The following is a 144,179-nucleotide window of genomic DNA, read 5'->3' as shown; positions in this document are numbered from 1 at the left end:
ACTGGTCATTCATACCTACAGTTTCTGACCGGGTCAATATTGGGTCAAAGTTTTGTAGGTGGTTTGGTGTCCCCAACCCTCCATTGAAGATCCTGTCTGGCTACTGTAGGTGGTATTTTCAGGTCTCATATCCCGACTGTTGGGTATTTCACCTAAGGTCAGCCTAATTGACTCGTAGGAGCATCCCTCATCCCAGGTCTCTAGGAATTCCTAGAGATATTCTCCACACCATCTCCACAACTGCATATTTCTGTTCATTTTCCTGGCACTCTGGTACTTTCTCCTGTATCTTTCCATACTTGATACTGACACCCACTTATTCACCTCCACATTCTCTTTCCCACCTAAGTCCCTCCTTCCCTCTGCCTTGCATGACTATCTTGTTCCCCATTCTAAGTGGAATTCAAGCATTCTTACTTAGGCCTTCCTTCTTTTTAACTTTCTTTGACTCTACAGGATATATCATGGGTATTCTGTATTTCTTGTTAACATTCCCTTAACAGTGAGAACTTCCATGCATGTCCTCTTAGGTCTGAGTTACCATATTCAGGATGATGTTCCAGTTCCATCCATTTGCCTACAAAATTCATAATGTCCTCATTTTTTTATAGTTGAATAGAATTCCCTGTGTAAATGAACCACGTTTTCTGTACCCATTCTCTAGTTGAGGGACATCTGGGTTATTTCCAGCTTCTGGCTATTACAAATATGAGCATAGTGGAGCGTGTGTTATTTTGGTATGATGGAGCGTCTTTTGAACATATGCCCAGGAGGGTTATAGCTGGCTCTTCAAGTAGAACTATTTCCATTTTTCTGAGAAACCACCAGGTTGATTTCCACGATGGTTATACAAGCTTGCACTCTATCAGCAGAGATGAGTGTCCCCCTTTCTCCACATCCTACTAGCATGTGCTGTCAATTAAATTTTTGATCTTTGATATCCTGATTGGTAGAAGGTAGAATCTCAGGGTTGTTTTGATTTGCATTTCCCTGATGACTAAGAATGTTGAGCATTTCTTAAAGGGATTCTCAGCCACTCAAGATTCCTCTGTTGAGAATTCTCTCTTTGGCTCCAACTTCTTGAGCTTTTAATATTTTTTGATATTAGCATTTTGGAAAAATGCCATTTTTTCCTATTGATGGTATCTCCTTTGCCTTACAGGAGATTTTCAGTTTCATTTGTCAATTATTGGTCTTAGAGGCTGAGCCATCGGAGTTGTGGTCGGGAAATTTCTCCTGTGTCAACAAGTACAATATTATTCACAAATTTCTACTATATTAGATTCACTGTACCCTGTTTCTTTTTTTTTTCATAGATTTTCATTTTATTTTGGCAGGGAAGTGCTAGGGATTGAATCTAGGGCCATGTGTGTGCTAAGCCAGCAGCATGTTTACCACAGAACTATGATTTCAGTCCCAGTTTCCCAGGCTTCAAAACAGGATTACTGAAGAGGATCCACTTGTAGCACCAACAGTTTCTATTTGCTACTATTATTTTTTACATAACCTCAACAAATTTAAACAATAATGAAATACTTAAATATAAATGTAATATTTTTTTTATTAACTTGAGTATTTCTTATATACATTTCGAGTGTTATTCCCTTTCCCGGTATCCGGGCAAACATCCCCCTCCCCCCTCCCCTTCTTTATGGGTGTTCCCCTCCTCACCCTCCCCCCATTGCCGCCCTCCCCCCAACAGTCTAGTTCACTGGGGGTTCAGTCTTAGCAGGACCCAGGGCTTCCCCTTCCACTGGTGCTCTTACTAGGATATTCATTGCTACCTATGGGGTCAGAGTCCAGGGTCACTCCATGTATATTCTTTAGGTAGTGGCTTAGTCCCTGGAAGCTCTGGTTGCTTGGCATTGTTGTACATATGGGGTCTCGAGCCCCTTCAAGCTCTTCCAGTTCTTTCTCTGATTCCTTCAACGGGGGTCCTATTCTCAGTTCAGTGGTTTGCTGCTGGCATTCGCCTCTGTATTTGCTGTATTCTGGCTGTGTCTCTCAGGAGCGATTTACATCCGGCTCCTGTCCGTCTGCACTTCTTTGCTTCATCCATCTTGTCTAATTGGGTGGCTGTATATGTATGGGCCACATGTGGGGCAGACTCTGAATGGGTGTTCCTTCAGTCTCTGTTTTAATCTTTGCCTCTCTCTTCCCTGACAAGGGTATTCTTGTTCCCCTTTTAAAGAAGGAGTGAAGCATTCACATTTTGATCATCCGTCTTGAGTTTCATTTGTTCTAGGCATCTAGGGTAATTCAAGCATTTGGGCTAATAGCCACTTATCAATGAGTGCATACCATGTATGTCTTTCTGTGATTGGGTTAGCTCACTCAGGATGATGTTTTCCAGTTCCAACCATTTGCCTACGAATTTCATAAAGTCGTTGTTTTTGATAGCTGAGTAATATTCCATTGTGTAGATGTACCACATTTTCTGTATCCATTCCTCTGTTGAAGGGCATCTGGGTTCTTTCCAGCTTCTGGCTATTATAAATAAGGCTGCAGTGAACATAGTGGAACACGTGTCTTTTTTATATGTTGGGGCATCTTTTGGGTATATGCCCAAGAGAGGTATAGCTGGATCCTCAGGCAGTTCAATGTCCAATTTTCTGAGGAACCTCCAGACTGATTTCCAGAATGGTTGTACCAGTTTGCAATCCCACCAACAATGGAGGAGTGTTCCTCTTCCTCCACATCCTCGCCAGCATCTGTTGTCCCCTGAGTTTTTGATCTTAGCCATTCTCACTGGTGTGAGGTGAAATCTCAGGGTTGTTTTGATTTGCATTTCCCTTATGACTAAAGATGTTGAACATTTCTTTAGGTGTCTCTCAGCCATTCGGCATTCCTCAGCTGTGAATTCTTTGTTTAGCTCTGAACCCCAATTTTAATAGGGTTATTTGTTTCCCTGCGGTCTACCTTCTTGAGTTCTTTGTATACTTTGGATATAAGGCCTCTATCTGTTGTAGGATTGGTAAAGATCTTTTCCCAATCTGTTGGTTGCCGTTTTGTCCTAACCACAGTGTCCTTTGCCTTACAGAAGCTTTGCAGTTTTATGAGATCCCATTTGTCGATTCTTGATCTTAGAGCGTAAGCCATTGGTGTTTTGTTTAGGAAATTTTTTCCAGTGCCCATGTGTTCCAGATGCTTCCCTAGTTTTTCTTCTATTAGTTTGAGTGTGTCTGGTTTGATGTGGAGGTCCTTGATCCACTTGGACTTAAGCTTTGTACAGGGTGATAAGCATGGATCGATATGCATTCTTCTACATGTTGACCTCCAGTTGAACCAGCACCATTTGCTGAAAATGCTATCTTTTTTCCATTGGATGGTTTTGCTTCCTTTGTCAAAAAATCAAGTGACCATAGGTGTGTGGGTTCATTTCTGGGTCTTCAATTCTGTTCCATTGGTCTATCTGTCTGTCTCTGTACCAATACCATGCAGTTTTTATCACCATTGCTCTGTAATACTGCTTGAGTTCAGGGATAGTGATTCCCCCTGAAGTCCTTTTATTGTTGAGGATAGCTTTAGCTATCCTGGGTTTTTTGTTATTCCAGATGAATTTGCAAATTCTTCAGTCTAACTCTTTGAAGAATTGGATTGGTATTTTGATGGGGATTGCATTGAATCTGTAGATTGCTTTTGGTAAAATGGCCATTTTTACTATATTAATCCTGCCAATCCATGAGCATGGGAGATCTTTCCATCTTCTGAGGTCTTCTTCAATTTCCTTCTTCAGTGTCTTGAAGTTCTTATTGTACAGATCTTTCACTTGCTTTGTTAAAGTCACACCGAGGTACTTTATATTATTTGGGTCTATTATGAAGGGTGTCGTTTCCCTAATTTCTTTCTCGGCTTGTTTCTCTTTTGTATAGAGGAAGGCAACTGATTTATTTGAGTTAATTTTATACCCAGCCACTTTGCTGAAGTTGTTTATCAGCTTTAGTAGTTCTCTGGTGGAACTTTTGGGATCACTTAAATATACTATCATATCATCTGCAAATAGTGATATTTTGACTTATTTTCCGATCTGTATCCCCTTGACCTCCTTTTGTTGTCGGATTGCTCTGGATAGAACTTCAAGAACTATATTGAATAAGTAGGGAGAGAGTGGGCAGCCTTGTCTAGTCCCTGATTTTAGTGGGATTGCTTCAAGTTTCTCTCCATTTACTTTAATGTTAGCAACTGGTTTGCTGTATATGGTTTTACTATGTTCAGGTATGGGCCTTGAATTCCTATTCTTTCCAGGACTTTTATCATGAAGGGGTGTTGAATTTTGTCAAATGCTTTCTCAGCGTCTAATGAAATGATCATGTGGTTTTGTTCTTTCAGTTTGTTTATATAATGGATCACGTTGATGGTTTTCCATATATTAAACCATCCCTGCATGCCTGGGATGAAGCCTACTTGGTCATGGTGGATGATTGTTTTGATGTGCTCTTGGATTCGGTTTGCCAGAATTTTGTTGAGTATTTTTGCGTCGATATTCATAAGGGAAATTGGTCTGAAGTTCTCTTTCTTTGTTGTGTCTTTGTGTGGTTTAGGTATAAGAGTAATTGTGGCTTCGTAGAAGGTATTCGGTAGTGATCCATCTGTTTCAATTTTGTGGAATAGTTTGGATAATATTGGTATGAGGTCTTCTATGAAGGTTTGATAGAATTCTGCACTAAACCCGTCTGGACCTGGGCTCTTTTTGGTTGGGAGACCTTTAATGACTGCTTCTATTTCCTTAGGAGTTATGGGGTTGTTTAACTGGTTTATCTGTTCCTGATTTAACTTCGATACCTGGTATCTGTCTAGGAAATTGTCCATTTCCTGAAGATTTTCAAGTTTTTTTGAATATAGGTTTTTATAGTAAGATCTGATGATTTTTTTAATTTCCTCTGAATCTGTAGTTATGTCTCCCTTTTCATTTCTGATTTTGTTAATTTGGACGCACTCTCTGTGTCCTCTCGTTAGTCTGGCTAAGGGTTTATCTATCTTATTGATTTTCTCAAAGAACCAACTTTTGGTTCTGTTGATTCTTTCTATGGTCCTTTTTGTTTCTACTTGGTTGATTTCTGCTCTGAGTTTGATTATTTCATGCCTTCTACTCCTCCTGGGTGTATTTGCTTCTTTTTGTTCTAGAGCTTTTAGGTGTGCTGTCAAGCTGCTGACATATGCTCTTTCCTGTTTCTTTCTGCAGGCACTCAGCGCTATGAGTTTTCCTCTTAGCACAGCTTTCATTGTGTCCCATAAGTTTGGGTATGTTGTACCTTCATTTTCATTAAATTCTAAAAAGTTTTTAATTTCTTTCTTTATTTCTTCCTTGAACAGGTTATCATTGAGTAGAGCATTGTTCAATTTCCAATATATGTAGGCATTCTTCCTTGATTGTTATTGAAGACCAGTTTTAGGCCGTGGTGGTCCGATAGCAGGCATGGGATTATTTCTATCTTTCTGTACCTGTTGAGGCCCGTTTTTTGACCAATTATATGGTCAATTTTGGAGAAAGTACCATGAGGAGCTGAGAAGAAGGTATATCCTTTTGGTTTAGGATAGAATGTTCTATAAATATCCGTTAAGTCCATTTGGCTCATGACTTCTCTTAGTCTGTCTACATCTCTGTTTAATTTCTGTTTCCATGATCTGTCCATTGATGAGAGTGGGGTGTTGAAATCTCCCACTATTATTGTGTGAGGTGCAATGTGTGTTTTGAGCTTTAGTAAGGTTTCTTTTACATATGTAGGTGCCCTTGTATTTGGGGCATAGATATTTAGGATTGAGAGTTCATCTTGGTGGATTTTTCCTTTGATGAATATGAAGTGTCCTTCCTTATCTTTTTTGATGACTTTTAGTTGAAAATTGATTTTATTTGATATTAGAATGGCTACTCCAGCTTGCTTCTTCTGACCATTTGCTTGGAAAATTGTTTTCCAGCCTTTCACTCTGAGGTAATGTCTGTCTTTGTCTCTGAGGTGTGTTTCCTGTAGGCAGCAGAATGCAGGGTCCTCGTTGCGTATCCAGTTTGTTAATCTATGTCTTTTTATTGGTGAGTCGAGGCCATTGATGTTGAGAGATATTAAGGAATAGTGATTATTGCTTCCCGTTATATTCATATTTGGATATGAGGTTATGTTTGTGTGCTTTCATTCTCTTTGTTTTGTTGCCAAGACGATTAGTTTCTTGCTTCTTCTAGGGTATAGCTTGCCTCCTTATGTTGAGCTTTACCATTTATTATCCTTTGTAGTGCTGGATTTGTAGAAAGATATTGTGTAAATTTGGTTTTGTCATGGAATATCTTGGTTTCTCCATCTATGTTAATTGAGAGTTTTGCAGGATACAGTAACCTGGGCTGGCATTTGTGTTCTCTTAGGTCTGTATGACATCAGTCCAGGATCTTCTGGCCTTCATAGTTTCTGTATCCTGTTTTGTATTAGGTCCTTGATCCACCTTGGATTGAGGTCTGTGCATGGTGATACATATGGTTCTTTTAGCGTTTTGCTACATGCAGATCACCAGATAGACCAGAACCATTTCTTGAAGATGTTTTCTTTTCTTTTTTTTTTTTTTGCATTGTTTGATTTTTTGTTTCTTTTTTTTATCATATATCCAGAGGAGTATGGATTTATTTCTGTTCCATTGATCAACCTGTTTATTTATGTACCAATACCATGTGTCTTTTTATCACCATTGCTCTATAGCACAGCTTGAGGTCAGGGAGGGTGACTCCTCCAGAGGGTCTCTTATTTTTCAGGATTGTTTTGGCTATCCTGTGTGTGTGTGTGTGTGTGTGTGTGTGTGTGTGTGTGTGTGTATGTGTGTGTGTGTGTGTGTGTGTGTGTGTGTTTCCCTATGAAGCCGAGAACTGCTATTTCAAGATCTGAAAATCTTGTGTTGGAATTTTGATAGGAATTGCATTGAATATGTAGAGTCCTTTTGGTAAGATGGCCATTTTCACGATGTTAATCCTACTAGTCCATGAGAATGGGAGATTGTTCCATCTTCTGAGGTCCTCTCCAGTTTCTTTCTTCAGGAACTCGAAGCTCTTGTCTTCAGATCTTTAACTTGCTTCGTTAGAGTGACATCAAGATATTTTGTATTATTTGTGGTTATTGTGAAGGGTGTTTTTTCCTAATTTCTTTCTCAGCCCATTTATCATTTGTATAAAGACAGGCTATTGCTTTGTCTCAGTTAATTTTATATCCAGCCACTTTGCTGAAGTCGTTTATTAGCTGTTGGAGTTCTCTCATAGAATTTTGGTGGTTGCTTATTCATACTATCATATCCTTTGAGAATAGTGATAACTTGACTTCCTTTCCAATTCACATCCCTGTGATCTACTTTTGTCGTCTTATTGCTCTAGCAAGAACTTCAAGTATTGTATTGAACGGATAGGAGGAGAATGTACAGCCATGTCTTGTCCCTGACTTTAGTGAGATTGCTTCAAGTCTCTCTCCATTTCATTTATGTTGGCTAACAGCTTGCTGCATATTGCTTTTATTATGCCGATGTATGTGCTTTGAATTCCTGATTGTTCCAAGACTTTTATCATGAAGGTGTATTTGATTGTGTTGAAAGATTTTTTTAGCAGCTAATGAGATGATCATGTGATTTTTTTCTTTGAGTTTGTTGATATAATAGATCATGTTAATGGATTTTTGTATATCAAACTATCCCTTCATCCCTGGGATGAAGCCTACTTGATCGTGGCAAATGATTCTTTTGATGTGTTCTTGCGATGCATTTGTGAGGATTTTATTGAGTATTTTTACATTGACTCTTTAGATGCTTTACTGAATCTTGGTTTAGCTTTGGTACCTGGTATCTGTCTAGAAAATCATCCTTTTATTTTATTATTTTACTAAATTATTTTATTTATTTACATTTTATAAGTTGACCATCTTCTCTGTCCTCGCTCCCAGAATTCTTCACACCCTGGTTGTATCTCTGAGCGTTCTCCCCCACCTTCCCTTCCACCCTTACTTCACCACCACCAGCATCTGTTTCTTTTAGATTTTCCAGTTGTGACAAGTATGGGCTTTTGAAGTAAGATGTAATGATTTTTTTTTTAATTTCCTCAGTTTCTGTTGCTATGTTTGACTTTTCACTTCTGATTTTGTTAATTCGAATACTATCTCTGTGCTTCTGGGTTGGTTTGGGTTGTCTACCTTGTTGATTTTCTCAAAGAAACTAGCTCTTTTGTTTTTGTTGATTCTTTCTATTGATATCTTAGTTTCAAATTGATTGATTTTAGACCCGAGTTTGACTATTTCCTCACCATGATCCTTTAACTGAGTTCACAGAGCATTTATTAAGAGTCCGACTTTTTTTTACAAACAAGTGACCACACTAGAAATAGCCTAAATAAAAGCACAAGTTAAGGATTTGTGGATTTTTTTTATCTACATATACAGCTGAGATACTGACACTGGATTCAACAATCACGAGAATATTGACTGAAGTTAGGACTTCTCATGAGGTTTGCCCCTTACATGTATTCTATTACTGATGCTGCAGACCTTGTTAGCCAATTAAAAATCCAGAATAACTGTCACATTTAAGATTTCTAAAAAATTTTTCTTGAAGTTATGTTTAATAAAGTAAATTAAGTCAAAGTTAAACCATTTCCTTTGGCAATCGCAGTGGTCCCAGGATGACTTGTTAATATTTATTCTCACAATGTAGTGTTCATTTTCAAACTTAGCATCTCACTATAAGATGAGGTATTGCCATTCCGCACCAGTATTCCTTGAAAAATCTTAAACTGTCAATTTACTTAATGAGGTCAGGTGACATATTTTCTCTTTAATTCGGAAAGCTCAACCTTTACTGGTTCTCAATCTCATAAATCCCTTAAATATTAATCTTCTTACTCATATGAGGAATGATATAATTTGGAAATTATGTTTTGAAATGGTCCTATTAATAAACAACTTATAACAATGAAGGTAATTAATTTATTCACTAATTCATGTGTTTATTACAATATCTATCAAGGTAAATTTAATGCATACAATATAAAATTTTAAAATAATTTGAGTACATTTACATTAGCCTTGTGAATTTTAAGCATAATATATATTCATACAGTTCTTGTCCTTCAAAATATAAAAGTAAATCTTTCTAGTTAATACCATATGTACTTTGCTCCCGATGTTAACTCTATTGTTTCAAACATCTGGAAACATATCAACAATAGTGCAAACAATACCATTTACTCTGACTTGCCATTAGCTTATACTAATCATTATTACTTTACTTTTCTATTAGTATATATAATTTTGGGGGTCATATCAATGCAGATTGTAGGTACAGGTTCCTACCTATCAGAGCACTTCAGGGAGCATTTGTAACTATGTAGCCGGAGTACAGGAACAGAAGTGTTCAAATTTGACCTTGACATATCCCTGTTTCCTTAATGACTACAGGTAAATGATATCCTGTTTTTCCAGGGATATTATGGATGACTCGTCCAGGATCAGGTCCACACTCACACACTACACCCGCTCTTCCTGTCTCTTTCATCACCCGTTTGGATGGCCACTTCATCCTTCCTGTGTCTTTCTTCACTTTTATGTGTGAGCACAGATCAACTAAATATTACTGAAAACTTCTAATAATTGAATTTTCTGATGTTTCTTTGTGATAGTTACATAATGTGGTATCACCAGTGTGTGAAGAAGAGACAGCCTTTCTTTTGTTACATGGAAAACCAATGGATATCAGTTTGTGAAAATAGGCAATGTTACCGTTCCTATCTTAGGTAATGCACCCAGACCCAGGTTTCTCCAATGGATATCTAATACTGACTTTTGCAATCAATATAACCAAGAGAGAAAAATGAATCAAAAATACATCATGTTTTATGAAATTCATCATTTTAACATATAATGATAAAATTGACACTCAAAAAAATCCCAAATTAAAGAATTCACTTCAGGATTTCACGTCACTATAAGAAGACACTTCTTTACCCAGTATTCATTTCTTTATATACATAACTTTTATTTTTATCAGTTTTATGATTTCATTGAAATAGAATTGCTTCACGTCCCTGACCTCCTTATCCTTGCTCCAGTCCTTCCCAACCTGTCCCTCTCAGGTTAATAGCCTCCTTTTCATTGACATAGTTACTCCCACCACCTACGTCTATACACAAATATATAAATACAAAGCATTGAGTATATTTTTCTTATTTGCGTGTATATGTTCTCAGGGCTAACCCCACTCCATTGGACAGTAGATAGGGGGGATCATTCCTGGGAGATGCTAATTCTTCCTCTCTCAATAGTCAAAAATTCCTACAGTTCCTTGACCAAGGATGGGACCGTCCCATTTTTTTCTCCTTCTCGTTTATTATATCCACTAATGTCATCATTCCAGCCTTCTTTACATAGCCATTCTCAGGAGAGTTGTTTTATTGTAGACTCAGTGACAGGCTGGCTCCTACAATCGTTCTGCTACTTGTGTGTGGATGTTCAGCTTTGACCTGCATTGCAGGTATGGATGTTCTGCCCTGCCCTGCTTAGCAGGTGTTGCCACATCAGCTAATTTTTGCTATCACTGCACTTGGTGGCATTTCCCCACTTGAGTTGGAAGTTCTGCTTGCTTTTGGCCTAATAAGAGAGACCCGCGCAGAGAAATGGAAACCTATGCCCTTGGCTGCCAGCATGAGGTGATTTACGTCATCAGTCTTGTCTAGGAGTTGGGCTTATGGGTTTTGATTTTATAAGCCTGCTGCTTTGCAATAAAGTTGAGCCTTGATCAGGACTTTGTCTTGGCTTCATTCTTCTCTTGTCCCTGTTCTTTAATTCCCAGACCCCAATTCGAGATACCTACACTGACTGGTAGTTGCAGGTTGACCACACTTCTGGAATGTTCCGTGAGCCATAGATACAGACTCTTCAAGATCTAACAAGATGGGAAGCTTTCAAGATAACTGCTATGACTTTTCTTTTAATTCTTAATATTTTACTATTTCATACTTGCATACAATTCACAGAGGTCATTCTCACCCACAGTATTTTTTATTCCACTGGATCTCATCCAACACCCCTTATTTTTTCCAAGTAGCTTCACTCCTGTTCTTGTGAAAAGGCTCATGGTCTCCTTTCTTCTATTCTCTCTCTGTCTCTCTGTCTCTCTGTCTCTCTCTCTGTGTGTGTGTGTGTGTGTGTGTGTGTGTGTGTGTGTGTGTGTGTGTCTGTCATATGTTTAGACCATTATACCATCTATGTCTTCAATACTGCAATGGGGAGATGTACACCCCAAAACAGTTTCACAATGCTCCCCCTTCCCACTCTTGCCATTGTCCTTCCACTTGCTTTATCACAGTGTTATCTGAGTCTTCGAGGGTGTGACACAGATTTCTCACTCAACAGACACATATTCTCAGCTATGGGACCAATTCTCATTCTCTGCTTTTATGATAACCCACTGCCTAAGCAGGGTTTACTGAACAATGTGTACAAAACTGAATACTTAGCATTTAGTTTAATTGCACATCCACTTAAAGATTATATAATCTTTATAAGACCTTCCATTCCTTGGGCTCTTCTTTACTTTTTATTGCCACAACATGCTTGGAATTTTCTTTTTCTTGCCTGCTGTAGTAAGTCATATTTCAAACTTATATTTATAGACATATTTCAAACTTTCTTGGAACAACAAAACATTCCAGCATGGGTACATACTGGAGCATTTATTTCTTTTAGTGAAGAATGGTGTTTAAAAAATATGAATTGGAAATTAAGTATATTCATTGATTTTCATGTGCTGATGTTCCCAGACTTACCTAGCAAACATAACTAAGATTGTCTACAAACTAAATATGAAAGTCATGTGCCACAAAATATAGTTTGATGTCTTTACCTGTTTGTCCTCATCTCTGTTTCCAAGGGGCTTCCATTATCCCGCCTCAAGGCTAGAATATGAGAAAATTAGCTTTGGAATTGTCAACACATACCATTGTGAAAAGCAAAATAAATTTTAATGATGCTTTAAAGTTTTTCCTTCATTTTACAATGAAATGTATAAATTATACCTTTTTAAAATTCATAAATGTATAATTATGTGAGTTTTGACAAGTGAATGCCCATGCTACTTGAACCTCTAATAACATAAAACAATTCCATATTCATGGAAGCTAAAACTCTTTCTGTTTTCCCCAGGGAAGCCATTTTTATGAAATCTTAAATTATTTTTGCTTATTATAGTACTTCACGCATGTGTAACCATGTGTTGTCCACTCTTCATTTCTGTTCTTGTTCTCACCACATGAAAGTCATGGATTCAAAGGGAAAAGTCAGAAAGCCCAGACAATTGTTATATGACTGGCCGTCTCCCTCACTTTCCTTTCTGCCAAGCCTCACAGCCCCGGGTTACTGCTACTCAAGGGAAACAGTAGCATTGCTTCACAAATTCTGTCTCCTTTATAGATTTGAACCAGAGACAAATACCATTTATAGTTATACTGCTATAGCCAGTGCATGAAGCCAGAAATTAACTTTCATACAAAAATCATACTCTAGATAAAATGTACTTTCTATATTTAGCTGTAGGAGCTATTTTTAGGTGTACACACATTATTTAAATTATCTAGATATCCTTCTACTCTTCCATCTCTGTCTGATTTACATGCAGTGCAGTGTTTTCTTGTTCAAATTTTTAATGGTATAATTTACCACCAACATTTCAAAAGTGTTTTCAAACTAAAGGAAATAATGTATAAGAAATTCTGTGTAAACAGTGACACTCTTACAGAGCAAATGTCAACTTCACACCAGGCTTTGATCACAAATTCAAGCAGAAGTATGATAGAACTGATGGCTCAGAAGGGTATCCTTTCTCTTTCAATCTTAGAGCATCAAATTAGGAAGCCTGATGTCTTATTTTCATTAAAGAAGTGAAACTACCCTTGCTTTTAGAGGATTTGAGTGATTAAAAAATTTCAGAAAATGGATCTCAATTTTTTTTTATTAACTTGAGTATTTCTTATATACATTTCGAGTGTTATTCCCTTTCCCGGTTTCCGGGCAAACATCCCCCTCCCCCCTCCCCTTCCTTATGGGTGTTCCCCTCCCAACCCTCCCCCCATTGCCGCCCTCCCCCCATAGACTGGTTCACTGGGGGTTCAGTCTTAGCAGGACCCAGGGCTTCCCCTTCCACTGGTGCTCTTACTAGGATATTCATTGCTACCTATGGGGTCAGAGTCCAGGGTCAGTCCATGTATAGTCTTTAGGTAGTGGCTTAGTCCCTGGAAGCTCTGGTTGCTTGGCATTGTTGTACTTTTGGGGTATCGAGCCCCTTCAAGCTCTTCCAGTTCTTTCTCTGATTCCTTCACTAGGGGACCTATTCTCAGTTCAGTGGTTTGCTGCTGGCATTCGCCTCTGTATTTGCTGTATTCTGGCTGTGTCTCTCAGGAGTGATCTGCATCCGGCTCCTGTCGGTCTACACTTCTTTGCTTCATCCATCTTGTCTAATTGGGTGGCTGTATATGTATGGCCACATGTGGGGCAGGCTCTGAATGGGTGTTCCTTCAGTCTCTGTTTTCATCTTTGCCTCTCCCTTCCCTGCCAAGGGTATTCTTTTTCCTCATTTAAAGAAGGAGTGAAGCATTCACATTTTGATCATCCGTCTTGAGTTTCGTTTGTTCTAGGCATCTAGGGTAATTCAAGCATTTGGGCTAATAGCCACTTATCAATGAGTGCATACCATGTATGTCTTTCTGTGATTGGGTTAGCTCACTCAGGATGATATTTTCCAGTTCCAACCATTTGCCTACGAATTTCATAAACTCGTTGTTTTTGATAGCTGAGTAATATTCCATTGTGTAGATGTACCACATTTTCTGTATCCATTCCTCTGTTGAAGGGCATCTGGGTTCTTTCCAGCTTCTGGCTATTATAAATAAGGCTGCGATGAACATAGTGGACCACGTGTCTCTATTATATGCTGAGGCATCTTTTGGGTATATGCCCAAGAGAGGTATAGCTGGATACTCAGGCAGTTCAATGTCCAATTTTCTGAGGAACCTCCAGACTGATTTCCAGAATGGTTTTACCAGTCTGCAATCCCACCAACAATGGAGGAGTGTTCCTCTTTCTCCACATCCTCGCCAGCATCTGCTGTCACCTGAGTTTTTGATCTTAGCCAATCGCACTGGTGTGAGGTGAAATCTCAGGGTTGTTTTGATTTGCATTTCCCTTATGACTAAAGATGTTGAACATTTCTTTAGGTGTTTCTCAGCCATTCGGAATTCCTCAGCTGTGAATTCTTTGTTTAGCTCTGAACCCCATTTTTTAATAGGGTTATTTGTTTCCCTGCGGTCTACCTTCTTGAGTTCTTTGTATATTTTGGATATCAGGCCTCTATCTGTTGTAGGATTGGTAAAGATCTTTTCCCAATCTGTTGGTTGCCGTTTTGTCCTAACCACAGTGTCCTTTGCCTTACAGAAGCTTTGCAGTTTTATGAGATCCCATTAGTCGATTCTTGATCTTAGAGCATAAGCCATTGGTGTTTTGTTCAGGAAATTTTTTCCAGTGCCCATGTGTTCCAGATGCTTCCCTAGTTTTTCTTCTATTAGTTTGAGTGTGTCTGGTTTGATGTGGAGGTCCTTGATCCACTTGGACTTAAGCTTTGTACAGGGTGATAAGCATGGATCGATCTGCTTTCTTCTACATGTTTACCTCCAGTTGAACCAGCACCATTTGCTGAAAATGCTATTTTTTTCCATTTGATGGTTTTGGCTCCTTTGTCAAAAATCAAGTGACCATAGGTGTGTGGGTTTTTTTCTGGGTCTTCAATTCTATTCCATTGGTCTATCTGTCTGTCTCTGTACCAATACCATGCAGTTTTTATCACTATTGCTCTGTAATACTGCTTGAATTCAGGGATAGTGATTCCCCCTGAAGTCCTTTTATTGTTGAGGATAGCTTTAGCTATCCTGGGTTTTTTGTTATTCCAGATGAATTTGCAAATTGTTCTGTCTAACTCTTTGAAGAATTGGATTGGTATTTTGATGGGGATTGCATTGAATCTGTAGATTGCTTTTGGTAAAATGGCCATTTTTACTATATTAATCCTGCCAATCCATGAGCATGGGAGATCTTTCCATCTTCTGAGGTCTTCTTCAATTTCTTTCCTCAGTGTCTTGAAGTTCTTATTGTACAGATCTTTTACTTGCTTGGTTAAAGTCACACCGAGGTACTTTATATTATTTGGGTCTATTATGAAGGGTGTCGTTTCACTAATTTCTTTCTCGGCTTTTTTCTCTTTTGTATAGAGGAAGGCAACTGATTTATTTGAGTTAATTTTATACCCAGCCACTTTGCAGAAGTTGTTTATCAGCTTTAGTAGTTCTCTGGTGGAACGTTTGGGATCACTTAAATATACTATCATATCATCTGCAAATAGTGATATTTTGACCTCTTCTTTTCCGATCTGTATCCCTTTGATCTCCTTTTGTTGTCTGATTGCTCTGGCTAGAACTTCAAGAACTATATTGAATAAGTAGGGAGAGAGTGGGCAGCCTTGTCTAGTCCCTGATTTTAGTGGGATTGCTTCAAGTTTCTCTCCATTTAGTTTAATGTTAGCAACTGGTTTGCTGTATATGGCTTTTACTATGTTTAGGTATGGGCCTTGAATTCCTATTCTTTCCAGGACTTTTATCATGAAGGGGTGTTGAATTTTGTCAAATGCTTTCTCAGCGTCTAATGAAATGATCATGTGGTTCTGTTCTTTCAGTTTGTTTATATAATGGATCACATTGATGGTTTTCCGTATATTAAACCATTCCTGCATGCCTGGGATGAAGCCTACTTGGTCATGGTGGATGATTATTTTGATGTGCTCTTGAATTCGGTTTGCCAGAATTTTATTGAGTATTTTTGCGTCGATATTCATAAGGGAAATTGGTCTGAAGTTCTCTTTCTTTGTTGTGTCTTTGTGAGGTTTAGGTATAAGAGTAATTGTGGCTTCGTAGAAGGAATTCGGTAGGACTCCATCTGTTTCAATTTTGTGGAATAGTTTGGATAATATTGGTATGAGGTCTTCTATGAAGGTTTGATAGAATTCTGCACTAAACCTGTCTGGACCTGGGCTCTTTTTGGTTGGGAGACCTTTAATGACTGCTTCTATTTCCTTAGGAGTTATGGGGTTGTTTAACTGGTTTATCTGTTCCTGATTTAACTTCGATACCTGGTATCTGTCTAGGAAATTGTCCATTTCCTGAAGATTTTCAAATTTTGTTGAATATAGGTTTTTATAGTAAGATCTGATGATTTTTTGAATTTCCTCTGAATCTGTAGTTATGTCTCCCTTTTCATTTCTGATTTTGTTAATTTGGACGCACTCTCTGTGTCCTCTCGTTAGTCTGGCTAAGGGTTTATCTATCTTGTTGATTTTCTCAAAGAACCAACTTTTGGTTCTGTTGATTCTTTCTATGGTCCTTTTTGTTTCTACTTGGTTGATTTCAGCTCTGAGTTTGATTATTTCCTGCCTTCTACTCCTCCTGGGTGTATTTGCTTCTTTTTGTTCTAGAGCTTTTAGGTGTGCTGTCAAGCCGCTGACATATGCTCTTTCCTGTTTCTTTCTGCAGGCCCTCAGCGCTATGAGTTTTCCTCTTAGCACAGCTTTCATTGTGTCCCATAAGTTTGAGTATGTTGTATCTTCATTTTCATTAAATTCTAAAAAGTTTTTAATTTCTTTCTTTATTTCTTCCTTGACCCGGTTATCATTGAGTAGAGCATTGTTCAATTTCCACGTATATGTGGGCATTCTTCCCTTATTGTTATTGAAGACCAGTTTTAGGCCGTGGTGGTCCGATAGCAGGCATGGGATTATTTCTATCTTTCTGTACCTGTTGAGGCCCGTTTTTTGACCAATTATATGGTCAATTTTGGAGAAAGTACCATGAGGAGCTGAGAAGAAGGTATATCCTTTTGCTTTAGGATAGAATGTTCTATAAATATCCGTTAAGTCCATTTTGCTCATGACTTCTCTTAGTCTGTCGACATCACTGTTTAATTTCTGTTTCCATGATCTGTCCATTGATGAGAGTGGGGTGTTGAAATCTCCCACTATTTTTGTGTGAGGTGCAATGTGTGTTTTGAGCTTTAGTAAGGTTTCTTTTACGTATGTAGGTGCCCTTGTATTTGGGGCATAGATATTTAGGATTGAGAGTTCATCGTGGTGGATTTTTCCTTTGATGAATATGAAGTGTCCTTCCTTATCGTTTTTGATGACTTTTAGTTGGAAATTGATTTTATTTGATATTAGAATGGCTACTCCAGCTTGCTTCTTCTGACCATTTGCTTGGAAAGTTGTTTTCCAGCCTTTCACTCTGAGGTAGTGTCTGTCTTTGTCTCTGAGGTGTGTTTCCTGTAGGCAGCAGAATGCAGGGTCCTCGTTGCGTATCCAGTTTGTTAATCTATGTCTTTTTATTGGGGAGTTGAGGCCATTGATATTGAGAGATATTAAGGAATAGTGATTTTTGTTTCCCTTAATATTCATATTTGGATGTGAGGTTATGTTTGTGTGCTTTCATTCTCTTTGTTTTGTTGCCAAGACGATTAGTTTCTTGCTTCTTCTAGGGTATAGCTTGCCTCCTTATGTTGGGCTTTACCATTTATTATCCTTTGTAGTGCTGGATTTGTAGAAAGATATTGTGTAAATTTGGTTTTGTCATGGAATATCTTGGTTTCTCCATCAATGTTAATTGAGAGTTTTGCTGGATACAGTAACCTGGGCTGGCATTTGTGTTCTCTTAGGGTCTGTATGACATCAGTCCAGGATCTTCTGGCCTTCATAGTTTCTGGCGAGAAGTCTGGTGTAATTCTCATAGGTCTGCCTTTATATGTTACTTGACCTTTTTCCCTTACTGCTTTTAATATTCTTTCTTTATTTTGTGCGTTTGGTGTTTTGACAATTATGTGACGGGAGGTGTTTCTTTTCTGGTCCAATCTATTTGGAGTTCTGTAGGCTTCTTGTATGTCTATGGGTATCTCTTTTTTTAGGTTAGGGAAGTTTTCTTCTATGATTTTGTTGAAGATATTTACTGGTCCTTTGAGCTGGGAGTCTTCACTCTCTTCTATACCTATTATCCTTAGGTTTGATCTTCTCATTGAGTCCTGGATTTCCTGTATGTTTTGGACCAGTAGCTTTTTTCGCTTTACATTATCTTTGACAGTTGAGTCAATGATTTCTATGGAATCTTCTGCTCCTGAGATTCTCTCTTCCATCTCTTGTATTCTGTTGGTGAAGCTTGTATCTACAGCTCCTTGTCTCTTCTTTTGGTTTTCTATATCCAGGGTTGTTTCCATGTGTTCTTTCTTGATTGCTTCTATTTCCATTTTTAATTCCTTCAACTGTTTGATTGTGTTTTCCTGGAATTCTTTCAGGGATTTTTGTGATTCCTCTCTGTAGGCTTCTACTTGTTTATTAATGTTTTCCTGTGTTTCCCTAAGTGTGTTCATGTCTTTCTTAAGTCCTCCAGCATCATGATCAAATATGATTTTGAAACTAGATCTTGCTTTTCTGGTGTGTTTGGATATTCCATGTTTGTTTTGGTGGGAGAATTGGGCTCCGATGATGGCATGTAGTCTTGGTTTCTGTTGCTTGGGTTCCTGCGCTTGCCTCTTGCCATCAGATTATCTCTAGTGTTACTTTGTTCTGCTATTTCTGACAGTGGCTAGACTGTCCTATAAGCCTGTGTGTCAGGAGTGCTGTAGACCTGTTTTCCTCTCTTTCAGTCAGTTATGTGGACAGAGTGTTCTGCTTTCGGGCGTGTAGTTTTTCCTCTCTACAGGTCTTCAGCTGTTCCTGTGGGCCTGTGTCTTGAGTTCACCAGGCAGCTTTCTTGCAGCAGAAAATTTGGTCTTACCTGTGGTCCTGAGGCTCAAGTTCGCTCGTGGGGTGCTGCCCAGGGGCTCTCTGCAGCGGCAGCAACCAGGAAGATCTGTGCCGCCCCTTCCGGGAGCTTCAGTGCACCAGGGTTCCAGATGGTCTTTGGCTTTTTCCTCTGGCGTCCGAGATGTGTGTGCAGGGAGCAGTCTCTTCTGGTTTCCCAGGCTTGTCTGCCTCTCTGAAGGTTTAGCTCTCCCTCCCACGGGATTTGGGTGCATAGAACTGTTTATCCGGTCTGTTTCTTTCAGGTTCCGGCGGTGTCTCAGGCAGGTGTCCTGCCGCTCCTGGGCCCTCCCCCACGGGAGCCCAGAGGCCTTATACAGTTTCCTCTTGGGCCAGGGATGTGGGCAGGGGTGAGCAGTGTTGGTGGTCTCTTCAGCTCTGCAGCCTCAGGAGTGCCCACCTGACCAGGCGGTTGGGTCTCTCTCTCACCGGGTCTGGGCGGATCTCAATTTTTTAAGTGGTGTCTCCGTTATGGTTTTACTGCTATGAATAGACACTATGACCAAGGCAACTCTTATAAAGCAAGCATTTAATTGGGGCTGGCTTACAGGTTCAGAGGTTCAGTCGACTATAATCAAGGTGGGAACATGGCAGCATCCAGACAGGTAGGCAGAACTGAGAGGTCTACATCTTCATCTGAAGGCTGCTAGCAGAATAGTCACTTCCAGGCAGCTAGGACAGGTTATTAAAGCCCACACCCCAGAGTAGCACACCTACTCCAACAAGCCAACATCTAATAGAGCCATTTTCTAGCGCAAGAATATACATACCAATACAAGTGGATGTAATTATGAAACATATATATTTTAAAGAATTGTTAGCTTCATTTTAGAAATATACCTTGGCACTGCCTAGTTCCAGCTCTGACTTTACTGGTGACTTTTGATGTTAATTGCTTTATTGACATAAAAGAAAAGGAACAGCCAGTAGAGAAATTGTCAAATCATCTAATTCTGCTGTCCTTCAAAGACTTTTCATAATGACACTATATTGTTCCCTTTGATAGTTAAATCTCACTTTTATTTAAATTAAAAGACTTCTTCCTTGTTAATTAGTAATTATCGTCTGAAATGCTGAATGTAATCAGCACTTAAAATACTAAAAGGAGATATCTAAAAATTAATTTACCTTTACTTGCCAGTATATTTTTCCCAAGATGCTTATTCGGGGTGAAATTGTTTTTGAAAATGCAAACCAAATATGTTAGTAATGATTTATAGATTTAAAAAATTAGTGGCCACATAAAAGTGTTTGGCTTGGGAAACAATATTCAATTAGCCGCAGACATCTGTAATAGTGTAAGATCAGCGCAGGCCATTGGGGTCTTGCACAGTTGCTCCTTCCAAAATATTTCTGAGGATCTGGAAGAGAAAGTTTATCGGTTATTTCTTCCACATTTATCAAAATTATTTTAAATTGACTGGCAGCTTTCTGTCCCATCTGTAGGGGAGGAGCTTTAACAACAGGAAGACACAGACGGAAAAGCATCCAGGAAGCATGAAGAAAAGGTAAATAGGTTCGTGTCTGATGCTTCAAGGGGAGCAAAGCAAGATCTTCATTTAGGAGCTGTCTTCCCTCCTCTGCTTCCCAGCTCTCAGAGAACTCACTGTGCTGTAAGATCTCATTAATCAGAATTATGCAGAGCAGGGTGAATTTGGGGTGGCTCACACTGCTTTAATGGCCCTGTCTCATAAACTCCGCCAAAATGATCAAAGAATGATGATGACAAGGAAGAAGCAGTTTCTCTTCTAAATGCACTGGTCACTTGAGCACTATCAGGGCACGAAGGGTTTTGCAGGTAGCCAAGGAGCATCTTCATGTCACCATCAGGTAAAGTCAGTCATATGAAGTACAAATTCAGAGTGCCTGTGTGTGTGTGTGTGTGTGTGTGTGTGTGTATGTGTGTGTAGTGCATGTATTGTAAGTATATTATTAGATAAAACAAGAATGAAGGAATTCTTGATCAGATAGAAGAGGTCACACAAACACACTCAGAGAGAGAGAGAGAGAGAGAGAGAGAGAGAGAGAGAGAGAGAGAGAGAGAGAGAGATGAAAGAAAGGGATAAAGAATTAGTACAAACTCGATATTCACTATCTCACTACTAGAGGTTCTTATTTGGGTAGCATATTGCAATTCTGCTTTCTCTTTCTTCTCAGCTAATACTGATATTGTAAGTATGGAGAAAAATATCACACCACTATTCATCCACAGTCAATTCTCAAGTCATCAGACACAAATTTCCCACCTTTTCAAAAAAGGAAACAAAAACCATTATTTCTTGTTTCAGTGAAAATTACTATGAAAGGGAAGATGTAGACCCCGTGTGAAGGGATCTCGGTGAAATGAAGGATTATATGCCCCCTAATTTTGTCCTATCAGTCTTTTGCATTGCCTGAAGGCATGACTGCATAGCCTGGTATCTGCTAAAGCCAAAGCTGCAGGTGAGGCTTATGTGTGGAAGGCCATGCATAAGGCATTTGAGGAGGCCGCAAGGTTTTGCTCCTGACAATCATCAGTAGTCTTTCTTACACCTACCACACAGTTCATAAAGAGCCATCTCTATAAACCATCATTCAGAACATCACCCAATTTTTTATGGAGAACCTTTCTCTGGGGAGAAGGTAATGGTTCGAACAAACCCAAAAGTATGAAGCATGGTGAACAATGCCTTGGAGAACTATGAGAGAGGCTCCAGGGAGAAAGGCAGAGTGCTTTTACTTCAAGTATATTTGGTTCCGCGGATTGTTCTTGGACATGATTTTATGCCTCCCGTGATAAACATTTACATTAGATTTCTAAGATATGCTTAATCTTGTTGGAGGTAGGAACATAACTATAGAACCCGATCTGGTGACAAGATATGCTGAATGATGTCCTCAGTGTGCCTTAAATCTGGATATGGCCATCTGACTTGCTTTCCTGCTTTCCCAGATACAATCTATAGTACATGCCAGGCAATTGTGTTTAAATTGGTCTGCTCTGACAAAAGTTCTTGGGAAGTTACTAGCATTTATTTACATGTTCTTCTGGTTATATTTTTCTGAACACAAACAACTGTCCTTGGATCATTGCTTTTTTTTTGTTAAATTCCTGTATACAGATATACTGAAATCTGCAAAGTTGTCTACAACATTAGACTGAAGTTTGCCCCATTTTTTATGGTCCTTAAATCCCAGGACTCAAAGAAAGATCTAAATAGATGTAAGAAAGTTGACAACAGATGATCAGAGAAATATGTATTACTACATTTTATCCTTTCCAACAGGAATGTATATGCCATCTACAGTCTATTTCTCATTCAATTGTATTCAGTAGCATGATGTATTTTTTTCTTCTCTCTTTTAAATTTACCCTTCAACCACCATGCATTTCATTTATAGTTTATTTATTTATTTATTTACTTATTTATTTTTACACTTCTGTCAGCTATGCCTGCATAGCTAACCTGTTACCCTGAGTCGGTCGAGGGCCTGTGGAGTAAAAAGAAAACACGTACATGGGTCACCCGTTTCCAGCGAGTGCCACCAAGGCTTTACTGAGATCTCCTTATATACCCGAGGCAAAAGTCATGGAAAACAACAAGGCAGGTGAAAATCCCCAACCAGGAAAACAGGAAAAGTCTGTGTGGTGGAAAGTTCCTGGCCAATCAGGGGCACAAACAACTTCTTAACAACAAGCTGGAAGGCTTGGAGGGGAGGAAGGGTGCCATGGAAAATCCCAGCCCCAAATCAGGGGCTAAGAGCAGCTGCCAAGGGTATAAACAACGTCTTGCTATAGCAGGCTAAGAGGCTCAGTGAGGGGGAAGGGAAACACCAAGGTAGGGCCCAACACACTTCAGATTTTATTCACCTCCTGGCCTACACCCAGAAGGTTCCATATCCTATATCTCCTCCCTGCCCCCCACACCCTCATTCTCCCTGGCTCCACAAAGATGTCCCCAGGGCACCAGATCTCTAAACTTGCTGGGGCCTCCAGTCTCTTGAGGGTTAGGTGCATCTTCTCTGACTTAACCCAGATCCAGGAGTTCTCTGCTTTATATGTGTTGGGGGCCTCATCTCCAGCTGAGACAGCTGGCGTTCGCTGCCTGGTTGGTGATTCAGTGTCTAAGAGCTCTCAGGGGTCCAGGCTAATTGAGACTGCTGGTCTCCTACAGGGTTGCCCTTCTCCTTAGTTTCCTTCAGCTTTTCCCTAATTCAGCCAGAGGGGTCAGCAGCTTCTGTCCATTGGTTGGGTGCACATATCTGCATCTGACTCTTTCAGCTGCTTGTTGGGTCTTTTGGAGAGCAGTCATGGTGGGTCACTTTTTGTGAGTGTCCCATAACTCCAATAATAGTGTCAGGTCTTGGGGCCTCCCCTTGAGCTAAAACCCACTTTGTGCCTGTCACTGGATCTTCTTTTCCTTAAGGTCTTCTCTATTTTCATACCTGTATATTCTTTTAGACAGGAAGAATTATGGGTCAGAACTTTGGCTATGGGATAGCAACCCAATACCTCATTTGATGCCCTGTCTTTCTGCTGGAGGTGGATTCAGTAAGTTCCCTCTCCCCACTGTACAGCCTTTCATTTAGGCCCCTTCCCCCTTTGAGTCCTGAGAGACTCTCACTTCCTAGGTCTCTGGTACATTCTAGAGAATCTCTTCAACCTTTCTTCTGAGGTTAGCTATTCCCATTCTTTCTGTCGGCCCTCAGGGCTTCAGTCCTTTCCCCCCACCCAATACCAGATCATGTTCCCCCTACCCCACCGGCATCTCCTTACCCTTCCCTTTCCCTCCCTCCTTCCCTTCCTCCCTCCCTCCCTTCCTACTTGTGGTTGTTTTCTTCTCCCTTTCAAGTGGAACTGAGGCGTCCTCACTTGGGGCCTTCAGCTTGTTGACCTTTTTGAGTTCTGTGAACTGTCTCTTGGGTATTCTGTACTTCTTGTTAATATCCACTTATTAATGAGAACGTACCATGCATGTCCTTTTAGGTCTGAGTTACCTCACTCAGGATTACATTTTCTAGTTCCATCCATTTCCCTGCAAAACTCAGGATGTATATTTTTGAATCATTGTATACCCGAAATTTATTTCAAACGTTGACACAGAATTCTGCCTTCACCTAGATTTACTATAGAGCATCCTGTAGTTAAAACATAGAATATAAAGTTTTCAATATTTCATAGTTCATTATTTTAAATAGTATCTTGTGGTTCCCTTAAATACTCACATCTACCATTTATAATGTTTAAAAATATTTGATATAAAATTGCAACTAATCCACTAACCCTAGAAACCACCCATAGAAATGTTTATGCTTTCATTCACTAAATTATGATAAATGATAAGTATATTCAGATTTTAATTACCTGTTAGGTTATCATAAAGATATTATACAGTCTTTAATGTACATTACTATGCATCACATGACATTTGTATTAAAATATTAGGTGAGGGGCTAGAGATAAGTGGTTGAGCTGCTTTTCTAGAAATTTCTGAGTTCAATTCTCAGAACCCACATAGTAGCTAAAAACTGACTAACTCCAACTCCACAAAATCTGATACCCTCTTCTGGGCTTTTCAAATATAAGGCATCCAAGTGATATACAATTATGCAGGAAAAACATACATAAAATTTTAAAGTATTAGGTAAAAATATATAATCCTGTACTTTTTTTGATTTCTCCATAGAGGTTATGGTGTTAACAGAAATGTTTTTAAATACCTCTCAAAAATAAATGAATTGGGGTAAGTAAGTCCCTTCAGTTTATAGAGACCCTTACAATGCAACCTTGATGACTTCCAAAATGCCTGTAAAGGTGGAAGGAACAAACCAACTCCACAAGTCTGTCCTTTGACCTCTACACACACAATGTGTCATTCACATGCCTTGCCCCTATCATACACACATGTGTACAAATAATGTAAAGAAATAAGTGATTTTAAAACATAGAGAAATTTTAACAGAAACGAAGAACATTTAAACCTGGGTTGAGCTCCAACTTGTCAAGAAGAGGACTGTGGTTGACAAGAAGGTATAGGGGTATGAAGCATTAGAGGTATGGGAGGGAAGTAGGGAGGAGGAGACAACCATACACTTTATTTACCAGTTTCTAAGCATTAGTTTTGTGTTTTACACCATGAATTGTTCCTATGCTCTGGAAACAGAGCAGTGTACTAAGCTGTAGAAAAACTGCGGCTCAAATGAAACCTACATCCTAGTGACTATATGAACTTCTGCCTGCAAAGGGATTGGAATGCTCTTCTGAGAGGTTGACATTAATCTAATTGTGTTAGATGCCGCTGAGGTTTTATTGAGTTTGGGAGTGAGCTGATCAGATCCACACATTAGAACACCAACTTGGTGGCATTTTCACAGATGGACTATGAGAAATGATGATAAATGAAACCGTATTACAGCAGTCTGGAACAAAATTGAAGCAGCAGACTTTGAGAGTGGAGAGGAGAACAGGTGTTTTACAGGTGGGTCTATTGACTGAAGGACTAATAGAGCAGGAGAGTATGATAGTAAACTCACGAATTTGACATTTCTTGTTAAAGTCATTGAATCTTTCAATTTGGGGGATGAGAACAGGGTTAATTATGAATTCCTTTTGTAGAGAATAAGGACAGTGTAGAGGTGACAGGGTATGCGTGGGGGGAGCAATGCTGAGATATAATTAAGTCTAGAATCCAGGATAAAAACTGCAGCTATCTATTAAACAGACATTAAAATTGTAGAGATAGGAAGAGGTCTTGGTGAAGAAGAGGTAGAAACACTAGACATATTTCTTTGGGGGGGTGGTGCAGTGAACTTTATTGATGGTATTCAAGAGAGTAGGGAGGGCTCCCTAGGTTCCACCTGTTATTATAGGGGTCTGGGATGGAAATTGTGAGGGAGATACTCAGTGTTGGGAGCCGAGTTGGGATGGGGACTCCTCAGCAACTGAGGGCCTCTTTCTTGCTTTCAATATCCTTGCTTGGATGAGGTGGGTAGTCTAGGGTCTTACTTCTTGGAGCTATGCAGGCCATGAGATCCACCACCCTGTTGCTGTAGCTGTATTTATTGTCATACCAGGAAGTGAACTTTACAAAGATGTCATTGAGAGCAATGCCAGCCACAGCATTAAAAGTAGAAGAGTGGGAGTTGCTGTTGAAGTCACAGGAGACAACCTGGTCCTCAGTGTAGGGCAGGATGCCCTTCAGTGGGCCCTTGGAAGCCTGCTTCATCACCTGCTTGATGTCATCATACTTGGGAGATTTTATCAGGCAGTATGTCAGATCCACAACAGATACATTGTGGGTAGGAACACGGAAGACCATGCCAGTGAACTTCACATTCAGCTCTGGGATGACCTTGCCCACAGCCTTGGCAGCATCAGTGGATGTAGGGATGATGTTCTGGGCTTCCCCATCACCATCATACCACAACTTTCCAGAGGGGCCATCCACAGTCTCCTGAGTGGCAGTGTTAGCATGGACTATGGTCATGAGCCCTTCCACGATGCCAAAGTTGTCATGGATGACCTTGACTGGGAGGCTAAGCAGTTGGTGGTGTAGGACATATTGCTGACAATCTTGAGTGAGTTGTCCTATTTCTTGTGGTTCACACCCATCACAAACATGGGGACATTGGCCAAAGGGGCAGAGATGGTGACCCTTTTGACCCCACACTTCAAGTGAGCCCCAGCCTTCTCCATGGTGGTAAAGACACTAGTAGACTCCATGGCATACTCAGCACCAGCATCACCCCATTTGATGTTAGTGGATCTTGCTCCTCAAAGATGGTGATGGGCTTCCCATCAATAACAAGCTTCCCATTCTCAGCCTTGAGCATGCCATTGAATTTACCATGGGTAGAGTCATACTAGAGGATGTAGATCATGTAATTGAGGTGAATGAAGGGATCATTGATGGCAACAATCTCTACTTTGCCAGATGTAGAGAAGTCAGCCCTGGTAACCAGGCACCTAATATGGACAAATCCATTCACACTGACCTTCACCATCTTCCCTACAGGACGAGGCTGGCACTGCATGAGAAAAGGCAGCTGTCTCTGGAACAGGAAGGAGCGAGAGCAAACACATTTCTTAAAAGCAGGATAGTTATAGAAACTTACCAAGCACACATTAGAATGTGATTAATAAAGGGTTTAATGACTATGTTCAGTGTACAGGACTAAGGCTGGTACTTCAGAAGAATCAGTTAAATGAAGGAGTGTTTTTTTCTGTACCCTGCCCATTCTCCTCCTCTACCCCTGATGTTGACTTCTCCCAGAATGTTCTTTGGTCATTCATAACCTTATTTTTTAACAATCTCTAATGTGGCAGTGCTATATGACTGAACATTTTGGATATGCTTTTACCATTGTGTTAAGGTTTCTGGCAAGAAAGGGACTACTTAAAATTAAGGTTTATTAATTTATTTTACACTAGCAACTTCACATGGGCAAATGAATATGTACTCATGCAAGTGTGGTATCAAACTTTTCAAACGTGCAAAGAAATACTCTGTTCTTTCTCTGTTGAGCAGGAAGCTGGGGTATCAATCTACCTCCCATTGCCCTGGAACTACTCAGGCATCAACCTTGGGATAGATGACTTGATGCCTGAAAATATCTATTTCTGAGTTAAACGAGCCTTAAAAATTTTTAGAGTGTTTCATCTTCGGGTTGTACTCTGTATGTCACTGAGAATTTAGCTTCTAGCTTCTTGAAAGTATAAGCTTGTAAGTCGATCTGGGTTTTGAGTGGGTGACAATATTTTGTTAGGATGTTCTGTAGTTTCCACAGAAAACAGAATTGATGTTTCCATTATGATACAATGTTATAAATACAGGAATTTTCGGTTGCATTCTGTGTTGCTTTTCCCCTAGTCTTTGTCTAGCTCTACGGATTTTCTGTGGTAAGCTATTTGGTGACTTGAGGACCTATAATTTTAAGGATGATGGAGCGGCTCCCTTTCAGGATATAAACATTTCACACACTTGTATGTCAATAGACCAGAGTGGTGCAATTGTTAAGAGAGAATTTTATCTTTCTTTTCTTTGTTTTGCTTTGCTTTACTTTTCTATTACTTTTTGCTCTTTCCTCCCTTCCTTCTTTTCTTCCTCCCTTCTTTCCTTCTTAGTTTATTTTCCAGTCAGTGAATATATCTAGAGTCCCTAGAAACCTACTTGAGGGATTGCCTATATGAAAGTGATATCCTATGGAGGAAATTGATATTCCTAACTTCTACAAAGAGTAGCAGACAGTAGGAACTTAGATGATTTGCTATTTCTTACTGTAGGGTAATCAGAAGTCATACCCATGGGAAAGACTGAGCATGATCAAAACATAAATGGGGTGAGTTCAAAATATTCTCTATGCATGCTGGTTTTTTTTCCTAGAACTTGAACATTTAATAGACAGAAGATTATATGGTTGTCTTAAGTTACAAAAGTAATAGTAAGTTACCGAAGAAATAGTAAGATTTTATCTCAAATCAGTATATAACTCTACACCAATTGATATAGGGAGATATATATGGATAGATGATAGGTAAAGAGATAGAGATATCCCTTGTGAAAGGAACCAAAGTGGAAAGAAATCAGGAAATACATGGCTGATACAGAATCATTGCAAATCTATGGATATAAATGTATAGCATTAAGTTCACATTTACACAGACCCTATACACACCCTATTCAATTAAAAGCAAGATGTAGTATTCTGAGTTGCTTTGTCCTACAAGTGCTTTCATTGATTTCTTTTTTTATTCCTTGGCTCCTATACTAAAGCCAATATAATTTGTTTCCCCTTGAAATTCCCCCTCACCAATTAATGTCTTTATTTGCACACCTCATCATTTCTGGGGTTCCTATACACCACTGTAGAGACAATCAGAGTTATTTTAGAATTATTGGAGTGATATAACTGGAGACAATCAAATGGACTTAGGGTGGTGCATCATTAATTTATCAAATTAATATCACTGAGCTCTGAAAACCCAGGCACTGTACTGCAATTCACCTCAGTATTGTCTTGGTTTAGGTAATACTATTTACTTTGCATGTTGCATGGCTCATATACTCTCCATGAAGCTAAATATTCAAATGTGGTCATCTGTAAATGAGGGGAAGGATTAGGAACTGGAAGAGCCACTGGGGTTGTCTTAATCTACAGAAAGAAACATTCAAATTTCTAGTAACTCAAGTGATGGAAACTTACTGAAAAATATGGTATTTTAGAATCCTATTCTAAAGTAAAAGACTATAGGTTTGCATCAAGGTGATATGAATATAAAAGGTTAAGTAGTTATTATGGAAATGTAAGGCTGCCACCACTAATTCTCTCCCCTTCTCTTGAACCAGGTATCCCATGCAGTGATGAAAAGAAAACCCAAGTTGAAATTCAAGTCCATGAACACTGGGAGGAAGTGGTAGCCAATCACTGATCTCATCCTCCCATCCTCATCCCAAGCTCTGTACCAGTTCCAATTCACCTCTCACCAACCTTGCATTAGTACCACAGTCTTTGGGATTTAATTCTTCCCTAGTATCGCTGCTCTGATCTTCCATATCCTTCAGGATGAGTTTCCTTCTGAATTTTCATCACTAGTCCTTCTGCTGGAGAATCAGGTTCAGGTACCTTTTGTGCAGTAGGTAGGTGCCAAGTTTCCTGGAGTTTTCACATGGCTCCTTCTCTGCTTCCTGATCATGAGACACAACTATGTCTTCCTTAGCACATAAGAGACTGACATCTGAGAAAAGTCGAATGAACTAGTTGTTTGTGTGCAAATTCGTGTGTGTGTGTGTGTGTGTGTGTGTGTGTGTGTGTGTGTGTGTCTGTCTGTCTGTCTGTCTGTCTGTCCTGTAGGAATATGCCTGAGCAAGATACATGGTCCCTCAGTGAACCAGAAGATTGTGTTTTAGCTAGGCTTGCAAGCCAGTGATCCCTTGGGTCCGGCCTTTTTCTTCCTGCCAGTGATAGCATTACGGTCTCTAACAGCCATGTGAAACATTTGATGTCAGAACAGAAGATTAGAAAGCAGGTTTTCCTCCATTGGGGACCACGTTCTCAGTCCAATGGTTGGCTACAAGCATTCCGGAGTTAGAGAAAGGACTGAGGTAGTTCAGGGGTTTTGTAACCCCACAGGAAGAACAACAATATCAACCAACCAGACACCTCAGAGCTCCCTGGGACTAAACACCAACCAAAGAGTACACATGGAGGAACCCATGGCTCCAGCTGCATATGTAGCAGAGAATTGATTGCCTTATCTGGCATCAATGGAAAGAGAGGCCCATGGTCATATGAAGGCTTGATGCCATAGTGTAGTGGAATGCTAGGGTGGGGAGGCTAGAGGGCGTGGGGGTGGGGGAGCACCCACATAGATGGGGGAGTTGGAATAGGGGGTTTCCAGAGGGGAAACTGGGAAGGGGGATAACATTTAAAATGTCAAGAAAATATCCAATGGAAAAAATGGGAGAAAAAACATAAAAAAAAGCATGTTCTCTCATCATTCCACTAGTTTATGTCTCAAATGATATTCTACTTCCTGGTTACCCCTCTACTAACCCCCTCCCATGTCTGCCCCCTCTCCTCTTTGCCTGTATGAGAGTGCTCCCCCACCTAGCCACACTCTCCTGCTCTACCACTCCAGAATCCCCCATACCCTAGGGCATCAAACCTCCCCAGGATCAAGGGCTTCCTCTCTCTTTCCTGTCAGGCAAGGTCATCCTCTGCTACATATTTACCTGGAGCCATGTATCCCTCCAAATACACTTCTTAGTTGGTGGTTTAGACTCTGGGAGAACTGGGTGGTTCTCTGGGAGAACCTATATTGTTCTTCCAATGGGATTACAATCTCCCTCTGCTCCTCCAATACTTCTGCAAGCTCCCCTACTAGGTTCCTTGAGCTCCATATGATGGCTCCAAGCACCCACATCTGCATTGGTCAGTTTCTGGCAGGATTTCCTCAGGAATTAACACACTAGGTTCCAGTCAGCAAGCACCTCATGACCACAGCAACAGTGTTGGGTTTGGTGTCTGCAGACGTGATGTATCCCCAGGTGGGGCAGTCCCTGGTTGGCCTTTCCTTCAGTCTCTGTTCCATTTTTTGCCCCTGTTCTTCCTTTGGAAAAGAACATTACTGGGTTAAAGACTTTGAGATGGTGGGTGTCCCCATCCCTGGACTGGGGACTGTGCCTATCTGCTGGAGGAGGTCTCTACAGGTTCTATCTCCTCCTCTCTGTGCATTTCAGCTAAAGTCGTCCCTGTTGGGTCCTGGGAGCCTCCCCTTTCCCTGGGATCCTTCAATGGCTATTCCCAGTTCCTCATCCCCCCGCTACATATTTTTGTTTGTTTTTCTGACCCTCTTTACCTCTCTCACATCTCTTCTAGATCATGATGCTGCCATCTTTATTTCTTCTCCCTTCTTCTCCCTTCCTGGTCCCCCTTTCCCTCTACCTCCCACAGTTGTCCTGTTCCTCCCTCAATGCAGGACTGAAGTATCCACACCCTGGTCTTTCTTCTATGCTCCAAATGTTCTGTGGATTATATTATGGGCATTTTCTCAAGCTTGCAGAGAAAAATTTTCACACTGAGCCATTACTCTAGTTGGAAACTACCAATTTTAAAATCACATACTAGCAATGAGGGTTCACTTGTACCAAAGAACAAAACTGTATGAACTGACATATACTGAGGAACAAGAAGATAAGAAATGTCAAAGAATGATATAAAAATGGTATGCAATGGTTTCATGCTAACATAATATATATTCTTTCTTCCAGTCTCCCTTGCTGTGTTTTTCTGTTATTCAATGGTCATATCATTGCTTCTTTGTGTACACACTTCCTATATTAATTGCCTCTATATTGACACTGTATGAAACAATTTCAAAGTCTTTCAAACTCAGAATTTAAAAAAAAATCCAGTTTGATTTGAATGCTATTCAGGATTTGCTTGACTCAAGTTTCTGGACAGAGACAAAGGGAAAGGGTAAGAAGCAAAGGAAACTTTAAAAGATATTGTCTTACTGACCAGTAAGGAGGTAACACACCTACAATCATGGCCAAGGCAGGGGGTCATGGGTCTGAGTCATTTGTGTTACAAAAGGGAACACTGTCTCAAAAATAAAAAGGCTATTTGGTTTGGTCCCATGAGAAGTGGTTTGAGCCAAGAACGAGGAGGGAAGCTAGAAACAGAAACCTTGTTCCCATCTGGTTATGTGACACCCCTGTACAGCTGTGGGGGAGCAGGGAAAGGGGGTAAAATAAACTTCAGGAGAACTAAGGCAGAAGTCCAAATGTGGTGGTGACACATGGCCAGGATGTGACCAGCTTAACTTTTAGATGCCCAGCAAGTTTGAAATAGAGACAGAATCTTTGCAAATCGTTGGCTTCAGATACTTGGGCACAGTCACCTCTGTTTTTCATCTGCATCTTGGGTTTATAGCTTTCCCCTAAAACCCCTCTGTGCAGTGTTTGATGATTCCATTTCCAGACAGAGAAAAGCAAACTCTCGGAGATTTAATTTGCTCTTCTCTTTTTTTCCCTTGCAACACAGGTAATCTTACTTATCCTTCTCCCTCCTTCTTCACACTCTGGGGAGTCCCCAAAGCAATTCAACTGGTTTACTAGTCTGCTCTACACTGTAATTTGGATTGGCAAACACTGCACAGTTACAGACACCAACTAATGTATCTTTTCTTCTGTAACATTCCCCATTATTTACTAATCATCTCAAATGTTTACAGTTCAGTAAGAGGTCATAGAAATTTATTGAAAATCTCTCTCTCTCTCTCTCTCTCTCTCTCTCTCTCTCTCTCTCTCTCTCTCCTTTTCCTTTTAAAAAGATGTTATTTTAAATTTCACTTTTACCTTCCTCTGGTTTTCAGAATGTTTCTTCAGGGCTCTCATTATTTGAATCTCCTACTGACTGAAGTTTTTTTTTTTTTTCTAGAGTCAAAGTCCTTGGGTTTTTTGCTGGCTCTTGCCTGGCTTTCAAGAGCTTGTGGTGAAGGCTCTTCCTATGGAATTGCTGCCTGAGCTGCTGTCACAGCAGCAAAGAGCATGTCTAGCTTCCTCTGTGGAAAGTAATTTGCTCCCCACCAGCAGCTCAGCATTGCAGCCACAGCAGAGCAAGCCCTGTGGGAGCAGGATGACATTAGCAGGGAGAGGGGACACAGCAGTGTGAACTCCGTCAAGGATGAAGACAACTCTTCCATAGCATTTTACTACAGGTTGTGCTCAGGAAGAAGCCTGGTAAAACCCACCCGGGCTTTTGCTCTGACTGATGGATTGGATCATACATCCCTTGTGATTCATTGCTATAATTGGTCCCCCTATGACCTTTTCCTCTTAGATATTTTATTTACTCACTTTATATGCTGATTGCAGTCTCCCTCCCCATCCTCTCTCAGTCCCACCCTCAAACCTCCCTCCTCCATTCTCCCCTCCCCTTCTCCTCTGAGAAGAGTTGGCCCCCCAATAGGTACCAACCTCCCCTGGCGCATCAAGAAGCAGCTGGACTAAGTGAATACTCTCCCCCTGAGGCCAGACAAAGCAGTTCAGATAGGGGAAAGGGACCCAAAGGTAGACAACAGAGTAAAAGACAGACCTTGCTCCGATTGTCAGGGGACCCACATGATGATCAAGCTTGCATATCTACTAAATATGTGTAGGGGTCGAAGGTCCATCTGATACATGTTCTCTAGTGGTTCAGTCTCTGTGAACACCCCATGGGCCCATGTTAGTTGACTCTGTAGGTCTTTTTGTGGTGTCCTAGCCCCCTCAAAATTCCTCAATACTTCTCTCCTTTTCTTTCACAAGATTCCTGAACCCTGCCTATTGTTGCCTGTGGGTCTCTGTATCTGTTTCCATCCGCCCCTGGATGAAGCCTCCCAGAAGACAGTTATGCTAGGCTCTTATCTACATGCATAGTATAGTATCAATAATAGTGTCAGATGTTGGCTCTTTTCCATGGAGTGGGTCTCCAGTTGTGGCTGTCATTGGTTGGACATTCCCTCAATCTCTGCTTTACCTTTATCCTGTCTTTTAATGAGAATTTAAATTTCTGACCCAGTGTTCTCTGATTCCCCATTTGTTCTTTCTTATACATAGATGATAAGATTACCTATGAGATTTTCCTTCACAATATTGGAGCCAAAGTGTTTCTTCTCTGTTGATCAGCTTGCCTTAGGTAAAAATTGTCTCATAGTACAGAAAAAAAAACTACCTATAATTTTTGAGTTAATTTGAAAGTCTTTCTTCTATGAACTTTCCTATTTCCCACTTTAAAGGTAGAGTTTCATAAGAAATTATCCACAACTATTAGAAAAAATATCAGATATATTTTATGTTCAATGAATAATTAATTATTGGATGCACAAATCTAGATTTATCTGTAGAGTGACCTCATGGGTTTTGCTTGGTAAATATCCACGTTTTGGTCATATAGAACTATGCTACACTGACTTTGTGCAATAAACTGGATACTATCTTCTCAGACAATTTATGTGACTGTGTGGAAAAGATTTTCAACATGCTATTCATTAATTATAATGATCTGTTTAGTATGCTTCATGCCTATTGGGGTATATCAGATGTGAGAGCTACATGTTAATAAAGAAATGAATATTATGCCTGGACCCTATGAAATGGAAAAGCTTCTCAATCCAGATACCAGTGCATTCAAAATAAGAGCTTCTTTATAAGACTGTTACTGAGGACACCACACTCTGCCCATTGGATGTGGATAAACAAAGTTGCTGCTGACTGTGGATCTTCCTTCTTTATGGCTTGATTGGATAGTACCAGAAAGTTCTACACAGACTTTGGCCAGACGGCAGGGAGAATTATTAGTCATTTTAAATACAGATGCAGTCCATAATGTTTTCTGTCTTTATATAAGGTAATGAAATGTACATTAAATCAGTATTTCCCTTGCACTAGCTTATTTCTTCCTTTACCTTCCCAATTCTAATATATGAGGGGCTTCTATGGCAATACCTTTTCATTCTCACACTCAGGTCTGATTCTCCTTATTTAGAGGTACAGAACATGGAACCCAGAGACTTGTGCCTGTTGGGCAAGTGCTGTATCACTGACCCACATTATTGTCCCTGTCTTCACTGTTATTCTGCTAGGAGCTTACTGTGTTGCCTAGACTGGCCTTAAACTCACCAAGAGCTGAGGCATCCAGCACAAACTTGCGATCTTCCTGTCTCTGTCTCCTGACTGTTAAAATTACAGTTGTAATTTTACCAACTCACTGCCTTTGGTCTTTCCAGAATAAAAGTATTTACTCAGCAAATAAAAACAACTGGTCATTCTTACATTTGTTAATATATATGGCAATGATGTAACGTATATAACTACAACTATCTCTGAATTCATATTTTCGTAAAAAATGTTGGTACTAGTGAGATGCCTCAACTAGTAAAGTATCTGGCATGCAAGCATAAGGACTCAAGTTCCTATCTCTAGCACCTTGTAAAAGCTGGGTTACGTGTCTGCTGTGGGGCTCTTCTCCCCCATACTCAAGTAGGTGACCCTAATTAACTCAGTGAGTCAGAAGAAACTAGTATTATAAAGGAAAGAAATATTGGGGTATTTTGGAAGAAGGTTCAAATGAAGTTGGTGGGGGATAAGGGAAGGTAAAGACCGTGTCTGACCGAAACATGCATTTATATATACATATGCATGTATATGAAGTTTCCTATGAACAAACAATAGTGAAAAAGAAAAAGAAAAGGAAAGAGCATAGTGTCCCCTCCTTAAGTAAGAAAGAGAAGCAGAAGAGTGGTATGATATTATTTGGGATTTGGTATTATGTGTACCTAGTTCTCAGAGTTGTGTTTTCTTCAAGTAGATGTCCTGCTCAGATCCTTAGGGAAGTCATGTAGAAAGCACCAGTTCAGGTTTGGTATCTATTGTCAGCTCAAATGATGCAAGAGTTCAGAGTCAGCAGTGTGCTCCAGTAGAGACAGGCAGGGTGCAGCTCCAATGGTGCGTCTCCTTGTGGACCTGGACCATACATGGTGGGGCTTGGAGCAATTGTTGTTTCCGAATTGTGACACTGGTTATTGAACTTGAGCTTTGTCGCTGTCTATATTTCTTGAAACATGAAATACTTGGATTCAAGACCTCAGTTCAAATAAATAAAGTGTGCTCTCTCTAGAGGTAAGCATTACACACACACACACACACACACACACACACACACACACACACACACACAACACACTCAAAAGGAAACAAAATAAAACCCCAACAAAACAAAAACAAAACACCAAAAAAAAGACCCAGGAACAACAACAACAACAACAAAAAAAAACAAAACAAAAAATCCCCCCAAAACAAGAAATAAAACAAAACGAAAAACCAAAACCACAACTTCTTTGGTACTTCTCAATATCCATGTGGATTCTCCTGTTTTATTCACATTTCATCCTTGTTATAGCACATGGACCAGAAGTGATTAATATCACTTTAGAGAAAAGAAAAGGGATGATGGAATACATCTAAATCTGTGTACTGAAAATTTCTCCCTAGCAGGTTTGTTTGACTCTAGGTGACCATCATATAAATCAGTGCAGGTTGGCATCCAAATGACTGTCACACAGATGATGCGAATGCAAAATTCTTCCCAACTGCATTGAGGATCAAGTGGAAGAGATTAGAAAGTGAGGATAAGAAGCAGTCATCAAGTGCCATGAACTTCTTTGAAAATGACTAATCCTTACCTACCATCTGCTCCCCTCCTCTGTTACTCAAACAAGACGAAGGCACTCAATGAATTGAACAAATTATATCAAAACTATGCAGAATTATATATCATTCTAAGGCAAAATAAAAGTTCATATATTATTACTGGTATCACTTATCTTTAGTATCCTTACATAATTTCCTCTGGGCTATGGTGCAGTAGGTATCAGTATAAAGTATTTTGTCTTTTATATTGCTTCCCTCATAAAGTCTTTTGTGGCAGACAATGGATTGGGCCACCCAACCTTCACGAAAGAGGTAGTTTTTGGGAGGTAACCATCCAGAATTGGAAGGGAAGGGTCAGTGTCACCGTTGCTGTTCTATTGTTGTGAAAAGACACTATAACCAAGGCAACTTATAAAAGAAAGAATTTATTTGAATTTCATAGTTCCAAAGGGTTAGAGAAGGTTAGAGTCCATGACCAATTGGTGAGTAGCATGAAAGTAGACAGGTGAGTATGGTACTGAAGCAGTAGTTAAGAGCGTAAACACGAGGCACAGAGAGCCAACCAGGAACAATATGGGCATTTGATACCTCAAATTCTGTTCCCAGTAACACATCTTCTCCAACAAAATATACTTCCATACCTTTTCCAAACAACATCAACAATTAGGGACCAAGCATTCAAATATATGATCCTTGGGATGGGGGAATGTGGTGATGATGGTGGTGGCGGTGGTGGTGGTATTCTCTTTCAAACAACCAGAGACAGTATCGTGAAATGTTGAGAAAATAATTATGTTGTTTTATTGCAATGGGGATTTTCCATATGTAATCATGCAGTCACATTGTTTTGATTAAAAATAGAAGAAATGAATTGTAAATCAGATTTTTGATTTTCAGAATAGGTACACTTTTAAAATTAAATAAGATGTCGGGAGATTTAGTAAGCGCAGATGCATAACTAACATAGTCTTAGAAGAGTATTTACAAGAAAAGATCATTTTCCTTTCAAAACTTGTGTCTTCAACGACCTGATAGAATCTCCCTTTAGCAATGTATGCTTTGAAATGGGTGTATCAGCTCATGAAAAATGTACACAGTCTCAATATACATATATGAAAGCCAGTAAGATTTTCCTATTCCAAAAGACAGGGAAAGAAAAGTAGTGTCCCAAAGGAGTCTTGTGCTCTAAGGACATCATTGGTTCCTATAAATAGTAGTGATGATAAAAGCATTGTGTGTGTGTGTGTGTGTGTGTGTGTGTGTGTGTGTGTCTATGCATGTTTATCTATCTCTGTCTATCCCTCTGCTTCTGTCTGTGTGTACACGTTTGTGTGCCTGTGCTCCATGCCTGTGTGCTTCTATGGTATGTGGAGTGTGCCCACCTGTGCAGGGGCTGTCCAGATTAGTGGCTGACTTTATGATGTTTGCTTCAGTCATTTCTCTCCATCTTACGATTTGAGACAGGGTTAATCATTCGATCTGGAAAATGCACTTTTTGATAGAGTGGCTACCCAGCACTCTACCCATGCTTTCTACTTGGCTCTGCTGAACCGCAGCACTGAGAATTTTATACACATGGATGTTGGGGATCCTAGGTCCACACTTTACTGCTGATTCATTTCCTTACCCCAGAAGCAGCTTTTTTTTTCTTGAAACAAGATATAAGCAGACAGCTAAAAATTGCTTACCTTTCCCAATGCTGTATCTTCATACAAACAGTCTTATAACCAAGAGACCATATGAAAGGGAAACAAGGAAAAAATAAAATCATAAATTTATTAAATTTAAATACAAATTGATAAACAATCAGATTGACTTTTTTATCTGTGACAGGATTGTATATTTATGAAATGGTGGAGGATTTCATCATTTGTTTATTAACAAAGTTTGAAAATCAAGGGTTTTACTTGTTTATAAGTAAACATAATAACAAAGTACTAGCATAGGTATTTACATAATATGTCTTAAAATTTTGAATTTGGCTTGGAAAAGCCACACATATTATCCTTAAGTTTTATACTATTGAGAGAGAAGGAAAAGATGAATTAGTAAAGAAGACCAGAAAGAAAACTTTATGCTGAACGCTATATGGAAAGTTCCAGAAGACCAAAAAAGAAAAGAAAAAAGAAATATCAAAGACAAGACAGGAAAAAGGTATAAATGAGATAAACATGGGACCAATAAGCATTTGCCTTTCTCTGCGATGTTTATTGTAATTTTAATGTAAATGTCTCCTCCACCCTCAAGGTTCGTTGCTCTGTAGTGGCTGGACGTATTATAAGAATCATAAAAACATTGAAAGGCAGAGCCTGACAGAAGACAGTAGATCAGTTGTAATGGACCCCTGGCAGTAAAGTTTTTCTAGCTACTTTTCAACACTCGGAGCTTTCTGTCTACAAGGAAAGGAGCTTCTCTCATCTGCCAGATGATTCTTCAACCCAAACACATGAAGGTAAGACATCATGGACTAAATCCTAAGAAGCCATAAGCCCAACTCAGTGCTTCTTTAAGTCTCTTCTATAAGAGATTTTGGTCACAGAAATAGAAAAGTAAATAAAACTGTATTCTAAGGGTAAGATCCAAGAATTCTGATCTTAGATTTGGTAGAAGGGTGTGAGTGACAGACTGATAGTGAAAGGCAGACTGCAGTCAATATCCCTTTTAAAATATATGTTTTAATTGAAATGGAATTACATCAATTTCTCCCCTTCATTTCTTCCCTTTAATTATTTCGAGCTACCCTCTCTTGAACCTATCCCGTGTCTCCCCATTCTGAAACTGATAGCCTTTTTTAAAAATTATTTTTACATCTGTGTGCATGTGCTCATATGTGTGTGTGTGTGTGTGTGTGTGTGTGTGTGTAAGTACACAAAACCTGCTGTGTCCATTTGTGTTGTTTGTGTATATAGGCTTTCGAAGCTGATCTACTCTGCATTGAACAACCAATACTGAGGATCTTTCCTGGGAGAAGCTAATTCTCCTCTCCATTGTCATTTGTTTGTTGTTGGTTGGTTTGTTGCCTAGGTATAGGAAACTACAGAATTTTCTCCCTTTCACATTATCATGTCCATTAATATTGCTGTTGATACTGTCTTGTTTATGCAGCCACTTCTAGGAGAAACTGTTTCACTTCCTGGCGTTATTATTCTTTGACATTATCTGGCTCCCACGTTTCATTTGTTGTTCTATTATACTTTATCACAAATAGCATCTCTTGTAAGACATTGATACTATAGTAATGATGGAGGAGGGAAGGAAGGACAAACAGGAAGAATAGTGGGGGGGTGCAGGCAGGATGAAAGGGTAAATAAAGGAAGAAGCTAATAGAAAGCAAGAATATAATTCTGTATTGATGATACCTGGGGAGTTATTCCTAAATGAACCAGGAGCTCAAACATCATGCCTGTCTTATTAAAATGCTTTCTTCCCAACTCGTTCCCTTAAAGTAAAGGACTCCACAGAATCAGTTCCAAAAGTAATTCTGAAGCATTGTTTAGTGGGGGAAAAAATCAATATCACTCAGTCAATCATATTTCAGCCCACTGCAAAGCTATGTTCTCTGTAATAAAGTAGGTCATCTTCTTCACAATGAGACAAGGTAAGTAGTCTTGGACGGAGATAAGGAACAGTAATACACTGCAGTGTTTAGACCAATCAATGTACCTCTCTAACTCTAAAGCCACCAAATAAACAATTGATACCCTGCAGGCCCAGCACTTAAGGAAGCTCCAGGCAGCTACCAGGCCAGCCATTTATTTCCATTTCCAGATCCCTTCGGAACATCATTAACACCAGGGAAGCATTAAGACTGCAAGCAGGACAGATTCACATCTGCCCGGGTAACCCTGAGAGCTAATCTGTTTGGAACACCAGAGAGCTGCTTAGCATTTCTCTTTTGCTGATGGCATCACCCTCACCAGATTGACTCTAAACATCATAGCCAGAGGGCTTGCTTCTGCTTTGTTCTTCTCCATGGGAAAACTTTCACTTTCTCCCTGTAGAGAACCGGCAGAGACAGACTCTGTATTCCACATGCAGCTAATGCATTTTCAAGTCACTTATTCTTCTCATGAAAAAGGGGAAGCATGCTAACAACGCCCCTTACAAGACAGACCCCCAAAGTGACAGTAAAAATGGTGTCTTAATGACTTCTTATATGTGTACTTAAATATACTATTCTATATTGTTTGTGCTTCTCCCAAAGATAAATGTTTTGGATAAATAATGAAACTTAGTGGGTTTTTTTTAAATTTTGCTTATATTGTCAAGCTTGGTAAATCTTTTAGCAGCTGTCAGATTAAATTTATTACCAAAGATGGTTATATCCTTCTGTAATCCAGAAGGGAAAGTCCTGGTGATGGGTTTCAGTTTGCCCCGTTACAGAGTAAACATCCAGCACAATTAGGATGCAGAAGCAGTGTTGGCAATCTGAAACCTCCAACTGCCATCCATTATGCAGTAATGAATCAAAACAGATTGTCTGAAATTGCAACACTTGAAACTTCCCTTTAGTCACATAACCAAAACTACAGGCAGAAAAGAGCTATCACATCTGGAATTATAGATGCACACATTTGAAGATTAGAAAAAAAAAAAACAAACAAACAGTGCCTTCCAGGAAAAATAGCAAACAAGATTCTGTTTTAGCATATGACTTTTGTTTAAATCATACAAAGAAAAATACTTTTCAAAATTCAATGGAAATACACAGAACAGAAAAACACCACTGTTTTTTTTTAAAGAGGATATTAATATCTTTGTAGTCTGAAAAAAATGCTCCAGAATTTCCAACAGGGATAAAAGGTTGAATAAGTGCATTTAAATGAAAACAATTCCATGCACTTCAAAATTAAAATATCATAAACAGTATACAGATTGCCATAGATTCATGGATACCCATTTTATATCCCCAATCATTACAAAAATATATTTTAAATAGATTTAAATAGATTTGTGGACATATTCAGTCTATATGTGCTCAGTGAAATATAAATGTTTAAAATGCAAACATTGGCAAAATATCTAGAACATCCATATATATATATATATGTAAATACTCTCAAATGGTTAAATGGTTTTTGGAAGACAAAATAAATTTGTGGGAAAACTTGTCAAAATGTATATATAATTTAACAGATTAAATTGATAGTATAACAAATATATGATACGATACGATTTGAACTCTTGAAATATGATAATGGTTGCTGTAGAATTGCAATTTAGTTTAGTGTCACCAAAATATTATCTATGGGATAAATCCATCCTACTACCTCTTTTGGGAAAGTTTTATTATGACCCAATCATTTACATTTCGTCTGTAGTTGCTTTTGCGCTATAAATCCGAGCCAAGTTGTTTGCTGCAGAGACCATATGGCTGACAAAATTGGGTACATTTATGACATAGACCTTTGAGAGAGAGAGCTTGCCAGATCTCACTGTGGGTGGCTTTAATAGGCGAATGGATGCAAAGTCCTGCCCTGATGAGCACCCAAGATCTGTTAGTTTATTTGTGTCTCAGTTTCCTCTTCTCTTTCTCATTCCTCTCATTTTGTTACATCCGTATGAAGCTGGGTATGATCTTAAATGTCTGATCCTACCATTTCCTCCTCTCTGTGCTAAGATTACAAGGATTTAGTAAGACAACCAATTGATGCAGTGTTGGGATCAAAACCAGGACTTCATGCACGCTAACGATCTACTAGAGTTACAGTGCTAGGCTATTCTCATCTCCAAAATGAAAAAAAAATGTAAATATATTGACAAACTAGGTTTAATGAATTAAAAGAATTTACTACATAGATCGTTATTAACAAAATGAGTGTACGTAGTAAAATGTAGACGACCTGATCTAGAGTTAGCATGTTCTTATGAGAATCACTACTTAAACTTTAGAGATTCCCTATGAAACTCTGGGTTTTCAATTTTAGTTATTATTTTACTACAGTTAATTGTGTGGGTGCATGTGTTAGTTAAGGTTACTATTATTGTCTTGAAACATCGTGATGTAAAGGAAGTTGAGGAGAAAGGAGGGTGATTAGCTCACTGTTCCATGTCATTTTTTTCTCTTTGATGGAAGTCTGGACAGGAACTCAAACGGGGCAGAAACTTGGAGGCAGGAACTGATGCAGAGGTCATGGAGCGCTGCTTACCGCCTACTTTCTTATGGACCTCCAGACCACAAGCTCGGAGATGGCACCACTCAAAATGCTCTAGGTCCTCTCACATAAACTTTAATTAAGAATACAGCCTACAGCCTTGCCTGCTTAGCATCTAGTCATATGGAGACATTTTGTCAACTGAGGATTCCTCGTCTCAGATAACTATAGTTTGTGTCAAGTGAGCAGAAAACTGGTCAACACACCACGTACCTGTTCATGAAGAAGTCAGAGGATTCAAGAAAACTGTAGGAGTCACTGTGCTCCATCTACCAATTGGGCCTCAGGATCAATGAGCACTTTTAACTATAGAGTCATCTTGGTCATTCTTCAGCTATTAATTCTTTAGAATTTCAGATTTGGAAGCTCTTATGGCTTCATATATGATGATTGATTGGGGGAAAAATGTGATTAGACTGAGTCACCTACTCCATCAGTCAGAGTCCACAAAGGGGAATGTACTACATTACACATTTCCTCAAAGATTAGTTCACCCAAGTGTTTAGTTAAGTGTTGTAAATTGAAAACCATAAAACATTGAATACCATTATAAATAGTAATTGATCCTTATGTTAGGTGGATTTCTCATTCCCTAGGGTCTATTTTCTTTTCGTATTGAAAACAGATGTTTGAAAAATGCAATATATTCTAATTGATTACTGCTCTTCCTACCATAGGTTTTCCCAGATCCCTACTTCCACATCAGCCAAATCTACACCCTTTCTGTCTTTTTTCTATTGTACACTTAATAATTATAATAATAATAATAGTAATAGATAAAACAAAAGATAAAATAAAGCAGAATAAATTAAACAATAACAGCAAATAAACAACAACAACAACACAGGAAAAAGAGCCAAACAGAAAGCTCAAGAAACACATACAATTGCAGAGACCCACATGTTTCCATACAGAAAAATACCATAAAAACTCCAAACAGGAAATTATAGTATATGCACAAAGGGCCTATAAGGAAAAATGACTAAAACTCTATATAAATGATTATGAGACAAAGAACTTCTAAAATTGCCATCGACTTAGATTTGTTTTGGCCATCTCCTGCTGGGTCTTTGGTTTGCATATCCAGTGAGTATTCATTGAAGGAAACTATCTTTTCACTTGCAAGAAGCTATCAATTACAGATAGCTTCTAGATTAGATTAGATTCTGGACTCTTAGCCCTGAGACTACATCTAGCTTGGTCTATTCTGGCTTTGCACACGCTGACAAACTCTCTGTGAGTTCACATGTGCATTGGTCTTGCTGTGTTTGGGAGCCTTGTTCCTTGCTGTCCTCTACCTCCTCTGACTCTTACAATTTTTCTGTCTCCTCTTCTCTAGGGTATCCTTACCCTTGAGGGGAAGGATTTGACGGACACATCCCAATTCAGATTAGATGTTCCAAGGTCTCTTGCTTCCAGCATATTGTCTAATTGTGGGTCTCTGTATTAGTTTCCACATACTGTAGAAGGAACCTTCATTAATGATGGCTGAGTAAAGCATTGGCCTATTGTAGGATGATGTCACAGGTGAGGCAGGTACAGGATAGAAGGAGGCCTGTCATTGGAGGAGAAGGAAGGATGGGCGGGAGAGAAGTTTGAAGGGAGAGGAGGAGACTAAGGAAGAGAGGCGAAGAGGAGACGGAGGAGAGGGAGAGAAGCCATGGCAGGTGATGTTAAGATTCTGCTCTGTGTATTTACATGTTGTTATCAATGTTCCTAAGGGACGGATGGTACCGGGCTTTGTATGTTTAAGTGGGCAATTATGTCTTACCAATTGGATCTAAGATTATTGTGTTGTGTGTTCTTTTATGTGAGGGTTTGAGTGTAGGAAAGTGTGCTGCTGGGATGTGTTTCCGCCAAGATATCTAGCAGATATCTGGGCACTGCGGTACAAAGCTAGTGGGGTAAAAGACACTGTTACTCCTTTTTATTTTTATATTTTTACAACAACAGCCTATGGCTATAGCAACATGTCCTTAGGAGTCATTTTGTAGGTATATTCCTTTGGTGTGGTACAGTGAAAGGTACCCTGCTTCCTGGTTGAGCTAAGCCCCAGAGACCCTAAAGGGATGGTAGGAATATTGCCTGCTTCCAGGCACAAGGCCCCTGTCACTAGTCACAGCACCCCCACACCCATAGATCTGTGGCCATTACTCAAGTAAGGCCAATGCCCCAAGCCCTCCACATGTAGGAAAGGAGAAGACTTGTGACTTGTGGACAGGTAGACTCATGACAGAGATCAATATTCTAATGAGATACCTAGAAACCTGGAGGGCTCAGCCAATAAGCTTTCCTTCCCAGATATTCCTCCCTGCAAAACATTTAATCTTAGGTGCAACCTGAGAAGTGGATTATACACACCCACTTTCCACCACGACAATAAATGTCTTAAAATTATGTACTGCCTTTTTTCATTGGAATCTGCCTTGGGTATTATGGAAATGACTTTTTGCCTACAGAGTCATAGTCTAATCATCCATAGAAGGCCTCTCTGTACTCCCAGTCATGACCACCACCAAGCTTAAGCCAAGTCTGCCAACAATTTCCATCCATGGAGTGGTTTCCTGGGGTTTCCCTATGGCCCAACACTTGCCAGGGAATGGCATGGGTTAAGTGCAGTCCCAGAGTCCCTTCATGACCAGCCATGCTCTTAGGCAGAGCAGACATGGGACACCACAACCCTACCCCTTGGCCTATCTAGCCTCATGTTTTGGCTACCTGAGCAGTGTCAGGGATGAATTTCATTTCATGGAATGGGCCTTAAATCCAATCAGTTATTGGATGGTTACTTCCACAAGCTTCGTACCAGCATTGCGCTACTATCTTATAGGCAGGTTACCATTGTAGACCTAAAAGTTTAAAACTGTGTTATTGTTTACCTTTCCCTTTGGGCAGTATTCAGAGTAGCATTAGTACTACAATAGTCAGCAGGGTGAACGTTTTTGGTAGGCACTAGCTAGACTTCTCTGTGTTTAATGAGTTGGGTAATTGCTGTCTTCAGTAATAGGGCTTTACTATCAGTTTGCGGAGATCAATCAATAGTCTGGGTTGTTTGGGAGTTCCTAAAGGTACCCTTTGGTCAACAATTGAATTAAATGTAACCAGTTCTGGAACTGGCAGCTTTATTTCACTAAGAGATGTCTGGTTGGCAATTTCCTATAGTAGACCACTTTTACTTCAGATTTTAGTAACACTCATATTCTCCTTCTCCAGACACTCCATATGATTTCTGGATTCACGCAATACTTTCTGCCTGGCATGCCTTTTTCCAATTTCATTAAATAGGTTGTAAGACTTTTCTCCAATTTGTATTCCTTAAGAGTTTCTCTTAATTACCTGCGTAATAATATCCTTTCTGTATATTCTCATTATATTATGTGAAAACTTCAATCTCATCATTGAAAACATGAATATTTACTCTTATGGGAATAACAACTGATTGAAAAAGATTATTGTAGTTAGGGTTCTATTGCTCTGAAGGGATGACATGACCAAGGCAAGTCTCTCAAAGAGAAATTGAATTGGGGCTTGCTTACAGTTTCAGAGGTTCAGTAATTTATTATCGTGGTAGAAAGCATGGCATCATGCAGATAGATTTGGTGCTGGATGAGCCCAGACTTATATATCTTGATCCAAAGGTAGCCAGGAGGAGGCTGTATTCCCAAGCCAGGAGGAGGTGCTCATAGCACAGTGGGTAGAGCTTGATCATCTGAAACTTCAAAGCCTGACAACAAGGATCTACCTCCTCCAAGGCCATACTTCCTAGTAGTGCCATTCCCTAAAGCCAAACATTCAAACACATGCATCTCTGGGGGCATAACCTATTTAAACCACCACATCAGAAATAAAACTCATATTTTGTTCTGCATTCAAACTTTAATACAGAAAGACAGTGTCTGCCATGGCATATGTCAACCAAATATTTGTTGAAAGAGTTAGGAGGTGGTGCCTATTTGTTTCGTTTTGCATTTTGCAATTAATCAGCCAAGTTTAAGAAACAGGGAGAGCTGTAAATGGGGATCACATAATATGTTAAGTTACCTACTGAAAATGTGAGACAGCTATCCTTTGTTATAGCCCAAGAGATGACAAGGAAACAGGAACAATGATTTGGGAAGTACTCACTTCCAGAAATCTCTGCTATGGTGTCAGGATAAGAAAGGTCTTGGGAGTTAATCCATGCACTTATACACTATTTTAGTTCTCACTGATAATGGCTTTCTAATTACCTCCTTTAGTTTCTTTCATGGCTACCTGGGCTACAACTCCTTAAACAACCTTGAGCCTTTTTAATTTGCTTCAGTTCACTTCGTTAGAGTTCTAGAAATGTCATGCTCTGTAGAGCTGTAAATCCTGGAGCAAACAATCCCCTGGATGACCAGGGTAATTACATCTACATTCCTATTCTGCAGCTTCTCCCATGCAAACCAGTAGAGAATTATGTTGTACTAGGCAAATTTCATCAACATTTGCATAGAAATTACCTTTCTGTTCACTTTTTCAAAAGTATGGTCAAAGACAAGCTTTTCTGTTGAAGGTGGCCTCAAGGAAGGATAAAATATGAGGCGTCATTTTTAGTGATTGTTTGTATGTACCTGCTATTGTGATTGACACACTTATATATGCTGTTGTATATTATCCTTGAAAGAAGTCCTTAATATGAACTTTATTATTTTCATTATAAATATGGAGACCCTGTAGTCAAGAAAATTGGACAAACTTAACCTAGAAAGGCAGATTTTCCCTCTCATTTTATATACATATATTGAAACATCACCTTAAACCCTGCAAATATATGCAGTTATGACTTTTGCATTTAAAAAATTAAGAATCAATTAAAATAAGTTATGATATACCAAGTCAATGTAAATAAAATAAGTACAGAAATGCAATATTTTTAAAAACTCAGACACTCAAAAACATAGTTCTACTGTGTCCAATATTGCTGGACAGGCAAAGCCTGCAAAACAGGGAATTGTAACCCATTAACAGAAGGAAACTGTGGTAAAATGCACATAAATGACAGAGACAGTGAGTTGAACAGACAAGAAGATTGAATGAGCTGATACAGTCAGGTGTAGGGCACATAATTGTGAAGAATTGTGAGTGGAAAGAGAGGGAAAGAGAAATCAAATGAAGAATCAGTGAAAGGATTAAGAGCAGGTCAGAGGGTGAGGGTTAGGATAGCACAGGTACTCTAGGAGTCCTTATGCAAACGTAAAGGACTGATGCATAGTGTGTACGTGTGAAAACCTGGGACAGAAAATGATAGGGAAAGCGAATAAGTAGAATCTAGAGATCTGTTGGACAGTTTCATGTAGGAAAACCCATACTCATTTATTGAAGAATAGTTGTGCTCCTTTGGTCTCTACATAGTAGTCATCATAAAAGCTAGTGGTTTAAAGTAACTATGTCCTTTCCCCCGTCATTTTTAAATAATCTTTCATACAATATATCCCAACCACAGTTACTTCTTTCTCCAGTCCTTGCAGCTATTCCTTACCTTCCCTGTCCCACAGATCCATCCCCTCTCTATTTTCTCTTTGGAAAAGGCAAGGAGTGGAACAAGAGGAACACTCCTCATTTGATGGTGAGAGTGCAGACTTGTACAGCCATTATGGAAATCATTATGACTTTCCTCCAAAGCTTGGGAATTGATCAACCTCAAAACCCAGTCATACCATTCTTGGACATATAGCCACATCCTTTTTAATGATTAAATATGAAGCCATACAACTTTTAATTCTTTACCTTGCCTATGTTTTGTTCAGACATTTGACTATCATCTAGTTAAATGCTCTGAGATGGTCTCATTCAGATGTGTATTTGTTAGTGACAGACCTTGACAAAACTATGTCTTCCTTAAGTGCTATGTTGCCATTATCACAAGACAGCTGAGATGTTCTTGCCTTTGAGGAAACATTTTATTTTGTACCCATACTGGACACAGAGTTGCAAAGTCCTTCCTTGGATTCTTAAGTGATGGGATTGTGGCTATGCATATAAATACTCAGTCAAGAGTTAGCTTTTCAAATCAGCAGAAGGCACAGCAAACTTAATGAATCTGGACTTTTCAAAGGTTGTCTATATAAAATACCCTTATGTTTATTTACTCAAAGATAGTCACATGACACAGGTAGAGAAAGAAAGGAAACTCTGAACCCATAAATATTTCTTATGCCTTTTGGGGGCACTTTCCCTTAGTTTTGTTCATTTTGTCATATAATGATGCATTTGTTTCTTATCTTATATTATATGCTATATTTGTTATATTATATTACTATCTCTTAAAATTCAGTTTCTTTTCCAAAGGAGTGGGTCTGGATAAGTGGGGAGTGAAAGAAGAATTGGGAGTCGTAGACGGAGAGGAAACTGTAGCCATCAAGTATTACATAAGAAAATACATCTACTTTTTTTTTAATTTAAGAAGAAAGAAAGAGACCCTAAGAACACAACATACCTAAAATTCATGAGAAGGCAGTCCTTTGAGTTACAACATATTATCAAAGGGAGGATCCTTAAAACTTAGGAGAAAAATAACTAATGTCTCTCAAAATCCCCCAAACCCTGATGCAGAGCCCTTCCTTTCCCAGCATTACGTAAGTACTAAAGACTGTTGCAGTAGAAATGAGTCTTCCGTCTGTAGACCTATCTGCAGGATCCAAGGAAGTAGGCTTCGGGCATCATCCCCAATGTAGCCATGGGTTTTGGAGTAATTTATTTTTTTTCTTTTTTCTTTTTTTCGGAGCTGGGGACCGAACCCAGGGCCTTGTGCTTGCTAGGCAAGCGCTCTACCACTGAGCTAAATCCCTAACCCCCAGTAATTTATATCCCTATAAGTAACCCCAATAAACTCATTAGCCACGTTAGACTTTGGATAGAATCACTTTATCCTCTCTTGGATAAACAGATGCTCATCACATCTATCTGGGAAAAGCCTCACACAACAGTAGCAAATAGATGAACTGGAAGCAAAGCCCACATCAGTCTGACTCTGAAATATTACTCTTTTTAATCAATAGATTACAAAATCTACACATCAAAGCAGAGTAACACAAATGCTTAAATTATTCAAGGTTGTATTGAGTCACAGCATATACCATGGTTCTAGCTGTAGCTAATTTGCATAATTTCTTTAATTAATATGAGCTTTTATTAAATGTTATTAAGTATTATTCAGAGTCATTTTAACTTGTAGGGATTTAGCAATTATCTACTAAAATTGCCTTGAAAATAAATGGTGTGATTCTTTTAAAACTTTCCTTTTCCCTCAGTAACTTATTAGCTTTCCACTTTATAAAAGCATGTCTCCTATGGTACTTCCTTTGCATAGAACATCAAATTTTTAATTTTTTATTTTTATTTGTGTGTATGTATGTGTATGTGAAAACAAACAAACACACACACACACACACACACACACACACACACGCTTCATCTGTGTCAGTACCTATAGAGTCTAAAGGAAAACTTCTGATTCACTTGTGAGTCGTTTGACACAAGTGCTGGGAATTGAACTCTGGTCCTTCAGAAGAGCTACAAGCCCTATTAATCATTCAGCCGTATATCTATCTAGTTACAGATACTATATTAAAGACAATACAGGCTACATGTAGAGTTGATTATCTCTTATTCTATACTGTAATGAAATATATATCCCAGGATACTCTGGACTGGCTATCATAGGGGTTTATTTCTAATCATACAAGCTGTAATCATGGCATGCAGTGCTCTTCCATTTCAGAATGCCAGATATCCGCAGGTCATTGTATGTAGTATAAATGCTTCAGGAAAGGAACGGGCTAGGTAATGCCACAGAGTAGTTCAAATAACTCAGCCTAAGGAAAGTTTCCATTACTTCTAATATCCATTGGGTTAGAATTTAATCATATGTGTGACCCAAATGAGCCACAGTTGGATATTTGCACAATTATTTACTAAGCTCAACAGTTCATGGCACAGAATAGCAGTGCTCAAAAGAATTCACATTCAGTCAATAGTCACATATCTAAAATTTTATCATCTTCTAACACTTCTCATTTACAAAGAGATAAGAGTACCCTGTTAAGAGGGGGTAATATACTCAAATTCCAATGATTGACTTACCATTTAAAACATTTTTATTTTCAGTTGTATGCTGTATAACAGTGGTAGTTCCTGTTATACCAGAAATATGAATCATGTTAAATTAAGTGTTTAGTTTTGGGTTTGAATTCTTGTTCTCGTTGCTGATAAGGATTTGATTCCTGGTACGGGATGAGAGACTGGTAGGGACAGAAATACTTACTCCCTTATAAGATAACATGTCTTCCACTGGTGAAGTTGTAACAAATCTACCAAAACATCCTGACTGGGGAAAGGAAACTGCTTTCAAATGCATGATTTCTCTTATACTTACAAGGAACTTCTTTGTAAATAATTAAATCTGGAAATTCTTAAAACATGTACCCTTAGGACAAACTTTATTGAAAGCCTGAACTAGGCTGTACCTCCCTGTATATCGCTCAGGCACGGAGTTAAGAATAGTCTGTGCCAGGAAGTCATAGCTCCCAGTTCAAGATCTAGCTTCTCCATCGTCCTTTATGTATTCCATGTTGAACTACACTGTGTGATGTTAAACTTCCTCAGAACCATGAAAGGTTATAAAAATCCTATTTCTCTCTCTCTCTCTCTCTCTCTCTCTCTCTCTCTCTCTCTCTCTCTCTCTCTCTTTCTCTCCCCCCCTTTCTTCTGGGGACTGATATGGAGACTCCTCAAGAGAAAATTTTCACAGGCACAGTGCTCTGAAGGCTGTTGTCTGAAGAGGCTCCTTTGGTCTTCTGCTGCCTTCGTATCATCTTCATGGTAACTTGTTATCTTTACCTCCTTATTTTCACATTTCGTAAGTTTCCTCTCCAGATTCGAAGTGGAACTCTTTCCACTCTTTTCTCTTAGTATACTGTGTAGATTCTAGATTCTGTTCAATGCTCTTCCTCCCACCCTGAGGCCCAATCATGGCCTCGATGCCCTCCTATTCTAATAAAGCTCACTGAAGGGGAGTATGTAGCAACTTACTTCCCAGAATTCTTTATTATATTTAACAGAAATATTTAGACCCAGGGCTAATTAGGCTTATTCTATCATCTAATTTCACAGAGTGCAGACAGAATTTTCTATTTTCAACATCAGCTTTACTTGCATTATAATGAAGTATTTCACAAAGTCTAACAATGTACATTCAACAATTATGTTCTTAGGTTGAAGAAGTGAGGCAGGAATGAGTGGGTGGTAGGTGGATGGGGGAGCGCCTTTATAGAATCAGGGGGCAGGAGTGGTATCATAGGGGTGTTGGGGAGGGGTGACCTGGAAGGGTGATAATATTTGAAAAGTCAATAAATAAAATAAATAAAAAAATTTTTCAAAATGAGAAGGACTAAACAGAGAAGTTACTATGAGGAATGGGATTCCCATGCCCTGGTGTAACTTTGAAGTCAGGCATTTACACTTTGATGAATTAGCCATGACACTTAACGCTTTATGACTAGCATTCTCTCTAGATACCATCATGGCTGTCTGTTAATTTGATTTAATTCAAACCCTAAGGTATAATACAAACCCATCACAGCTTTTCCAGGTCTGCCCGCTCCAGGTGTAGTGTGCCTCCATTACAGCGTTTATTAACTTCCCTTGTTTCCGTCTCTGGACTCATTACTTTGCAGTCCTTTATATTAAATGGCAAAGCCTAGGCTTTATACCCACCTCCTGAATTACCTGCTCTCCCCCGGATGCTACTTGCTCGCTCTGTCATCTACACCTCTCACCTCCACTTTGCTCTCTCAGCTATTCTTGGCACTTCTGGAGGTGTTATTCCTTCTTCCAGGACATTAACATATAAAGTGGGAAAACATTAGCCTTAATATTGACCCTTGGGGTTCCCTATTTCTCAGTCTCCTAACTCTCAAACTGTTTCCACACCCAAATGCTCTTTTTATATCAGATAATCCAATTCTCTCTTTGCATAAGTATGGTGTTGGGAAAGAAGTAACTGTGTGCTATTTTTAACTGTAAAAGGATGATTCAGCTAGGTTTTTTCTTTTCTTTTCTGAGTTTAATGAGGTACAACCAATAAAAGATTGTTCTCAGTCACAATACTAGGGGAAACAGCATACCTAGCTAGTGAAGCTTCAGAAATGATAAGGGGGGGGGACGTGGAAAGCTACTAATACACTGTATTCCACCACTATACCCTCCACAGACAGGGGTTCTCTGTGTAGCTTGGGCTGTTCTCCTAAGTCTTGCTCTGTAGATCAGGCTGCCCTCAAACACAGAAATCCATCTCCTCTGTCCCCTGAGTGCTGCGATTAAGGGCAAGCATCACCATCAGTCAGAGAACCTTTTATAAGGCAGAGGAAAGATTCCTAAAATGGCCAAAGCAAACTCCCATTGAGTAATCTGATTGGTTTCTCCTTTTCCAACAAAAACAATAAAAACAATATCAACACCACCACCAACAAAAAACACTGTATGTCTCATGGGATTCTTTTTAAAATAGACTTTATTATAATGTCACAAATAAATCAAACTATCATTTCAAACTATTTCCAAACCAAGTACTAATGTCCAACTATGCAGTTCACAAAGAGTCATTTGGTATATTTTGTTTGACAATAATTAAAGCAAAAATAAATTATTTCAAAGAAATATAATAGGTATGATTGTGCCACCAGAACGATGACAGAGGGTACTGGAGAGAAGCTGTGAGAAGACAAGAGAAAGAAAAATGGCCAATCAGACATCAACTATGAAATCCAGAAGAGAAAAATCAGGTTTAATATTTGATTCCATAATTTCTTAATAGTTGCTTATTCTATTACTCAGTACATAAAGTGAAAAATGAAAGATTCAAATCATCCTGCATTTTAATTGCTTTGCATTTATTCTTTATAAAAATCAAATGCACTATTTTATATACCAATTATTAATTACAGTGTCTTTATATGCAAATAATATAGGATTATATTCTCTTACTGAGATATATTGGGGAAAACATTAGGCCTAGGTTCCTTTTATCCTGACTTAGCATCACAATGATAAAAGAAACATAGAGAAAAAAAGAAAAAGGGAAAAGAAGAATAAATTTTGATCCTCATATTTTGAGTTTTTATTGGTAACCTATATACTTACATAGCTTAATTCCCTGGATGTTATCTGACTCAGGAAACATACAGTACATATTCCATTTAAACAGCAATATATAATCTTCTCGATGAAAAATGCTTTAAGTAAGAATGACTTTATGTATAAAGCAGATTACTATGGACAAATATTTATCAAGTAAACATAAAATGAAGTAAGCATTTTGCATACAAAATGGCTACTTAGAATTAGCAGGGAAAGAGAGAGAGAGAGAGAGAGAGAGAGAGAGAGAGAGAGAGAGAGAGAGGTATCTCTCTCCTGCCTTCACTCCTCCTCTTGTTCTTTCTCATTTAGAAGGACTCATTTTCTAGCCCCAGATAACATGGAACTTGAGATCCTCCTGCCTCTCGGCCTCCTGTGTACCGCTATTAATGTGTGTACCTCATTCAACATTTTGAATTCATCCCAGCCATTAGAAATTCTCTGGACATTATAGTACTGACTGGCATAATGAACACCATTACTTTATATGGGTCACATATACCAATAAAACAACATTTTATTATAAAATGTGATTGATATTTTAGAAAAGAGGAATTAGGCATATGTATAGATCAATGAGGGAAAATGTTACATGGTGCTTGCCTTGTAGAAATTATTAAATACCAATGGTTTGTGTTTTGGTTTTAGTATAAATATGATTTTAATTATTTTAAGCAGTTTTAAGACAGGAAAGAGCACTTGGAACACATATCTAGTCTGTAGGGCGCCCTCCTGTGGTAAACAACGGTACTGCGCATGGGCAGGCTTTGCACCTGGCATCAGTTGGCAGGTAATATGCTAATCAGGGAGCAGTACCATGCTAATGAGTTGATTCATGCTCCGCCAATCCCTGAAGGACAATTAGCATAGCCTCAGCCTGCTGTCTATATAAGGCGAGTACTCTTGCTGCTTGTGTTCCCCATATCAGCAATGAAGGTGTCCTGCAATAAAGGCTGTTGACAAGGATCCGACGGTGTTGTGTCTTCCTTACTGGATGAGGTGGGCGCGACAACTGGTGGCCCATACGGGGACCCGAGAATATTCTCGTGGATCAAGAAGTCTTCAGCTTCAGGACGGCGACGTTGGAAAATTCCTGGATAAGGGAAGATAAGGTTCTCTGGAGGTAAGCAGAGACGAAGAATAAAGTTCTCTGAAGGTAAGCAGAGAAGTTGAAAGCCTTGGTATAGAGGCCGAGAGGTTAGTGAAGTTGAAAGCCTTGGTATAGAGGCGAAAAGGTTTGGGAACTACGGCAATGTTGTTTCCAATTGATCCTTTGTGGGTAGGACTTGTAATTTTGTTTCTTTTCTTCTTTGTGTGGGATAGAGAAACCACAGAGGGCAAGCTTAAGCCCGGACCAAAACCTCTTTGGCAAATGGTCCCTGCCTGCTTAGAGGATAAACGATGTGAGGAAGGCCTTAGGACAGGTCAGAGGGTCCTTGCAGAGCAACAAGAAAGTATGTCGGAGGGAGAAAAGGTCTCAAAAGAAAAAAAGAAAAGAAAAGGAGATAAAAAGAACACAGTATTTTGGGAGAAAAATTTTGTCTTTGTGCTTGTTAAAGGTGTGATTAGGCTCTGAAAACCTCACAGAGTCATACTGATTAGATTTGATATAGGTAGACCGCCTGAAAAATTTATTCAGGAGAATCAAACAAAAAGTTATCTCGATTCTAAACTTTTGTCTTGAGAATTGTACAGAGTGTGCCTACTTGGATTCCTGGTCTCAAGGACTTTCAGCTGGGACCAGTGAGGACACATCAGCTACAGCATTAGTTTCATTTTTCCTACTCCCTACCTGCAAGGACATCTCAACGCCCATACACAGCTTGATGGAGTTAATATAATTGGGTTGTGAGTGGAAATATTCAGGACTGTGTTTCAGTTCCATACCATTTGTGAATGTCAGTCGTGCTGCTCAGATATCCCGTAAGATATCTCAGTATCTTACAGGAATTTGGTCTCAACACTTTGATGGACTAGTCCAGGAATTGAGACAATCCATAGTCCATATCAACTCCACTCGAGTGGACGGTCACCGTGGAAGTGGTGGGAAAGGGGAAATCCTACCTCTCTGCTGACTCCTATTGGAATCTGGGTTCCTTCGGTGGGACACCATCTAGTTTTTCCCCTCTATGTCTATTGTCTGTACTTGGTGCACCAAGCTGTCCATGTCTGTTAGTTTATGTCTGTGGTTTTTGTTTCTCGTTGCTTAAATGTTTTATGTTTCATGTTCAAAAGAAAAAATGGTAAAAACATTATCTGCCAGTCATTCACAACTTGATTTGGTTTTAACTCATTTCAAAAAAGGAACAAATGAATAAAAAGCAGTTTCAATCAGCCCTTGGAGCCTTGCACTTGTAGTAGGAGCCTAGGTCAGCTGAAGAAGCTGCCCAGGGATGAGCATCTGCATGAGCTGATTATTAGATTTAGCAGGTGCTTCTCTTAAAATCACAGCTAGAAAAGTCACAATGGTGTTTGGTCTAAATATTAAAGATATGTGTAGCCACTTCAATTTTGTTTCTGATTGGTTCTAAATGTATAGTTATTCTCTACATGCCTTGGTTATGGACAATTGGCTTTTATGTTATTGGATATGGTTAAAAAATGTAACATTGGTAACAGAAAGTTGAAAAAAAATGTAACATTGGTAAGAAAGTTGACATAAAACTGTTAATTTATATGGAGTTATTCTAGACAACATGTGGCATGAGCCAATCTAGGGAAACAGGTCTAAATTGGGACAATATTTTTATGGAACTCTTATCCTAGAAACCAGGCTTCTAAAAGATTTTAAGGCAATGTCTCTTTGTTGAGGTATTGGAGACCACACCATCATGTGTCCATATGTAAGAATTGACAGTCGAACCTTGTATAGACTCGGTGTCTTGGAGACTGGATTTTGGAGACTAGATTGTTTGTTGGAGATTGGGTTTTGCTTTCCAAAGTTGTTTGCCCTGAAGTTATCTGTATTTTGATGCTAAATTGTTTCCTCACCTTTTTACATCCAATAATTCCTTTGATTTGCCCTTTTTGCCATTAGATTAGAAAGTGGCTGGCTTAGGGGAATATAGGAATTTTTCCCTGTTGGGTAGTTTGTGCTTTACCCTAGTACGTAATATTTCCCAAAATAATGATCCATGCATGAAGTTGTATAATCAGACTGCAGTGTGGTTTAATTTGCCACGGGATTCATCTGGGCCCTGTAAAAGCTGAATGCCACCTGGATTTCTGGCTGGTGGCTGGCCAGACAGGAGGAGCCTATGCCACCTTGACAGCCAAAGAAATTGGACTGGTGAATTTGACAAATTGATGGAGCAGCTGCGTGTGGCCATTGTAACCGTGAATTCCACAAGAGTTGATGCTTCTTTCACAGAGAGACTATCTTCATGGATCACCAATACTTTCTCCCCTTTTAAGGAGTGAGCGGGCATGTTTGCCTGGGGAGTTATTGTCCTCCTGGGATGCGGAGTAGGTCTCTGGCTAATTGGCCATTCAAAAAGAGAACATGCCAGACACAAAGTGGTTGTTTACCAGGCTATGACCACCATTAAAAAGGGTGCGTCTCCCAATATATGGCTGAACTCTTTGAAAGATCAAGAGTTTGCCCTAGAGCATTTTTGTCACTGTCATGTGGAGTCATTGTATCCAAAGACGGGCAACTTTCCTCGAGCTCGGACCAACCTAAGACATGGGGCCCAGTAGCGATAGGGTAACTCTATGACGGGTAAGGCCGATTTTGGATGAGAACGACCTAAGACAGGAGCAATGACAAGATTGACGTGACACCCAGATCTAGACCAGTCATTTTGTTAAACAAAAAAGGGGGAGATGTAGGGCGCCCTCCTGTGGTAAACAACGGTACTGCGCATGGGCAGGCTTTGCACCTGGCATCAGTTGGACGGTAATATGGTAATGAGGGAGCAGTACCATGCTAATGAGTTGATTCATGCTCCGCCAATCCCTGAAGGACAATTAGCATAGCCACAGCCTGCTGTCTATATAAGGCGAGTGCTCTTGCTGCTTGTGTTCCCCGTATCAGCAATGAAGGTGTCCTGCAATAAAGGCTGTTGCCAAGGATCCGACGGTGTTGCGTCTTCCTTACTGGATGAGGTGGGCGCGACACTAGTCCTTTCTATATAAACAGATATTGAAGATCAATGATAGAATATGAATGAGTGCTATAAATAGAATTGGCACAGTCCCTAAATTAGTTGTTCTAATTCATAACTCTTTGTCTATTACAATGCAGGAAAAACATGTTATTATCACAGTTTCTTGATGGCTCAGAGGGGAAGGCAAGAGAAATGATTGTGACACACCGTCAATCACCTTGTTTCCAGCTCTTATTTTCAGTTGTTACTCCATAATGCAAAGAGAACTTCCATAGCTTTTAGTGCCTCCTGAACAACACTTCAAAAGCTAGGATAATCTTAAAAATTGAGTAAGAAGTTTGTTGTGGGGACTCAGTGTGTAGATCCGTAGACAACATTTGAAGTAATATACTGCATGTAATAAACTTTCAATAGTGTTATCTGTTACTTCTCTTAAATTCTATTATTAATAATCTTCTTGTTCATTTTTTAATTGCTTTAAAAAGTTCATTGGGTATCAGTTCTTGGTAGGTTTGTATGTTTAGTTAAAATCCAGTACAAAAAGAACTAAAAGTTTGCCAAGTATGTAAATGTACCACAGTTTCTGTATCCATTCTTCTGTTGAGGGACATCTGGGTTGTTTCTAGCATCTGGCTATTATAAATAAGGCTGCTATGGACATAGTGGAGCTTGTGTCCTTGTTATATGTTGGAGAATCTTTGGGGTATATGCCCAGGAGTGGTATAGCTGGGTTGTCAGGTATTTTCTGAGAAACGACCAGATTAATTTCCAGAGTGGTTGTACCAGCTCGCAATCAAACCAGCAATGGAGAAGTGTTCTTCTTTCTCTACATCCTGGCTAGCATCTGCTGTCAACTGAACTTTGTGTCCTAGCCATTCTTACTGGTATGAGATGGAATCTCATTGTCATTTTGATTTGCATTTCCCTGATGACAAAGGATGTTAAACATTTCCTTAAGTGCTTCTCAGCTATGCAAGATTCCTCAGTTGAGAATTCTCTGTTTAGCTCTGTACCCTATTTTTAAATAGGATTGTTTGGTTCTCAGGAGTCTAAGTTCTTGAGTTCTTTTTATATTTTAGATATTAGCCCTCTATCAGATATAAGGTTAGTAAAAATCCTTTCCCAATATTTGGGTTGCTGTTTTTTCATATTGACAGTGTCCTTTGCCTTACAGAAGCTTTGCAATTTTATGAGGTCCCCTTTGTTGATTCTTGATCTTAGAGCATAAGCCATTGATGATCTGTTCAAGAAGTTTTCCCCTGAGCCCAAACATTTGAGCTCTTGCCCACTTTCTCTTTTATTTGATTCAGCATATTTGGTTTTATGTGAAGGTCCTTGACCCACTTGGACTTGAGCCTTGTACAAGGAGATAAGAATAGATCAATTTGCATTCTTCTACATGCAGACCGATATTTGAACCAGCACCATTTGTTGAAAATGCTGTCTTTTTTTTTTTTTTTTTTTGCACTAGATGGTTTTTAACTCCTTTGTCAAAGATCAAGTGACCATATATGTGTGGGTTGATGTATGGGTCTTCAATTCTGTTCTATTGGTCTACTTGTCTGTCTTTGTAAAAATACCATGCAATTTTTATCACTATTGCTCTATAGCATACCTTGAGGTCAGGGATGGTGATTCCCCCAGAAGAACTTCTATTGTTGAGAATAGTTTTCACTATCCTGTTTTTTTTTATTCCAAATTGCTCTTTCTACCTCTGTGAAGAATTGAGTTGTTATTTTGATGGTGATTGCATTGAATCTGTAGATTGCTTTCAGTAAGATGGCCATTTTCACTCTATTAATCTTACCAATCCATGAGCATGGGAGATCTTTCCATCTTCTGAGGTCTTCTTTGATTTCTTTCTGGAGTACTACTCAGCCATTAAAAACAATAACTTCATGAAGTTCGAAGGCAAATGGGTGGAACTAGAAAATATCATCCTGAGTGTGGTAACCCAGTCACAAAGGAACACACATGGTACGCACTCACTGATAAATCGATATTAGCCCCAAAACTTGGAATACCCAAGAGAAAATTCACAGATCATATGAAGCACAAGAAGAAGGAAGACCAAACTCACTGAGACATGGATATTAGGAAAACAGTTTGGAATACTCACAATACAACTTATAGACCAGATGAAGGTCAGGAAAAAGGAAGACTAAAGTGTGGATTCCTCAATCCTACTTGGATGGACAAACAAAATAATCATGGGAGATTGAGGGCAGGAAAGACATGGGAGGAAGAAGGGAGGGGAAAGGAAAAAAGGCAGGTCAGGATTAGTGTGGGAAGAGACATGCAAGATGAACCGAGGGTCAGAAAATTGAACAGAGGTGTGTAGCGATCAAGTGTGGGGAACAGAGGGCAGGCATTAGAAAGTCCTAGATGCCAGAAAAGCAAGAGGCTCCCAGGACCCAATGGGAATGACATTAGCTGAAATAACCAACAAAGGGGAGAGAAAAACTGCAGAAATCATATCCAGAGGGTTAGGCATGGCCCCCTGGTGAAGGATGAGGCCACCTATCCTTCACAGATTTTTAACCCAGAATTACTGTGGTCTGAAGGAAATGCAGGGACAAGGAGTAGAGCAGAGTCTGAGGGAGGAACCATCCAGGGACTATCCCACCTGGGAGTCCATCCCTTGTGCAACCACCAAACCCAGACACTTGCTGATGCTGGGAAGTGGTTGCTGGCAGTCATCTTCTGAGAGACTGTGTCAGAGCCTTACTGAGGCAGATGTGGATGTTTGCAGCCAAACATTGGACTGAGCACAGGAACCCCAATGGAGGAGTTGGTAGAAGGATTGAAAGAGCTGAAGGAGTTTGCAACTCCATGGGAGGAACAACGATATCAACTAACCAGATCCCCAGAGTTACCAGGAACAAAACTACCAACCAAAGAATATACATGGAGGGACCCATGGATCCAGCTGTATATTTGGTGAAGGATGACCTTGTCCAGAATAGGTGGGGGGGGGTGAAGCCCTGGGTCCTGTGAAGGTTTGATACCCCAGGGGAATTATAGGACAGTGGGGATGGAGTGGATGGGTCAGGGAGCACCCTCTTGGAGGCAGGGGGAGTGGGGGTGGAATGGGCAGTTTTCACAGTGGGGGAAATCTGGAAGGGCAATAACATTTGAAATATAAATATACAAAATAACCAATAAGAAAAGATTACCCAGTTCTTCTTCTTCCTCCTCTTCCTCCTCTTCCTCCTCTTCCTCTTCTTCTTCCTCTTTCTCTTCTTCTCCTCCCTTCCCACTGATGCAAGATAAGGCAATCTTCTGCTACATATGTAGCTGGAGCAATGGACCCATCCATGTATGCTTTTTGGTTGGTGGTTTAGGGCTGGAGATATGACACTCTCTCAGCTCTTAAAGGCTAGGCTCATGACCAGTTCTTAGTAAATATTTTTTAGTTAGAGTTGGGAAAAAAAAAACACATTGACAATGACTTAACATCATAGTAAATACTCATTTTTCTGGGACTGGCACTTTGTAAATGGTCTTATTTCCAGGGCTAAGCAAAGCTAATACTTGAGGAACAGAATAAGGGATTTAACTTTTCTCTTTGGAGACTGGATTACATTTTCACAAAACACTTTAAAGCGATTGAAGGCATAGGTATGATTTCACATATTAGGCTGACATGCAGAGATATGATAAGAGGAAGGGAACTGTATAATTTCTTATACTTTCACAATATACAATCCCCTTTACTCATTAATAACTATTCTAAATTCTCCGTCCAAGTTAATTATGAGATATTTGACCATATGCCAGCAACATCCCTGGTATGCAAGTGCATAGGGTTGGGTCATACTTATTTTCTTCTTCTTGGGCAGAGTAAGGCAATAGAGCAATCACAAACCAAACATAATTATAGAACTGAAGGGAAAGATGACAGGAAACTATGTAAAATTTTACAAGATTATACAAGTGAAAAAAACATAAATATTTGACGAATTTAAAGACGTGTACATTTGCACTGAAATTCTTGGTCATTATATTTCTGCTCACTTGTCTGTGTGTGTTTATGTACACATGCTATGGGGCACATAGAGACAACAGTAAAACCTATAATTCTTCAGTCCTTCCATTTTGCCTAAGGATTGCTTAAATTCATTCACTTTGAAACCTTGTTTATTACTTCCACATGATTTTTAAGAGCAGTACCTCCCATCTCCAAACCAACACTCCATTTAAATCACATTCACTTCGGTATTTTACACACAGTGAAATATTCAAGCAAAGATTCAGCCCAGAATGCGATGCCTCACAGTAAATTGGGAATAAATTACCCATGTAGTTCAGGCACATTGTGCGCACATCAAATGAGGTAGCAAAGCTACAGGAAAAAGAAGAGTGTCTGTGTGTGCCTTAATCCTAAATACCTTTGATAGCATGGTGGGGATGAAGTTTGATTCTATTGGCCTGAAGACAATGCATATATTATAGGAGAATCTTCAATGAGAATTTTATATCAGACTTTTTATGGATAGGCTACTGTTTCTACTAATACAAATTTGTAAATTTTTTTTAAGATTTATTTTATTTATTATATATTTAAGTACACTATAGCTGTCTTCAGATACACCAGAAGAGGGCATTGGATCACCTTACAGATGGTTGTGAGCCACCATGTGGTTGCTGGGAATTGAACTCATGACCTCTGGAAGAGCAGTCGGGTGCTCTTAACTGCTGAGCCATCTCTCCAGCCCCTGTAAATTTTTTAAAAAGATGTTTTTTCTGTATTGTATGTGTATGAGTGTTTTGCCTGCCTCTATGTATGTGCACCATATCCATGTCTAGTGTTCAGCAAAGTAAGAAGGCATGAGATCCCCTGGAGCTGAAGATACAGATGGTTGTGAGCAGTCAAGTGGGTGCTGGGAACTGAACCTAGATCTTCTAGCATAACAGTCAGTGTTCTTAATTGCTGAGCCACCACAGGCCCATACACTGAGATCTCGACACTGGAGTCATCCCTTCAAAGCAAGAGGCTATATTTCCATTTGTCTTCCTATGTGTTCCAAGTAAGTTAAAATCATACTTTTCTTTTATGTGGACAGTGTTTTGCTTGTATGTATATCTGTCACTATGTGTGTGCAGTGCTGACAGAATAGAGAATTTCCAAGTTATCTGAAACTGGAGTTACAGATGGTTGTGAGCTGCTCTATAAGTACTGGACAACAGACTTGCATTCTCTTGAAGAGCAGCCAGGACTCTTAACTCTTGAGCTCTCTCTCTATCCCCTCTATGTGATGTCTTAAGTGGATCAATAGGTAATACAGATATATAATGACACTTTCATTTAATTTATGTAAAATTTTGTTATCATATTCTTATTACTGAAGGCTCAAAAACTGTATCTTTGTATTATTGTGATAAATCCATTAGAATTAAGCATATGACTAAACTGCATGTTTTTCCATTCTCTTATTGGATGCCAACTTAATAGAATTATTTTTCTAATTATTAAAATAATAAAACATTTTAAAAGATTTTCAAAACACAAAAATATTTTTTAAAGAAACATTCAGTTAGGAATGAACTTTATAGGGGCTGGAGAGATGACTCAGCAGTTAAGTGCACTAGCTGTTCTTCCAGAGATCCTGAGTTCAATTCCCAGCAACCCCATGGTGGCTAACAACCATCTATAATATGATCTGATGCCCTCTGCTGGCATACAGATGTACATACAGAGAGAGCACTTACTTACAAATGAATAAATAGATACATAGATAGATAGAAAGATAGATAGATAGATAGATAGATAGATAACCATTTTACCAAATGCAATCTATAGAGTCAGTGTAATCCTCATCAAAATTCCAATGCAATTATTTATAGACATTAAAGAAAATTTTCAACTTCATATGGAAAAACAAAACAAAACAAAACAAAACAAACAAACAAACAACAAAAAAAAAACCAAGATAGCCAAAACATTCTGAACAATAAAAAAAAAACTTTTGGATGAATCATCATCACTGATCTCAAGCTATACTTCAGATCAATAGTGATAAAAACTGCATGGCATTGGTACAGAGACAGAAATATTGATCAGTGGAATAGAATTGAGGACCCAGAAATTAGCCCACATACCTATGGACACTGATTTTGACAAAGGATCCAAAAACATTCAGTGGAAAAAAGAAAGCATCTTTAATGATGCTGGTTTAACTGGCAGTCTCCATGCAGAAGAATGAAAACTTATCCATATTTTTCGCCCTGGCCAAAGCTCAAGTACAAGTGAATCAAGGACCTCAGCATAAAACCAGATACACTGAATCTAACAGAAGAAAAAGTGGGAAATAGCCTTGAACTCACTGGCACCGGAGAAAAATTCCTGAACAGAGCAGAACTCAGGTTCCAAGATCAACAATTGACCAATGTGACCTCTTGAAACAGAAAAGATTCTGTAAGGCAAAGGACACTGTCAATAGGACAAAATGGCCGACTACAGATTAGAAAAAGATCTACACTAATCCTATATCTGACAGAGGGGCTAATATCCAAAATACATAAATAACTCAAGAAGTTAGACTCTGAAAAAAACAAAAAAAAAAAAAAACAAAAAAAAAACAAACAAAAACAAAAAAAAACAAAAACAAAAACAACAACAACAAAAAAGCAAACCAAAGCAAAACAAATCAAATAATCCAATTAATAACAGTGTACAGGGCTAAATAGAGAATTCTCAACACTCAAATCTCAAATGGCTCAGAAGTACTCAAAGAAAAGTTCAACATCCTTAGTGATCAGGGAAATGCAAATCAAAATGACCCTGACATTTTATCTTACACCAATCAGGATGACTGAGATAATTTAAAAAGGGGGGGGGTGCTCTGGGAACAGGAAGATAGAGATAGTCAAGCTGAAGGAGCCCTCCGGTCCAGACTACACCCGGTTCTGAATGGACCCAGACAAACAGCTCCCTGCACCCAAATCCCATGGGAGGGAGAGCTAGACCTTCCGAGGGGCAGACGTGTGTGGAAAACCAGAGGAGACTACTCTCTGCCCACATTTCTGACTCTAGGGGAAAACACCTAGCACCATCTGGGCCCCCTGTGCACAGGGACACAGTAGAAGGAGGGGCAGGCCATTCTGGTGGCTGTACTCACAGAGAGCTGAAACCCAGCCCGAAGGAGCAACTTCAGGCCCGAGACCAGAGGTAAACCAACTTTTCTGCTCCAAGTGACCTGCCTGGTAGACTCAGGACACATGCCTACAGGAACAGCTGAAAGCCAGTGGACAGGAATGACTACTCGCCTAAAAGCAGAGCACTCTGCTCCCATAACTGGCTGAAAGAAAACAGGAAAACAGGTCTACAGAACTCCTGACACACAGGCCTATAGCACAGTCAAGCCACTGTCAGAAATAGCAGAACAAGGTAACATCAGAGAAAACCTGATGGCGAGGGGCAAGCGCAGGAACCCAAGCAACAGAAACCAAGACTACATGGCATCAACAGAGCCCAATTCTCCCACCAAAGCAAACACTGAATATCCAAACACACCAGAAAAGCAAGACCTAGATTTCAAATTACATTTGATCATGAAGATGGCAGACTTTAAGAAAGACATAAAGAACTCCCTTAGAGAAAATGCAGGAAAACACAAGTAAAAAAGTAAAAGCCCTTAGAGAGGAAACACAAAATCCCTGAAAGAATTACAGGAAAACACAATCAAACAGGTGAAGGAGTTGAAAATGGAAATAGAAACAATAAAGAAAGCACAAAGGGAGACAACCCTGGATATACAAAACAAAAGGAAGAGACAAGGAGCCGTAGATACAAGCATCACCAACAGAATACAAGAGATAGAAGAGAGATTTTCAGGAGCAGAAGATCCAATAGAAATCATCGACAAAACTTTCAAAGATAATGGAAAATGGAAAAAGCTACTGGTCCAAAACATACAGGAAATCCAGGACTCAATGAGAAGATCAAACCTAAGGATAATAGGTATAGAAGAGAGTGAAGACTCCCAACACAAAGGACCAGTAAATATCTTCAACAAAATCATAGAAGAAAACTTACTTAACCTAAAGAAAGAGAAGTCCATAGACCTACAAGAAGCCTACAGAACTCCAAATAGACTGGACCAGAAAAGAAACTCCTCCTGTCATATAATAGTCAAAACACCAAATGCACAAAACAAAGAAAGAATATTAAAAGCAGTAAGGGAAAAATGTCAAGTAATATATAAAGTCAAACCTATCAGAATTACAATAGACTTCTCACCAGAGACTATGAAAGCTAGAACATCTTGGACAGATGTCATACAGACCCTAAGAGAAAACAAATGCCTGCCCAGGTTACTGTATCCAACAAAACTCTCAATTAACATAGATGGAAAAACAAAATATTCCATGACAAAACCAAACTTACACAATATCTTTCTACAAATCCAGCGCTAAAAAGGAAAATAAATGGTAAACCCCAACACAAGGAGGCAAGCTACACCCTAGAAAAAGCAAGAAAATAATCGGCTTGCAACAAAATGAAGAGAAGACAAGCACACAAACATAATCTCACATCCAAATACAAAGATAACAGGAAGAAACAATCACTATTCCTTAATATCTATCAACAACAATGGACTCAATTCCCCAATAAAAAGACACAGATTAACAAACTGGATACAAAATGAGGACCCAGCATTTTTTCTGTTTATACAAGAAATGCACCTCAGAGACAAAGACAGACACTACCTCAGAGTAAAAGACTGGAAAACAACTTTCCAAGCAAATGGTCTAAAGAAGCAAGCTGGAGTAGCCATCCTAATATCAAATAAAATCGATTTTCAACCAAAAGTCATCAAAAAATAAGGAAGGACACTTCATATTCATCAAAGGAAAAATCCAACAAGATGAACTCTCAACCCTAAATATCTATGCTCCAAATACAAGGGCACCTACATACAAGGGCAAAACTATTCTACAGAATTGCAATAGACCGAGCTAATTCCTTCTATGAAGCCATAATTACTCTTATACCTAAACCACACAAAGATTCAACAATGAAAGAAAACTTCAGACCAATTTCCTTTATGAATATCGATGCAAAAATACTCAATAAAATAACCCCAATAAAAATCATGTTCAGAGATAAATAAAGAATTCACAGCTGAGGAATGCCAAATAACTGAGAAACACCTAAAGAAATGTTCAACATCTTTAGTCATAAGGGAAATGCAAAACAGAACAACCCTGAGATTTCACCTCACACCAGTAAGAATGGCTAAGATCAAAAACTCAGGTGACAGAAGATGCTGGCGAGGATGTGGAGAAAGAGGAACACTCCTCCATTGTTGGTGGGATTGTAGACTGGTACAACCATTCTGGAAATCTGTCTGGAGGTTCCTCAGAAAATTGGACATTGAACTACCTGAGGACCCAGTTACACCTCTCTTAGGCATATACCCAAAAGATGCCCCAACATATAACAAAGACACATGCTCCACTATGTTCATAGCAGCCTTATTTATAATAGCCAGAAGCTGGAAAGAACCCAGATGCCCTTCACAGAGGAATGGATACAGAAAATGTGGTACATCTACACAATGGAATATTACTCAGCTATCAAAAACAATGACTTTATGAAATTCATAGGCAAATGGATGGAATTCGAAAATATCATCCTAAGTGAGGTAACCCAATCACAGAAAAACACACATGGTATGCACTCTTTGGTAAGTGGATATTAGCTCAAATGCTTGAATTACCCTAGTTGCACAGAACACATGAAACTAAAGAAGGATGACCAAAATGCAAATGCTTCACTCCTTCTTTAGAAGGGGAACAAGAATACCCTTGGGAGGGAATAGGGAGCCAACGTCTAGAACAGAGGCAGAAGGAGTATCCATTCAGTGCCTGCCCCACCTGTGGCCCATACATATACAGCCACCAAACTAGGTAAGATGGATGAAGCAAAGAAGTGCAGGCTGACAGGAACCAGATGTAGATCTCTCCTGAGAGACACAGCCAGAATACAGCAAATACATAGGCGAATGCCATCATTAAATGAGAACTGGACCCGCGTTGAAGGAATCTTAGAAAGGACTGAAAGAGCTTGAGGGGGCTCAAGACCCCATATGAACAACAGTGCCAACCAACCAGAGCTTCCAGGGACTAAGCCACTACCCAAAGACTATACATGGACTGACCCTGGACTCTGACCTCATAGGTAGCAATGAATAGCCTAGTAAGAGCACCAGTGGAACGGGAAGCCCTGGGTCCTGCTAAGACTAAACCCCCAGTGAATGTGATTGTTGGGGGGAGGGCAGTAATGGGGGAAGGATGGAGAGGGGAACACCCATATAGAAGTGGAGGGAAAGTGGCTAGGGAGATGTTGGCCTGGAAACCAGTTAAAGGAATAACAATTGAAAGTTAAATAAGAAATACACAATTTAATAAAGATGGAGAAAAAAAATACTGGTACTACATTTTATCGCATGCTAGCACTGGCACCTGTTTGCTGCACGGCACTGAATGGTATCTTTATCTTTGAGGCTCCATGCTTCTCCCAAGTACTCTCTGATTCAGGTGGTCCACAGACCATTCCAGCATGGCATTCTGTTCCCTGGATTAAGTTCTGGCACCTGTGGGGCCAATTGGAACTAACAACAACTTATCTCTGATTTGTTTCTCTCCTGGGGCTCTCCACGAGCCTCGAACTCTCAGGTTCCAGATACCTATGTAAAACCAAGACTCAACAAATTGCAACCCAACAATCAGATTTATATGTTAAATTCTCAATCCACAATGCATCCACACAATAAACTCACAATCAACTGATAAGGATATAAACCGCCCACCCAGGTAAGATAAATTTGCCTACAGAAATCCATCCCTTAAGAATTCATCCCTTAAGCAACTACCTTGGCAATTCAAGACCACCTGGATCTGGGTCATCCTTCTTCTCCACCTTGATTCACCTCCTTCCTACATCTTCTTCTCTCCTGCCTTACAAAAATTTTGTCCCTGCCTTGTTTTCTTACTGTCCAATCATGGCCTTGATCTAACTTGTGCTAGCCCTCACTTGCAGTATAAACATCCACCTACACCATCCCTGCATTTCTTTTAAATAGGAAGATTTATTGTTCAGAGCTTTAACTGTGAGATAACAACCCCACCCCTCACTTGATGCCGTCTATCTGCTGGAGGTGGGTTCAATAAGTTCCCTCTTCCCGCTGCAGGGTATTTCATCTAGGGTCCCCACTTTGAGTCCTGAGAGTCTCTCACTTCCCAGGTCTCACATATATTCTAGGGTTTCCTCCCAACCTCATTCCTCCTAAGTTGGCCTGTTTCCATTTTTTTTTTCCTGCTGGCCCGCATGGCTTCAGTCCTTTACCCCCACGCAAAACTAGATCATGTTGGGGTTCAGGATTTTGCTCAGTGGTAGAGCGCTTGCCTAGCAAGCGCAAAGGCCCTGGGTTCGGTCCTCAGCTCCGAAAAAAAAAAAAAAAAAAAAAAAGAACAGATCATGTTCTCCTCTCCTCCCACCCCCACCCCCTTTCCCTCTTCTGTCCCCCCCTTCCTGTCCCCTTGTGGGTCTTCTATTTCTTTCTCACTCATACAACTATTTGCAATGGTCTTTAGTTTACCGTTAATTGTCTGCCTCTTTGAAGAAGAGACTGAGAACCTATGAGACCATGAGGTACAAGCCAGTTACCTGTGGCGGTGGATCTCAGCTCATTTTACATTGCTAGATATACGGGTGCCCTCAGGGCCAAAAGGACTATAAAGATGAAAGCTGCCTTTCACTCCTCTCTTTCTCTTTTCATTCCAACACTGTGTCAAACAAACAAAATGCATTTAATAGGACTTAAGTTCCAGTTCTGTGGAACCAGGCTTACAGTGCAACAGATGTGACAGTAGAAACACAGATCAGGTACAAGCCTTTGCTATTTTGGGAATTTTCTCCCTTTGGTTGTTTCTGGTGTGGAAAATGAATCTGAGATTCTTTGCCACATAGAAGAGGATTCAGTCCTGGGGCATTCTAGAATGGACAGCTCTGAGAGTAGCATCAAGAATAGAATTTTTGACCTCTTCTTTTCCGATCTGTATCCCTTTGATCTCCTTTTGTTGTCTGATTGCTCTGGCTAGAACTTCAAGAACTATATTGAATAAGTAGGGAGAGAGTGGGCAGCCTTGTCTAGTCCCTGATTTTAGTGGGATTGCTTCAAGTTTCTCTCCATTTAGTTTAATGTTAGCAACTGGTTTGCTGTATATGGCTTTTACTATGTTTAGGTATGGGCCTTGAATTCCTATTCTTTCCAGGACTTTTATCATGAAGGGGTGTTGAATTTTGTCAAATGCTTTCTCAGCATCTAATGAAATGATCATGTGGTTCTGTTCTTTCAGTTTGTTTATATAATGGATCACGTTGATGGTTTTCCGTATATTAAACCATCCCTGCATGCCTGGGATGAAGCCTACTTGATCATGGTGGATGATTGTTTTGATGTGCTCTTGAATTCGTTTTGCCAGAATTTTATTGAGTATTTTTGCGTCGATATTCATAAGGGAAATTGGTCTGAAGTTCTCTTTCTTTGTTGTGTCTTTGTGTGGTTTAGGTATAAGAGTAATTGTGGCTTCGTAGAAGGAATTCGGTAGGGCTCCATCTGTTTCAATTTTGTGGAATAGTTTGGATAATATTGGTATGAGGTCTTCTATGAAGGTTTGATAGAATTCTGCACTAAACCCGTCTGGACCTGGGCTCTTTTTGGTTGGGAGACCTTTAATGACTGCTTGTATTTCCTTAGGAGTTATGGGGTTGTTTAACTGGTTTATCTGTTCCTGATTTAACTTCGATACCTGGTATCTGTCTAGGAAATTGTCCATTTCCTGAAGATTTTCAAATTTTGTTGAATATAGGTTTTTATAGTAAGATCTGATGATTTTTTGAATTTCCTCTGAATCTGTAGTTATGTCTCCCTTTTCATTTCTGATTTTGTTAATTTGGACGCACTCTCTGTGTCCTCTCGTTAGTCTGGCTAAGGGTTTATCTATCTTGTTGATTTTCTCAAAGAACCAACTTTTGGTTCCGTTGATTCTTTCTATGGTCCTTTTTGTTTCTACTTGGTTGATTTCAGCTCTGAGTTTGATTATTTCCTGCCTTCTACTCCTCCTGGGTGTATTTGCTTCTTTTTGTTCTAGAGCTTTTAGGTGTGCTGTCAAGCCGCTGACATATGCTCTTTCCTGTTTCTTTCTGCAGGCACTCAGCGCTATGAGTTTTCCTCTTAGCACAGCTTTCATTGTGTCCCATAAGTTTGGGTATGTTGTATCTTCATTTTCATTAAATTCTAAAAAGTTTTTAATTTCTTTCTTTATTTCTTCCTTGACCAGGTTATCATTGAGTAGAGCATTGTTCAATTTCCACGTATATGTGGGCATTCTTCCCTTATTGTTATTGAAGACCAGTTTTAGGCCGTGGTGGTCCGATAGCACGCATGGGATTATTTCTATCTTTCTGTACCTGTTGAGGCCCGTTTTTTGACCAATTATATGGTCAATTTTGGAGAAAGTGCCATGAGGAGCTGAGAAGAAGGTATATCCTTTTGCTTTAGGATAGAATGTTCTATAAATATCTGTTAAGTCCATTTGGCTCATGACTTCTCTTAGTCTGTCGACATCACTGTTTAATTTCTGTTTCCATGATCTGTCCATTGATGAGAGTGGGGTGTTGAAATCTCCCACTATTATTGTGTGAGGTGCAATGTGTGTTTTGAGCTTTAGTAAGGTTTCTTTTACGTATTTGCAGATGACATGATAGTATATTTAAGTGATCCCAAAAGTTCCACCAGAGAACTACTAAAGCTGATAAACAACTTCAGCAAAGTGGCTGGGTATAAAATTAACTCAAATAAATCAGTTGCCTTCCTCTATACAAAAGAGAAACAAGCCGAGAAAGAAATTAGGGAAACGACACCCTTCATAATAGACCCAAATAATATAAAGTACCTCGGTGTGACTTTAACCAAGCAAGTAAAAGATCTGTACAATAAGAACTTCAAGACACTGAGGAAAGAAATTGAAGAAGACCTCAGAAGATGGAAAGATCTCCCATGCTCATGGATTGGCAGGATTAATATAGTAAAAATGGCCATTTTACCAAAAGCAATCTACAGATTCAATGCAATCCCCATCAAAATACCAATCCAATTCTTCAAAGAGTTAGACAGAACAATTTGCAAATTCATCTGGAATAACAAAAAACCCAGGATAGCTAAAGCTATCCTCAACAATAAAAGGACTTCAGGGGGAATCACTATCCCTGAACTCAAGCAGTATTACAGAGCAATAGTGATAAAAACTGCATGGAATTGGTACAGGGACAGACAGATAGACCAATGGAATAGAATTGAAGACCCATAAATGAACCCACACACCTATGGTCACTTGATTTTTGACAAAGGAGCCAAAACCATCCAATGGAAAAAAGATAGCATTTTCAGCAAATGGTGCTGGTTCAACTGGAGGGCAACATGTAGAAGAATGCAGATCGATCCATGCTTATCACCCTGTACAAAGCTTAAGTCCAAGTGGATCAAGGACCTCCACATCAAACCAGACACACTCAAACTAATAGAAGAAAAACTAGGGAAACATCTGGAACACATGGGCACTGGAAAAAATTTCCTGAACAAAACACCAATGGCTTATGCTCTAAGATCAAGAATCGACAAATGGGATCTCATAAAACTGCAATGCTTCTGTAAGGCAAAGGACACTGTGGTTAGGACAAAACGGCAACCAACAGATTGGGAAAAGATCTTTACCAATCCTACAACAGATAGAGGCCTTATATCCAAAATATACAAAGAACTCAAGAAGTTAGACCGCAGGGAAACAAATAACCCTATTAAAAATGGGGTTCAGAGCTAAACAAAGAATTCACAGCTGAGGAATGCCAAATGGCTGAGAAACACCTAAAGAAATGTTCAACATCTTTAGTCATAAGGGAAATGCAAATCAAAACAACCCTGAGATTACACCTCACACCAGTGCGATTGGCTAAGATCAAAAACTCAGGTGACAGCAGATGCTGGCGAGGATGTGGAGAAAGAGGAACACTCCTCCATTGTTGGTGGGATTGCAGACTGGTAAAACCATTCTGGAAATCAGTCTGGAGGTTCCTCAGAAAATTGGACATTGAACTGCCTGAGGATCCAGCTATACCTCTCTTGGGCATATACCCAAAAGATGCCTCAACATATAAAAGAGACACGTGCTCCACTATGTTCATCGCAGCCTTATTTATAATAGCCAGAAAATGGAAAGAACCCAGATGCCCTTCAACAGAGGAATGGATACAGAAAATGTGGTACATCTACACAATGGAATATTACTCAGGTATCAAGAACAACGAGTTTATGAAATTCGTAGGCAAATGGTTGGAACTGGAAAATATCATCCTGAGTGAGCTAACCCAATCACAGAAAGACATACATGGTATGCACTCATTGATAAGTGGCTATTAGCCCAAATGCTTGAATTACCCTAGATCCCTAGAACAAACGAAACTCAAGACGGATGATCAAAATGTGAATGCTTCACTCCTTCTTTAAATGAGGAAAAAGAATACCCTTGGCAGGGAAGAGAGAGGCAAAGATTAAAACAGAGACTTAAGGAACACCCATTTAGAGCCTGCCCCACATGTGGCCCATACATATACAGCCACCCAATTAGACAAGATGGATGAAGCAAAGAAGTGCAGACCGACAGGAGCCGGATGTAGATCGCTCCTGAGAGACACAGCCAGAATACAGCAAATACAGAGGCGAATGCCAGCAGCAAACCACTGAACTGAGAATAGGTCCCCTGTTGAAGGAATCAGAGAAAGAACTGGAAGAGCTTGAAGGGGCTCGAGATCCCAAAAGTACAACAATGCCAAGCAACCAGAGCTTCCAGGGACTTAGCCACTACCTAAAGACTATACATGGACTGACCCTGGACTCTGACCCCATAGGTAGCAATGAATATCCTAGTAAGAGCACCAGTGGAAGGGGAAGCCCTGGGTCCTGCTAAGACTGAACCCCCAGTGAACTAGTCTATGGGGGGAGGGCGGCAATGGGGGGAGGGTTGGGAGGGGAACACCCATAAGGAAGGGGAGGGGGGAGGGGGATGTTTGCCCGGAAACCGGGAAAGGGAATAACACTCGAAATGTATATAAGAAATACTCAAGTTAATAATAAAAAAAATAAAAAAATAAAATAAAATAGTCAAAAAAATAGAATTTTTTTTTGTCACTTGAATACATTTTTTTTCTCACAGTCTCTTCTTGCACCTGTGTGGAAATTTCCTGAGAGAAAAGATTAGGCTATCAAGCAAGCACAAGGGGAAGGGCAAAAGAACTATCCACTTATACCTATTTTAAAGAATAGCATCAACTTTAAATCTTAGTTTTTTATTTAATTTGGTCCAAACCAAAAAGTTTCTAGTAGCTATATGATATGCCTATGATATACATGCGAAGAAAAATTGTGGCCATGGAAGTAAACTTGTTTGTTTATTTTCTTGTATACTGGGTCACAGTTAATGCCAAGGAGAGTAGCACCTACTTTTGAGAAATCTATGCCTTTCCAAAATTGATATAACCATGTTTGTGAGGCCTGAACCCCACTCAAAGATCTATAGGCAACAAAGGAATATTGAGAGCAAGAGAAATAGTCTTCTCCAGGGAAGAGCACTCCAAATGGTTATTCAATAGGAAATGGTCAGTCCTGAAAACATACAAACAAGCAACATTATACAAACTGGAAAAAATATATATGCATATAGCAACAATAAGTGGAAAGCTTCTTGGAATATTTGCTTTGCTTTTTCTCAAGACTTTCCCTCCTGTGTATGCAAGCAATTGCTCACCTGGGAACATCCTTTTCTGTGCATTGATAGCTACTGTGTGCCTCCATCAATTTTATTGCATGCCATATAATTTACAATCATAAATTCATCTTCAGTTTGAGAGAAAAGGGAGAGAGAGAGAGAGAGAGAGAGAGAGAGAGAGAGAGAGAGAGAGAGATATTAATAAGAGAATGCTCTGTCCTTGTTGTGGAGGACTAATTTTCAGAGCTTCAGTTTTTATTACCCAAACCTAAATGTTATTAAAACTGCCCATGAGCAGTAAAGGGGGTCCAATACCCTCTTCTGGCCTTCTCAGGCCTCTCCACCCATGTGTATATATGCCCATTCATGTACAAGTACTTAAAAACAAATTAAACCTTTTAATAAGAGAGAAAAAGGGTGTGGCTTTAGATAGGTGAAAAAACGGGGAGGACGTGGGAGGAATTGAAGAATGGGAACCTGTAATCAGTATATATCGTATGAGATATTTTTCCAGTTAAAAGAAAAGACAGGAAATATTTTATTGCCAGAAAAATATGTGAATATACATAGTTTTTATTTTAGTGCAGTAAATAATTTTTTAAAAATGAAACTTTATTCACATCACCATGAATTTTTATCTAGTTATATACATTGAAATTATAATCATTACTGTTTTGTTTATGTAATACAAAATAAAGTTTGTCCGTTTCTACGCAAAGTTTGGTGAACATGAACATGCCAGATTATTGGGATATGACAGATAATAACTACTTGTCTGCATCAAATCATGCTAAATTCTGTGGCTGTGACATCCAAATAAAATGTATTTGTATTAGTTATATGAGATAACAAGGTATCAAGTCTTAAAATATTTACCTTTACAAAAATAACTATCTTGTAACTAAATAATGTTCACTTTTCACAACCTCACCTATGTAACTACAAAGATGATGGAAACATACTAATTGGTTCATACATGTAACCATGTAAGTTAACTAAATAATACATAAAACATAAGTGAATCTATCAGATTTCAAAGGAGTTCCATAATGCCTTAAATGTATATATAATTTCAGGTATTGCTCAAACTTAACAATTATATTATGCTATGTAACTGTTATGGTTAGAATGTGAAACATAATTTATACCTCATGTTGAATCCCTTACACACACACACACACACACACACACACACACACACACACACACACAGGAGGTTTTGATTTGGGAACTATGACTTATGGAACTGGACTAGTTAGAAGAAGGTCATTAGGGCAGTATTGAGAGTAATGTATACTTCTGGGTCCATCTAGACAATTATGCTATGTAGAAGATGTATGGAGATACAAACAAGCTGTGATATAAGCTCCTGACATCCAATCAAATCACTCTAACCACCATGCCTTTTCTACTTTGATGAACTGAGTTCTCTGAACTGTAATCCAAAAGAAGTTCATTGGCTCTCAGGGTGCTTCTGTCAGACATGCTGTTGTGGTGCCAAAACAAAACATTCATCAGACTAAAAACCTGCAAAACCATGAGGCTGAAAGGGACATTAGCTGAAAAACAGATGGTCAGGATGGCGGTGATAAAGTATTGTTGCATCAACGGGTCTTCATTAGAACAGTCAGACTGTTAAATTTGTGGAATTGATGATTGCTTCCATTGTAAAGTTAACCTGTGTACAGTTTTTAGTTTAAACAGGAAGGGGACAGATAGAGAGGAATTTTAATCCAGCAATGTGGATGCTCTGGCAAGTGATCACATCCAAAGACCTTCTAGGTCTATATGATCTGGCAGGAATGCAGCTATGCCCTGGATTATAGTGTTATCTGACTGAAATATAGACAGTACACACCTTTAATCCCTAATGATGAAAGTAAGGTTAGTTTGTAGAAGAAAGCAGTCCTATTTGAAAGTGACATCTAATTGAGGGACAGACAAATTGATGAATCAGAGACAGATTTGACAGAATGAGTCAGAAATAGGATAAACCCAACTCAAGCAAGAAAGTTACAGGGAAGAAATGCTACTTAAGAGCAGTGAGAGAAATAAGGAGAGAGGGTTGGTGGGGTTGGGTGCGTGTGTGTGGCAGCTTCATTGGGATACTTTTACAGAGAAGGGTTGTAGAAAGACAAAACTAGACACAAATGAAGGCAGAACAATCCAGAGAATAAGGAGGAGCCAGAAGATTAGAGTGTATTTCCAAAGCTAGTGTGAGGCCAGGCAGAACAATTGGAGAGGAAGCAAGAGAAGCCAAATTGAATCAATGAACTTGTAACATTACTTTGTATGGAGACTAGAAGCTTCCAGCCCTAGGCCTAGAGATAGTTAGAAGAGGGGAGGAAATGTTCTGGGCTCATCCCAAGCCTGTGTTCACACACCTTGGGTATGACTGTGACCTCAAACCTTCATCTCAGGAAATAAAAGCCACCTTTCCAGTGTCACCTTGGTTACTTACGAGGAAAGGACAATCTTGGGATGAGGCAAGAGAAAGTGACTTTAGTTTATCTTATATATTTATGCTACAAATTGGTAAATTTAAAACCTTAATTGTTTAAATGCTATTTCAAAATGTTTTGATTACTTGCGTCACTTCAAAAATGCCAAAAAAGAAAGAAAAAGTAACTATACATTTAAAAAGTACAGCTAAATTAGACCATTCAAAGCTCCAAATGACTTGTCACAATCATAACAAAACCAGTAGATTTTTATTCACAAATGTTATGTTAAAATGCAAAACAAAAATAAAGATTTAATTGGTCTGATCTGTACAGATAGTATGATGTTAAAGATAGGAATACAATTATTTCACTTCCAATTTGTTTTTGATTTACAATCATGGAAAAAACACTTTTTACAAGGAGAATAAATTGCACACATAAAATGGAAAGACTTAAACTCAAATTAAGATCAAACACAAGAAAAAAATCCTTGCTCATTAAAAACGTCATCCTTCTCTAATGGTATATTCAATCTCAGAAAACTGTAGAAGAGATATTCTATATCTGCCACTGGGTTTTTTATTTGTCAATCAATGGTTTCTAAGGAATATTATATCCTGTATAGATTAACCTTGATTAAACTCTTTTAAGTGTGTGTGTGTGTCATATAAAATATTAGAATTCTGTATGGGTTTTAAATATAATAGTATGAAACAAAATAAATGACTATTCTTTACTGCCTGTATAAAATACAAGTATCAGAGATAGCACAGTCCTGAATAAGAATCTCAAATAAAAGTATTTTGCTTGGTTGGATTAAGTTTTCTAAAATCTGGCTCCTCTATGGAGTAGGTATTTATTTGTTTGTTTGTTTGTTTGTTTGTTTTGTTGTTGTTATGTAATTCCAAACTGTACTCAAAGTTCACAACATCCCTGAAGTTAATCCTTATTCCTTCACTTGAATACACTATCACACTGATTTCTAAAACAAGGGACTAGATAAAATCAGAAAGCTTTAATATAGATTTCTAAGCTGTTCTTACAGCTACATCAGAAAAAGCCACTATGAACAAAATTTTAATGAGTATCTTTTAACTTTTACTAAAATGGGTTGATTGCATTAACAACATTGTTGAAGTTTTCTCTTTTCCTGTCTATTGTAATGCTAAGTGCAGGCCCCTAAGACCTGGAGTATCCATCTATCCCCTGTGACCTGGCCCCCAGTTAACTGTGATTGGTCAATAAAGATGCCAACAACCAGTAGCTGGGGAAAAACTACATACTGGGGTTTAGGTTTCCTGGGCTTCGGGTCAGAGAAGGAAGAAGAATGATCAGGATGGAGAAGAAGTCATCATAGGTTAGGTGACCCAACAAACCAGTGTTACTATGTGGGTTGGCCAATTGGAATTAAGAGCAATTCAAATGTAACATAATATGTAGTAATAACTCAGGGTTATCGATAGATCAAACAGCTTGAAGTTCCTCTCTCTCTCTCTCTCTCTCTCTCTCTCTCTCTCTCTCTCTCTGTGTGCTTCTCTGTCTCTATCTGTCTCTCTCTGTCTCTCTTTCTCTGTCTCTCTCTGTCTTTCTGTCTCTGTCTCTCTCTGTCTCTGTCTCTCTGTCTCTCTGTCTCTCTCTCTGTGTCTCTCTCTCAGTGTGTGTGTGCGCGCGTGTGTGTGTGTGTGTGTGTATGTGTATAATCTGGGAACTCAATAACCAAAGATGGGGTAGAAACCTTGGGCCAGGGTTTAATTATTTAATACAACACAATATTCTTGGGAAAATGCATTCATGTTTTCTATAAATACTAGCGTTCAGGTACTTGTGTTGTGAGTTCTTGTGCATAGTAAATCTTGTATTAAGTAGAAGAAAAGCACATTGGAGCCTTCGATAAGAATATGTTTGATGGTGTCAGTCTTTTATCCACAAGGTAATTGATCACGTGATTGCAATCTTTGCATTTTTCTTTATGCTTCATTGTAGCTTTGTAGCTTTAGCAGGTACCAAGAACAGTGTTTTATGTTTGAGCTCCATAAGCTTCCTATGAACTCAATAAATAATAAATTTCCTCCCTTTTCTCTTCTATCCTCCCTCAATGTGAAGAAGGAAAATGACAAGCATTGTAGAGAAAAACCTCAAATAACACAGGGACTCCCACATATAACCCTCCTTTTTAGAATTTTAATGGTTTGAAATTTTTTACCCTAATTTCAATATAACTTGCTTCTATCTTGGGTATATTTTAGGAAGACAGGATTTCCTAAGTCAGGACCATTTATAATTCTAATAAATGCCATTAGGTGAAGAATAATCATTTTGGTGCTTCATTCTTAAAATCTAATTTTCCTGAAATGCTAGTTGCATATACAATAAAGAAGACAGATTGGAATCTCAAGGAGCTCTATCTTCTAGAATTTTCAGTAAATTTGTTTGCCTTCTGCCTCTGTGGCAATACTATCACTATTTAACTAGACAGTGAATGCTTTGGTTTTTAGTCTGATGTGTGACGCTTACCTCAAGAGATCATTTGCTCTCGAGGTAGTGTCTTTTAAGTCTTAAATGTTTTCAGAAACCATGTATTATGTTTAATCAACAGATAGTATCATTGTACATGTTACAATATATACATACTGAATGGTTAGTGGTGTAAAGGGCGCAAGTGTACCAGACAGGAAAGTTGTTTGTTAATACCCGGGAAAGCTGATAATACAATGGCTCACTGTGACTGCTCTAGCTACTACATTGAGACTGCAGGGGAAAGGACCTGCAGATGGAACCTCCCATCTTAAAAGTCCACCCTTTCACTCTGTACAACCCCAAGCTCCTCAGGCATATGCACATAGTTTCAACCTCTGTGGAGAGAGCAATGTCTTTCACTGTTCTGGTTAAAGAGCAACATGAGGCCACAGAGGCCTATATTCTTTCTTAGACTTTCTTTTTTGCCTCTATCAATCCCAGTCTAAAACATGGCTCCTTATTAACCACGTAGCTGGCAATAACAAAGCACTTTGGTGTGCGGTATATTTGAAGAAGCAAACTAACAGTATTTAGGAAGAAACATTGAATGGCATTGAGAGATGGATATCCAAAGATCCAAAATAGTGAGTTGAAAATTCCTGAGAAAACAACCCAGCTTCTTATTCTCTTTCTTGGCTTCTGTGATGAACAGTCTTCATGCAGAATACCATTCTCAACTTTGATTTAAGGTATCTCTGTTAACTGTGCAGCAAATTCTACGGACATAACATATATTCCGTAGCATACTGTTTTGTCTCTGAAGAATCACATCGAAAGATATGGTACAGCCAGAACGCAGACATGCCCCTGATTAACATATGATCTGCCTGGCGTACAAGCCCTGCTTTAGTACACATCTTTGATCCTTAACAATGAAGGTAAGGTTAGTCTGTATAAGGAAGCATCCATGCTTGAGAGTAGTGTCTCATTGAAGGCCAAACAAAGTGACAAGTCATGTAACGATGTAACAGAATGGGTCAGAGATAGGATACACCCAAATTTCATGGTAACTGCATGAATAAGAAAGAGAGGCTAATTAAGAAAGTAAGAGAGAAAAAAGGTGATATATAATGGATAGTGTGTGTGTGTGTGTGTGTGTGTGTGTGTGTGTGTGTGTGTGTGTGGTAGTTATACAGGAAGAGTTTTACACAGACAAGTTACAAAGAGGACAAGCTAGATACAGTGAAGATAGAACTAATCAGAGATTGAGAAGGAGCCAGAAGATTAGAACATTTTGCCCAAGTTCCCATGATTCAAGGAAGAACAATTCAGTCAGAAGCCAAGAAAAGCTGAGTTGCTTCAGTAAGGATGAAAGATTAGATTATGAAATGGAACTCACCATAAATTATCTCTAAGTAGTATCTCTCCTGGCAGCTCTCTGATAGCTTCAAACTCTCTGGTTCCTAGCCACCTGGTAAAATCAGGGCTCTAGAAGTCCAGCATGGGCTGACCTAACATGGCTCCCTGCCATGGACTCTGCTTACACTCCCAACAACCCAGTGAAATCATGACTCAGTAAACTGTAATTTATCAATCAAATTTATATATTAAATTCTCAATCTACAATACATCCAAACAATAAGCTCACAACCAATTGATAAGGATATAAACCGCCCACCTAGGTAAGAAAAAAATTGCCTATAGATATTCATTTCCTAAGAAATAAACATAACTACTTAGGGTCATCCAAGACCACCTGGATCTGGGTCATTTGTCTCCATCTCCATCTTGATTCTCCTTCTTTCCCCTTCCTCCCGCCTTACAAAAGCTTTGTCCTCACCTTATTTTTTTTTTTTTACTGTCCAATCATGGCCTTAACCTAACATGTGTTAGCCATCACCTGCATATAGAAATCAACCTGCATTCATTCATTCATTCATTAATTCATTCAACACATATTAAATGTTTAGTACATATCAGGCAATTTCAATTTCCAGTCACGTGGGACCATGAATGGATGAAACAAAGACAGAACTCTGCCTGTAGACATATGGTTAGCAGGAGAACATCACTAAATATTTGCTTTTTGAAGAATTAATGATTCCCCTAGTGTGTTTACCTTCAGCACTTTCTTAGTTCTTCCATAGTATTGATTAAGGGCTTTTAATTTTTGTATTTTTATTCATACACCATCATCCAGCATGTTAGAATCTATCTGTAAAACTAGTATTTCCTTTCCAATATAAATTTGATATTTTCCAAAATTCAAAATTTGTCATCCAAAGAGATTATTAGTCACAAATTTTAGTCCCGTAGTTAGACTGGTAGTGAGATGGCAGCCTAAGTGTATCAAATTACATCCTATATGTGCTGTAAATAATTTATGCTTACAGAGTACTTTACAAACCCTTCTACATGTTTATATTATTTGTGGCTCATTTCTACCCTTGATCCTTATAACAATGCCAAGGTGTGACAAGGAAGAGTGATTCTGCCATGGGTAGTGTGAGCTTTGTCGTTTACTCTGTTGTTAAACCTGTATCAGTGTTTCACACCACAAGCATCCTCACGTCAGTAAAAAGTGTATCATATCTCCTCTCGATCTGCTCATACACATTTTTCTTTTTGCATGCTTAAATTTGTATTTAAAACTGACATCTCCATGTTTCTGCTTTCTGAATGAAATGCCATCATCTTTGTTTGACATGTTTTATAGAATAGTTCTATTTTTGAATCTCCACATCCTTATAATCCCCTTTCTACCTGCATACAACCAGGAAGCAAACACTGAATATAAATATTTTTTGTACTCTTTTGAGTATGCCCTTAGGATATATTACAAAAAGGGACACATTATATAAAATGAGATGAATATTTTATGTAGCTTTCAGGAAAACTAGGGAAAAAGTTCCAACCTCAACAGCATTTTGAATTCTCATTTTATACAAAACATATTTCCATAATATAATTTGGCCAAAACTTTGCTTATATAGTAGTTGAAAGAGAATCTTATTGCTTTAATTTGCAGTGCTGAGATGGACATTTTTGGATATGCTTTAAACAATTTGCATTATATAATTCTTTGGGAGATTTTCAGTCCCTCACTCAGTCTGCTTGGATTATATGGAACTCTTTCTTGCATTTCAGTTTCTGGAATGTTGGGATTATTAACACAGATGTGACCTACCATGCCTAGATGTGTGAGGAATGTGGTAGAATTTTCTTATTTATTTATTCTCTCATATAGCATCCTGACTGCAGTTTCTCCTTCATCCACATCTCTTCATCCTTCTCATCTGCCTCCTCTCTTTCACAATCCTTTCTTCCTCCGTCTCCCTTTAGGAAAGGGCAGGCTTCCCAGGGATGTTAACCAAACATGGCACATAATGTTGCAATAAAACTAGGCACTTCCTCTGATATTAAGACCATAAGAGGCAATGCAGTAGGATGAAAAGGGTCCCAGAAGCAAGCAAAAGAGTCAGAGATGTCCCCTAGTCGAAACTATAACATATATGTAGTAGGCCTAGGTCACAATAATGAAGGCTACCAAATTGCCAGTTCAGTCTCTGAGTCACTATCAATCCAAGTTATTTGAATCTGTAGGTTTTCTTGTGGCGTTCTTGATTCTTGTGGCTCCTACGATTCTTCCTTTTTATCTTCTGCAGGGTTCTCTGAGTTCCACCTAATGTTTTTCTGTGGGTCTCTGCATTGGTTTCCATCATTGTTGTATGAAGTCTCTAATGACAATGGGGCCAGATGCCAATCTGAGTATAGCAGAATATCATAGGAATAATTTCATTGCCTATTTTTTCCTTAAGAGTCATGTTTGGTTCTATCCAAGTTCTCTGGACTATTCGGCCCCTGGTTCCTGGTTCTCCAGGCAATGTCAGGGGTATCTGACCTCTTGTGGCATAGGTCTCAAACTGCACTAGTCATTGGTTAGCCACTCCCACAATTTCTATACCACCTTTACCCAAGGCAGGACAAATTGTAGGATTCAGTTTTTGTGTCTGGGTTGGTGTCCCAATCTCTCCACTGAAAGTCTTGTCTGCTTACAGGAAAAGGCCAGTTCAGGTTTTATGTCTCACATTACTAAGAGTTTTAGCAAGTCATTCTTGTAGACTCTTGGAAATTTCCATTGCACTAGGTTTCTACGTCACCCATGAAATGACCTAAATTCCAGTTGTCTCTAAGAACTCTCTTCTTCTATCTTTCTTACAGTTGATTTCTCCTTTCCTGTCCCTGCTTACCCCCAGCCTATCTGTAAAGTCTATTCTATCTTCCCTTCCCAGGGACATTCATGTATCCCTGCTTGAGCACTTCTTGTTACTTAGCTACTCAGGGTCTGTGGATTACAGCATGATAGCATGATTATTCTTTGATTTATAGCTAACTCCCACTTACAAGTGAATATGTATAGAATTTTCTAATGGATTCACGAATTTCTTTATATCAAGAAGAAGAGGATTCATTAAGTGTCGTTTGTTACAAATGTCCAAGTGTGTGTACATTAATGATAAAGTAATTTCAAATAGCAAAATCATACCCTTTTTATATTCATTTTTTAGTTCATGGAGTAAATATTAATAAGAATAAGTGAGATGAAAGTCTGTATTTTCAAACTTATGAACACTATAAATAAAGTGTATTCTTTGAAATTTAATACTATAAATATTTTACTTCACACTGTATAATAGCATTTTGTTTGCAAATTGTTGCAAGGGTAAAACCCTTTGACTTGAGTCTGAATGCGCTGATTGGGCTTTACTTTAAGCTCTACCCTGCAAATTTCCTGTTCAATTTCTGCTTGTTCCTCTGGTCACTGGAGAAGGAAGCTAGAACATTGTCAAGGAACTAAGATAGTTTTTGAAGCTTTAAAGTTCATGATCTAACACTTTTTCTAATTTTTGGTTCAAAAATCTCTCCTTATGTAGTTAGCTTGTCCTCACTATTGAATTATGATTTAATATTATATGTACTTTCAATCTCCTTTTCATGAATATTTCTTCAGTGATATATCCACATTAATTTAAGAATGACGAAAATTGAATTTTGACAAGTGAATGCCATTGACAGAAAACAAAACAAGCTTTTGCGTCAGATGTTAAAATTCAGGAAAATTGATTCATACAAATTATCAAAATAGGTCTCAAGGATATTTATGCAAATGATTCTTACAATACATAAGATCATTTTATCCCTGAGAATTTTAGGATGGATATTAAAAAGTAATGATCTAACTTTTGCAGTTTGTTTTCTTTAATTATCTATCTACCTATCTAACTGTCGCCTATAAATGATTGATGAAATCCTTCTATGTGGAAAAGGCTGGCCTCAAACTCTCCATGCAGTCCAGGATGGTCATATTACTCATGATCCCTCTGCTTTTCCATGCAACTGTTTAGATTACAATCATGTATCACTCTCTCTCGTTCTGGTCTCACTATTCTCCATGAAGAAGTGAAGGCATCATTGTGACCATCAGGAAAATATCATCTCTCCTAGAGCCCCTTCATATATGTCAATAAAATCTCCCCAATTATTTCCTTCATTTGAAAACCTATTCACTGATCATGTCTCCTACCACTTTTTCTCTTTTTCTTATGACATTTTGCAGGGCCAGTGTTGTACAGGAATTTCCTCCAAATTCAAACATTTTACCTTGGATGGAAGCTTGTCAAGACTTAGGAAGATATAAAGGGAAGCTCTCTGGGATTCTAGAAGTAAGCATCTTAGTCTTAGTGAGTCCTTTCTACTTTCTGTATTCTCAAGGCTCCTTCTTCCTTAAGGTTATTTAAGCAGTAAGAAGTGCCGAGGGTAAAAATTGGAAATAGTACTACCTGAGGACCCAGCTCAAAAGATGTTCCAACATACAGCAAGGACACATGTTCCACTATGTTCATAGCAGCCTTATTTATAATAGCCAGAAGCTGGAAAGAACCCAGATGTCCTTCAACAGAGGAATGGATACAGAAAATGTACATTCACACAATGGAATATTACTCAGTTGTTAAAAACAATGACTACATGAAATTCTTAGGCAAATGCATAGAACTAGAAATTATCATCCTGAGTGAAGTAATCCAATCACAAAACAGCATGCATGGTATGGACTCACTGACAAGTGGATATTAGGCCAAAAGCTTGGAATACCCAAGATACAATTCACAAACCACATGAAGCTCAAGAAGAAGGAAGACCAAAGTGTGGATACTTCAGACCTTTTTAGAAGGGAGAACAAAAATATTCACAGGAGGAAATATGGAGACAAAGTGTAGAGCAAAGACTGAAGGAAAGGTCATCCAGAGACTGACCCACTTGGGGGATCCATCCCATATACAGCCACCACACTGAGATAATATTGCTAATGCCAAGGAGTACATGTTGACAAGAGCCTGATATGCTATCTCCTGAGAGGCTCTGCCAGAGCCTGACAAATACAGAGGCGGATGCCCCCAGCCAACCATTGACCCGAGAACAGAGTCCCCAATGGAGGAGTTAGAGAAAGGACTAAAGGAGCTGAAGGGGTTTCCAACCCTATAAGAACAACAATATTAACCAACAAGACCCCCATAGTTCCCAGGGACTAAACAACCATCCCCAGAGTACACAGAGATGGACCAATGGCTCCAGCCACATATGTAGCAGAGGATGTCCTAGTCAGGCACTAATGGGAAGAGGAGCCCTGTAGAGGAATGTCAAGGTGGGAAGGAGGAAGTAAGTGGGTGGTTGTGTGAGTACCCTCATAGAGGCTGGGGGAGTGAGGATGGGATAGTGGGTTTCTGGATGAGAAACTGGGAAATCAGATAACACTTAAAATGTAAATTTTAAAAATCCAATAAAAGAAACAAAAAATTAAAAAAAAAAAGAAGTGCTGAGGGTGAAGAAACTATGTGTCCCATCAAGATACCTGCAAGACAAACACAGAGATGAGGGGTCTGGCTTCTGTGAGTTTTGGCTCATCCTGGGCTTTACTGATGTAGTTGCCCTTGAGTAATCCTTTCTCCTGTATGTGACCCCTTATCCACATTACTGTAAATAACCATGAATAATTTACTGGTTCACCATGTTTGGTGATATAATCCTTCTGATCTGTGGTTGGTGTTGTATCAAGAGTGAGTAGATATTTGCTTATATCTCCCAGGAATAGTGTCACAAAACACTCACCAGTGTCTATATCTAAAATACTTGAGTATAGTGTCACCCTTAGGTCTATAATAATTTCTTTCTGATTAGAAAATTCTTTCCCATATATGCATAGGCTGATCTCTTTATTTTAATAATCTACTTTTTATGATATATTAAAAGCAACCAAGTGCCCACAGAGGTATCCTATCCTAACTCAAGAAAGTTTTTATATGCTAAACAGCATTCTATAAATTATAGAGTCAACTATATTACGAAATTTGAATTGGGAGAATAACTGAGACTAAACTAGCTTTTCAGACTTAACTACAGTGATTCTTGCAGGCAGGAAGGGTATGGGATGGTGAAGAGAGAAATATAAAGAGATTGGCGAAGAGGACACTATTGCCTTTCAAAAGTTGAGGGTGGATCCACAAGCAAAGGTGAACTCCGGAAGGCATAAGTAGCAAGGAACCTTATTCTCTCATACAGTCAGCTGACACTTGTTATGTATTTCTGCCTCTAGAACAAAGAAAGAGTGGGATTTTACAACATACTATTTTTAACATTTCTATATCAAAATGATAGAAAACACATAGTTCAGTCCCATTACAGCAAGTGTACATTGATTTGATATTTTCCTTTCCTCTCCTTAGCAGGGTTCTACAACTCATATAGCATTTCCGTAGTAATGATAAAAGCACACAATTTATAAATGTTTATGATTTATTGTATATTTCATATTGAAAGCACAGCCTTTATTATTAGTTCCTTCACTCCTTTATTCTTAGCACTGATTATGAGGGTGGATGATTATACATTCAGTGAAAACTTAACAAATAAAATTTCCACAGGGCTTTTACAAAAGAATATACTATAGTCTTAATCTGTAAACAAAAATAATGTATGCAAACATGGCTGCTTGGTCTTTTGTTTTATTTTCAATCTAATTCTGGGTTTCTTTTACTACATAAATGATTACTCACCTCTGTAGCATATAGGACCTGAGTAGTCATAAAATAGCTTATCTCCAGGTTGGGGAGAGAGAGAGAGAGAGAGAGAGAGAGAGAGAGAGAGAGAGAGAGAGAGAGAGAGGGAGAGAGAGACTACTAAAGTTCTTATCATATATATGTGAGGAACAGAGTTCTATCCATAGAGTCACTGTAGAAAGTCAGGTACATACTTGTAGTCTTGACTGGGGATAGGCAGGGAGGAGACATTCTGGGAATGGTAACAAGCCATCTTAGTTAATGAGGCGAGTTTCAGTTGCATTGAGATTCTGAAAAAAACCAACTAGATAATGACCTCTGACCTACGCATAAATGGGCATAACCATTACCTTACAGCTGCACATACATGAACACACAACAACCCCCCTGTACAAAATAAATAAAGTGATAAATACTTAAGTCAGCATATATTTGGAAATATATTCTGTTACAACTATTCTATTAAGTTCAATTTTATCCTTTGTACAGTGTTAAAAGTATTTGAAGGGAAGAACCAAATGTCTGCAAAGTTACTCTATGACAGTGACAATAGGCACTCTGATTGAATGCTTACATGGCCTTTATGGACAATTAGCTAAAATGGAGAAGTTCTGTTCAATATAGGACCGGGGCACAGAAGATTACCCAGAACGTATTTGCAGTGTCTTCTGACACATCTTGGTGGAATTATTGCAGAAGCAGCCCTGGATAATCAAGAGAAGGTCAGAGCATATCACCTGAATAATTTTCTTGACATGCCATCATCAGTCATAAATGAGTGATCTCCCATCCAAATGACCTCCTTCACTCTTGCCCAGGTAAGATCAGCTTTATGACACTGTGTACCAAATAAGAACCAAGTGAACACTAGAGAGGTTGAAATTAGCCAAGGAGGCACAAGTCACACAACTTTATGGAATACTAAGAGAAGACAAAAGAAACACCATGTGGAAACTAAGCTATAAAAAGAGTTGAAAGACCATATCATGAAAAATCTCTGAAAGATGAGAGTGTACAGGGATAATTGTTCAAATGGGAGGGGAGGCAAAATGAATTCTGGCCTTGGATAAAATACACTAAAATGCCAGAGAATATATATTGGAACATGATTGCCAGAAGTTTCTGCACTTGTTCTTAACCATGCCCATCTCTTTCTCTTAGTTTTACTTAATAAGTAGGTCAGTCTAATATAAATTTGTATAAGGAAAAATAGATTGAACATAAGCTTTTGTGTTTCTTAGCTATGGGCTCTTGTGCATTACCTCTATAGTAAATATATAAACGTCTTGCTCAAAATGTTAAGAAATATAACTAAATTACATCAAGTGTGCCGAAAGACCTAACACAGCTACCTATAGGAAGAATTCCTTTAGCCATGTATCTTCTTGTCTTGAGGACACCAGCTGAGGCTCAGAATTTTCCAAATGAAAAGAATAAAGTGAGTTCTGTGGATGAACAGTGGTCAAAATGTGAGATACATTAAACCACCAACAGTAAGTGGAAGCCGCTGTCATTCCAAAACTCTAAGATGAGTTGTGATTTACTGGAAGCCATTACTTGTTTGGAACTGGGCCTTAGCAGAAACAGAACACTGTCTATCCTAAAGCCTGGTAGAGAAAGATTATCCAAATGGGAACCGAATTCCCCTTTCCTTTGCAGTCTTCTGTCTTGTCTCCAATTAGACTAAATTACATTAGAACAGCCTGCAAGGGACCCCATGGCTCAGAAGCATAAGTCCAGTGGCTACAGGCCAAGTTGTAAAAGTCAGTAAATCTACATGAGCTAATGGAGAGAATCCAGGCTTTATATCTGGATACTTGTCCTGTAAAGTTAAAGAAAGTTGGCCCAGAGGTAGGAATATTTGCTGATCTGAACATTTGTCCTATAAAGTTGAGGAAAGTTGGCCCAGGAGTACATACATATAAGACACATTCTGTTAGGTCAGATTTATATATTGACAGGCATTGAGAACATAGGAAGAATATTAAAGTGTATTTGTTTAAAGAAGAGTTAATAGAAAACTTCATAATTTTTTATTGTTTATTAATATACTAAGATTTAACATGGTTTTTAAGGCACAATACTTTGAATGATCAAGCAGATAGGTACCTTTGATTGATCATTTTTGCTTGTCTTGTATTTTTTTCTGGCCAGTGTGTGTGAGTGTGTGTGTGTGTGTGTGTGTGTGTGTGTGTGTATGTCTGTGTGTGTGAGTGTCTGTGTGTGTATGCATGTGTGTGTGTCTGTGTGTGTGTGAGTGTGTGTGTGTGTGTGTGTGTGTGTGTGTGTGTGTGTGTTGGAGGTGGTAACGTGCTGTGTTAGCAGAGTGTTTAGTGGTTCCACAGAAGAAATACATATTAATTTGTTGTCTGAGTCTTTCCTGCAGATTTGTCATATTTTGATTAAAACACTTCATGTTCTCTAATAAAAACACAGAAGGTGGTCTTGACTTAGAAATAATTATATCAGCAAGCAGTGTACAATAGTGAGACCAGGTGTATGATTTCAGAGCTATAAAGATCCAGGAAGACACACACATAGAATGAGTTTCTATAGATTTTTAAAAATGCCAAAAATTTGTCACGCAATGAATGGCATGACATGAAATGACAGAAAATATAAATTGAGGATTATTTCCAGTGAAATACATAAACATAACTAAATATACAAACAAAAATCCATTACTCAGGTTAACATAAGTACATATGTCTTTGTCATATTTAGGTTTTATAAAGTGGTTGACCTGTAGGAAATTGTGTCTTAGTGTCTGGCAATGTCAGACATAGAAAGACTATAGGTTTTCTAAGAATTTGCTGACCCCCCCAAGATTGTAATTGAAGGTGGGCAGATAATAAAACATATTACATGTCTACTATCAGGTGGTTTTTGCATATACCTTCATTATCACAAGGTTGCATATATATTAAAGTAGCAGAAATGGTACTAAATTGCTAATTGGCCCAAGCCTGATATCAATATTCATTCTTATTTTTTTCATGGATAATGGAATAAAAACGTCTGTCGTATTATGTTCTCTCTTCAATATTACAATATAACAAACTTACAAACTACAATACTACAATAAAACAAACCAAATTCGGAAATTAAATTATTCACTTTGCTAATATGTAAAATAGAGAATAGTTTGTGTGATAAAATATGAAATACAATTTATTAATTACAAGAACAAATACATTTAAAATTGAACTTAGGTACCTGTTTAATATAAAAAAATAATATGCAATAATATGAACATAAGCAAAAGAAACTGATGCACTTGGCAGCATCAGATCCCAGTTCTCCCACCAAAGCAAGCCCTAGATACCCTACCATACCATAAAAGCAAGATTCTAACTTAAAATCCCACTTCATAAAGATGATAGAGGACCTTGAGTAGGACATAAATAATTCCATTAAAGAAATACAGGATAACACAGTAAACAAGTAGAAGTCTTTAAAGAGAAAACATATAAATCCCTTAAAGAAATACAGGAAAACAACCAAACAAGTGAAGGAATGGAACAAATTCATCCAGGATCTAAAAATGGAAACAGAAATAGTTCAGAAATCATAAAGGGTAGCAACCCTGGAGATGGAAAACCTAGGAATGAGATCAGGAGTTAAAGATGCAATCATCAGTAACAGAATACAAGAAATAGAAGAGAGAATCTCAGGTGTAGACAATATCATAGAAGATATTGACACAAAAGTAAAAAAAAAAAATCCACAAAGTGCAAAAAGCTCTATACATCCAGGAAATTGAGGACACAATGAAAGAATAATAGGAGTGAAAATTCCCAGTTCAAAGGGCAGGAAAACACATCTTCAACAAAAACATAGGAAAAAACTTCCCTAATTTAAAGAAAAAGATGGTCATAAATATACAAGAAGCCTACAGAACACAATATAGATTGAACCAGAAAGCAATTCCTCATATCACATAATAATCAAAACACTATACACACAGAATAAAGAAAAAGTATTCAAAGCGGGGGGGGGGGGGTAAAAAGGCCAAGTAATACATAAAGTGAGATATATCAGAATTATACTAGACTTCTCCAAAGAGACTCTAAAAGCCAGAAGATCTTGGAGGGATCTCATGCTTACACCAAGAGAATATAAATGCAAGCCCAGGTTACTATACCGAGCAAAATTCTCAATCACTATAGAGGGAGAAACCAAAATATTCCATGACAAAACCAAATTTAAACAGTATCTTTCCACTAATCTATCCTTACAGAAGATAATAGAAGGAAAACTCCAACACAAGGAGGGAAACTATATCCAAGATAAATCAAGAAATTAATCATTTCACAACAACCCTAAAAGAAGTGACCCACACAAACATAATACCCTCTAGCAAGAAAAGTAACAGGAACCAACGTACATTGGTCTTTAATATCACTCAATATCAAATGGACTCAATCCCTCAATAAAAAGACATAGGCTAACAGACTGGATACATAAACAGGACCCAACATTTTGCCTCATACAGGAAATACACTTCATTGATACAGCTAGACACTACCTCAGAGTAACAGGCTGGAAAAAATTATCCAAGCAAATGGTGCCAAGAAACAAGCTGGGGTGGCCATTTGGATAGCCCCCTCCCAAAAAAAGACTTTCAATGAAATGAAATGTTATCAAAAGGGATAGAGAAGGACATTTCATACTCATCAAAGGAAAACATCCACCAAGATGATCTCTCAATTCTAAACACTTACACCCCAAATTCAAGAGCAACTATATTTGTAAAAGAAAGTTACTAAAGCTCAAAACACACATTGAACATCACACAATAGTAGAGGGAGACTTCAACACTCCACTCTCACCAATGTAAAGATTGTAAAAGAAGAAACTAAACAGAGACATAGTGAAATTAACAGAAGTATGAACCAAATGAATTAAACAGGTATCTACAGAATATTTCACCTTAAAGCCAAAGAATATACGTTCTTCTCAGCACCTCATGGTACCTTCTCCAACACTGACCATATAATTACAGACAAAACAAGTTTCAACAATATTGAAATATCCCATGTATTCTATCAGATTATCACTAAGGCTAGTCTTCAAAAATAGCAGAAAGCCCAGATACTCATGGAAACTGAATTACTCTCTATTCAATCGTAACTCGGTCAGGGAAGAAGTATAGAAACAATTAAAGATTGTTTTAGAATTTTATGAAAATGAAAGCACAGCATACTCAAATTTATGAGATACAATAAATACAGTGCTAAGAGGAAAATTCACAGTCCAATATGCCTTCATAGAGAAATTGGAGAGATCCTATATTAGCAACATCTTAACAGCAGATCTGAAAGGTCTAGAACAAGAAGAAACAGACAAACTAAGAGGAACTCAAACTCAAGGCTGAAATCAACAAATTAGAAACAGAGAGAGCTATACAAATATTCAATAAAACTAAAAGCTGTTTATTTGCGAAATCAACAAGATAGATGAACCTTATCTAGCTAGCACAATTAGACAACAAAAGGAGGTCAAAGTGATAAAATTTGGAGAGGAAGAAGTAAAGTTATTACTAATTTTGGATGATATGATAGTATACATAAGCAACCAAAATTTTTCTACTGAAGAACTCCTATACCTGATATTCAGAGAAGTGGCCGGATGTAAAAATTAACTTAGACAGATCAGTGGCCTTCTTGTACTCAAAGGATAAACAGGATGAAAAAGAAATTAGGGAAACAACACCCTTCACAATAGTCACAAGTAATATAAATTGTCTTGGTATAACTCGAACCAAGTAAGTAAAAGATATGTATGACAAGAACTTTAAGTTCTGAAGAAAGAAATCAAAGAAGACTTCAAGAAGTTGGAAAGATCTCCCATGCTCTTGGATTGGTAGGGTTATCATAATAAAAATACCCATCTTATCAAAAGCAATCTACAGATTCAATGCAATCCCCACCAAAATTCCAACTCAAGTCTTCACAGAGATAGAAAAAGCAATTCTCAACTTCATCTGAAATAATAAAAATCCCAGGAGAGGAAAAAATACTCAACAATAAAAGGCCTTCTGGGGGGAATCATCATTCCTGACCTCAAGTTGTATTACAGAACAATAGTGATAAAAAACCACATGGTATTGTTACTGAGACATACTGGTAGATCAAAGGAATATAATTGAAGAACCAGAAATAAACCCACACACCTCTGGGCACTTTATCTTTGACAAAGAACAAAACCCATCTAGTGGGAAAAAAGAAGGCATTTTCAACAAATGTTGCTGGTTTAAGTGGAGGTCTGCATGTAGAAATATGCAAATTGATTTATTTTTATCTCTGGAAACAAAGCTCAAATCCAAGTGGATCAAGGACCTCCATATAAAACGGGATGTGGTGAATCTAAGAGAAGAAAAATAATGAAAGAGCCTTGTACACATTGGCACAGGGAAAAACTTCCTGAACAGAACAATAGCTTAGCCTCTAACATAAAAAAATGTCAAATGGGACTTCATAAAATTTAAAATGCTCTGTAAGGCAAAGGACACTGTCCATAGGACAAAACGGCAGGCTACAGATTAGGAAAAGATCTTTACCAATCCTACATCTGATAGAGTGCTACTATCCAAAACATACAAAGAACTTATTAAGTTAGACTCCAGAAAACCAAATATCCCAATTAAAAAATGGGGTTCAGAGCTAAACAAAGAATTCTCAAGTGAGGTATCTCAAATGGTCAAGAAGCACCTAATGAAATGTTTAACATTCTTAGTCATCAGGGGAATGCAAATCAAAATGACCCTGAGATTCCCCTTTACACTATCCAGAATGGCTAAGATCAAAAACTCAGGTGACAGCAATGTTGGCAGGATATGGAGAAAGAGGAACACTCTTCCATTGCTAGTAGTACTACAAACTGCCACAACCACTCTGGAAGTCATTCTGTGTTTCCTCAGAAAATTGGAAGTAGTTTTACCTGAAGACCCAGTTATACCACTATTGGAAATATACTCAAAAGGTACTCCAACATATAACAGGGACACATGCTCCACTATGTTCATAGACACCTTAATTCTAATAGCAGAAGCTGGAACAATCCAGATGTCTCTCAATGGAAGACTGGGCACAGAAAATATGGTACATTTACAGAATGGAATATTACTTAACTACTAAAACTGAGAATTTCATGAATTTTACAGGCAAATGGATGAAACTAGAAACATCATTCTGAGTGAGGTAACACACACACACACACACACACAAACACACACACACACACACACACACACACACACACACACACACACACACACAAGAATGCAGTGATAAGTGAATATTAGGCCAAAAGCCCAGAATACCCAAGGTACTACTCACAGACCATATGAAACTTAACAGGAAGGGAGACCAAAGTATGGGTGCTTCAATTCAACTTAGAAAGGTTTAACAAAATAATCCCGGGAAGCAGAGAGAGGGAGGTTCCTGGATGGGGCAGGAGAGAAGAAGTGAAAGGGGACAAGTATCACGTGTGGGAGGAGACAGGATGACTGATGTGCAGAGGCCTAGGTGACTGATATGTGGCAGCAGAGGGTGGGGAATGGGGGGACAACAACTAGAGATTACCAAATGCCAGGAATGGAGAGGCTCCCAGGACCCAGTGGGGATGGATGACATTACCCCAAATACACAACAGAAGAGAGAGAGAACTTGAAGAGACTATCTCCAGTTGATAGACTGACCCTGATTTGAGGGATGGGGTCACCCACTCATCTCAAAATCTTTATCCTAATTGTCCCTTTCTTAAGGAAACTCTGGGCCAAAAAATGGAGCAGACTGAAGGAACCCCACAGGAGGAACAATCAACTAAGCGGACCCCACAGAGCTCCCAGTGACTAAAACACCAAACAAAAAGTTTGCATGGATGGTCCCATGGATCCTGCTACATATGTAGCAGAGGACTGACTTATCTGACATTTGGTGCTGGAGGGGTTTGATCCTGTGAAAACTTGTTGAGCCAGCAAAGGAGGATGTTGGAGAATGGAGTAGAGGGAGGCACCCACTTAGAGGTAAAGGGGAGAGGGGATTCAGTGGGGGATTGTGGAAGGGAGATTATGAAGGGGGGCACCATTTGAAATATAAAGAAATCAAGTAATTAGTGAAAGATAAATAATAAAATAAAATCATTCAAGCTAAAAAGGAAAGAAGTTCTTTGCTCAATGGAATTGTCATGATCACTGGGGATGGCTATGCATGATTGTGTATACAAAGATGACTTCAACCAACATGCCTTATGTCAGAAAAAAATCAGATCAATTAATGTATGCAATAATATCAGAAAGCTATGAATTTTTAGTTGTATAATAGAGTAGTAAACTACCAGAAATATGTAGAAACAGTAATTGTTTGCAGGGACTCAGAAGGATTATGTCCTGTGGGGTTACCAGCATCTCTTGGAGTAACAAGGGAAAGAATACCAGGAAACACATGCGGGGGCGGGGTAGAATGGTTAGTTAAAGAGATCTCTGCTTAGTACAAGGGCATCAATGAGTCTGGCTAGAAGGAAGAAAAATTTGAAGGTCAATCTTAATTAATAACTGTAAAAAACCCTGTAATTTAATGTATGAGTATATATTGGCATAGAAATCATATGAATGTGATTATAATTATTCAAGGTATGCATAGGTTAATGCCTGTTTATGTATTATAAAGTATTATATTTAACATATGGTTGCATATGTTTTATATAAACAAAGGAAACCCTTTCATTGAATTATTTTTACTGGATCACAGATATTAGAATGTAGTTGTCCAAATTCAATTCCAGAAAAAAAAAAATCATGTATAATGGTAAAATATACTTTCTATAAAGGTATTCTTTTCATTATTAAAAATAGCTGTAATTATATTTAATTATTATTTTCTTTTATCAAAGACAGTTTGTAGTTTGAACTCCATTTTTAGAGTGTACCCAGCTTAGAGCCATTGCAGCAGCATATAATTTTTGTAACAACACTTAGAGCAGATTCGGTGAATAGTATTCTCCTGAAGCTCCTCTTTTTCCCATTAAATGACTGATGTTATGAGCTGGTAACTGTTAAATATGGTTTATTTCCCACAGCCTCTTGAGTTTAATAAAATGAAGTACTTTCACTTCAAAGGTGTTAAGAAAAACCACATTTTACCCAGATTTCATCATCCATTCATTGGCCGTAAAATGGGAAGTTCTTGTTACTTCTCCTTTCAATGTAGGCTTAAATTTTATTTAAAGAAATGGCTACTTTCCTTGATGAAACAAAAACACGTCTACAGTGTGGTACAGGTGACATCTTGTCTTAGGCTTTCCATAACTAGAACAAGAGACCATGACCATGGCAACTCTAACCAAGTAAAGAATTTAATTGGTGCTGGCTTACACTTTACAAGTTTAGTCCAAGTCCATTGTTGGCATGGTGAGAAGCATGGTGGTTTACAGGAAGACATCGTCTGGAGAGGCAGCTAAGAGTTCTACCTCTGGGTCCAGGCACCAGAGAGTGAGAGTGAAGCTTGTGCCTGGCTTGTGCCTGGCTTGTGCCTTTTAAACTGCAGAGCCCTAATCCCAGTGATACACTTACTTCAACAAGGCTGCCCCTACTCTGACAAGGCCGCATCTCCCTATAGTGTCAGCCACATCTCACGATAGTGCCTTTGAGGCTATGGGGGACATTTTCACACTACCACAGTCCTCTCTTCAGAATGTTCCTTGGTCACTCAGATAGCCCAGTGCAAAACTAATGACTCTTGATCTCTGCCTCACTCCACAAACAAAACTCAATGGTGGATAACCAATACAGTTAGGGGGAACAGGCTAAATACATAAACTCACATAAAACATATAAGCATACATGTATCTAGAATAAAATATTAGTAAATATCATTATATGATGCAAAAAAAGCACCTTCTAATATAAACACCTAATAAATAGTAATATTATCAACTTAAGGCCTCTTTATAAAAATTGAAGAGTTTAAGGGACCATAGAATGGGTAGAACATTACATACATAAGTTTAAAAAAACTTCAGAATATACAAATAACTTCTCTAGTAATATTAAAGTAATATACTAATTAGATATAGAGAAAATAAAAGACTTTTATCTGGGGATTTACAAAGAAGACAACCCAAAGATTTAAAAAATCTAAAATGTTCTAATATATCTTTATCAAAGAAATACAAATTTAGAAAGCAAGGATAGAATTATCATTTCCAATAGGGGTGGAAGGAAGATAATTATTTTGATGCCAAAACATGTAAAAGAAACATTGCAATAAATATGAAGAGAGAAAAACAAATCAACTCCACTACCTATTCACAAACATGGCTGAAATAAAAATAAAAGCCAATATACAAAGGAATGGTATGGGTATGGACTATATGCTACACATACTGGTGGAGAAGTGGGCATTTGTTACAAATATCCTAGAATTCAATTTTCTAGCATTTAGTAAAGTTGGACATATGTTGGACAAAGGCTCATTTTCCAATATATAGCCAAGTTTGAATGTATATTCTTCTTAGGACACATATAGTACAAAGATCGTTGCTTATGTTAGCCTAAGACATATATAATTCAGATAGCTGCTAACAGTGGAATATTTAAACAAGTACTTTAATAATTAAGTGTATACAAATTTTCAAATACATAACTGTTAAAGTAATTATCGCACAGTGAGCACTATCAATAAATCACAAATTAGATAGTATCTGAATGCAAACAAAATAAATTGTATCAAACAGTTCTGTTTTTTGCAAAAATCATATAATAGCAAAACTAGCCTGCTAAGTTGATTCAGATTTGGTATTTCTGAGGATGACAATAAAAAAGGCCTGGAGAGTTGCCTCACTCATAGACAAGGCTTTCCTTTTAGCGCTAGCATTATTCATATGTGCACTTTTCAATTCACGGTTGTTTATTGTGATGTTCACATATGATTTATGAACATTTTTTGCATATACCTCTATTCAGTAAAATGTTCATGAATGGAGATCAATATAAAAGTTAATGTTTATGCCTAAGCCCCTTCATCCCTGAGAAATGTAGGAATAATGACAATGGGTCATAAAAGTTAAGGAGTCCTTGAACAATAAAAACCAAACTAGATTCAATATAGGAGGAAAATAAACTAAAGGTTATAGCATTTTGGAATGAATGGCTGGCTGGCTCATAAGAACTGAAGGTGTAGACTGAGTGAATTAATTTATCAATTTATTTCATCTAAATAGATATAATAACATCTATTTAAAATTGAATTTATCAACATTGGTTATATAACATCATTTTAATATAAGCATATAGTATACCTTGTGGTGATCTCCCTCTATCCTGCTAAGTTCCCTTTTCTAGACTTTATCCCTCCCATCACTTCTCCTTGTTCCACTAATTGAATTTGTTTTTAGTTTCATGTCATCTGCATGAAACATGTAGGTTTTTGTGTATCTATATAAACTCTAGGCTCCATGGATGAGAGAAAACTTGTCATTTAATCTTTCTTAGATTAGCTTAATTTGCTTAATATGATTATCCCCGGTTATAATCATTTGCCTGAAAATTATACAACTTCATTCTTGTTTATGGCTGAAAAAAATACAGTGTTATCTCAACCATATTTTCTTTATCCATTCCTCCATTGGTGAAGATTCAGGTTGGTTGCTTAAGAGATATTAATAAAGGGAAAGTAGTGAATACTGACTTATAATGTCTGTACATTGTCTTTACTTAAACCTGTTGTGAGTGTCATTGCTTGATCACATGGTTGCTTTATTTTTACATTTATAAAGACCATTCATAATTATGTCAAGTGGCTGGACCAATTCCTATTTTTACCAGAGTGATTAAGGGTTCCCTTTTTCTTTATCTCATCATCATGTGCTACTCTGTTTCTAAAACACTCATATTTTAATTGGACTGAGATGCCATCTCAGTCTGGCATTAATTTGGATTTCCCTAAAAGCTAGTGATATTAAGCATGTTTTCCTATGCTTTATTGGCCATTTCTATTTTAGATTTTAACAAATCATCAGCTTACCTCACTGGCCTATTTGTTGGCTGTATTTTTGGATATCTCGAGTCTCGATTCTTTTAAACACAGTTTTGTATACCACTCTATTAATACTCCCTGATGTGTGTAGCTATCTATTATTTTTTTTGCAGACTCTATAGATCCTCTCTTCACAAGGCTTACTTTCCTCCTTCTCCACACCCTTTCAGGCATGTGTGTCACCGAGCTGAGGAAACTGATGAGTGAGGTAAACATGAAGGGTGTGTACTGACACTCAGATTATACTGAACTTTTCAGAACAAGATGAGAAGCTATCACTGAACTATTTAATATTCCCTCTAAAATAAACATATTAGGAAGGCTTCTACAAGTCAAAACAAATCAAAATGTATAAAAAAAGAAAATAGAATAGTGCAATTAAAAACCATTTGGGAACAACTGGCAAGAACAAGTGGGCATAGATTTTTATAAACAAAAGAATTAATACACTTAAACGAATTTAGCAATGCAAATACAAGACATTACAGAATACATAGTTAATAGCAGAAAATGTTATTAGATGACTTAAAAGACAGATTTTTAAAATAAGTACAATTGTGACAATAGAAAAAATGCAAGATCAAGATTTAATAACTTGAGAAATGTATTGAGGAACCCACAATGCTCAGCCAAATAATGCAATAAAACAAAGAATTAATTACCATAAATCTAAACATTATAAAATGTCGAGTTTGTTAATGAAGAACACTGTGTGCACCACCCCATAACTGGTAGAATTTCTAAAGGAGGGGGGATGAAGAGGGGCAAGAAATGATCAAATGCCTAAGAAAACCCTGATGATACCCCAGAAAGCTCATGACTATGCACATGGAGTGCTCATTCCATGATGATTGTCTAAGGAAGGGCTATATTGCTGTGATAAAACATAATAGCCAAAAGCAAACCTGGGGAGGAAAGCTTTTATTTTGGCTTATAACTTGTAGTCCAATAAGCCCAGGAAGGCATGGGAAGAACTCAAGGCAGGACCTGTAAGTGGGAATAGAAGAAGAGGCCAGTGGTGTGCTGCTTACTAGCTTTCTCAACATGAGAAAGTTTCGTGAGTTTCTCAACATGCTTTCTTAGAGTACTCAGACCTCCAGCTCAGCAGTGGCACTTTCCAGAGTGAGCTGGGCACTCCATCTTCAAGAGAGAAAATGAACTACAGGGTAATATAGAGGCCAGCCTGGTGGGAGACTTCATTCAATTGATGTGTCCTATTCCCAAATGATACTCGTCTGGTTCAAGTTGGAATAAAAACTCGTCAGCCCAGTGATAATAGACCTGAATTAATTAAAGTATGCTATGAAATGGTACCTATGGATAATAAGATTCCAATTTGCCGGGGTTGGGGATTTAGCTCAGTGGTAGAGCGCTTGCCTAGCAAGCAGAAGGCCCTGGGTTCGGTCCCCAGCTCCGAAAAAAAGAAAAAAGAGAAAAAAAAAAGAAAGATTCCAATTTGCCAACAATAACAACACTAGCATAAGAACACTGAAAGAGAAGAAAAACAAAACAAAACTTGAGTAATAAGCAAAGGAATACTGGAAAAAGAATGCTTCAAAATAATATAAATATATTTGCTAAAGTGAGCGGAAGGTGCTTTAAACATTGTTTCATATTATACAATGCTAACATTCAAATGGGAAAGCAAATTGGCATATATGCACATAAAAGATGGAAAAAAATTATGCCACAGACAATTTTCTGCAAAAATTACTTGTAATACATTTTTAAAACCATGATTTTTAAAGAGTAATAAAGATGAAAGTCTTGAATATATTTGTGAGTGGAAAGTCAATAAAACATGTTACGTTTTAGGCTGTTCATTTAAAATGAATATTTCTTTATAAAAATGGACTATACAAAGTCATTTGGAGTTTTAATATTTTTCAATGGAAACATTTTCAAATGAGCCAAGGGAAAAAATAAGTGCAGGCTGTTTGTAGAAGAAAGAAGGTAGGAGAAAATATAAATAATTAACAAGGGGAAAAAGATTGGGTACAATTACATGAGTCACACAGAAAATGCTAATAAAACAAAAGTTATTTACCATGTATTACTTTTCAGTTGACAATCCTATGCATGTTTATGACAGATAATGTGTTACAGGGGATTTCGGGAGTTTATGGGTGCAGCACGAGAGTAGACATGAACAAGATGCATTTTATATATGCACAAGAAATTTAAAGAATAGATAAAAGATGCTGTTACAAAATGAAAGATGAAGTTCATAAAATAATACAAAACTGAGAATATCTACAGCTGAGGAAAATTCTTACACATACTGAATTTCTTTCCCATTAGTGTCCTTTTAGAAAATATTTCTAGATGTATGCAGATACAGCCTCAGAAGTATCAACAACTTTATCATATTGAAGTGTTGTCAGTCAAGGCAACTGGAGCACTGACAAAAGGTATTCAATAATATCCCCAGAACACTGAATATTATTTAATTATTAAGGCATCCCTCGTAGGCTGAGATGTTCAAATCCAGACTTGTCTCTAAAACTAATGTGCACGTTAGCTGAAATGTACGTTCCAGAGGAAGTGAAAGAAGAGTTTTAGTTTGTTGACAACTGTGCCTGCATGGAAACATTGTCAAATAAACAAAGGAAAAATAAAAGGACTATTTTATTTTAAAGGAAGATCTGCATGCATGTGTCTTTTGTTCAAGTAACAACAAAACAAACAAGCAAAAGCTGTTTCCTTTAGCCCTTCAGTTCTGCGCTTAAATAAGCCACCTTATCAAGGTCTTTCCCTGCTTTCCCCTTTAAATATTCCTTGCCCTCCTGCAACGTTGCTATTCTGTGTTTTCCAAAACACTGATGTTTATCGAAAACTGTCCATGATATGTTCCTCTGTAACCATTGTCTGCAGTTTTCTCATCTACTCCTTGGAATAAAAACTCCACATAAAAGCAGATGGGAGAGCCCTGTTGCAGCTTTCGGGAAAATATTAAACACTAAATAAGTATTTGGAGAATGAATGAATAAAGGCGTGAATGTAGATTTTTACTTTTCTAATCTATAAACTGAAGACATTTCTGAAATTAAATTCGGGCAATAAGAAGTAGCTAGAGCTCTCTGCTCCCAGAACCGGTGAGAGAGAGACCCAACCGCCTGGTCAAGTGGGCACTCCTGAGGCTGCAGAGCTGAAGAGACCACCAACTCTGCTCACCCCTGCCCACATCCCTGGCCCAAGAGGAAACTGTATAAGGCCTCTGGGCTCCCGTGGGGAAGGGCCCAGGAGCGGCAGGACCCCTGCCTGAGACACCACCGGAAACTGAAAGAAACAGACCGGATAAACAGTTCTCTGCACCCAAATCCCGTGGGAGGGAGAGCTAACTAAACCTTCAGAGAGGCAGACAAGCCTGGGAAACCAGAAGAGACTTCTCCCTGCACACACATCTCGGACGCCAGAGGAAAAAGCCAAAGACCATCTGGAACCCTGGTGCACTGAAGCTCCCGGAAGGGGCGGCACAGGTCTTCCTGGTTGCTGCCGCTGCAGAGAGCCTGTGGGCAGCACGCCACGAGCGAACTTGAGCCTCAGGACCACAGGTAAGACCAAATTTTCTGCTGCAAGAAAGCTGCCTGGTGAACTCAAGACACAGGCCCACAGGAACAGCTGAAGACCTGTAGAGAGGAAAAACTACACGCCCGAAAGCAGAACACTCTGTCCCCATAACTGACTGAAAGAGAGGAAAACAGGTCTACAGCACTCCTGACACACAGGCTTATAGGACAGTCTAGCCACTGTCAGAAATAGCAGAACAAAGTAACACTAGAGATAATCTGATGGCGAGAGGCAAGCACAGGAACCCAAGCAACAGAAACCAAGACTACATGGCACCATCGGAGCCCAATTCTCCCATCAAAACGAACATGGAATATCCAAACACACCAGAAAAGCAAGATCTATTTTCAAAATCATATTTGATCATGATGCTGGAGGACTTCAAGAAAGACATGAAGAACTCCCTTAGAGAACAAGTAGAAGCCTACAGAGAGGAATTGCAAAAATGCCTGAAAGAATCGCAAAAATCCCTGAAAGAATTCCAGGAAAACATAAATAAACAAGTAGAAGCCCATAGAGAGGAGACACAAAAATCCCTGAAAGAATTCCAGGAAAACATAAATAAACAAGTAGAAGCCCATAGAGAGGAGACACAAAAATCACTGAAAGAATTCCAGGAAAACACAATCAAACAGTTGAAGGAATTAAAAATGGAAATAGAAGCAAGCAAGAAAGAACACATGGAAACAACCCTGGATATAGAAAACCAAAAGAAGAGACAAGGAGCTGTAGATACAAGCTTCACCAATAGAATACAAGAGATGGAAGAGAGAATCTCAGGAGCAGAAGATTCCATAGAAATCATTGACTCAACTGTCAAAGATAATGTAAAGCGGAAAAAGCTACTGGTCCAAAACATACAGGAAATCCAGGACTCAATGAGAAGATCAAACCTAAGGATAATAGGTATAGAAGAGAGTGAAGACTCCCAGCTCAAAGGACCAGTAAATATCACCAACAAAATCATAGAAGAAAACTTCCCTAACCTAAAAAAAGAGATACCCATAGACATACAAGAAGCCTACAGAACTCCAAATAGATTGGACCAGAAAAGAAACACCTCCCGTCACATAATTGTCAAAACACCAAACGCACAAAATAAAGAAAGAATATTAAAAGCAGTAAGGGAAAAAGGTCAAGTAACATATAAAGGCAGACCTATCAGAATCACACCAGACTTCTCGCCAGAAACTATGAAGGCCAGAAGATCCTGGACTGATGTCATACAGACCCTAAGAGAACACAAATGCCAGCCCAGGTTACTGTATCCAGCAAAACTCTCAATTAACATTGATGGAGAAACCAAGATATTCCATGACAAAACCAAATTTACACAATATCTTTCTACAAATCCAGCACTACAAAGGATAATAAATGGTAAAGCCCAACATAAGGAGGCAAGCTATACCCTAGAAGAAGCAAGAAACTAATCGTCTTGGCAACAAAACAAAGAGAATGAAATCACACAAACATAACCTCACATCCAAATATGAATATAAAGGGAAGCAATAATCACTATTCCTTAATATCTCTCAATATCAATGGCCTCAACTCCCCAATAAAAAGACATAGATTAACAAACTGGATACGCAACGAGGACCCTGCATTCTGCTGCCTACAGGAAACACACCTCAGAGACAAAGACAGACACTACCTCAGAGTGAAAGGCTGGAAAACAACTTTCCAAGCACATGGTCAGAAGAAGCAAGCTGGAGTAGCCATTCTAATATCAAATAAAATCAATTTCCAACTAAAAGTCATCAAAAAAGATAAGGAAGGACACTTCATATTCATCAAAGGAAAAATCCACCAAGATGAACTCTCAATCCTAAATATCTATGCCCCAAATACAAGGGCACCTACATACGTAAAAGAAACCTTACTAAAGCTCAAAGCACACATTGCACCTCACACAATAATATTGGGAGATTTCAACACACCACTCTCATCAATGGACAGATCATGGAAACAGAAATTAAACAGTGATGTCGACAGACTAAGAGAAGTCATGAGCCAAAAGGACTTAACGGATATTTATAGAACATTCTATCCTAAAGCAAAAGGATATACCTTCTTCTCAGCTCCTCATGGTACTTTCTCCAAAATTGACCATATAATTGGTCAAAAAACGGGCCTCAACAGGTACAGAAAGATAGAAATAACCCCAAGCGTGCTATCGGACCACCACGGCCTAAAACTGGTCTTCAATAACAATAAGGGAAGAATGCCCACATATACGTGGAAATTGAACAATGTTCTACTCAATGATAACCTGGTCAAGGAAGAAATAAAGAAAGAAATTAAAAACTTTTTAGAATTTAATGAAAATGAAGATACAACATACCCAAACTTATGGGACACAATGAAAGCTGTGCTAAGAGGAAAACTCATAGCGCTGAGTGCCTGCAGAAAGAAACAGGAAAGAGCATATGTCAGCAGCTTGACAGCACACCTAAAAGCTCTAGAACAAAAAGAAGCAAATACACCCAGGAGGAGTAGAAGGCAGGAAATAATCAAACTCAGAGCTGAAATCAACCAAGTAGAAACAAAAAGGACCATAGAAAGAATCAACGGAACCAAAAGTTGGTTCTTTGAGAAAATCAACAAGATAGATAAACCCTGAGCCAGACTAACGAGAGGACACAGAGAGTGCGTCCAAATTAACAAAATCAGAAATGAAAAGGGAGACATAACTACAGATTCAGAGGAAATTCAAAAAATCATCAGATCTTACTATAAAAACCTATATTCAACAAAATTTGAAAATCTTCAGGAAATGGACAATTTCCTAGACAGATACCAGGTATCAAAGTTAAATCAGGAACAGATAAACCAGTTAAACAACCCCATAACACCTAAGGAAATAGAAGCAGGCATTAAAGGTCTCCCAACCAAAAAGAGCCCAGGTCCAGACGGGTTTAGTACAGAATTCTATCAAACCTTCATAGAAGACCTCATACCAATGTTATCCAAACTATTCCACAAAATTGAAACAGATGGAGCCCTACCGAATTCCTTCTACGAAGCCACAATGACTCTTATACCTAAACCACACAAAGACACAACAAAGAAAGAGAACTTCAGACCAATTTCCCTTATGAATATCGACGCAAAAATACTCAATAAAATTCTGGCAAAACGAATTCAAGAGCACATCAAAACAATCATCCACCATGATCAAGTAGGCTTCATCCCAGGCATGCAGGGATGGTTTAATATATGGAAAACCATCAACGTGATCCATTATATAAACAAACTGAAAGAACAAAACCACATGATCATTTCATTAGATGCTGAGAAAGCATTTGACAAAATTCAACACCCCTTCATGATAAAAGTCCTGGAAAGAATAGGAAATCAAGGCCCATACCTAAACATAGTAAAAGCCATATACAGCAAACCAGTTGCTAACATTAAACTAAATGGAGAGAAACTTGAAGCAATCCCACTAAAATCAGGGACTAGACAAGGCTGCCCACTCTCTCCCTACTTATTCAATATAGTTCTTGAAGTTCTAGCCAGAGCAATCAGACAACAAAAGGAGATCAAGGGGATACAGATCGGAAAAGAAGAGGTCAAAATATCACTATTTGCAGATGACATGATAGTATATTTAAGTGAATCCAAAAGTTCCACCAGAGAACTACTAAAGCTGATAAACAACTTCAGCAAAGTGGCTGGGTATAAAATTAACTCAAATAAATCAGTTGCCTTCCTCTATACAAAAGAGAAACAAGCCGAGAAGGAAATTAGGGAAACGACACCCTTCATAATAGACCCAAATAATATAAAGTACCTCGGTGTGACTTTAACCAAGCAAGTAAAAGATCTGTACAATAAGAACTTCAAGACACTGAGGAAAGAAATTGAAGAAGACCTCAGAAGATGGAAAGATCTCCCATGCTCATGGATTGGCAGGATTAATATAGTAAAAATGGCCATTTTACCAAAAGCAATCTACAGATTCAATGCAATCCCCATCAAAATACCAATCCAATTCTTCAAAGAGTTAGACAGAACAATTTGCAAATTCATCTGGAATAACAAAAAACCCAGGATAGCTAAAGCTATCCTCAACAATAAAAGGACTTCAGAGGGAATCACTATCCCTGAACTCAAGCAGTATTACAGAGCAATAGTGATAAAAACTGCATGGTATTGGTACAGAGACAGACAGATAGACCAATGGAATAGAATTGAAGACCCAGAAAAGAAACCACACACCTATGGTCACTTGATTTTTGAAAAAGGAGCTAAAACCATCCAATGGAAAAAAGATAGCATTTTCAGCAAATGGTGCTGGTTCAACTGGAGGGCAACATGTAGAAGAATGCAGATCGATCCATGCTTATCACCCTGTACAAAGCTTAAGTCCAAGTGGATCAAGGACCTCCACATCAAACCAGACACACTCAAACTAATAGAAGAAAAACTAGGGAAGCATCTGGAACACATGGGCACTGGAAAAAATTTCCTGAACAAAACACCAATGGCTTATGCTCTAAGATCAAGAATCGACAAATGGGATCTAATACAACTGCAAAGCTTCTGTAAGGCAAAGGACAGTGTGGTTAGACAACACGGCAACCAACAGATTGGGAAAAGATCTTTACCAATCCTACAACAGATAGAGGCCTTATATCCAAAATATACAAAGAACTCAAGAAGTTAGACCGCAGGGAAACAAATAACCCTATTAAAAAATGGGGTTCAGAGCTAAACAAAGAATTCACAGCTGAGGAATGCCGAATGGCTGAGAAACACCTAAAGAAATGTTCAACATCTTTAGTCATAAGGGAAATGCATATCAAAACAACCCTGAGATTTCACCTCACTCCAGTGAGAATGGCTAAGATCAAAAACTCAGGTGACAGCAGATGCTGGCGAGGATGTGGAGAAAGAGGAACACTCCTTCATTGTTGGTGGGATTGCAGACTGGTAAAACCATTCTGGAAATCAGTCTGGAGGTTCCTCAGAAAATTGGACATTGAACTGCCTGAGGATCCAGCTATACCTCTCTTGGGCATATACCCAAAAGATGCCTCAACATTTAAAAGAGACTCGTGCTCCACTATGTTCATCGCAGCCTTATTTATAATAGCCAGAAGCTGGAAAGAACCCAGATGCCCTTCAACAGAGGAATGGATACAGAAAATGTGGTACATCTACACAATGGAATATTACTCAGCTATCAAAAACAACGAGTTTATGAAATTCGTAGGCAAATGGTTGGAACTGGAAAATATCATCCTGAGTGAGCTAACCCAATCACAGAAAGACATACATGGTATGCACTCATTGATAAGTGGCTATTAGCCCGAATGCTTGAATTACCCTATATCCCTAGAACAAACGAAACTCAAGACGGATGATCAAAATGTGAATGCTTCACTCCTTCTTTAAATGAGGAAAAAGAATACCCTTGGCAGGGAAGGGAGAGGCAAAGATTAAAACAGAGACTAAAGGAACACCCATTCAGAGCCTGCCCCACATGTGGCCCATACATATACAGCCACCCAATTAGACGAGATGGGTGAAGCAAAGAAGTGCAGACCGACAGGAGCCGTATGTAGATCGCTCCTGAGAGACACAGCCAGAATACAGCAAATACAGAGGCGAATGCCAGCAGCAAACCATTGAACTGAGAATAGGACCCCTGTTGAAGGAATCAGAGAAAGAACTGGAAGAGCTTGAAGGGGCTCGAGACCCCAAAAGTACAACAATGCCAAGCAACCAGAGCTTCCAGGGACTAAGCCACTACCTAAAGACTATACATGGACTGACCCTGGACTCAGACCCCATAGGTAGCAATGAATATCCTAGTAAGAGCACCAGTGGAAGGGGAAGCCCTGGGTCCTGCTAAGACTGAACCCCGAGTGAACTAGTCTATGGGGGGAGGGCAGGAATGGGGGGAGGGTTGGGAGGGGAACACCCATAAGGAAGGGGAGGGGGGAGGGTGATGTTTGCCCGGAAACCGGGAAAGGGAATAACACTCGAAATGTATATAAGAAATACTCAAGTTAATAAAAAATAAAAAAAAAGAAAAAAATAAAGATAATATAGGAAAAAAAAAAGAAGTAGCTAAGCAGAAAGCTGCCCTGTTCATCACCACCACTACTGACTCAGTGATAATATGGTTCTGAATGGCAGAAATGATCATAATACGTTATTGACTCTGGCTACTAAAACTTACATTAGGGCAGAGTTGTGTAATGCTTTCATTAAAATGGCTTTTGTGGTTTGTCTTATGTCATGGAAACAAATAACGGCCTGCTCTTTCTAAATAAAAATAATAAACCACTTATTGTTGGATATTATTAAAAAACATACTTAATTCCATGTGAGCAATGTAAGTATAAATTGAAAAGTCTTCAACGGGGTTGGGGATTTAGCTCAGTGGTAGAGCGCTTGCCTAGGAAGCGCAAGGCCCTGGGTTTGGTCCCCAGCTCCGGAAAAAGGAAAAAAAAAAAAAAAAAGAAAAGAAAAGTCTTCAACTCAAGTAGGTCTACTACCCCTGTGATGTTAAAAAAAAATCTCTCTACATCTGTCCCTCCTTTAGTTCCTGCAGACACAGTAATGCATTATTTTAATGGGAACAAGATAACATTTGTGGTAACTAGATGAAATAGTGATCCTAGTACGTTTGACTAATTTACTTCTGCAGATATATTGAAATGTACCAAAGCCAGATGTTCAAGGTGCCAAGTTGAACAATGAACCTGCCTAGCCTTTGACTTACAGTTCTGGGAAGACAAAACCTGCTTTTGCTTTTTCTATGTTTAAAAAGGTGAAGTAAAAAGTTTCGGCTCCTCTAACACTGATTCGCCCACGGGTTTTATTAAGGCTGATGGATAGCTTAAGCAAACCATGTAGAAAGATTCACAGATATACGAAGGTCATTTCTTTCAAAAAAAGTAAACAAACGCATCCCTTCCATGATTATATCTTGGCAAAGAAAAGTAAAAACAGCAAAAGCGTTTAAATCAAGAGAGGCTGCTCAGAAGGATTTAAGAAGAATCAGCTTTCTAGAGTCACACATAAAGTTTCCTCTGTGGTGAAGACATAAATAACAACAAATTTTATGTTCTCCTGTGGGCGGGTTTTTTTTTTTACAATATTTAAGAAATTCGTTGTCTCCTATATGGAGAAGGTATGTAAATTTCGGCTAACTGGAAGAAAATAATTTCAGATATGTCAACTAACCATATGATTGGTATAACAGAAAAACAGCATATATTATTATACCATTATCATAGTAAACATGTTCACATGAACACACACACATACACACACACTACTGAAAGATATTAGTAGCAAAGTAATAACATTCTATCTCCACTACTTCTATTTAAAAGTAGCTTTAAGATAAAAAGCAGGTTTCAAAAAGCATTTAAACTGTAAATTTAAACTGGGAATGGCTGTTATAATCAACTCCAGGATAATTTGAATATGAATAAACACTGTTGGGTGGAATAATAGGATTCTTCTACCATTCAATTCTAATACAGCATGAGTTGACATCCATCTATGGTTGAGAATAATACTTTAGGAGTCTGTAAAAAAGAAAGAAAGAAAAGAAAAAGAAATAGAAAGTCTTATACTATATTGTTAATAAAGAAAATGTTGGAAATGGATGAATTGATGAGTTGATGAGGTAGAGTTCCTAAGCAATTTAGAGTCTTATTTCACCTGTGAACTCAGTTCAAGACATCAGAGCGTCATGAATCGTCAACAAACATGATAATATAAAAGACACACAATTACATTTCAGAGTCTTACTCCAAGGAAACAAAAGTTTATGAATTGTTTAACACAATGAAAAGTAACTATCTTATCATAACTCTGTGATCTTAAAGAATACTCTAAAACACTTAGAGACATCTTAATAAAGTAGAGAAAACAAAACACATAAAACTAAAATGTTTACGAGGAGGCAGAAGCAGGGAAGAAGATGGGCAATGAGAGACAGACAAACAGAGAGAGAGAGAGAGAGAGAGAGAGAGAGAGAGAGAGAGAGAGAGAGAGGAAGGGAAGCAAAGAGAAACAGAGAAAACGAGACGGACATACACACAAAGAGAAATGTATGAGAGAATAAAAAGAAGAATAAAAAGAAATATGCACACACATGTCCTATAACTGAGAAATGTACTGAATGAAAAATTAAACAATATCATGAACATCTGTGATGTGTCATCAAGAGAGATAATATGTGGATTTTTCAAATCCCAGAAAGAAGAAAAGGAGAGAAAATGACAGAAAAGTATTTAAATAAAGAATACTCAAAAGTAACCCCCAATCTTTCAGTTTAAAGATAGAATTATTGAAGAACATTTTAATGAAATCATCCATGCTACAATAAGCAAGAATTTCTGTTATGTAAGGGCAATCATCACTTTACTATCAAAGTAACCTTGTTCAGGAAATCATAAGATGAGGTATTCCAACTGTTGGAAAACAATCCCTTGAAAAAAATTTAAAAAACTCAAACAAAAACAAATATAGAAACAACAAAAACAACAACAACAAAACTAAGAAAATTTTCCATAAAAGCTAACGGTCAAAAATTTGGGACATAGAAAGATTTTCCCAGATAAATACGGGAAGGGGGATATCATCAGTACACATCACTCTGTTTAAGTCTACTGTTAAGAAATGCCGAAGGAAGTGTGTTTTGTGGGATAAGGAAGGGGGATTGTAAGTTTGAGGCTATCCTTGGATCTGAAGCAATGCTTCCTCCGAGAAAAGAACTGCAGGGGGCTTCTGCAGTTTTTTTTCAGGATGAATTATTCATTATCATATTACATACAGGCCTAAATGGGTAATATTGTTCTGCTACCAGTATTTTAGAGACACAAAATAATCTCTTATAATTATCCTTGGTGAACATTGATTTATAAAAAAGTCTGATAGGTTGTTAAAATTAACCTCTATGACATAGAAATGAGGACAACCTATGATCAACTTTATACCATGAATATAGTTGTGCTCAACATTTGCATATCAACAATCATAATAAGCTAAATAAAAATGGAATCAGGGATAAAAATAATTCTGACATTTCAAAAGGTTCAGAACACTTTTGATAATACATGAAATCTTTTTGATGAAAAACTCTTAGTTGCATACAGAAGGATCATTTCTATATATATAATAGTCAACATCAAAGTCAATCATTTATATACTCTAAAATCAAGAACAATACAATTGAGTCCACTTTCTGAAATAATATTAAAATTAGCACTTAAAGTTTCAGCCACAGCATTTTAGAAGATAAATAAAAGGAAGACAGTAGTAAAGGAGGAATTTAAATTATCTTCATTTGTAGATGATATGTGTTACTAATAAAATGCTAAGCTTGTGGTAGAGAGTTTTTTAGTGGATGAGAGCACTAGCTGTTTTTTCAGAGGACCTAGGTTTCATTCTCAGTAAACAAATAGCTTGCAACTGTCTGTAACTTTAATTTCAGGGGATCAGATGTTCTGAACAGATATGCATGCAGGTAAAACTTCCAAACAAACAAACAAACAAAAAAAAGCTTTTGTCTAGAAAATCCAATGATCAGGAGAGAGAATAGCCAAGTCATAAAAAAAACAGAAAAATCTTCCATTGAACATAAAGAAATTGAGTTAGCATCTGTATGGAGCCTTCATCCCCATATAGATTCTTTGGCTCAACAAGATACTCATTAAATTATGGAATGAGAAACCTGGACACAAACCCAGCCGAATAGCCTTTTACCTACAAACTGTCCTGAAAGATTTGCTGGAGAAATGGGACACAGAACTTGTTGGAGTGCCTGGTTTAACTTGAAGTTCACTCCATGAGGGTGAACCCATGTCCAATACTGCCTTGATGATCAGGAACCAAATACTGGATCCCAGAGACCTAGGATGGTGTGCCATGCTCCGTTGTCATCAGAGAGGCTTCCTTTGACAACCATGGGATCCAGTGTAGAGGCTCACAGACAGGCACTATATGTAGAGCCTAAAATGGATGTCTCCATTGGATTTCTCTCCTTGGGGATCAGGGTACTCCAGAATAGGGTGAGGAAAGTTTGTAAGAGTAAGGGTAGATAGAGCACACAGGAAGAACATTGCCCATTAAATCAGCTAAGAGGTACTTTTATGAGTTTATAGAGACTAATGGGCAAAGAGGGTTTGCAAGGGTCCACACCAGGTACCCTATATATGTGTTATGGCCTTTAGCTTGGTGTTTTTGTAGAATTCCTAAGAGTGGGAATTCTACACTCCTTTGCCTGCTCTCGAGACTCTTTTTCTCCTATTGGGTTGACTTGTCCAACATCCTTAGGAGGGCTTTTACCATGTCTTACTTTGTTTTGTTGTGTTGTGTTTTCCCTTTTTATCTCTTAGATGCCTGCTTCTTTCTGAAAGGGAACTTAGGCAGAGTAGATCTGAAAAAGGGCGGAGGTGACAAGGGGAGCTGAGGGGAGTTGAGGGAGGAAAAACTGTGGTTGGGATGTATTGTATGAAAGAAGAATATTTTCAGTTAAAAAAAGAGAGAGAAATCTTCGCCAGCTATTTTATCTGACAGAGAATTAATATCAACATTGAGGCACTATATAAAGAAATAAATATTAACATCGAAAAAGTAATCAATAAAGTGTTAAAATATTTGGAGATATTTTTCAAAAGAAGAGATATAAATGTCCAGAATGTACGACAATAATGTTTAATATACTTAAGTATTAGAAAAATAAATATGAAACTTCACTTGAATTCTGTCATATGAGTTAGGATGGAGATTAACAGAAGACAATGAATAATAAAAGTGCCCATGTGCCTAAAAAGGAATCCTTATACTGTATTAGTGGGGAATGCAAACTCATATAAACACGAAGGAAAACACATGGGCATTCCTTGTAAACTAAAATCAGACCTACCAATGGTCCAATTATACCATTCTTTGGTATTTAGTTGAAGGATACTAAATCAGTATATAGAAAGATACTGTCACACCATTCTTTGTTGAGTTGCTATTCACAGTAGCCATTAAAAGGGATAAATCTGGTACTTCACACCTGAACTGATACAGAAAATAGGACATTATATATTCTTCGAATATTATGTTTCCTTAAAGGTGAATGAAATTGCGTTGTACTAAACCAAAGTGGATAGCAGTAGACAACATCTTGTTGTGATATTGGCCCGTTATAGAAATATAAGTATCATGCAGTTTTCTTCTTCATGCAGAAATAAGCAAAGAAGATGACTTGGAAGTAGAAGGACCACGTTAAAGGAGGAAGGAGGACAACGAAATGTGGGGAGAGAAAAGGAATAAAATGTAAAGGGAACTGGAACATTATCAAAATACAATATATACAATAGGAAATTGATAGAAGGCTGGAGTCACTGAATTTGTTTTGTGCTGGCCATTACTTCTGGGCATGGTGTGTGGCTTTATACTCAAATACAGGGGTATAACTCATCTGAGTAAAGAATTCTACCACTGAGCTCCATCTACAGGCCCCAGGTTTAATACGAATCACCTAATCGTTGCATTTAAAGCGTTCTATTCTTCTTTGTTTTTTATTTTGTTTTGTTTCATTTAGGATAATCTTATGTATTACAAGCTGGTCTCAATGTCACTATGCAGCCCAGAATGACCTTGATTTCAGAATTCATTTAGCATCCCAAGTGCTGAGATGACAGAACTACTCCTCCAAGCCTGATAATATTTTTATGTTTTGAGTTGTCACGTATTTCCCCAAGCAATCTAAAAGTTTTGAAACTCCAAAAATCAATATTTATTCTTACTGCCCATATGTTACCTGGTAGTCTTCTATTCTGCTTAATGCTGTCTTATTCCTCTTTTTTTCTCCCGACTTCTCTCTTAACTTCAGGTTACAATTTCATTTTTCCTTTATTGATTTTTATTACCCACTTGAAGATTACTACCCATCACTCAAGCATCAGTGCAATATCTTGGAGACATCTGGGAGATTAGCCAGAATGTAGAGTAGAAACTCTGGATGGTAATTCCGTTACTGTCAGCAAAGCTAGGGCTTGACCCTATAGACTAGAGTGGCTGAGTCAGTACGACCATTTTGCCTGAAAGTTTTGAAGATGACTGCCTTTGCGCTCCAATGAAGGAAATCAACATCTATGTTCCACTAAGGTTCGCAGATGACTCATCACGAGTGTTTGAGGAGCTCTAGACTACTTTTTTAATACTTTCAAATGATTTCTTTTCTTGCTTGTGCTACACGGACTACACAAGTACTTAAGTTCATCGCAACCAATCGAGGCCCATGATTTTGGAAGGTCTGTGATCTCAAAGATTGCGGGATGTTTAAGAAGTAATTAAAAATCCCCAAAGGGCCTCCTATCAGTCGCTAAATCCCCCTTTCTTAGTACCATCTCCTCTCTCTTCTGGGTTACTAGCAAACACGATTTTACTTCAAGTATAGCATTTGATACGTAGTATTGGATTAGTGTTTATATCTTTCTGTCAGTATTATCACTGTTACAGAGAAGCCTGCGACACCGGAAACATGCTTGATGCTGAATGCTTAATGCATAGGTTTTGATAAATTTTGCAGTTTTTAAAGATAGATACATTATTTAGACTCAGGAATACATTTTCTCCTCTGATCAGCAATAAATCATTGTTTTAAAAGCAGTATTTATTTCTTAAAAGTCCACATTAAAACAAGTCGCCATCTGGCTGAGGTCAGAGTGGGCAAACCTTTCTTCAATTCAGTAAGGTTGATTGATGGGAGGAGCTTGACCCTGGAACTCGCCACCTTCAACAATATTTTACTCTGAAAAAAATGGATATTGAGCTGGAGTTCAATATACTGATGAAGCGCTGTTCTTTCTAAATGTGAAAGTAGAGTCTTACTTTTGGATTTTAATCCAATGTTTTGTGTAATATACAAGTGTTGTGCAAATTGTATGTATTTTATTATATTCCGTCCTCTGCAACCAATATACATTAAGCTATCTACTCATTACCACACCCATGTTTCTTCTCTCCTGGTCTAGGGACAAATACAGGACAGATATCAGTAATAAGTCACAGGATATCATTCAGTACCGACTCAACGATCCTCACTAAGCATCACTGATTATCTTTTTATAGCAGTTGAGGCATCTGAGATAGTAGAGATTTAATAGTTTTCGTAAATTTCAAGTATAATTGTATGTTGTTTCCACTAGTCCTTTCTAATAATTTTAAGAAAATCAGATACTCAATTTTGAAAGGCATAAAATATAACCAACCCTAACTTTGTATGTCCCTCTTTATGACATAACTGTTCTTTTGCAAGGAAACAAAACAAAACAAGAGTCTCAAGTTGAAAAATTTATATTAAATTAACATTTTGGTAGTATGTAGCATGGCATTTAGAGATGAGAAAATTCATCTATACATTTTTAGAAACCCCAAAGCTGGATTACGCAGTATCGAGGCCTAGTATGGATGAAGAAGAAGAAGAACTACCAGAAGGGTTTCTGGTCCTGTGAATGGTTTTCAATGAGTTTTCATCCAATTCTTGAATGAATTTTTTAAGTGAAAAATGACAGCCCTTTCAAATTATGATATTATCCCCCAAATAAGCTTTGCCAATCTTCTAAAAGCTTCCAAAGATGCATATCCACTTACCATCACACTTAGAAATCCCAAGTCTTTTGAAGGGAGCAAGACATGTTTATATAAATGTATAATTTTATTTTACATTACGTAATAATCTCATTTAATTGACAAGTATTTGATTATGATGAAGCATCAACAGATCAGCTCTTTCTTAGGACTAGTCTTTGACTTCAAGTCCTAAAAGGATACAGAAGCTGGTTGTAGAAGTGTGCAACCACAATTCCAGTACTTGTTTATATAGAGGCAGAAGGACCAGAAGTTCAATGCAAGCCTTACCTACATAAAACTCTGTCTTAGAAAAGCAAAACATAAAGGGTAGGGCTTCCTTGGTTGATTTCATTTCTCTTACTTGAAGGCAAAAACATGGATAAACACAACAATGATCTTAGCTGAACTTACTAACAATTGGTTAGTTCCAAACAAAGCAAAAAGACATTTGTACTACCTAAATAGTTAAAGGGACAGAACTCTTGTGATCATTCACTGAAGAAATACTACCACTCTCTATATTTAATTATGCATTTTTGGCATGGTAAGGTATTTGTGTTAGCAGAGTTCTCCATTTTCAGTTATCTATTAAAATTACTGGGTATTTTAAACATTCGGTGTCCAAATTGAACTTTAAATCAATTAAATAAGAATCCTCGAGATTGCAGCATAGAACATAGTCATATATAATATATTCAGGTGATTCCAATATTGATCTAAATTTCAGATCTTTTGGTTCAATTGCAGTCAATTCTTAATACAACAGTGACTTCTAGCATTATTCCCCAACCATCAACAACGGTACTAAAACCTACCTTCAGCTCTCCTTCTGTGTTATAGCAGCCTGTCTGATAATTGAGGTTAGACATATTATTTGTTAGTAGCGTGAAGGTAAGAAAAACCAATTTGTTCTCATAATGAAGAGGTTGATTAAAGAAATCAGTGTCCACAGCAATGATGATGGAGAAGGCACTTTTAATGTTTTCTTTATAACTCCTTGCTATTTTACTGTAACCACATATGATGAGTTAGCTTAGGTGTAAATCCAGTTTCCCACCTGTTGTTTTCTCTCAATTTTTTTTCACTGTCTGTTTCCTGTACGAATACCTAAGTTCTTCTAGGTAAAAAAGAGTGGAATTAGAAATCACATAAACTAATTAGAAAGTCCATCATGTAGAACATGTTCAAGGACAATACCCATAAACCAGATAACATTCTTTAAAACAATAATTTCACATTCCTGTTGACTTATAGAATGGTTTAGCTTCATCTTAAACAAGAATATAACCAGAAGTAAAAAATAAAATTATGCACTATTAATCTGTCTATCTTATCTGTCTGTCTGTCTGTCGTCTGTCTATCTATCTATCTACATATGTACATATCTATTTACATATGTATATATCTAGCTATATACCTATCTATTCACCCACCCAAAGAAATGCTACAAATTTAGAAAGCTACTTTGGCCATAAAGCATTTTAAACTTCCTATAGCTAAGTACCAGGGGACTCTTGTAATCTACAGAAGAAATATTTCCCAGGCAAGGCAATGACCATTTGGCAAACACTCCAGGAGTATTCCCAGATGTCCCTTTGATGACTCCATTATTCACCTACATTTTCTATTCATTTTCCCTGTGTGACTTGATTGATACGCTACTGTTTTACTAATGCTAACCTTCTGATCTAATCTGATCTCGCTCTTATTTTCTCTTCCAAGGAGCATTGCTATCTGCATCCAAGTAATTTATTTCATCTTGAAGTTTATTACTGAAAAGTTCCTTCTATAATTTACCACATTGGGTTAACAACTATGTATTTGCAAAGATAGATGCAAAGGGTAGTTATATATGTAAATATCTCCTAGGAACCAGAAAAATCAATATGGCTTTTCTTTTAGCAGCATCATTCTATAGAGTTACATTTCTATAGCATTGCAGATTCAAATTTATGAGAATGTGAAATGCAATACTTCACGACATTCTAAATCTTTTCCAAATTCGTAATAGCACATTAAAACTAAAGCCCAATCATTAAGCAATATCTGTGTCCTAAAACACTTGATCTGTTTGTCTGTCTGTCTGTCTATCCATCTATCTATAGCAAACAAATATGCTGAGCATTTTATTTCACATCTTTACCTTAAACTTGGTATGTTAATAATTGTGATTTAGTCTTGGATGTAGACTTGACGACCTAAGCTGTGGAGCACTCCCATATATGATTTTCCTTACCAGGTTATTTGAATATCAGAGGCAGAAAGACCTATCCTAAATTTTTAGCTACCATTTCTGGTGGCAGCACAGACAAAAGGACATTGCAGAAAGAAACTTTTCCTTTTGTTTGCTTGTCCTCATTCTCCTTTGACAAATCTGTCTATTCTGATACTGAGGCAAGTACAAAGTACAACTTATTCAGCATTCGAGTGTAAACTGAAGAACAAGAGCTCACTGTGAGCATCACAGGACTCCAGTACAGTACAAGGACTGCTGAGGTAGCTAACCTGTGGTGACTTCATTGAATGATGGTGTCAGCCTTTGCAGCATCAAGCACCCATTGTTGGGTTATCCAGACAACGTCATGTGAGTGAGTCTTTTATAACTGTCCCCTCTTAATAAACATTTATATATTTTATTCATTTTTAGAGAATTCTCAGTAATGCAGTAATGCATAAAATCTTTGATATATATGATAAAATCTATAAAAAATTTTGTAAGTGATAATTGGAAGAAATCCTGAGTGTGTGAAGTCCTGAATGAATGCTTGTAGTTGATATGGCATAACTATGTCAAGGACCATAGCTTCAGACCCATGGTAAAATTACAAAGTCTTAAACATAGGGTGAGACCCACAGGAAAGTGGCAAAGCCTTTTTGGGTGTCCAAGTGTGAGTGTTGATAGTTTGTGCAGATGTCCACTATAGTTTCCTCCCTCAGATATTTGAAGACTGTTCCCCTACAGAGACTGTTCCTCCCGAGGTTGCTTAAAGCTCTCCCCTTGATCCAGATGTGTGCCATAAATTCTGACTGATTATCTGTATGTAATAACTTGCTTAATTATATGTAATAATCCAACTTACCTGTTCAATTCTATATAATAAATGTGGTGAGTTTATGGAGTGCAAAGGCTTTTTTCCGCCTGAGAACGCTGTTCAATCAAACCCAGCTTTATCATATATGTGTGTGTGTGTGTGTGTATGTATATATATGTATATATATATATGTATATATATATATATTTCATTTTTTTATTTCTTCACCACCACTGTCAGGTCTTTCCTGGGCCATGCAAGAATGTGGCACTATATTCAGTAATTCAATATATAGGGAGGTTGAAAAATACACCTCATTTTGAAGCAGTGAATGAAAACAGAGCATGCCCAACTATACTGCTTTTATTCATTCAAACAAATAATTTAATAAAAATTAATATTTAATGGGTTCCTATTAGGCAGTTATCAGAGGTACTACTAATTTAGCAATCATGTGGATGATCTATTGCTAACGGCCCAGAGACATATAAAGACATTTCTATAATACAATTTTCAATATATCCGTGATGAATTTCATTTTACTATAAATATTTTTCTTTTACTATTAATTTTTCTAAAATATTTAGTTTTTCTTGGATACATGTTTGTAAGTTAAGTGACTCTTCATTTTATAAGGAACTTCATAAATGAACAAATAAAAACAACACATTTTAGATAAACATGGACTAATTTGAAATGGTGTGTGTGTGTGTGTGTGTGTGTGTGTGTGTGTGTGTGTGTTTATAACTGCTTCTCAGGGAAAGATTATAAGATTATGTACTTGGTGTAATTAAATGGTTATGAATTATTTATGATATCTGATATACATTCTCAAGTGTTGAAAATAAAAACTTGAATATCATGTACTCAAATTTCCTAACCTAAATGCCCTCTAAAATCCCTATATTTGAAAAATAAATGCTTAGGACCCATAAGAATTATCATTGTGGGCTGGAGAAACGGCTCAGCGGTTAAGAGCAGTGACTTCTCTTCCAGAGGTCCTGAGTTCAAGTCCCAGCAACCACATGGTGACTCACAACCATCTGTAATGAGATCTGATGCCCTCTTCTGGTGTGTCTGAAGACAGCTACAGTGTACTCATATACATAAAAAAATAAATAAACCTTAAAAAATTTCTATTTAAGAATTATCATTGTGGTGGTCCGATAGAATACATGGGATTAGTTCAATATTCTTGTATCTGTTGAAGTTTGTTTTGTGTCCAAGTATATGGTCGGTTTTCAAGGAGGTTCCATGAGGCTCTGAGAAGAAGGTATATTCTTTTGTTTTAGGGTGAATATTCTGCAGTTATCAGTTAAATCCATTTGGTTCATAACTTCTTTTAGTTTCATTTTGTCTCTGTTTAGTTTCTGTTTCTATGATCTGTCCATTTGTGAGAGTGGGGTGTTGAAATGTCCTACTATTATTGGGTGAGGTTCAATGTGTGCTTTAATCTTTAGTAATTTTCTTTTACAAATTAGTGTGTCCTTGCATGTGGGGTATAGATACTCAGAATTGAGAGTTCATCTTGGTGGATTTTTTCCCTTTGATGAGTAGGTAGTGTCCTTCCCTATCTTTTTTGATAACTTTTGGTTAAAAGTTTATTTTGTTGGATATTAGAATGCCTACTCCTGCTTATTTCTTGGGACCATTTGCATGGAAAAAATTTTCCCATCCTTTTACTTTAAGTAATGTCTGTCTTTGACTCTGAGGTGTGTTTCCTGTATGTAGCAAAATGTTGGATCTTGTTTATATATCTAGTCTGTTACCCTATGTCTTTTTTATTGGGGAATTGAGTCCACTGATGTTAAGAGATATTAAGGAATAGTGATTGTTGCTTCCTGATATTTTTGTTGTTAGACTTGGAATTTCTATCTTTCTTTTATTTTTGGTTTGTTGTGAAAAGATTAATTTTTTGCTTTTGCTAGGATATAGTTTCCCTCCTTGTGTGGAGCTTTCCATCTATTATCCTTGGTAGGGCTGGATTTGTGGACAGACATTGCTTAAATTTGATTTTGTCTTCAGATACCTTAGTTTCTCTATCTACAGTAATTGCCAGTTTTGCTGGGTATAGCCCACAATGGTCATAATAAATCCCACAGAACATATGGAGCACAGAAAGAAGGAAGACCAGGGTGTGGATGCTTCAGTCCTACATTGAAGGGGCAACAAGGCAATTGTGGGGGAAGGGGACTGAGGAGGGAGAAAGCAGGAGGAGGAAACATGGATAGAAGCATCAAGATCTAGAAGAGATGTGAGAGAGGTACCTAGGATCAGGAGATCCACCAACAATATGTAGCAGGTGAGGATGAGGAATTGGGGATAGTCACTGGAGGATTTCAGACACCAGGGAAACGTGAGGCTCCCAGAACCCTACGGGGATGACTTTAACCAAAATGAGCAGAGACTGGGAGATAAATCATGCAGAGACCTCCTTGAGCAGATAGGCAGGGCCCCCAGTCAAGGGATGGGGCCACCCACCCATTTCAAAGTCTTTAACACAGAAGTGTTCCTGTCGAAAGGAAGAACAGGGATAAAAAATGAAACAGAGACTGAAGGAAGGGCCAACAAGGGACTGGCCCACCCTTAATGGGGATCCATCATGTCTGCAAACACCAAACCCAACACTGTTGCCATGGTCAAGAGGTGCTTGCTGACAGGAACCTAGTGTGTTAGTTCCTGAGGAAGTCCATCCAGCAACTGACCAATGCAGATGTGGATGCTTGGAGCCAACCATCAGAAGGAGGACAGAGAACCTGGTTGGGGAGCTGGCAGAAGGACTGGAGAAGATTTCTAATGCAACCCCATTAGAAAAACAACATAGGCTGACCTGACCACCCAGTTCTCCCAGAGTCTAGACTACCAACCAAGGAGTGTACCTGGAGGGATCCATGTCTCCAGATACATATGTAGCAGAGGATGGCCTTGCCTGGCTGCAATGAGAGGGGAGGCCTTTGTTCCCCGGGAGGCTTAATGTCCCAGGGAAGGGGGATACTGGAGTGGTGGCTCAGGAGAGTATGGGTAGGTTGGGGAGCACTCTAAAACAGGCAAAGGGTAGGGTGGAGGGTAGAGATGGGATGGGGGCTGGTGGAATGGTAACCTGGAAGTGGGGTATTATGGGATGGGGATTGGCGAAGGGGGTAACCGGGAAGTGGGATATCATTTGTGATGTAAGTGAACGGAATGATTAGTTAAAAAAAAAGAATTATCACTGTGATTTATCTTCTGTTTGGTATTATAGATGGTTATTGGTCAGTCCAACTTCTCTCTAGTGAAAATGTAGATAATCTTCCATAGCTCTCAATAATATCCAAATATTAAATTAATGGAAGCCAGTACTTTAATGGCAATTACAAAAGCCTGAAGACCTGAGTGAGGAATTTTCTTTATTGTAATATATAATTCTGACAAGAGAAAGAAACATGTGTGAAGAGAATCATCAATTTTATGATGGCTAGTAATGTAGTGTCATACACACACATAAAGTGAAAGGGCATTGGAGATAAGAAGAGCCCTGTACAATTAAGCTAGAACATTCAGGAAATAGATTTAGAGTGAAATCCAAGAGGAGTGAAAGTAGGAGGCAGTGAAAACTGCCTTGCGATATACAGTCAGTTCTTGTAATACTTGTGAAATATCTTCAATTCATAACTTTAAAATATTCAAGTTTTCTATTTTAAATAATCTTCATAGATCTTTAAATCATCATGTTTTAATTAGTCATACATTTTCATTGTAATGTAGTGATAACCATATGCATATGCCTCTTAAAGCTTGCTGTCTCTAGATTTGCAATCTCTGACTACAACAGTTGAAAGGATTATAACTCTAAAGCCAGGTCTTCACATCTCATAGTATATTCTAGGACTTGCCTACAGGAATAACTGAGGAACATTTCTTTGTGTTTATTTGCTCTCTCCCTCTCCCTCTCCCTCTCCCTCTCCCTCTCCCTCTCTCCCTCTCCCTCTCCCTCTCCCTCCCCCCCCCCCCCTCTCTCTCTCTCTCTCTGTGAGTGTGTGGCTGTGGGTATATGTGTGTGTATTTGTTTGTGTGTGTTGTATAAACTGACCTATCACTCAGAGACAATTCAAGAATGACGCTGGATTAGATGTCAGTTTTCACAACTAATGTACATCTGTGATGACAGCACAAGTTACAAGCTCTATTCATCCCAAGCATGTTGAGATTGTGATTAAAATATGAATAAATGAGCCAGGGTATGATTATGATAGAAATTCCTCAAAATGTGGCCCTTCAAGAATCTTGTCTGAAGCAATATTTCAAATATTATCTAATAAACACACAATGGCAAATATATAAAATTCTGAGGTAATTAATATATAGATAAAATTGGTAGTCAGGAGTGCAATAGGACTACAGTAGATATAAATAATCTTCAACAAGAAAGGTTTGAAAATGAGCATAATCAGGTAGTTTCCATATACATCCTAAATCTTCCCAAGTGTGCTGATGCTTATCAACCGGTAATGGTTGAAGGATACATACTTATGAGTTCAAAGCCAGCTTGACCTGGACAGCACAGCACCATCTCAAAACCAAACCAAACCAAACCAATAATATCCTTGAGAAAACTTGAGGAAGCACTGAGGATGCAAAAGCAATGTAGAGGTTAAAAAGCCAGGCATCTGAATTCAAACCTCAATCCTCCATTTAAGAACTCCACAGGCAGAGAGAATTCATTAACCTACTATATGGTTCGCTTTATTCACCATCAAAGTAAGAACAATGCAAGCTATACAAAGAGAAGTTTAATTTATGTAAAAATGATTTCCATGGAGTTTAACTAGCCAAAAAAAGGTATTTGTTGGCAAAATGTAACAAAGAGGATAATTATACTCTAAACCCCTCTGTGGATTTATTTACAGAGCTGATCTTCAGTTCTGAGAACAAGTAGAACAAGAGAATAATGTGAAAGTTTTGACAGAAAAGAGCAGGTGTATCTAGGAATTAGAAGGGAGAATGTCAGGAGGGCTCCAAAGTGCAGACCAAGTATGCAATCTCCTCTGTAATAGGATAGGAGGTAGCACCTCTGGTTAGATCTCTGTGATTGGTACTATCTGTGTTGGAGATTTTGCTATTTACTGAGAAAATATGAATCAGCATCTTCTGAGAGTGTCGATGAAGATGTGAAAGGGTCTTCTATCATATAGGAGGAATGACCCCCTAGCAGAAAAGCAAAGAATCTCATATCTATTGAGGAAAGAAGCTGAAGTATGCTAAAATTCGAGTTTGAGTGAGATCAGGTTGCAGGCCGTGGGCACATTCTGTATGTGCTTTGGTATAAATGTGGGCAGAAGACTCCAGTAAGGCAGACTCCTGACACAAAGCAAATAGCACACCTATATTGTGTGCTCCTGAATTAACATGCAGTGATTTGTCATACAGCATAAATAAAGGAACTTAGAAGAAACATTTCAGGAGCAGCCAGACGGCCTCAGAAATAATGGATAGCAACACCTGGACAAGTAAGTATTTCAGGATCGCAACTCAGGGGTAAAGTAGATAATATTTGAGCAAGGGTTGGATCTGAAAACAAACAAGTATACCTATATTATGTATACTTGTATTTCTTATTATAATATGTTTATATATTAAGTATTCAATATAAATACAATACACATATATTGTAACATAGCTAGATATGTACTCAGAAATACAGTAGGTCAAACAAAAATGTGAGAAATATGGAAACTAGCACACTTGATTTGGGTTAAAGCATGGTTAAGTTGCTTCATGAACCAAACAAGCCAAGAATTGTTCTTTGCCTTCCTGTGTGTGCCTGTAGATGTCTCTGTTTGTGTCTGCCTCTTTCCTTCCCTCTCTTTCCATTCCACAAAACTCTACACACACACACACACACACACACACACACACACACACACACACACACACACACGCACACACACACACACACACACACACTATGTGCATGCATGTATAATAGTTGCAGGGCTGCAAACTAAAATTAGGACCTTAAGCATGCCCCAGACCCTCTCATGTAATGAATGCTCCCTTGCTTGCTGTTCTCTTCAAGTTCATGATGTCTTTTTCTAAATGGATTACACCTCTCTCTCTCTCTCTCTCTCTCTCTCTCTCTCTCTCTCTCTCTCTCTCTCTCTCTCTCTCTCCGAAATACAACCGTATAGTCCATACAACGCTGCCTGTTACCCATATGTATATATTTCTAGAGCTAAGCAATTGTTGTACTCTTCCTGGGGAAGAGTTTTCTGCTCTCAACATTCCCCAGTTGCCTGTAGCTCTTTGTGCTTTCCCCCTTCCAAGTTAGCATATCTATTGGAGTCTTCCTTTTAAAATCATAGGAAGCTATGTTGCTAAGAATTTAGTGTTGCTTCTAATATTTCTAGAAGAAATATTCTCACAGCAAGTCGTATTTTAAAGAGTATTAATGAGAATTAGTTACTTTGAAAAGAAGAAAAAAAATCAGTGTTTTTTTCCAGCAGTTCTTAGACAGGTGCAACATCACCTCCACATTTCCATTCTTTTTAAAAATAGAAAATAAAAGCACAGACAACACTCCATTTCATTACCTCTTGCAATCCTGGTCAGAAGAATCTAATGACATTCAGTTAGTTTTCATTTGTGTTTTGACTATAAAAGCCAAAGATTGTCTATAAGGTAGAGAAATTGATGGGACTAGGTACCAGCATAATTTGGCAAATTTTAAAGTCTAGTGTGGAATTGTGAGGCTGGAGGTCAGTAAATCTATGCTTCACCACTTGACAACTCTAGTAAACATCAATGTGTCAACAGAGGAATGGGGCTCTTGATACCTGATGGCATTTCTTGCTCTACAGTTCCCTGATAGAAAACTTCATTTTGACCAATACTTGAGCAGTGTCTCTATGTTCTTAGTCTTGAGGTAGAGCCTCATATATGGTAGAAAACCAACATTTTTAAATCAAAGCATGTTAAGCAGATATATTGAATTCATTCTCTATAATTATTCCAAAACTTTGGTCTGTGTTTGACAGGTACTTCAAAGGGAAATTCACACCCACCGCTGTCAAGAAATTTCTCTATCAGCATCACCTTAATTAAAACAAAAATAGGAACTACTTTTCTATTTTATTTTAGTCTGTATATGAATTTGGGTTAACATCTATGAAGTGAAAATTTCTGGGTTTCTTTTTTCGATTCAGTTTTGTCATGTGATGTTTTTCTGGAAACTGTTTTATGAGAGGATTTTTTATTTTCTGAAGGAGACACGTGGGAGCATGTTTTGCTAAGAACAAACATGTGGTAATTTTCTGGAAGCTGCCTGGAAAAGGGGTATGTGATATTTTGCTAAAGTGTGGGGTTGAGAGGACATGTGATGTTTGCAAAAGTTATGAATACAGCCCAACAGACAGAGGGTGATGGTGTGTGGCATTGATTCACCTAGCAAGTTTTGCTGGTCTTCACTGGGCTTGGTTGATGCTGCTCTCCTCTGCTGAAGCCATCGTTTTGATCTGCCTTGCATTCTTTACTGATCATCATTTGCCATGACTCCCTAGAGAGAAATCTACCAAAGAACTGGTGGTGTTCAGGCTTCTTGCTGCTTCCACAGATTTAGACGGTTTGACAGAGCCTTGAGGTTTCTTCTGCATGGAACAGCCATTGCTGATTAGTGAATGGTGTTTGCAAGTGGATTAAGCTACTGCTGCTGATTCCTGTGAACTGATCCTCTGCTACCCTGATAACAAAGATTTCAGTCACCAAAGAACTGTTTCTAAGTTGGTCTAATTCCTCTGTTGCCCTATTAATCTTTCCTTTCCACTACTCTGAGGATGGTTTCCTAGAAGGGAAGTTAAAACATTTAAGTACCTTCATTAAACTAGGTTTTGAAAAACATAAGCCTACATGTGTACCCTGGTAAGCATGTGGAGGTGAGAGGCCAACTGCTGGGAGACAGTTTTTTTTTCCCCTTTTACCATGGGTTTTGGGTCATCAGGCTTGCATGACAAGGCAAGTGCTTTTACTCACTGGCCTCATTCCAGTCATCTGAATTTACATTTCCTGTGCTATCTAAAATTTATTCTATCTTTGTGATCAGTTTCTACTATAGAATAAAACTTTGAGTATGCCCAGGCCAACGTCATTGTCCCTGGCATTCCGTAACGTAGTCATCCAGGTTAGTGTCTGACGTCCAGGCCTTTTGTATCCCTCTGTTATGCTGGAAAGGCACTTGTCATAGGAGAGATATAATCAACATTTTTGCCAAATGACTAATGCTTCCCAGTGTATGTGGTTGTTGTATTTCATCTTGGATTAAATCTCATAGTCTGTATATTTTCTTCTGGCATCGGCTTCAACAGAACAGCCTATGTCTTCACAATGATGTCTCCCCAAGGGGCAGAATGAAATGCTTTGGTTCTAGGAACATTTGCTTAGAAGCCTCTGAATTGACCCTTTTTGAGTATCAAATCGACATCTTGTGCAGCTACTTCTATCCTTGTTTAAACTAGCATTGATCAAATTATCAAAGATGATGCTACAGTTTGAATGGCCCCTCTTTTTTTTTTTATGGTTCTTTTTTTCGGAGCTGGAGACCGAACCCAGGGCCTTGCGCTTCCTAGGTAAGCGCTCTACCACTGAGCTAAATCCCCAGCCCCCCTTTTTTAATTAACTTGAGTATTTCTTATATACATTTCGAGTGTTAGAGTGTTATTCCCTTTCCCGGTTTCCGGGCGAACATCCCCCTAATCCCTCCCCCTCCCCTTCTTTATGGGTGTTCCCCTCCCCATTCTCCACCCATTGCCGCCCTCCCCCCAACAATCTAGTTCACTGGGAGTTCAGTCTTAGCAGGACCCAGGGCTTCCCCTTCCACTGGTGCTCTTACTAGGATATTCATTGCTACCTATGAGGTCAGAGTCCACGGTCAGTCCATGTATAGACTTTAGGTAGTGGCTTAGTCCCTGGAAGCTCTGGTTGCTTGGCATTGTTGTACATATGGGGTCTCGAGCCCCTTCAAGCTCTTCCAGTTCTTTCTCTGATTCCTTCAACGGGGGACCTATTCTCAGTTCAGTGGTTTGCTGCTGGCATTCGCCTCTGTATTTGCTGTATTCTGGCTGTGTCTCTCAGGAGCGATCTACATCCGGCTCCTGTCGGTCTGCACTTCTTTGCTTCATCCATCTTGTCTAATTGGATGGCTGTATATGTATGGGCCACATGTGGGGCAGGCTCTGAATGGGTGTTCCTTCTGTGTCTGTTTTAATCTTTGCCTCTCTATTCCCTGCCACGGGTATTCTTGTTCCCCTTTTAAAGAAGGAGTGAAGCATTCAAATTTTGATCATCCATCTTGAGTTTCATTTGTTCTAGGCATCTAGGGTAATTCAAGCATTTGGGCTAATAGCCACTTATCAATGAGTGCATACCATGTGTGTTTTTCTGTGATTGGGTTACCTCACTTAGGATGATATTTTCCAGTTCCAACCATTTGCCTTCGAATTTCATAAACTCGTTGTTTTTGATAGCTGAGTAATATTCCATTGTGTAGATGTACCACATTTTCTGTATCCATTCCTCTGTTGAAGGGCATCTGGGTTCTTCCCAGCTTCTGGCTATTATAAATAAGGCTGCGATGAACATAGTGGAGCACGTGTCTTTTTTATATGTTGGGGCATCTTGTGGGTATATGCCCAAGAGAGGTATAGATGGGTCCTCAGGTAGTTCAATGTCCAATTTTCTGAGGAACCTCCAGACTGATTTCCAGAATGGTTTTACCAGTCTGCAATCCCACCAACAATGGAGGAGTGTTCCTCTTTCTCCGCATCCTCGCCAGCATCTGCTGTCATCTGAGTATTTGATCTTAGCCATTCTCACTGGTGTGAGGTGAAATCTCAGGGTTGTTTTGATTTGCATTTCCCTTATGACTAAAGATGTTGAACATTTCTTTAGGTGTTTCTCAGCCATTCGGCATTCCTCAGCTGTGAATTCTTTGTTTAGCTCCAAACCCCATTTTTTAATAGGGTTATTTGTCTCCCTGCGGTCTAACTTCTTGAGTTCTTTGTATATTTTGGATATAAGGCCTCTATCTGTTGTAGGATTGGTAAAGATCTTTTCCCAATCTGTTGGTTGCCATTTTGTCCTAACCACAGTGTCCTTTGCCTTACAGAAGCTTTGCAGTTTTATGAGATCCCATTTGTCGATTCTTGATCTTAGAGCATAAGCCATTGGTGTTTTGTTCAGGAAATTTTTTCCAGTGTGAATGGCCCCTCTTAAAGCACACCAATAATAAACGTTTGAATTGAAATCTTTAAACCAAACCTTATCTTGTTGAATATCATAGGGTCTCAGCTGCTAAACACCTTGTTTGTCTTCATTCTTACTTACCTTTACTTACCACAGAACCGACCTAAAAGTATGTGAATACTTATTCCTTGACATTGTTCTGTTAGTCTACCATGTCTTCTATTCCTACCTTCCTCTACAGCAATGAAATTGATGAAGACCTCCGGATTGGACCACGAATCAGACTTGAGCAAGTGCCCTATGAAGCACAGAAGGGCTCTGCAAGTTCTCAGCTGATTTGCAGTAATCAGAGAGGAGAAATAGAAAATAAACCTACAACAAACCCCTCTGGAGGCAATTTGTTACATACCTTAACATAGATTAAAGCATTCTTTATTGCAAAGGAGGTGGTTAAATTATTGCATGAAAAATATTAGAATTGGGCTTTATGGAATGAGAGCATTCTTAAGTCTCAGGGCTGAAAACAATGTAGGGTTTTAGCTGAGATTTAAAGGCTTTTAGGCTTCTGTTTCTCGGGTAAGCTTAGGAAGGAGAAACATTGAGGTAGAAATAGGTCAAGGCAAGCAGGAAGTATTAATTACAGTGAAATCCTCAGAAGAACTCTGCTACAAAGCCACAGATACAAAGGTTAAAATAAATTCAGCCGATCTGCAAGATTATTTATACTTCTCCAAATTCAGAGGCATTCAGCATAAAGGGAGCTCTGACATTAACTCCACCTACACAACACAGCAAACAGTTTGATCTCACAAGATTACTTCGAGGTTATGCTTTTTCACATGTGTTTGTTTTGCATATGCTTGTCCTTCTAATTATTTCCTATTGAAATTCTTAATAGTTACTAATGTTGGATTACGGTTTTAGGGGGAAGGGTCTACAATTCAAAAAAAGCCTTGAAATAGAATTATCAAAATTCAAAACTTGCTTAATCATAGCTATGTGCTATGACAAGTGTGATAGAGAAAAGCATACATGTTCTACTCTGCCTTCTTACCCACAACTTACAATAGAAGATCAAACTTATCTGCATGGCTTAGAATTTTCAGTTAGGACCACCAGTTAGATTATCTAGAATTGAAACAATTAGCGCAAAGAAAACCAGGCCTAAATGAGAAGAGAACAGAGACAAATCTTGGCGAGAGGTGGGGATAAGTTGATGTGGGGCACAAAAGTGTTTGAAGAGATTAATGCTTAATTGTAAATGCAGAAATCTGAAATTTGGTTCCCTGTGTGAATTGTACTGTAGCATGGATATGCATCACCAACACTGTTCTTGGTGGGTAATGCATATCCATGGAAACCTCATGGACACTTGAGGAATTCTCCCTGGCCAGGTCATTAGACTAGCCCTGGAAAAAGGTATATGCCCAATCCTCTTTCTTTAATATCTGAAGTCTTACATGTGATTCAGAAAATGTTTACCTAAACTGACAGTCATATAGTTAGATTGTGCACTTTCAGGGGAATTATTCCCTATGCAGAAATACATATTCTTCATGGTGATCATGACAACATCATAGTGCTTTGGGGAACATAGTGGAATTCATATCTATCAAGGAAGTAACTAGAAAGCCTTCAGAAGTTCAAATCAAGAATCAGGCCTGTAACTCCTTAAAATTATGCTTAAGCTTTGTTATTATCTTGTTTTTGGGGTGCCAATTGTATTTTCCATACCTTTCCCCTGAGAGATATCACCATCCACAATCCATCATCGCCACGTTGACAGAGACATGCACAATTGGTCCTATTAGCTAACGTGTATTTATGATAAAAATAGTTTAATTTTGTTATACTTCTAATAATCAAATTTGTTGTCCAAATATATATAAACCATCATCAGTTGGCCATATATTGACCATCAGTTGAGTACATTAGGAATTCAAACATTTATCTTAACCACTAATTGTTTGATCTGAGGAAAATAGTGAAATCTCCATGGTACTTAATTTTCTCACTTAAAAATTAATTTGTCACTTCCTATATGAGTTTATACTGGATATGCATGGGAGAGCGAAAAGTTAAAGGGAATATATATATATATATATATATATATATATATATATATATATATATATATATTCCTTTGGCAGATGTCTGGAGCTAAGGGGTTCAGTCCTAGATGAGAACTTCTGATGATTGACAGCAGAGCACATGATAATAAAAGGCTGAATTACAATTCTAGGGGGTTTTAAGCCTGATTCTTGGTTTGTACTTGTGAGGCTTTCTAGTTGCTTCCTTGGCAGATATGAATTCTGCTATGCTCATGACAGCACTCTGATTTTGTCATCATATATAGATACTTTTTCCTTTCCATCTTGTTTCCCCTTGATTGTCTTTAGATGTGTTATTGCTCTGGCTAGAATTTCAAGTACAATATTGAATAGATAAGGAGAGTCGGCAGCCTTGTCTAGTCCCTGATTTTAGTGGAAACGATATGTTTCTCCTCCTTTAGTTTGATTTACAGTATTGGCTTCCTGTACATTGCTTTAATTATGTTTAGACATGTGTTTTGTACCCCTTATTTCTCTCATACCTTTAACAGGAAGGTTGTGGATTTTATCAAAGGCTTTTCAGGGTCTAATAAGATAATCATGTGATTTTTTTTCTTTTGTTTTTTTTTATATGGTGGATTACATTGATGGATTTTTCATACATTGAACTATCCCTGCATCCCTGGGAGGAAGTCTGATAGATCTTGATAGATGATGCCTTTGATGTGTTTCTGTATTTAGATTGTAAGTGTCTAATTTTATTTTTGCTTCAATGTTCATACTAGAAATCAATATGAAATTCTATTTCTTTGATGAGTCTTTGTGTGGTTTAGTTATGTATAAGGGTGACTGTGACCTCTCAGAATGAGTTTAGCAGTGTTTTTTTCTGTTTCTGTTTTTATGGAATTGTTTGAGGAATTTTGAGGAGTATTGGTATTTGAAAGTCTGGTAAAATTCTGCACCCAGACCATCTGGCCCTCAACTGTTTTTGATTAGGAGAGTTTTAGAGAATGCTTCTATTTCTTTAGTGGTTATGGAGCTTTTCAAATAATTTACCTGGTCATGATTTAATTTTGGTAAGTGGTATCTGTCTAGAAAAATGTCCATTTCATTTAGATTTACCAATATTTTAGAGTACAGGCTTTTATAGTAAGACTTTATGATTCTTTGAATTTCCTCAGTGTCCGTTGTTTTATCTCCCTTTTCATTTTTGATTTTGTTTATTTGTATATCTTAGGTTGATATCTATGTGCAGGTGAGGGCTAGCACAAGTTAAGGAGAGGTCTATAATTGACAGTAAAAAGGCAGGGGAGAAGGGAAAAAGGAGAGAAGAACAGAAATAGAGGCAGAGAATGACCTCTTATGGTTATTCTCTTATATGCTTAAATGGACATGGCCTCATTATGCTTAGATAGACACAGGTAGTTATGAATATTTCTTAAGGGATGGATTTTTATAGGTCAATTTATCTTATTTAGGTGGGTGGTTTATATCATTATTAATTGGTTCTGAGTTTATTGTGGGGACATACTGTGGATTGAGAATTTAACATATAAATCTGATTGCTTAGTTATAAGCTTTTTGAGTCTTTATTTTAACGAGTTGCTGGAAATTTATACTATAACTATTAGAGTTAGATGCTGGGAATGTAAACAGAACAGCAGCAGAGAGCTACAAAAAGGGACCACTGCTGGGACCAGGGGAATGTTGTTGGGAGTGTGGGGCAGAGTCTGTGGTAGGGAGCTGCAAAAGGCCAGCTGCTACTGGGACTCCTAGAGTCATGACTTCACCAGGTTCCTGGGACCAGGGAGCTCCAGGCTGTCAGAGAGACAGGTGGGAGAGGACAGTTAGCAATGGGGGCAGAGAGACAGCTTAGACCAGAAAATAGCTGGGGGGGTAGCATGGAGTAGTAGAACCGGCTGCCACTGAGATGAATGCAATGCCTGCTAATGCAATGTGGCCCCACGCTACCCACTAGTCAGGGTATTTTTTAATAATTACCACAACAGTATACTCTCTGTCTCCTGGTTTGTTCAGTTAAGGGTTTGTCTATCTCAGTGATTTTCTCAGAGAACCAGTTCTTGGTTTATTTGATGCTTGGTATTGTTTTCTTTATTTCTACTTTATTTTTACTTTATTTCAGCCCTGATTTTGATTATTTCCCACCTTCTAATCCACTTTGGGGTAATTGCTTCTTTTTTCTAGGGCTTTCAGGTATACGTTTAAATTGCCAATATGAGAACTTCTAAATGTTTCTGGAGACACTTTTTGCTGTGAGCTTTCTCCTCTTAGCACTGCTTTCTTTTGGGTCTCCTAAATTTGGGTATATTGTGCCTTCGTTTTCATTGAATTCTAGAAAGTCTTTAACTTCTTTATTTCTTCCCTGACACAGAAATCACTGAGTGGAAAGTTGTTCAATTTCCACTAGTGTGTAGGCTTTCCAGGGTTTCTGCTGTTGTTGAAGTCCAGCTTTATCAGTGGTGGTCTGATAAGCTACAAGGCATTGTTTCAATCTTCTAGTATCTGTTTAGGCTTTCTTTGTGACCAACCATGTGGTCAATTTTGGAGAAGATTCCATGACATGCTGAGAAGAACATGAATTCTTTTGTGTTTAGGTGAAATATTCTATAGATGTCCTTTAGGTAATTGATTCATAATGTCAGTTTCATTATTTTCCCTGTTTAGTTTCTGTCTGGTAACCTGTCAATTGATGAGAGTAGGGTGTTGAAGTTTCTCACTATTATTGTGTGGGGCTTGATGAGTGATTTAAACTTTAGCAATGTTCATTTTACAAATATCACTGCCCTTGTGTTTGGGTCTTAGATGTTCAGCATTGAAATACCTTGGTAAATTTTACTTTGACAAGTATGGTTTAATGTCTATTTTATTAGATATTAGAAAGGCTACTCCAACTTGCTTCTTGGGTATGTTGGCTTGAGAAAGTTTTATCCAGTCCTGTACTCTGAGGTAGTGTTTATATTTTTTGCCTGCAGTAGAATGACAGATCCTGTTTTCTTATCTATTCTGTTAGCCTGTGTCTTTTTATTGGGGAGTTGAGTCAATTGATGTTGAGAGAGATTAATGACTAGTGATTGACTGTTGTTCCTGTTATTTTGGTGTCGGTGATGTTAGTGGTGTGTGTGTGTGTGTGTGTGTGTGTGTGTGTGTGCATGCGCGCGTGCATGTGCGTGAGCAAGTGTGAACATGGACTTTCCTTGTTTATGTTTGTATGGAATTAGTTATTTCCTATGTTTTCTTGGATGTAGCTATCCTACTTGGGTTGAAGTTTTCCGAATAGTATTTTCTGAACGGTTGGGTTTGTACATAGATATTATTTGAATTTGGATTTGTCTTTAAAATATCTTGTTTTCTCCATCCATGGTGATTGAGAGTTTTGCTGGGTATAATGGTTTAGGCTGGCACCTGTGATTTTTTTTATAAGTTTCAAGATATATGTCCAGCATCTTCTGGCTCTCAGCGGCTCTGTTGGGAAATTGGGTATAATTCTGATATGTCTGCCTTTGTATGTTACCCTGGATATTTCCCTTGCTGCTTTTAATATTCTTTATATGTTTGGTAGATTTTGTGTTTTGATTATTATGTGCCAGAAGGATTTTCCTTTCTGGATCAGTCTAGTTTGTATTTCATAAGCTTCTTATGTGTTTATAGGCATCTCTATCTTTAGGTTGGGAAAATTTATTTCATGATTTTGTTGAAAATATTTTCTGGGCCTCAGTCCAGGGACTCTTCACTTTTTCTATTCCTATTATTCTTAGGTTAAATCTTTCATGGTATCCCAGATTTCCACTTTCTAACTATTATAAATAGGGCTGTATGAATATGGAGGAGCATGTGTCCGTGTTATATGATGGAGTATCTTCTGAGTATTTGCCCAGAAGTGGTACAACTGGGTCCTCAGGTAGTACTGGTTCTCATTTTCTCAGGAACCACCACACTGATTTCCAGAGTGGTTTACCAACTTGCAAACCCACCAACAATCGACGAGTGTTCCTCTTTCTCCAATCCTCACCAGCATCTGCTCTCACCTGAGATTTTTATCTCAGCCATTCTGGCTGGTCTGAGGTGGAATCTCAGGGTTGTTTTGATTTGCATTTTTCCTGATGACTAAGGATATTGAACACTGCTGTAGCTGCTTCTTGGCTATTCGATAATCCTCAGTTGAGAATTCATTGTTTAGCTCCATACCCCATTTGTAATAGGGTGATTTGGTTCTCTGGAGCCTAACTTCTTGAGTTCTTTGTATATATTGGATATTAGCCCTCTATCAGATATAGGGTTGGTAAAGATATTTTCCAAATCTGTTGGTTGCCAGTTTGTCCTCTTGACAGTGTCCTTTGCCTTACAGAAACTTTGCAATTTTATCAGGAACATTTATCAATTCTTGATCTTAGGGCATATATCATTGGTGTTCTGTTCAGGAAATTTGCCCCAGTGCCCATGTGTTCAAGGCTCTTCCCCAATTTCTCTTCTATTAGTTTCAGTGTATCTGGTTTTATGTGGAGGCCTTTTATCCACTTGGACTTCAGCTCTATTCAAGGAGATAAGAATGGGTCAACTTGCATTTTTCTTCATGTTGACCTCCAGTTGAACCAGCATCATTCGTTGAAAATGCTGTCTTTTTTCCAATTGAATAGTTTTAGCTCCTTCGTCAAAGATAGAGTGATCATAGGTGTGTAGGTTCATTTCTGTGTCTTCAATTCTATTCCATTGATCTACCTTCCTGTCTCTGTACCTATCCCATGCAATTTTTATCACTATTGCTCTGTAATATTGCTTGAGGTCAGAGATGGTGATTCCCCAAGAAGATCTGTTATCTTTGAGATTAGTCTTTGCTATCCTGGGTTTCTTATTATTCCAAATGCATTTGCAGATGGCTCTTTCTAACTCTATGAAGAATTAAGTTGGAATTTTGGTGGGGATTGCATTGAATCTGTAGATTGCTTTCAGCAAGATGGCCATTTTTATTATATTATTCCTGCCAATCCATGAGCATGGGAGAGCTTTCCATCTTCTGAGATCTTCAATTTCTTTCTTCAGAGACTTGAAGTTCTTGTTATACAGATTTTTCCCTTGCTTTTTTAGAATCACACTGAGGTATTGTATATTATTTTGGACTATTGTAAAAGGTGTCATCTCCCTAATTTCTTTCTCAGCCTGTTTATCCTTTGAGTAGAGGAAGGCTGCTGATAAGTTTGAGTTAATTTTATATCCAGTGACTTTGCTGAAGTTATTTATCCAGTTTTGAAATGCTCAGGTGGAACTTTTGGGTTCATTTAAGTATACTATCATATCTTCTGAAAATAGTGATACTTTGACCTTTTCCTTTCCAATTTATATCCCTTTGACCTCCTTCTATTATCTGATTGCTCTGACTAGGACACTGAATACTATATTTAATAAGTAGGGAAGAGTGGGCAGCCTTGTCTAGTCCCTGATTTTAGTAAGATTGCTTCAAGTTTCTCTCCATTAGGTTTGATGTTGGCTACTGGTTTACTGTATATTGCTTTTATTTTGTTTAGGTATGTACCTTGAATTTATGGTGTTTCTGAGACTTTTACCATGAAGTGGTGCTAAATTTTGTCAAATGCTTTCTCAGCATCTAATGAGATGATCGTGTGTTTTTTAGAGATGGCAGAGATGACTCAGTGGTTAAGAGCACTGACTATACGTACAGTGGTTCAGGGTTCAATTCCCAGCAAGCTACTGTATCTTCTATGTCTGAGACTCTTTGTTCCCTCTCTTCCGCTGGTGATGCTTGCATCTCTTATTCCTATCCTCTCTCCTAAATTTTTCATTCCCAGAAGTCCCTCAGGTTGCATTTTATTTATTGCTTTTATTTCCGCTTTTAGGTCTTGCACAATTTTATTTATTTCCTTCAACTGTTTAATTGTATATTCCTGTATATCTTCAAAAAGATTTGTTTCCTCTCTAAAGACATCTATCTCTTTAATTTTCTTTTCCTGAATTTCCTTAAATGATTTATTAATTTCCTCTTTAAGGTACTCTATCATCTTTATAAGGTTGGATTTAAGGATATTTTCTTGATGCTTTGATTACAGTAGGATATCCATTGCTTGCTGGAATGGAGGAGCTGTGCTTTATAAATGTCACATTCCCTGCCTTTTGTTAATTGTGCTCTTTTGAGGGCCTTTAGCCATCTGTATGGCTTTTGTCCCTGGACGTTCTTGTATTCATTGGTATTCGGATGGGTTTGAACCTCAATGTTCTGGTATGTCAGGCTTCTGATGAATATTCCTGAGCTGTATGGTTCCAGACCTGAACTTCTGTTTCAGGTGTGTCAGGTGTGATAAAGAGGGATATAAAGGTGGTAGGAAAATGGAGGTCCCCCTGTCATGGCAGGCTGCTCAAACAGTCTAACATGGCCAAGAGGGCTTATTCAGCTGGGGAGATGGGTCAGGAAAGGGAAGCTTGGCTGTATGTTTCAGAAGTCTGATGAAGGTGGAAGAGAGGTGGAGGTTCCCCTGGGATGGCAGGCTACTCCAGGCAGTTTGGCTTGGTCCAGTAGGCACAGGCAGAAGGAAATATGGGTGGGGAAGGGAAGCTTACACGTGTGGTTCAAGAGTCTGATGCAGATGGAGGAGAGGTGGCAGAAAAGTGGAGGTCTCCCTGAGAAGCAAGATCACATTCCAACTTTTACCATATTAAATAAAAACTAAATTAGAATCAAATTTAATTTCATGTATAATTGTTGATCAGTTTTTTCTCAAATTATAAAATAAAATGGTTCAAAATTGCAGATGTGCATTATATAGGAATTCTGTTTTGGGAGATTTGGGAAAGCCCCTAGATTCAACAAAATTAAGTTATTCTTAAGTTTTCTGTTACTGCTCTTATTTAAGAGACATTGGTTTACACAAAAAGCATCCAAAGTTGAATGAGACTAGCTTCCTGAATGTTAATTTAGAAGCAAATTTTCTACACGAAAATTTTACAGCAATAACATAAAGTATAAAGAAGTACACAGGAAACAGAGATCTAACTTCCTTACAATTTTCTAGTAAGCTCATAACAAAGCCACTAGAGAAAGGTTGATTGTCCTTACGTAAAACAATAAGATGCTTTCTTATACAGCATACCTATTCTTTAAACATGAGGGACCACACGGAATATTTGTATTTCACTTTGATAGTTTTGCTATTTGACTCACTGGGACACCACCCACTGCCCTAGTCACCACAGTTAGGAATGTTCCATCATGTTCTCTGTGTGCTTTGTTCATTGAATAATATTTATCTTTTAAACTAATCCATATATAACATTATTTTATGCCTATGTGAAAACTTTCAAAACCAACCCACAAGAAGCGATAAGCTAGTTGGTACATAATGATAAAGTAGTTGTACTGGTGAAATAAAGTTTTCCTCCCTTCGTCTCTTGAATTATTAAAATGTAAATAGAAAACAGAATTGATGAGAGGACAAACCTTTAAAAATTTGCCCTCCTAATTTAATTCCTTGTGACAAAGTCAATTTAAGCAAGAAGATGTAAAGAAATAAAGATCATTCTACTACTTAAGTTTGATAACATCAACAGGTATGCATGTAGGGGTTGCTTGTGAAAAGAGTTGGTAGTGTTGCTCAAAATAAAGTAAACAAAATAGAGTACAAAAAAAACAGAATACCAAAAAGTGAACGAAACCCTCCAAAATATTTAAAAACACCCTGTGCAAAGCTGAAATTCAGATAGTAATGGAAACTTAGGAGAATAAATCATTCTATATCTGATGGTGAAAAAGAATGACAAGACTAGTGAAGACTAGTCTATTGTTCTTTTGAGTAAGAAAATGAAGGGGGTGTATGGGAATTATTGTTTCCTCTAATGAGCTGAACTATTCTTATGAAAGGTATTTTGAAGTTTTTACTAGAGCATGACAGCTGCATTTGGAGATAGGGCCTTTACATGAGGTAGTTAAATTAACAGGAAATAATTATTGGTACTTGATACATGGGATTTCAATAAGAGGAGAGGTACAACTAGTGACAGAAAAAAAGAGCATATGAAGATGCAGTGAGAAGACAGTCAACTATAACTCAAAAAGAGAGTCCCCAGAAGGGCCTAACTATGCCTACGCTTTGATTTCATATTTCTGTCTTCCTGAACTATGAAAAACTATATTTATGCTATTAGATTCTCCTGCCCTCCAGTCTATGTCAGCCTTAGCGAATGAATACTCTGTCAAAAGAACAGGAGGAATGTTTGTGTCAACAGGGAAGAATGGGAGTGCATATCAGCAGAGGAGAAACAGGAGTCTGTGTGATGATTAATGCTTGAGCATAGGTCCTATTGTCATCAAAATACTCAAAGCCATGAAAGCAGGTAAGATTATTCCAGGCAAGAAATGGAAACACCTAAATCTGCACAGCTTGCTCTCCCTATTCACAAAACTGCATTATTTCACTGTCTCTAGCACATAACTTACTATTCTCAGCAAAGTCTTGCTTAGGATGTAAAAGCTGAAAACAACTATCATTCATTTCAAGCATGCTGGAAAGTTTACCAACTCCTAGAAGGAACCGTTGAAGAGAGGGAAAATGTTTATATCCAAGACTCTTTGGATACTTTGCTCTTTCAGAAGCTTCTCGTTGTTATGTCCACCAATTCTGAAATGCTATATTATAATCTGCACTCAGCTGATAAGAAACCATAAGCTTATCTCTAAAATCAGACAAATGCCTCAGATTTTCCCTTTCTAAAATGATATCTAAAGAGTTACTATTCTCCATTGATGCCATAAGGACTTCTCTTTTTTATCATGTGATTTGGTAAATTTTTAAGGAGAGGCAACATTCAGTAAAGTTGTAATTATCATCGTTATTAAAGGGATGGTCTTGCTGTCTGTGCCAGTTATATATGTGACATTGAAGCATTTCTATTGAAAACCTCAATCACAAATCTGTTGATGACTCTTATCAGTTAATTAGAGTAGTTTGTCAACCAAGAAGATGTCACAGATCAGTTGTATGCTAGCCGAGAAAAGAATTACTCAATGGAGAAGTTTGCTGATCTCATTGTAGAAGGAGAGATGACTAAAAAAAAATTGGAATTCAGAAATTTGATGTTCAGTCCATCATGACAAACATAGGTATTATTTGGCTATCAAAATTTTTTACATGTGCATGGACCACCATCAAGCTTGATGACTGCAATATGAACATTATTTAGCACAATATGCCATATTTTAACGTAATTCTTTAACTGTGAATTGATTCAAATCAGAATTAAGAATAGTATTGTATGATTGGTGTGTCTGTGCATTGATTAACTAGAGGCTTCATGAGAAACTACTACTTTTTGGCTTATCATGACATATTTATTTTCACAGCTAAAATGTATAAAGTTGAGTTGTTGGCAGGGTTAGTGTTTTCCAAAGATGCTGGTGAAACCCTTTCCTTGCCTTCTCTAGTTTTTGCTAATCTCTTGAAATATTTGGATTTCTTCTCCTGTAGATAAACCACTCTTTACATGCCCTTCTGTCCTATTTCTTTGCCTCTCTGTATTCTAATTTTCTTTTTATACATATATCAATCATAACATGTTAGGTTACATCTTAATCTACTATTAGCTATCAATTTGTTTTTATCTACGAATTATCATTTTGCAAAAAATATCACACACATAGGTCTTAAGCTGAAATGAACTATTTGGAAGTGGGTATACTAGTCTTTCAAATATAGTTTGTAGTTTTCTTAGAAACATCTGTATACACGTAACTGTTTCTATACATACCACTACTGTGAAAATGTAATGTTGTCTTCAGAAACATTCTGTAGTGTATGTAAAATTTCAAACAATTTGTGAAAAGGATATGGTTTCACTAATATTAAGTGTAAAGGAATTCTTTTTATATTGAAGGGTAAAATTAGTCTCCAGATTTTTTCTATATGTGGCAGAAATGCTCTAAATTTCAGGAATCATAATCCCATCATCTTTGCCTTCAATAGTCTACCACATATAACCTGTAATTACAAATGAAAAAGGTTAGGTTACTTACATGGGTACTGCATCTAAGTCATGTAACTAAGAGATTAAAATTTTTCAAAACAAAGATAAGATAATGAAAAGATTGTCAACGGGAAGACTTTATCAGCCTGACTTATTCTTGTCCTTCCCATAGTCAATAAGTTATACTAGATTTTTAAAATGAAATCTCAAATGGTGTGATTAGCTATATTAAACCCACTAATAAGCAAGTGAGATCATCGACTGCACAGTTTATATCACAAAACAAAATTAAGGTGAATCTACTATTGTAGGTAAAAAATAGAGACTCAACAAATAGTTGTTTAAATATTTAGAAGATAGTTCTTGCAAATAAAGAAAACATAAAAATTAGGGAAGGATATATTCAAAAAGATTTTAAGGTGTCCACAAATAGGTATGGTGTTTAGTATTATCCTTCTGAGTATATACAAAGGTTAGGAATTTAATGTAAATGAAACCACAAAACAAAATTGAAGCCTGCAATAATATTGTATGAATTGCATGATGCTAGGATAATATTTCATATAGATTTAGATGTGAAATGTTATAGCTACCAAGAGTTCATTTGAATGAAAAGGAATTATTAATCATTGTTTCATGGAGCTAATAGAAGCATGGAAACATATGTTGGATTTGGGTTGAGAAATTGCCAATTTAGAAATACGCATATTTAGGCAAAGAGTGTCACTTTCCTGATATAGTGACCAGGAGACCAGGAAACTACTAAGTGGTACCTAGAGATTAAGGCACTGAGATACCTTGTCTAGATTTTGTTGAAGGAGAAATATGAGCAGTATTGTATTCCCAGGACATAGGCAAAATGTGAGTTAAAATGTAAGTAAACACCATGAAGTTACAAAATAATTAGTTCTCACAGTAACATTGGTAAAACGTAAGTAAAATAAGCAATAGATTAGTTTAGCTTCCTTCTGAGCAATATATTAATAATTTTATCTAGCCTTTCAGTAGCTGCATATAAATTTCTACATGGATAGTCCTTTCCTTCCTTGTTTAACACGAATAACAATCTTCTCACCTTCATAATAGTTGAGGAAGGGAAGTTTGAAACAGTCATATAGATTAATAAATACATAGGTGATTTTAGAAAGAACTAGAAAAAAGTGCAACTAATAACAATAATGTTTATTTTATAGAGTTTAAAATAAGAGTATGGCCACATTTATATGTAAACAATAACAAACACACACAAAAGAGATGGATACTCCTCAGAAGAATGATCAAGTTAAGTCATATAAAAATTTTAAATCAAATATCCACATTAAATTAGAATAATATAATTACTAAAACATTGACTTTAATAGATATAAATTAATAAATCAATGTTACCATAAATATTAAGCCTGAAAAATTGTTCATATGAAATTTGAAGTTTCTTTGTGCAATAGGTGGAAATTAGCGCAGGAACTCGCAAATGATCCAAGGGCAGATGGTAGATGTGTGTAGAAGGTTTATCTGCAAAGGGGACACCTGTAGAACCTTCATACTTCAGCAGAATTACAACTTCCCAATGCAGTTTCTTTCTTCTTACATTCTTTACTTCTTACAAGTAACTCAGGTTTGATTTCTAGCCCTCTGCCCAAGGCTTAAGGATCATTATACATATCGGGAAAGACGGATTGCAAGAGTCAGAGGTTGGGGAAGAACAGAGCAAACCACAGTCTTCTGAATATGAAAGAACCATTGATTGCCCTCATGAACTCACAGCATCTGTAATCACCCTTTGCAAGAACTGCACAAGATCAAGCCAGTCAGCATTTCTAGCATAGAACCAGGAGGGGTTCATGAACCCCAACCTCTAGCCAAGAAG

The 144,179-nt window shown here is 38.2% G+C and overlaps 1 long non-coding RNA gene and 1 pseudogene across 2 annotated transcripts; one reads left to right on the top strand and one right to left on the bottom strand.

Annotated features, from left to right (window-relative positions):
- Positions 1 to 25,799: 25,799 nt before the first annotated feature.
- Positions 25,800 to 26,868, bottom strand: Gapdh-ps107 (Glyceraldehyde-3-phosphate dehydrogenase, pseudogene 107; annotated as a pseudogene).
- Positions 26,869 to 54,590: 27,722 nt separating this feature from the next.
- On the top strand, positions 54,591 to 114,784 carry LOC120095175 (uncharacterized). Of its 2 annotated transcripts, none has more exons than XR_005490423.2 (4): positions 54,591 to 54,992; positions 85,327 to 85,432; positions 88,448 to 88,641; positions 95,592 to 96,943. It is a non-coding gene; the product is annotated as an uncharacterized LOC120095175 (long non-coding RNA). The 2 variants fall into 2 exon arrangements; XR_005490422.2 differs by lacking the exon at positions 95,592 to 96,943 and adding an exon at positions 114,642 to 114,784 and having other exon boundaries at positions 54,595 to 54,992.
- Positions 114,785 to 144,179: the final 29,395 nt, after the last annotated feature.

This window comes from Rattus norvegicus, chromosome 10 (genome assembly GCF_036323735.1).
Source record: "Rattus norvegicus strain BN/NHsdMcwi chromosome 10, GRCr8, whole genome shotgun sequence".
Lineage (NCBI taxonomy): Eukaryota > Metazoa > Chordata > Mammalia > Rodentia > Muridae > Rattus > Rattus norvegicus.
The sequence above is the reverse complement of the archived record's forward strand: the minus strand, read 5'-3'. Positions and strand labels throughout refer to the sequence as shown.